The sequence below is a fragment of the Telopea speciosissima genome, chromosome 1 (genome assembly GCF_018873765.1).
Source record: "Telopea speciosissima isolate NSW1024214 ecotype Mountain lineage chromosome 1, Tspe_v1, whole genome shotgun sequence".
NCBI lineage: Eukaryota > Viridiplantae > Streptophyta > Magnoliopsida > Proteales > Proteaceae > Telopea > Telopea speciosissima.
In genome coordinates, this window is record NC_057916.1 from 87,341,317 (window position 1) to 87,485,495 (window position 144,179).

Sequence of the window (144,179 nt, forward strand, 5' to 3'; positions counted from 1 at the left end):
TCTCTTCCACATACTCTTGGGATTGGGGGGTGGATACACTTGAAGATGGGGATGTTGATGGAAATATTCCATCTAATACCCACCAACTTGATAGGACCCCTAATTCCCTTAGGAAGAGGAGGAGGTCTTCAGAGCTTGCAATGGCCATCAAGGCAACTCCACATCTGCATCTCCATCTCCATGTAGTTACCCAATGAGTAGTGACTACACTGTGAATCACTGTGTTACAATGCTTGAGAGTCTTCTAGATATTGATGAAGATATATATGTATATGAAGGTAATCTCAAAGATGATGGGTAATGCAGAATGGAGAGAGGCTTTTATTTTTGTTCCACTGGAGAAGAGGATGTGGCTACTACGAAGGTTGGATCGAGTTATTTTTTATGAGGGGTTTTTAGTATGTCGTAATGATGAATGATTTAACTTTTTTTATGGGAGCTTTTTTAACAGGTAAAATTTAATTACCTTTGGATGGTTTGCTATTAATTTTAGTATGTCGCAATGATGAATGATTTAACTTTTTTTATGAGGGGTTTTCAGTATGTTGTAAATGAAATTTTGAATACTCAAAATCTTTGTTGTTGTTTTTTATTTTTTAAACTTTAAGGAATGTTGGATAATTTTATAGATTGATAAAAAAAATTGTTATTGTTGCTGCAAAAACTGAGATTGCCTTGATGTGGCGCTGCACTTGCCTGCGAAGATAATGAAAGGGGCACAAGAGAGGACCATAGGTGGCTCCGAGGGGGACTCTTCGATGCCTAAGTCAGTTACTTTAGCAACAATGATAGGAATAAGTAGAGCAAGAGTGCAGAAAATAGCCAATAGTGAATTCGACCTATATCTGTGGAGCTTGCCACATATTTATACCTATAGTATGGCGGTCATGAGAGTCCAGTTTAGGTAGGTGTCCTTGGAAGGAAGTTGAGTCTCTGTGGGAGAGAATAGAAGGCAAATCTCCAGAGGAAGTCTTGATGGAGGAAGTTCCCCAGATTGGCCACCAAGTTAGTCTTCTAATTGCAATGTGCTTTAAATGGAAAATCATTAATATAGAAGGTCTGGATTTGTTCCTGATCTTTTGTGGAGTTGGAGGGAATTTCTGGTTTTATAGGAGTCTTTGGGGATCCTTTGGGAAATATGAGTCTTTATACCATGTGTCTAGCGCGTAGTGGCGGGTAATACTTATGTGTATCAGTTATATTTTGAAACTCTATTATATTGGGTATGCAACATTGATGTCGAATAACAACATTAAGCATGGTGAGTATAACTCATCTAGTGAGGTAGAAACTAATCAATGAAATTTGATGAAGTTGGTACTATTACAACACAATGAAGAAACTAGGATTTACAGAGAGCCATGTAGAGATAGTAGATTCACAAGTGTTGATTGGATAGTTGAGATTATGGCAAGCCATTTTGATAGATGTTATGATGAGCTTTGGATAAAAGGACACGTTTTCATAAATCTATACAACCTAATGAAAACCTATAGACAGTTACAAGACAGCCATTACATCCAAGTGGATGAACATATTACCATCTTCCTACAAATAATTAAAGCAAAAGGTGGCAATAGGTAACAGTTTGAAAGATTTCAACATTCAGGTGAAATTGTGAGTTGTTTCTTCAAAATCGTGTCGCAAGCAGTTTTGAAGTTGGGGAAAGAAAATATTCAACCACCCTCATTCAACAGAGTGCCAATAGAGATAAGATCCAACTCATTCTACTACTCCTACTTTAATATAATGTAGAGATATTTTATATCAACTTTCATTTTTGTTTTTATTTAATTGAATCAGAGCACTAGTTGTTTATTTATTTATTTTGTATATTTGAATGATTGTATTGGTATCATTGTTGACATACATATTATTGCCATGGTGCCTAAGAGAAAACAAATCCATCGTTGAGGTAGAAAGAGAAAAACCACAAAAAATGTGATTTGCACATGTGTTTTTGACATGAAAGTCACATTCGTCTATGCAAGTTGAGAGGGAAGTGTCAACGATTGTCAAGTATTTGCCAAATCACTTTAGAATGACCGGTTGAGATTTCCTCACCCCCTACATGTAGATCTGTTTAAATTATTTTATTTTAAGTAGTCAATTATAATACCTTGCTAATTATTATTCGATTCACAACTTCATTATAGGAAAATACTACGTTGTTGACTCTGGCTACTTGATTCTGCGAGGATATTTGACACCTTTTAAATGAGAGAGATATCATTTGCGATATTACAAGGGAGGGGGAAGACAAGCTAGAATCCCAAGGGTTTTATTTCATCATAGATATTTATCTTAAGGAATGCCAATAAATGAGAATTTGGGGTTTTAAAAGCTCGATTTGGTATTTTAAGATCAATGTCTCTTTATCCTGAATTTTTATCCTCTCAAGTGCGGTGCATTGCCTAATGTACCTTTTAAGTGCATCGATCGGTGCACCTCACTTGTGCATTGGATTTTTATCGTCCCAAGTGCAGTGGCCACCGTCCGATACATTTGGTAGTGCACCACATGTGAAAGGATGAAAATCTTCCTTACCACTCCAAAACTACATCATGATTGTTTGCTACGCTCTTCATAATTGTATTAGAGATGGACAAATAGCAAATGCCGAGTTTGCTACATTAAGCATTTATGACGCTTGTGATGAAGTACAAGAGATAGAGTCCATTGCAACAAAGGCAACCCATCCACAACATAGTTGCAGAATCAAGTAATCCGCATGATAGTGCAAGGGAGATGCATGACTTAAAGAAAAAGATAGCAAATGAGATGACAGTCCGTCATAGGAATTTTTCTTTTTGGGTAAGAGTCCGTTATAGGATGCAACAACATCCATAACTGGGAAATATTGTTGGATTTTGGAAATTAATTAATGTATGCAATTTATCATGAATACTGGTAATATTGGTTTATAATTTTTTGAGTTCTCTTGATTTTTTTAGCATCTTATTAATGGAAATATTCAAGTTATCTTTTTTTTTTTAGCAACTTGTTAATGGACATTTCTGTAATTAAATTTAGAAAAAGTTGGAGCGATTCTATGGATAGAGCTCATCTCCAGCGCATATCGTGCGGCTAGGGAGCCTCGATCCATACCGTTGCATACATCCCGGTGCACTGGCATGTGGATCGAAGCCTCCCCAGCCGCACAATGTGCGCTGCACACTGTGCCAATTTTAATGGCACCTTTGAAATTTGACATATTTTTATAATTACTTTGGTTATGTTAATGAGATATTTTATTTTTATGCTAAAGTTGATAAGATAAAAGGATTTTACAAGTATTTTTTGGTATAATTTACAAAGAAATTACATTATTGTAATTAATATCAAATAGGGAAGAACATGTTTTATCAAACACCATTTTTGTTCTGAAACGACGTTCTTGAGACCGTTATCAAACGGTCATTTTCAGTCTCAGAATGCAGTTCCAGACCAGAAATGTTAAAGAACGTTTATAATAAAGAACGGGCGTTCTTTGTTCAAATATTTACCAAACATACCCTTTGTCTCATACCATCCGGTGATTTTGTTGTAAATGTACTTCAACATAAATTTCAGCACATTACCAAAAATATAAATAAATAAATAAATTTCAGCAAAAGTTTAACATGCGGTGGTCTTGCTCTAAAAACAAAATCAAGAAATCCAAAAAAAATAATTTCATCCGAAATCAAATCTTCGAGGACGAAATTGTTACCAATCAATCCAAGGAAGGGAGTAGGAAGTAGCGAGTCACTCTCAACGACGACGGGACAACGACAACGGAACACGAACTGTCCATCCTTCTCAGAAAACTCTCTCTCTCTTTCAAAGGGCACGGGAATCTGTCTGTATCAGCGTTCGGTACCAGAACCATCTCATTGTTATAATCACCATCGTGGTGCATTTGACTCTCTTTCCTTTTTGTCAATTGGTTCTCCCGTAGCTCGACCGCCATATCGTCGTCCTTACGGAAACAACAGCTGCGACCGCACCCAGAACCAGATATGGTAAATGACAAGCGTTCTCTCGCCCTTGTTTGTCAGGATTGGATGATGGATCTGCATCTGGCTTACATATGTTTTCTGCTTTCAGTTATTCGTGTCGTTGTGTGGGCCTCTCTTAACCTACGCATCTCGTCCCCGTTTATAATGCCCTTTGTTACTTACCTGCTCTGAAACTCGAGAACCTTTTAACCCCCAATTTTTCTTCTGTGCTCGATTGCTTTCCTCATCCCTGCTTCAGCTGTTGCTGGTCATATCTTTGCAACACACTCCGTGTGATCTTTATTCTTTTCCCTTTCGATCATAATTCAATTTCTCTGACGTTGTCCTTGTGTTCCTTTTTCTTTCCCCCCTCACTCCTCCTTTTGGGTTTGAAAATCTAGGTGGTGGCTTCTAATTCGGACAAGACCAATTCAACTAAACAGGATGGCAAGCTTCAAGGGAGGATTTCAATATTAGGGAGCCAAGCGGCGACGACGGACCCTTGCATTTCCTGCACTACTTTCAACATCCTTGCTCCTATCTATAAGAGACTTGATACTGAGGTAATCTATCGCACTTTCTCCTTTTCTGTTTCAGAAGATCACAACAGTCTGATGGACGGTTCCCCCAACTCTCGGGACCTCGCCCCTCCCCCATTTTTTTTTTTTTTGTTTTTTTGGGTTTTGGGGTGGGGTGGGACGGGTTAGGTCTCGTCTGGTTGGGGAGCAGTGGAGTTCGCTCAGTTCCTCTGTAACAATTTCTGTAATTCGATTCTTGAAATTTTATCACCATCACTCCCATCCAAATTCTTTTTTGCGTGTCTTCTGTTAACATTGTTTGTATTTTTTTTTTTTTGGGGGGGGTGGGGTTGTTGGAAAAAACGCAGAATCAGAGCCTTCGTGAAAGCCAGTACAGGGTTTACTGGCTTACGAGGAACCAGAGCATATTAGATTGGTTGTTGTGCGAGAGATCCTCCATAATTTGTCTTCAGGTGGGAATCGGCACATCATTTTTATTCAGATCCTCCATATTCATGTTCTCTAGCTTTTGCATCGGCTCATGGAATTTTCTGGTTGGTTTTGATGTTTTGCTTTCCGCCACAGGAATTTTGGGTTGGAAATGAAGAGCTTGTCCATATGTATGAGAATAGGATCAGTGATGCTGGTTATATCAATTTCAAGCTTGCACGGACTAACAATCGAGGAGATGGTATGCAACCATCCTTTGTAGTTGGACTATTATTGGTTGCCCCAAACATTCAAAATTCAAGTTATTCCATATTCATCAGTTTAATCTTGATGCAAAGACATCTGTTGGTTGTTTTCTAGTATGAGAGTGGAAACAGAATGTGCTTTTTATGTGAATATCATTGAGTCACTCCACATAGTATGTCTATTTGAGGGTTCCACCTATGTAACACATTTGTGGTGTTTAGTATGCAAATAAACAAATAAAGTATAACAGTTTGAAGACCCATTTCTGTTTTGCCTCAAAGAACTCTTGAAATATTCAAAATTGGAAATGGCTGGTGCTTGGTCTGATTTGATGGTGTTTTGCATGGTTGTTTCCCTCCAGGAGGGAACTATCCACTAATCATGGATTTGATAAAGGAAAGAATTCAGCGATTCTAAAGATTTGTTGAAGCTCAAACCTAATTTTGGCATATCTGTGTTCCTCCTGAAAATTGTAGATGGTAAAGTCGGGTTTTGCCAATTGCCATCCAACTTGGCTGCTCATTTTGCTAGTTCTCACTGAGAACCATCTAGATGGAATAACGGTGTCATGTTTTCCTACCTCAAGAAATACTTGAGGAGGTGGCATAATGACTAGTAGGTGATTATCGTGCTTTTCAATATAAACATGAACCAATGATTTTTCTTACACTATTTAACCAAACGCTTAAAATTATAAAAGTATTCCATAACATTCCATTTTTTAAAAGTTTGGTTGATTTTCTACAGGTCTGTTCACTGCTGTGAATATGGACTACTTCAGGGTTGTAAACTATCGAGAGTTGCTCTTTAATGACTTTGGAGACCGTGTTGCTCAACTTTTGCATGTTGAATCAGTAGTTCCCTTTTCACAAAGCTGGAGCAGCTATATTCAGCCAGAAATTCTAATTGTCAACACCCATTTGTTGTTTCCGCACAATTCTAGTTTGTCTATTGTACGGTTACATCAGGTAGATGAATTGCCACTTATGTTGCTAAAATCCTGTCTTAGATATCCTATTATTTTGGGCTCTTCTCCAGTCACTATTCACACTATTCACACTATTCACACTATTCAAACAAGCAGTTGTTTGACCTTTGCACTCGGTACATTTCCTACATTAGGTCTACAAAATTTTGCAGTATGTGGAAACTTATCAGAAGGAAAACAAGCTTAAACCTATGCCCATCATACTCTGCGGGTGAGTGTTCACTTATGGCCAAGTTTGTGAGCTGCCCCTGCATTTCCTCTGAAACTAGACTTTCAAATCTTTATTTTCCCTGTTTTTTTATTTTCACAGTGACTGGAATGGGAGCAAGCGTGGGCATGTCTACAAGTTCCTTAGGTCACAGGGGTTTGTATCATCTTATGATACTGCTCATCAGTATACCGACAGTGAGGCTGATGCACACAAGGTCATTATCTTTAGGTTTATATAAAAAAGCTACCTAAGCACTAAGCAGTGTCTTGTGCCAATGCTTTCTAACTATCTGTTATCATGTCTTCGCATTCTTCTTATAGTGGGTTAGCCACCGCAATCATCGGGGCAACATTTGTGGTGTAGATTTTATATGGCTTCTTAACCCTGATAAAAACCAGAAACCGCTAAGGAGAAGTTGGAGTGAAGCAGTTTTTGGTATTATCAAGGTGAGCAATTCATTTTAGTTATGTGTATGGTCATTTGCCGAAAGTGGAGTTTATATTTTGAATCTTGATTTTTTGCTGTGTGTTTTCTGTTATGATGATCATCATAGTGTGCTTTCCTTTTAATCTTCACCAAACCATAAAAATAATTTATGTGAAAATCTGAGTACGAGGAGGCAATTCAAGCGAGTTTCTATGTTGGAAATATTACACTTCACTGTGACTTTTGAGATACAAATCCATTCTCTAATGAATCACACTATTCAACTGGAGGTTTGCTTATAGTTTGCTTCTTTGGAATATCAAGGACTTTTTTTTTTTTTAATGAAATTGTGAAATAAAAAATAAATAAAGCATAAAATTTGGGGGCAATATATTCAAAGAATCCGAGGAATCTTTCCGCTCCCATCCCTAGCATCACATAGGCGATTTTACCAGTTGGTGCTTTTGTGTTTTGGAAAGAAATTAGTGATGTAAAACACGTTCTAATCAGTTCTCACCCATCGCTCAAGTCCTAAGTCTTCTGTCTTTGACCTTCAATGGCAAGAAGAAATGATGTTGCACCAACGAGTGGAAAACCGAGATGTTCTTGTTATACTTAATTTGGAGATAATCTTCATCCATCAGTTTTTTTTTTCATTTAAATCCAAGAGAGGTTTTGATGCAGATCAAATTGTTGGATCTGTTGTGGTGGGTTTTCTTTTAAGATAGAATGAAAGAGACAGCTAGCAATGGAGCTGCAAAGTAATGCAAAGTTTACCTCGAACCAGGAAAACCAGCGGGAGATCGATTGCAGCAGGATCAATAAAATAAAAGAACAAGCTAAATAGCTGAAACTGAATTTTATTTATTGCTATTTTCTGTTACATATGAGGGAGAACATAAAGGATAAGAAGAAGAAGAAAGGGATATAGAAGGGGGGAATAGGATCAGCTATCTCAGCCCATCATCCTCTCACCCATGGTATCTCACCATTGCCGCATCTCACAGCTTCATCAATAGTTCTTTCTCCTATCTGTCTCTTTTTTGTTCAGCCGCATACTTATTTATAATTACCCAATTACAAAACAACCCAATCCTAATCTAAGTAAGAAATTAATTAATAAAACCTATAAAATAGAAACTAGACTTTAAATAGGATTCCTAATAGAACTAGGATTCCCAATTAGGATTACAACTCAAATAGGAAACTAAATAAGTGTCTAATAATAAAAATACCAAAAATCAACTCCCTAAGCCAACAGTCCATAGCAGTCCCCAATCACTGTTCATGTGAACAGTGTCGTGAGGTACTGTTCACTTGAACAATAATTTCTTTTTTTCCTTTTTCTTTTAGTCTTCTTCAGACTTTGATCTACAACAACTCTCCCCCCCTTGAAAAAAAAAAAAACTCGTTGGAATTAGAATGACAGCCATCGATCTTGTCTACCGCCTCTCCTTAGATCTGATACCAAATACTGCAAAGTTGACCTCTAACCAGGGAAACCAGTGGGAGATCGATTGCGGCAGAATCAATAAAATAAAAGAACAAGCTATATTAAGGGTGTCAATTTGGAACCGAAACCGTATACCAAAACTGAAACCGACCGCATAAAACTGTACCATACTGTACCGTTACAAAAATGGTACGGTACGGTATTGGTCACGGTATGGTATCGGTTTTAGAGTTAAAACCATTCGGTATGTACTGTACCGTACCGTATTACCTAAATACATACCGAATAGGGGTGAATATGTAATTGTAATAGCAAGTGAATGAAAAGTTAAAACCATAAAGAGTAAACCCTAATCAGTTACACGATTCACCTTCATCCTTTATTCTTTTTCGCCTTTTGACTCTTCCACTTTTTTGGGAATTGGAGAGCATTAATAGGGGGGATAGCGTTTGTTGACTCTTCCACTTACTTTCACCCAAAAAAAAAAACTCTGACTTTCACTTTCATAGATTCACAGTTTCACCCATTTGACTGTTCGACTTTCTTTCACTTTCACAGTTTCACTCTTTTGACACTTCGAGTTTCACAGTTTCACCCTTTCAATCTGCGGCTGACGACAGAGAGGACTGAAGATTTGCTCGTCTGCTCGAGTGCTGGACTGGAATCAGAACCCTCCCTATCATTATCGAACCAAAACTAAAAAAGCTCCACAACTTTCCCAAACAGTAAATGTTGGTATTTATCTATCCTCTTTTCAGTTTCTGTCCTCTAAAGATGTCAATAAACCCTAAGAACTGCATAGTTTTCCACCCACAAAAGGCATAGAAACTCACTTCTTCAATGTTGCAAGAGAACATAAACAAAATTGAAGAACAAGAAAAGAAAAATTCAAAGGTTTTAGAAATCGTACCGATTCCATACCCTTTTTTTGTATCGTATTTATACCATACTGAAACCATACGGTAGCGGTATTAGAAATATAGATTTCAAACGGTACGGTACGGTATCGGTATCTGGTACATGTTTTTTGTACCGTACCAAAACTGTACCGTATTACCGAAATTGTACCGGTTGACACCCTTAAGCTATATAACTGAAACTGATTTCATTTGTTGCTATTTTCTGTTACATATGAGGAAGAACATAATGGATAAGAAGAAGAAGAAGAAAGGGATATAGAAGGGAGGAATAGGATCAGCTATCTCAGCCCATCATCCTCTCACCCACGGTATCTCACTGTTGCCGAATCTCACAGCTTCATCAATAGCTCTTTCTCTTCAATCTCTGTCTCTTTTTTGTTCAGCCACATACTTATTTTTAATAACCCAATTACAAAGCAACCCATTCCTAATCTAAGTAAGAAACTAATTAATAAAACCTATAAAATAGAAACTAGACTCTAATTAGGATTCCTAATAAAAGAACTAGGATTCCCAATTAGGATTACAACTCAAATAGGAAACTAAATAAGTGTCTAATAATAAAACTAACACCAAAAATCAACTCCCTAAGCCAACAGTCCATATCAGTCCCCAAATCAGTGTTGTGAGGTACTGTTCACGTGAACAGTAACTTTTTTTTCCTTCTTTTCTCCTTTGGTCTTCTTCATGCTTCGATCTACATCACAAGGATACGGGAGAAGGGAATCATAAGGATGGAGGGGTAAGGGAGAGAGGGGATAGAAGGGATAGAGAGAACCGTGGGAAAGTGTAGGAACCATTAGGCTTTTTGGGATCCGATGGCATCAAAGCACCATGGAGATCTGGGTCTCTTGATCAACTGGGTGTGTAATATTGAGCAAGGAACTAAAACTCGTCTCGAGTACAGGTTTCAAGTTGGCCAAATAGTGAGTTGGGGTATTTTTTTTTTCCAATTCGATGGCTGGTTTTGCTGGGTTTTAGACCTATTTTGGGGCTAAAACTTGATACTCAGCTTATTTTAGGCCATTTAAACACAATGGCACTGTTAGATTTTGTAAAAACAAACTCCAAATAGGTGTTTCACTTAGTGGGAAACCAAGACAAACTTACACCAGAAACCAGGACAAACGCTTATTTATGTCTAATATCATTCAAGTAAATGCTTTTGTATTTGTATTTCATTTACTTAAGATATTATTCATAAATAAGCAAATACCCCCTATTTGAATCCAATAAAAATCAAATTCCAAAAGGATAAAAAGTCAACCCCCCAGTTCAAGAACACAAATTGGATTTTCGGTGATAGGTGCAATTTTCAACTTTCTAATACTGGGGTTTTTTTCAAATCTAAAAATTCCATTAATCTTAATATGGTAAAACATTGCTAGCAAATCCAAGATTGCTTAAATCTGATTTATATTGAAGGAGTTATGTATTGGTCAAACTTAGTTTGGTGTCCGCGAATGCTGTCAAAATCGCTTTGAATGAAAATATTTTTTTGGGCATCAAAACAAATGAATATTTTACCGCATTTTTTGTTTTTAGCAATGTTTTACCATACTAAGATTTATGGAATTTTTAGATTTGAGAAAAACCCTAACATTAGAAAGTTGAAAATTGCACCTACCACCGAAAATCCAGTTTTTGTTCTTGAACCGGGGGGTTGATTTTTTTTCCTTTTGGAATTTGATTTTTTAACTATTTTTATTAGATTCAAATAGGGGGTATTTGCTAAATTATGAATAATATCTTAAGTAAATGATACAAAAACATTTATTTAAACGATATTAGGCATGATAAGTGTCTATCCTGGTTTCTGGCATAAATAAGTGTTTGTATACCAAGGTTTGCATAGATAGGTGTCTGTATACCAAGATTTCCCATCGAGATGACCAAAACCACCAAGATCTCGCCTCTCGGTCTAGATCTGGCACTCATATAAAGGAGTTTGGGTCGAGATCTCGCTCGAGTTGGGATCTCATCTCGAGGTCTTGAAAAGGCAAGATTTTCGTCGAGATCTCACGAGTTTTAGTTCTATGATCAAACACTAAAAAAGAAAGGCCTAATCTAATCCTTAACTAATAGGGTAACATAAACTGACTACGAAACTAAAATAATGAAAGAAACTGACTCAAAACAGAATGCTAACTAAACTAATGAAGTAAATCCCGTTTTCCTACTTTCTACCCATATTTTAGGCCCATTAAAGTGGCCAATTACAAAGAAAACCCATAGGATCAAAAGCCCAACACCTACATAACCCAACCCATGGTTTATTTCCAATAAAATACGCCTTTTAGGTAACTTATCTGCATCACTTAATCTAGGTGGTGACTCAACATCTTTAGAAAGCTCACTTTCTTTTGAAAGGAGCAGCAACCTTTTTAATGTTACATTGGCGACTCAATACTGTATGCTTTTGAGTCTTCTATATAAGTTTGTAAGGGGATACAAAATTGTACACGAATTTGATTAACGAGATTGAAATAAAAAAACATAGCTTTGTGCTTTGCTCTGTGAGAGAGTATGATGGGGTGCCATTGATGAGAGGTCATGGGTGTGAGACGTGATTTTGAGAGAGTCTACCCTATCTTCGATTTCTTTTTTTATTTTATTGTTCTGAAATTTTCTTCAAACCAGAGAATTGATCGAAGTATTTATTATTGTTGGACCTGAAGTTTGTGATCCTCTTTTGGGCTGGTTATGACTTGTGATTGGTCTACATTATTTGGTATTAGAGCCATGGAGGGATGACAGATGGAGTCAGAGGTTCCTGAATTCTACTTCCCATTGAAGGATGATCGTGCAAATCTGATTTGACATCTCTACCAAACTCGTGGATGAGTTTTTTTTTTCAAGAAGCAGGGGAAAATTGATGTAGATAAGTTACTTAAATGACTTATTTATTGGAAATAAGCCTTGGGTTGGGTTATGTAGGTGTTGGGCTTTTGATCCCATGGGTTTTTTTTTGTAATTGGCCACTTTAATGGGCCTAAAATAGGGGTTGAAAGTAGGAAAACAGGATTTACTTCATTAGTTTAGTTAGAGTTCTGTTTTGAGTTAGTTTCTTTCATTATTTTAGTTTCCTTAGTCAGTTTATGTTACTTAATTAGTTAAGGAAAATAATCCGACTCCATGAGGCTGTAGATCGGCCAACGGTGATTAACAGGTATATGATTGAGCCCCATCCTGTTTATATTAACCCTAATTTTTCCTATTGTTTGCTGTATAAAAATCTATTTTTTAACCAGAAAAATAATAAAATTTATATATATACAGAAAAAATTCTGTCACCATGAGGTTGTATATTGGCCTCTGGTGTTTGATATATAAAAAGTTCATCACCAACCAACGGCTATTTATCATATATATATATATATTTTTTTTGTAAAAATTAGGTTTTGGGAAAAAGTAGTTTACCTGTATTTGTTGAATGTGGCCAAATCTTCCCTAGTAAGCATCAACCGGTGTCTTTGGAGTGATGTGGCAACCCCAGCAGCATATTGCAGCAGTTTCAATCACTGATATGGCAAAAATGATTTTCTCCTTCTCCAAGGCGAAACCAGTGAATCTGGGAGCTTCTGGTCGAAATTTCGTCGAAACGCCAAAATTTCTTGTTAATCCTCTATTTCGTCTATAATTTTTTTTTGTTATGGTCGAAACTAGCGAAATTTCACCAAAATTTTGAATAATGTCAGGAAATACTGCAACTCATGTTTTCTCCACCCAAAAAATTAAAAGGATATTCAGATTATAATCCTGTTTCGATGAAGGTTGGAACATTACTACCACATTTGAATTCCTCGTATGTTGGACATATTTTGGTAGTGCCAAAATGGAACACATGTGACTCTGGAATCCAAAAGTGTGCAGCTCCACAAATTAAGTCCCAACGTAGGGTAGTTAATGTAGTTCTAGATTGGTAGGAGACTAACTAGAAGCCAATAACCAGGATCTTCTATGAACTGGGTAATTCGGCTAGGTCAAATAGGTGAAAATTGAGAAATTAGGATTAGGGTTTGATGGGACCTAGGGTTTGATGGTAGGGTTAGGTCAAGTGGATGTAGGGGAGTCTATCAATGAAGGTTACGTTAAGTTTAATGGTGGGAAGTATGCTGGAATGAATTGGCAGCAGGTTAGGTTTAGGGTTTTAGGTTTTTGAAAAGAAGAAGATGATTGAATCTAGGGTTTAGGACGGGTGGATTGGGCAGCAACTTGGATTGAGCTTCCAATTAGGTGAGAGGAGTAATTGATCCAATTATGGGGCAATTTCAATGGTCAGTTTGGGCTGGGTGGTATTTAGGGTTTTTGGGGAATGAATGGAGATGGGGTTTGTTATGGTTTTAGTGGGAGGATGGGCCTGCAATGTAGATCAATTTCTCCTATGGGGCAGGGGCATAGTTGTCATGGCGTCACCATGGCGTCTTGGCGCTGGAGAAGCATGCATGGCGACCTACACCATGGCATCCCTCTTCGATTTCTTCTTCCTGTCTCTCTTTCCCTCTTCAATTTCTTCTTTCCCTCTTCGATTTCTTCTTCCTGTCTCTCTGTCTCTGTTTTGCAACTAAGAAGTCGCCAGATCTGATTCCAGGAATTAAATACTCCTTGTTTAGTTGATTTCTATGATGAGTTCTTGCTGGAATTGATAGAACATGATGTGGCGATGCTTCGCTTGAAGGTTTAGACTGGACCGAGAAGAGTTGAAGGAGTTATCTCCTTCGTACTGCGCTGTTTTCCGTCCCAGGCTGAAGTCGTAAGGTTGAAGACTACCATAAATCCATAATCCGATCGTGGGTTATTACAAACCCTAATTTTTGCCTTTTTCCTAAAGTACCCTTCTCTTCTTTTATTCCCCTTTGTCCATACTTTACACATCCCTCCAAGTTTACCCTTAGTCATTAAATCAAAACCCTTTTATGCCCTTTCTTAGATTCTGCTTAATTGCAAGATTGCCATCCTTAAAACTTGAGAAACAATAGAGAAAAAATAAAACATGGCTTGAGTATACATCTATTAAAACATTAAAAATAGAGAAAATAAAAAATAAAACATGGTCGACATGCTCGCCATGGCAACGCCATGGCAGGCGACATGTCGAAATATCGACGTGACACCCCTCCACCGACTTGGATCGCCGTGACGCCGTGACAACTATGGACAGGGGAGTATGCGATCCAAAGATGGAGAGATTTGGCTGGCTGGTTTGGTCTGGACAGGATTTGGGTGGGTGTTGGGGAAATTGAAAATAAAATGGTGGAATCTTAGGGTTGGGCTGTGAGAGGATTAGAAGAAGAATTGTAGGGGATGGGGTGATCCAAACTCACTGTTGCAGAAATTCCTCGGCAACAGCTTGTTTGATGGTGAAAACTTGAATAAAATTCAAAACTTGAAAGTAGAGCTTCAAAGGAACCACCCAGGCTTCACACCGCAAGGTGTGGATTGGATCAAACACCAATCCCACCAGCTTTGATCAGACATAAGACAAAACTCTAATGGAGAAGACAAGTTGCAGCAGCAGCTTAGAATAATTTTTCAAAAGTGAGGTCTAAAGAGAGTCCCCACAATTTTTTATTATTTATGATGGCCAAAAGGCCTGCTGTCCTAATCAGCCTAGGAGTCTAAAAGCTCCTAGCTGACTCTAATTACAATTCACAACCTCTTTAAAAATTGTGGAGAGGTGTGGTGACTGTGGTCCCAAATATACTTTAAAACTAATTAAAAGAAAGGTGACTCAAGTCACTTAAGTTGAACCACTGGTCCAAACCAGTTTTGGACCGGTTCAATTTAAAACACTAAAACATAAAAAATAAACTAAGTATAGAAGCTAATCCCGTATGCTTTATGTTAAAACATGCATTTATCCACCCGTGTCCACCTTTGGATAGTCCGCCGTGTTAGAGCTCTTGTTTGATATACATATTATTTCCTCCCTTTCCTACAAGGTCGGCCTTTTAGAGGAAGCGGTTCCAACATGGTATCAGAGCAGGCAGGGGTCACGGTATCGAGTCCCCCTGGGAGTGGGCAGGTATTAAAAATGCATTTATCCACCCGTGTCCATCTTTGGATAGTCCGCCTTGTTAGAGCTCCTGTTTGATATACATATTGTTTCCTCCCTTTCCTACAAGGTCGGCCTTTTAGAGGAAGCGGTTCCAACACTTTATAATACTTGGTAAATTCACATCTTTGATGCGTCGAAGCCCTAAACCTCCTTCATTTTTGGGCAGACAAACAGAAGTGCAGCTGATGGGATGAAGAAATCTGGAAGATTCTTTACCTTTCCAGAGAAAAGAGGCCATAAGAGACTCCAAAGATTTGATGGTGGAAGAAGTCCGTCTGAAGATGCCCGACCAGTAGATGTACATTGATTGTAGCACCATACTAGTCACGGCATCTAGGTAACCCAAGAAGGTGGAGAGGGGCAAAGAATCAAGGTGACACCAATATGCAACCAAGGCATCCAAGGTGCCGCGTAGACACCCAAGTCGACCAAGGCACCTGGACGTGTGTAGCACAAATTTAACAAGGATTAACCGACCCGCATAAGAGAGAAGTTCTCCTTTCCAATGCTGAAGTTTTTTCTTGATAAGATCCAACATAGGGGAGCAATGATGAACAATAAGCCTAGTAGGAATCAGAGGCAGCCCTAGATACTTTTCTAGAAGTTGTCCCGGAGTAAACTCAAATATATCAATCAAAGAAGCTTTCTCAAATTTGTAGACCCTTGTAAGAAATAATAAAGACTTTGTAGGGTTGATTCAGAGACCTTAGAGATCTTCAAAGTGCTGCAGACAGGCCATGATATTCTCAAAAGAACTAATAGAGGCCTTAGAGAATATCATGAGATCATCAGCGAAGGTAAGATGAGATAGCTTGAGGGCTTTGCACTTGGGGATTGGAGAGATGAGCTGCTGGTCTGTACTGGATTGAATGCTTCTTGATAAAACCTCCATAGCCAAAGTGAAGATGTAAGAAGAGAGGGGACAGCCTTGCCAAATGCCCACTGATGATGTGAAGTAGCCTGCAGGGCTTCCATTAACTAGAATCGAGAAAGTTGGGGAGGAGATACACTGATGAATCCAATGTGTGAACACTTGAGGGAAACCTATCTTATCCAAAACATTGACAATGTAATCCCATCACAAAGAGTAAAAAAGCCTTGTGAATGTCAATCTTGATGAGGGCTGCAGGAGAATGAGATTTTTTATCAAATCCTTTCACGATCTCATTGCACAGGAGAGTGTTCTCTGAAATGTTTCTACCAAGAATAAAAGCAGACTAATTCTCACTAACAAGAAGGTCCACAACAACCTTAAGTCGAATAGCAAGGATCTTAGCAATAAATTTGTAAAGGAGGTTGCAGAGAGCTATAGGTCTAAAATCAGCCATATTTGAAGCACCTTCCTTCTTGGGAATGAGCCAAAGAACAATGTGATTAACTCCTTTGATCTGATTTGGGTTGAGAAAAAACTCTTAACAGCCTTGATGTGATCCTCCTTTATAATATCCCAAGAAGCAAAAAAGAATCCCAAGCTAAAACCATCAGGCCCTGGAGCTCTATTGGTCTTAAGAGAACGAATGGCAGCCACAATTTCATCTTCAGAGGGGAGAGGCCGGAGAGAGGACTAGAACTCAGTAGGAATGTGTTGATTTAAGAGGTTATCGGGGATAGTACCTGAGTCCACCTGAGGGCCCTTGAAGAGATCCTTAAAGTAGCCAACAACCAAGTCCTTGTTATGTTTGACCCGATGAACATTAGAACCATTTGAAATTGGCAGCTGCAAAATAGAGTTCATATTGGTTATGGACCTCATAGAACGATGGAAGTAAGCCAAATTGGAGTCGCCCAATTCCAACCATTTGATCCTGGACTTCTACCTTATAAAACTTTCCTCTTGAGATAAAAGGGATGAGAGTTCCAAAGAGATTACTTTTTCTTCCTCTGTTAGGCGGGCATTACAGTAATCAGATTGGAGTTGAGTCTGGATAGTGGAGAGCTTTTCCTTATAGTCATTGACCCTTTGAGAGATATTACCAAAAGAGAGGTTGTATTCCAAACTTTAAGGGCAGATTTTACATTCCTTAGCTTCCTTGCGAAAACTATAAGGGGAGAGGAGAAAGCTTGTACTGGCTGATCCCTCTCGGAAGTGTATCCCAAAAGACTTTTTTTTTTGGTGATGCTTGTGTTTTTGCCAAGCAAACTAGTGTTGTTTATCCTCTTTTTGATAATATAAATATTGCTCCTTTTACTCTCATTCACTCTTATATTTGGGGTCCTTGTTGTGCTTCTATTTCTGGTTACCGTTGGTTTGTGATTTTTATTGATTGCCATTCTCTACTACTTGGGTTTATTTGATGCATCATAAAAGTGAACTGTTTCACTATTAAAAAATTTTTTTCATAGCATGATTAAAACACAATTTAATGATACAGTTAAAGTTCTCCACAATGATAATTGTCGGGAATATATTGAGGGCTCTTTTCAGTCTTATCCTGATGCTGCTGGTATCATTCATCAGACTAGTTGAGTGGATACTCCAGCTTAGAATGGTGTTGCGGAACGTAAAAACCGCCACCTATTAGAGGTCGCACATGTTTTGATGTTTGAAATGCATGTCCCCAAACATTACTGGAGTGATGCTATCCTTACTGTCGCTTACCTAATCAATCACGTGCCGCCTTGCGTGTTGGGTTCCCGTACCCCGTTGGATGTTCTTCAGCACAACTCCGCCTTTACTCTTTCTCTGGGGATTTTTGGTTGTGTGTTTTGCACGCAATCATCTCCTTGCTGGCAAACTTGATCCTTGGGGGCTCTGGTACATCTTTGTTGGCTACTCTGCCACTCAGAAGGGCTATAAATGCTACCATCCACATTCCCGCTATCTTTTGGTCTCTATGGATGTTGCGTTTCACGAGTCCGCTACCTACTACTCTTCTGTGGCACCTCTTTAGGGCAAGTATTCTAGTGACGATGTGCCACTTGTTGTTCCTCTTGACACCCCCTCATTGTCTCTTCATGAGCTTTATGTGAGCCTTGTTCAGGGGGAGCAACCATGGGAGCAGCTAAATACTGATGGTGAATCTAGTACTAGACCATTGCAAGTGTTTTCTCGGTCTCGGTCTCGCAAGGATTCAACAGATATCACCACTACTGCTACACTACCTTGCCAACCGCTCTCCTCAGATCCAGGACAACCCGTTTCCCTTGAGCTTGGTAATCCTCTTCCTTCTAGTGATATTTATCATTTGAATTTACCTATTGCTGTTCGGAAGGGAACTAGGAGTTGCACTCAACATCCTATTTCTAATATTGTGTCTTATGATTCTCTCTCACCTTCCTATCTGTATCTTCCTTGTCTCTTGTTTCTATCCCCAGTCTTGGCAAGTTGCAATGACAGATTTGAGATGGAAAGATGCTATGATAGAGGAGATGAGGGCCCTAAGCAAGAATGTCACATGGGATCTGGTCTCTCTTCCCATGGCAAGAGACCAGTGGGCTGCAAATGGGTGTATACAATGAAACAGAGAGCTGATGGAACAGTGGACCGATATAAAGCCAGACTTGTTGCAAAGGGGTTTACCCTAACTTATGGGATTGACTATTAGGAGACGTTTTAATGTAGTTCTAGATAGGGTAAAGCCCCTACTAGAAGCCAAGTAATCCAGGACCTGTCAAACAGCTGGCCGATTGGGTTGGTTTGGGAAATTAGGTCAAAATATAGGGTTAGGGTTAGGGTAATGAAGGTAAGTCTTATTTAGTAATGGTAGGCAGGTGTCTAGGAATATATTGATGTGGTTTAATTAGGTTTTAGATGAAGTCTGAATTTCTGGAAAAATTAGGGTTTTGGTTTGGGTTTTAGGAAAAGTGGGGAATTTAGGGTTTAGGATGACAATATGGGGAAGGGCTTTGGGTCGAGTGACTTAGGCAGTGAGAGGGTGGTTCGACTGAAATTTGGTTGGGTTTTGATGGCTGGAAGTATGGGATCTGTACTTCAGGGTTTGGGTTTTAATGGAGGTTAATGGAGATTAGGGTTTTAATGGATAGATGGGAGAGGGATTTCTGTTGAGTGTTTTGGGGCTGATAAGGTTGCTGTGGAAGAAGTTTGGTGATGTTGATGAAGGGAATGAGGCTGGACAGGAATTAGGGTTATGGGGTTCGATTAGGGTTAAGTGGAGACTGAAGAAGAAGAAGGTAATTGCAGGAAAACAAAAAGAACTTACTGGATTTGCAGAGATCCAGAAGCAGCAGCTTGAAACAGCTTGGAGATTGATTGAAGAAGACCTCCCGATCATGAACTGATGCAAGGAGTCACTGGAATCCACCAGCCCTTCACCTTGAGATCCACAAGGCAGCACTCACGACTGGAGCAGAGCAGCAGCAGCAAAGGCAGCAACATAAATCGATTTTTTTTTCAAAAACGAAACTGTGGGGGAGCCTCTCACGATTCTGTGTATTTAAAATAAAGCCATAAGCCCAATTCCTAATACAATCTGAATTCTTCTCTCTTCCAAAATCGTGGAAGGAGTATGAATTAATTAAAACAACTCAAACTAAAAGACATACTTACCCCTATCAACTTGAAACACTTAAAACTCTTAAACTAAGAAGATTCCTCATCAACCAATAGGATATAAGATCCTAATAGCCAATAGGAACACTTCACTTAAATTAGACCAACTTAAATTGAACCAATTGAGAAATCTGGCTTCCTTGAGGGCTAGCTTCCAGTCAAATATTTGGGGATCCCTTTGATTCCGGCAAGGCTTTCTGCTCACCACTGCATCCCTATGCTGGATCTGATCCGGAAGAGGCTTCAACTTTGGAAAAGCAAACTTCTCTCCTATGCAGGCAGGTTGGTCCTTATTAAATCCGTTTTGGAGGCATCATACATCTTCTGTTCTGGTATTTATGGCCTCAATCTACTATCAAGTCCTTGGAAGCTCTCATGGCTTCTTTTCTCTGGAAGGGTAATGATTCCTCTCAGTTCCTTCACCCCTTAAGCTGTGGTGCTGTGTGTTTTCCCAAGAAGGAAGGGGGTTTAGGCATCAGAAGAATCAAAGAAGTGAACTCAGCGGGTATCAGTAAGCTTATCTGGAAGATTGTATCCAAGAAGAAAAGCATTTGGGTTGATTGGATTTATTCGGGGCCCCTGCGCCAAAACTCTATTTGGACTGCCTCAGCCTTGTCTGATGCTTCTTGGGTCTAGCGCCAAATTCTTGCTAGCCGCCACCTGGTCCTTCAGGTCATTCGCTCCCAGATTGGTGATGGTCTCTCTTCATATCTTTGGTTAGACAACTGGCACCCAATGGGAATTCTTCTCCACTTGGTCACTCTAAGAACCATTTATGCCTTGGGTCTCCATAGTCTCTCCTTGGTGGCTGATATCCTTGATCAAGATGGCTGGGCTCCCCCCCCCCCCTTTGTCTCTCCTCTTAACCTTATTTGGAATGAGCTACCCTCCATCCCAAGAAGGCCTGCGGCAAAAGGTGACTTTGTTTCTTGGTCGTCAAACAACTCTTGCTCCTCCTCCAAAGCGGCTTGGAATTTTATTCGTTTGAAAGGCCCGTTGGTTCCTTGGCGTAAGCTTCTTTGGTTCAAGCATCACATTCCTCGTCACTGCTTCATGGCCTGGAGAGTCTCCTACAACTGTCTTCCAACTCAAGCCTTTCTTCGCAGCCGTCAAATCTTAGTTTCCCCTGCCTGTTGCCTTTGCTGGAACAATGCTGAAGACTTGAACCATCTTTTCTTTGATTGCCCTATTGCAGCTGCCATCTGGAAGGGTATTCTAAACAAGTGCTGGCCTGCCCATAGAAGAATTCTCCTTTTCTTTGGAGAGTGGATTTGGATTGATATGACCTATGCTGGCTCCTCTATTTGTGATTCGGTTGGGAAGATGGCTTTTTGTGCAACCCTCAACCATATTTGGATGGAGCGCAATATCAGGAAATTGACCTCCAATTCTCGATCTTACCAGAAGATTTGGGATTCCATTTCTTTTGAAATTGAAGCAAAGCTATCTCTAGTTCCTCCTTCCCGTTGTTTGGACACCCCAAGGAATAGGCTCATTGCTGATTCCTGGGGCCTCTCTAATGTTTCTTTTGTTGCTTTGGCCTCCCTTAGCCAAGGCTTTGGCTGGCTGTCTTTTTCTTTTTCCCCTTCGGGGTCCTTTGTATTTCTTTTTTTTCTTCTCTTTTGGTAATAAATTTATTTATTCACCAAAAAAAATAAAAATTGAACCAATTGGTTGCAACCAATTTGAACCGGTTCAATTAAAACACATTAAGATAAAACTAAGTATAGAATTACCTAAAGCTGAAATAAAACTAAGTATAGGACTATACTATGGCTCCTACTATGACCCTATGCTTAGGGTGGCTTCTTCAACTCGAGGAGGCTTGGATCTACATCACGTTTGAACCGGTTGCAAAGCTGAACACCATTCAGGTCATCCTTTCATGTGTTGTTAACTCGGGCTAAGAGCTACGACAACTTGATGTTAGAAATGCCTTTCTTCATGACAAGCTTGAAGAGGAGATATATATGGAAGTTTCCCAGGGATTTACAAGTAAAGAAACCCATGGGAAAGTTTGCAAACTGAGATAAACAAGTTCTTCCTTGAAGACTGTCTGTCTCCTCGTTGACTCTCTCACGGCTGTATGCTGTTGTTTGACTAAGAGACTCTCGTCTCACCTCTTGTAGAGACCTCCTTGAACTTCCCAGGATTGTTCTTTCGCTTGTTCTTCACGACTTCCCTTTCAGGACTCTCTGAGATCTTTTGAAGTCATTGTGCGGAAGAAGTTTCTTGTAGCCGATTCTAGCCGCCTTTTTTTTCTCATTTGTGCAAACTGTGCAGCTTTCAATGCTGTCTCATAAACCTATTCGACTTGTACAACTTCAGAGGAGGGTTGCACTGTTGAACAACTTCCTTGGTTTAGACACATATCTTAACAAGAAAGATTTCATACGAACCATTAAGGAGAGGGGACTTTACACTTAGGTTTTGGAAAGTGTGAGGGCGCTTTCTTCTTAACTACATTCTTTTCTTTTTGATGAAATGACAGCTGGACTGACTGTAGGACAATTGTGTTGGATTGGTGCGCAACTTCGAAGAGGTGGAATGTAACTAGACACGTGTTGAAGCTAGGGTTTCATTGCACAAAGACAGTGAGGTTTGAACTTGAAGAGTGCATTATATGGGTTGAAGCAGTCATCTAGAGCATGGTTTAGTCGTTTCCATAAGGCTATGATCACAGCCGGGTGCACTCAAAGTAATGTTGATCATACCTTGGTCATTAAGAGATCTGGTAATCACACTACAATCCTCATTGTTTATGTTGATGACATTGTCATCACTGGAAGCCGACTGAAATTACCAATTTGAAAGATTTTTTGGGACAGGAGTTTGAGATTAAAGATCTAGGGCAACTATGGTACTTCCTTGGTATTGAAGTTGCATGCTCTTCTAGTGCTATCTTCCTCTCCCAAAGGAAAAATATATTGGATCCATAGTTGTCAATGCGTCGCCTAGGCGTCTAGGCGGATTTGTAGGGGTCTAGGCGACTGTTGCCTTAGTGTAGGGCGCCTTGCACTGGTTTAATTGGTATCGAACTTGGTTCTGGCACTTATTTATGCCAAATATTATTTAAGTAAATGTTTTTATATTTGTTATTTGATTTAGTTAAGATATTATTCATAAATAAGCAAATGCCTGTTATTTGAATCCAATAAAAATAGTTAAAAATCACATTCCAAAAGGATAAAAAGTCAATCCCCCCAGTTCAAGAACAAAAACTGGATTTTTGGCGGTAAGTGAAATTGTCAACTTTCTAATGCTGGGGTTTTCTCAAATCTAAAAATTCCATAAATCTTAATATGGTAAAACATTGTGAAAAACCCAAAGTGCGGTAAAATATTCATTTGTTTTGATATCTAAAAAAATATTTCCATTCGGAGCGATTTTGACAGCATTCACGCACACCAAATAAGGTTTGACTGGAACATAATTCCTTTAATAAAAATCAAATTTAAGCAATCTTGGATTTGTTGGAAAATTGCTTTTGTGTTATACCCAATACAAAAACTCTCCTGTGAAAATAAATTCATTTGATTAGTCAAACTTCTTCGAAAACAAGAACATTTCTCTAAATCAAGAGCAGTTTAATTACTCATTGATAAGATCATATTTTCTAAGAACAATATAAACTAAATGTGAGACTAGGTATACTTGGACAATAACCAATTCCAAGAACAGTATAAACCAAATGTATGTTTTGATTGTTTCAAACTTCCAATAGCTTGCTTCTTCAATTCTGCTGTCTTCTAGTTCTATGTTGATTTTTGATGACTTGATGTGGCTTAATATTGATTTTTGATTACTTGATGTGACTTAATGTTGCTTAATGTTGATTTTTGATGACTTGATGTGACTTAATGTTGATTTTTGATGATATAAGGTACATATTGTAGCATACTAAATAATATTAGAAAAGAGGGGAAATAAAAAATAACACTTGGGCACCTTGGTCGCCTTGTCGCGTAAGTGCTTAGGCACCCCTCCACCGCTTTAGGTCGCCTTGCCACCTTGACAACTATGATTGGATCTCTTATCTGAGAGATTGAGACTTGGATGCTTGGCTGATGTCCTGTTGATACTCTTGAAGTAAACACACATCTGAAGAGTAAGGGTGGTGAGCCTGTTGTCAAAGGAGGATACCAACGGCTAGTTGGGAGATTGATATATCTCTCACATACTTGACCAGACATTACTCATGCTGTAAGTTTGGTGAGTCAGTATATTCATGATCCATATTCAACTTACTTAGATGCTGTGAATCGTATTCTAAGGTGCTAGAAGTCGGCTCTAGGAAAAGGGGTCCTTTTTTCTCCTCACAATCACATGCGTATAGATGCCTTCACAGATGCTGATTGGGCAGGTTCCCTAGATGATCGAAGATCCAAATCTGGCTATTGTTCCTTTGTAGGAGGTAACCTTATGACCTGGCATAGTAAGAGTCAAGCTATGGTTGCTCAATCAAGTGCATAGGAAGAGTTCTGTGCCATGGCACATGGCATATGTGAGTTGTTATGGCTTAAGGGTCTTCTTCAAGATCTTGGTATGAGCTCCAATTCTCCCAAGACATTGTACTGTGATAGCAAGTCTGCTATTAGTATTACGGTATTACCCACAATCCAGTTCAGCATGACAGGACGAAGCATGTGCAGATAGACTGTCATTGCATCAAGGAGAAGCTTGATTAAGGAGTTATATGTATGTCATTTGTTCAGTCAAGTGATCATTTGGTTGATGTCTTTACTAAAGGGCTTAGTAGTAAGGTTTTTCATTCTATTTTGTGCAAGTTGAGCATGTGTGACATCTATGCACCAACTTGAGGGGGAGTGTTGTAATTTGGGTTTAAGGGTATTTCGGGTATAGTTGTAAGTATGCGTTGCCCTAAGGGTATACTTGTAATTTGTTCATTTTTTCCTTCTATTATAAATAGAACATGGCTGTGCTCTCTTGAGACACAAGTCATTATTCTCTCCAACCTATTCCATCACTTCCACAATCCACGATGCCTATGTACCCTTGGTATTTTAAGGGATCAGGTCAAATGTAGTTCATGATACACCTTTCACATTAAACATAATATTTCTTTAATTGATCAAGATTAGTTAAACAGCCTCTCTGGAAACAGGGGTAAGGTTGCATACCTTTGACCTTCCCCAGAGCCTGCTAAACGCGGGAGCCTTGTGCACTGGGTACGGCCTTTTTGATCAAGATTAGTTAAAGTGGGCTATTCTATCCTATCTAGATCCTCTAACCTGGTTGCCTTTCCAGCAAAAATTTCTTTTATTGTAAATTGGCCATTCCAATTTGGCCTAAATTTTCACTCATGGATCGTGTATGGGTGCTCTTTGTTCCTTGGGAGCTAAATCACCAACAACTTTTTTTATTAAATGCCCACACAATTCTCTTTTGATATTTTTTCATGTTATCTATTGCATGTGCCCGCTCAATTCTCTATTGATAGTTGTCATGTTATCTATTGCACACATTCTCTTTTCATCAAACAAGTTTAATTCCTCGTATTTAGACTTAAGCCATTCGGCTTTTGTGAGTTCACTATCCATAAGGATTCTTAAGAAAGGTACTTCTAACTCTAAAGAAAGAATTGCTTCCATTCCATACACCAATGAATAAGGTGTTGCCCCAATTGACGTCCGAATGGACGTTCTATAGGTCCACACTGCATAGGGTAATTTGTCATCCCAGTTGTTGTTCCTTTTTGTCATTTTTTTCAAGTATTCTTTTAACTTTCTTGTTGGCTGCTGCAACTGTCCCATTGGTTTGTGTTTTATACGGCGAAGACTTATGTCTTAATGTGTAACTATAACTTGTTTCACAACACTTTTACTTGTCCCTAAAATGTGACCCCTAATCTGAAATTAAATCTTGTGGCAAATCATGCCGACAAATGATATTCTCACTAGTGAATTTGGCTAGCCTTGCTGCTGTAAGCTTGGCATATGATTGAGCTTCTACCCACTTGGTAAAATAATCAGTGGCAACTAAGATGTATTCGTGACCATCAGATGACTTGGGGTTGACTCGTTCGATATCGTGTATGCCTCAGGTTGCAAATTGCCAAGGAGAGCTAAGAGTATGTAACTCAACAGGTGGGGTATGTATCAAGTTGACAAAGATTTGACACTTACGGCATTTCTTGACATATTGTGCACAGTCAGCTTCCATGGTATTCCAATTGTATCCAAGTCGTAGAATTTTCTTTGCTACCATTCTTGTATTCATATGGGGTCCACAAATATCCTGATGTATTTGTTGCATCACTTTTTGTGCTTGACCTTCATCAACACACACTAATTGTACTTCCTCATAGGATCTTTTGTACAAGGCAGCTTCATATATGACAAATTGAGTAGCATACCCTTTTAAGAATCCTTTTTCTTTCGGAGTTGCACCTTCTGGGTATTTCCCTTGAATGAAATCTACAATATTGGCATACCATGGTTGACCATCATCTGTTAGAGTGTTGATCGTGTCTTGATAAGCTGGTTGTTCGTTTTGCTCGATTATAAACATCTATACTTTGAGATTGGAGTGAATATCGACCATAGAGGGAAGGGTGGCCAATGCATCAGCAGAAAGATTATTATCCTATTGGAAATTATTGAAAGAAATTTCTTTGAAGTACTTGGCCAAATCATCTATATACTCTTGATATGGCCTTAACTTTTCATCTTTGATTTTCCACATTCCTTGCATTTGACAAATCACTAATCATGAATCCCCATAAACTTCAAATCTTTTGATACAGATAGAAATGGTGGCTTCTAATCCATACCGCAAAGTAACTATGTTAGATATTTGGGGTTAACATAAATAAAGGTGACATAGATGATGATGTTTCGTAGAGAATTAAAGTGGAATGAATGAAGTGGAGAGGGGCAACCGGAGTACTGTGTGACCGACATATTCCTTCAAAGCTTAAAGGAAAGTTTTATAAGACTGTTGTCCGACTGGGTATGATGTATGGGGCGGAATGTTGGGCAGTTAAGAAGTGCCGTATAGAGAAGCTATGTGTAGCAGAGATGAAGATGTTAAGATGGATGTGCAGTAAGACTAGGAAGGATAAAGTAAGGAATGAACGTATCAGAGCTGATTTGGGAGTTGCACCGATCAATGACAAGCTTCGAGAATGTCATTTGAGGTGGTATGACCATGTTCAACATAGGCCTGGAGACGCCCTAGTAAGGAGTGATCTGATCTAGATTGAAGGAGCTGAAAGGGCAAGGGGCAGGCCAAAAATGACCATTGGAGAGGTTATAAGGAATGACATGCATAGTCTGGGCCTTGTACCAAGTATGACCTCGGATAGAGCCTATTAGAGTTTAAGGATCCATGTTGCCGATCCCATTTAGCTGAGATTTTCCTTACTTCCTAGGCTGTTCCTCTTTCCTCTTACTTTCATTTCTAATTTCTCACTTTTCATCTCTCATTTATTCATTTCTGCATTTCTTCATTCCTCTTACTTTTTGTCAGTTTTCCCGACTTTGTTTTGCAAGGATCCATGTAGCCGACTCCATTTAGTTGGGATAAGGCTGAGTTTGTTGTTGTTGTTGTTGTAAACCAGAATAAGCTTATTTGAGGGTATCCCTTCTTAGATGCACCACTGTGGTAAGGTCGCATATGAGAGATGCTTGTTTGACACTCAACCACAAATTTCTCTGTTTAAAAAAACTTTAGAAACCGATACATCTCAGTAAGAATAACAAGACTAATGTAAATTATTCAATTTACAGATCTGAAATTTGTGATAAAAAAGAAACAGAACCAACCTCAACACTGTAAGTAATAATAAAAGAGAAAAGAAGAAAAAGAGAACAATGAGAATCGATATGCTTGTGTAACCTTGGGAGTTTTCCACTTAGTGTTGGAGCTCCCACTCCATTCAATATATATTCACTTAAAGGGATCAAGGGACACATTAGGAAAATAAAAAAGAAACAAATAAAACATAATACCCAAACTACCCCTAATCAATATCGAGACTCAACATAGTCTTACTCTCTACTAAGACTCCCCCTCAAGCTGGAGCATAGATGTTAATCATGCCCAGCTTGTTACAATTATAATCCACTCTAGCACTCCCCAAAGACTTTGCAAACAAATCTGCAAGTTGCTCTCCTGTACGAACATGACTAGGAGAAATGAGCCCTTGTTGCAGCTTCTCTCAAACAAAGTGACAATCTACTTCGATGTGTTTCGTTCTTTCATGAAACACGGGGTTGAAGCAATATGGACAACAACTTGATTATCACACCATAATTGCATTGGAGAATCATCTGTAAATCCAAGTTCAGTCAACAACTGTTTCACCCACATCAGCTCACATGTAACATGTGCCATGGCTCGATATTTTGACTCTGCATTGGATTGAGCCACAATTGTCTGTTTCTTGCTTTTCTATGATACAAGATTCCCTCCAACAAATGTACAATAACCTGGAGTTGACCTTCTGTCAACAGGAGATCCAGCCCAGTCAGCATCTGAAAAACCCTAAACCCGTCCATGGCCATGATCCGAGTAAAGTAGACCACGTCCAAGAGCCTTCTTGAGGTACCATAAGATACGCATAAAAGCATCCCTATGAGATGTCCGAGGAGCAGGCAAAAATTGACTCACAACACTGACAAAAAAGGCAATGTCAGGTCGAGTCACAGTCAAATAATTTAGTTTCCCAACAAGTCTCTGATACTTCTTAGGATTACTAAGTACATCACCACCATCAGGTGTAAGTTTTAAATTAGGACCCATGGGAGTATCTAGAGGTTTAGAGCCTAACAATCTTGTCTCTGAAAGAAGATCAATAACATACTTCCGTTGTGAAAGCGAAATTCTTTTCCTTGACTGAGCCACTTCCACAACCAAAAAATATTTCAATCTTCCCAATTCTTTAGTCTGAAATTTCTGTTTGTAAATGCATCTTTAACTTCTCAATTCTTGAAGAGTCATCTCTTGTAATAACAATATCATATACATATACAACAAGAAATATTCTTCCTGCATCAGAGTATCGGAAAAATATAGAATGATCAATACTACAATGTGTCAGTCCAAACTCCAAAACAACTTCAGTGAACCGACCAAACCAAGCTCAAGGCGACTGTTTCAGCCCATACAAAGACTTCTTGAGCTTACACACCATCCTATACTCCCCCTGAGCAACAAACCCAGGAGGTTGCTCCATATAAACCTCCTCATGGGGATCGAGTCACAGTCAAATAATTTAGTTTCCCAACAAGTCTCTGATACTTCTTAGGATTACTAAGTACATCACCACCATCAGGTGTAAGTTTTAAATTAGGACCCATGGGAGTATCTAGAGGTTTAGAGCCTAACAATCTTGTCTCTGAAAGAAGATCAATAACATACTTCCGTTGTGAAAGCGAAATTCTTTTCCTTGACTGAGCCACTTCCACAACCAAAAAATATTTCAATCTTCCCAATTCTTTAGTCTGAAATTTCTGTTTGTAAATGCATCTTTAACTTCTCAATTCTTGAAGAGTCATCTCTTGTAATAACAATATCATATACATATACAACAAGAAATATTCTTCCTGCATCAGAGTATCGGAAAAATATAGAATGATCAATACTACAATGTGTCAGTCCAAACTCCAAAACAACTTCAGTGAACCGACCAAACCAAGCTCAAGGCGATTGTTTCAGCCCATACAAAGACTTCTTGAGCTTACACACCATCCTATACTCCCCCTGAGCAACAAACCCAGGAGGTTGCTCCATATAAACCTCCTCATGGGGATCCCAATGCAAGAAAGCTTTTTTAACATCCAATTGAAACAGGGGCCAATGGTGAGTAGCAGCAAGAGATATCAATTACGAATAGAAGTAAGCTTAGCCACAGGAGAAAAGTGTCCAAGTAATCAACACCATACACTTGGGCATAGCTGTTGGCAACAAGGCGTGCCTTCAAGTGTGCCAACGAATCATCAAGATTCACCTTCACCACAAAAACCCATCGACAACCAATAACTGAGTTACCAGAGAGTAACAAAACAAGATCCCATGTCTGATTTTCCTCCAACGCCGACAGTTCCTTAGTCATAGCAGCCCTCCAACTAGGACCATAGTTCGAAAACTTGTTTCGTTTCGGTGTTTCAGGCTGACCGAAATATCCGAAATTTCGGTCGAAATTTTGCATTTTTTTGGGTATGTTTTGGTAGGTCATTTCGGTGGGTTTTAGGCCAAGTTAAGGCCTGAAACTTCATGGAAACCCTATTTTAGGCTATATAAACATATTTAAATGTTCAAATTGCAAAACTAGTCACCCAAAGTGGTGTTTTGGATTTGCACCATTGATTGGCAATGTACAGTCGAATCCTAATGTATAACTTAGTTAATTACACTTACACATTGTTTAAGACTTTAAGTACTAGAGGATATAATAAATTAATGATTAATAAGCAATTTAAACAAGTAAATTGACTTGGAAGTTGGAAACATAAAGTGAATGACTCTTAAGTCATAATATTAAGTACATTAAGTCAATAACAAATTAACAACTTAAGAAGATGATATCAAAATAACAATATCTCCAATAGTCCAATACAAGTCAAGTAGTCATCAAGTGACTCAAATGTTTACAAATTTTCTAATAATAACTATTCCGCCGTCTAGGATCAACCCCTCATAGTCCGATGGAGCCGACGTGTATTGTTCTCCGACTATAGGACAAATGAATGCCATGTCATAGTCTGGGAGAAGAAACGAGTGTAGTCATCCACAGTGGCCATGTAAACTGCATCATCAACATGCTGAAGGTAACCTATCCTAGGATATGGGTCACCAAACTGTAAAGACTACCCACTAATCCACTATGATATGACGCCTCTGGGAGCATGTATGGGCATAGTTCAAAATCTCGCGAAATCGAGAATTTCGACCCCCTCGAAACGAAATGACCCCTCGAATAAAAAAAATACTAAATTTCGATCGAAATTCTCGAGATTTCGAAAATCTCGAAAAAATGCTTTATATAAAATACCATGTTTCGATAGTCTCGGTCGAAATTTCGACCAAGACTGAGAAACAGAGCATTTTTCCTCTTTTGCTTGGTTTTTGAAGGTTTTTGCTTATTTCTTCTTCGATCTTCCACTTCCCATTTGAATCCTTGTCGCATCTACGCCAGAATCACTTGGAGAACAAACTTCTTAGCACATCTGTGAAGCCTTTCCACTATTTCAGGTAAAACCATATTCTCAAAATTGATTTTTTTTAGGGAAATGCTTGATCAACATGTTTGTTTGTGATGAAATAAATATATGTTAGACACCGGAAGTCGATCTACGACTTCACGGTGTCGAAATTTTTTTTTGGTATATATATTATTTATTTATTTTTCTACTTAAAAAATTGGATTTATTTACAACAAAAATCAAAAAATAATAGGGGTTATGTATATTGTATGGTGATGAATTAAATATATGTTAGACACCATTGGCCGATCTATGGCCTCATGGTGTCAAAAATATTTTTCTGCCATTAATTAATTATTTTAATTTTCGAAAATTATAAAAAGTATTTAAAAAATAGCAAAAAATAAGAAATAATATGAGGTTTTTGTATTAAAAATACTGAAAAATATAAAAGTAAATTGTACATACTTCTTATTTGCTGCCCATTTACATATCTTTTCGATTTTGTTGTGCTAGGCCAATATTTATTTGAAAAATATTTTTAAAAATTGTTTTTAAATATGAGAAAAATATGAGGGTTAGGGGAAAAATACTAAATAGTTATATACTTATATACTTGTGTTAGTGCTCTTAAATCTTAATTCTTAAACATTTAAAATTTTAAACTAAAAGAATTGATGTGCTTCAGTGATTAATGAATTGTCTTTTATTCATGCAATAGTAAACTAGTCTGATTATGACGAACCGTGGTAAACGACAGAGCCAGAGGCAAGAGGGGCAGAGGCAGCCGGCCCAGACCCAGGGGGAGGGGAGCACACCCAGGCACACTAGGGGTGACATTGCATGGTTGCATGGCACTCCAATTGATGGGGATAAAAGAAAATCCTAATGCAACTATTGTCACATACAGTTTTTGGGAGGTGGTGCCACTAGACTCAAACAACATCTAGCTGGGAATTCTCCTGAAGTGATCGCATGTCATATGGTCCCTGTGGAGGTATCTAGGGCTGTCATTGATTACATGAAGGGAGGGAGTAAGAGGAAGGCTCAGAGGGAGAAGGCAAAAGTAGATCTTGAGGAAGCAGTGAGGTGTACAGCGGGAGGCCAATCAAGCCATCGTGATGATGATGATGATGACAGTGATGATGTCTATGTTCCTGATGATATAGAGACTGAGCAAGAGGCTAGGGATTGGAGACGAGCACAGATGATGAGCAGAGCCAGTTATCATGAGGATCAGGAGAGAGTCGAGAGACAGAGAGTAGGTGGTAGTGGAGGAGCTAGTACCTCTAGAGCTGGTGCTAGTGGTAGTGGAGGAGCAGGTACAAGTGGAGGAGGTGGGTTGCCTAATCCCTTTAGGAGATCACAGAGTACGAGGGCAGCTCCCCCTCCGCCTCCACCACCACAAGATGACCCAACACTTCACCAAGCACCTGGTGTTTATGGAAAGAAAGGCAACAAACAACCAAAAATCAAGGGAGCATGGAAAAATCTGAAGGGGATGGTGAAGGAATCTATAGCTAAGTGGATGTTATACCATACCATCCCAGCAAACACAGCGCAAGGCCCTTTTTATCTGACTATGATAGATTCCATTGCTGAGGCTGGCCCAGGGTATAAGGGGCCTACCCCATATGAGATTATGAATGTGTATTTGCCCCAACAAAAGAGAGAGCTTGAAGACTACATCAATGAAGTGAGGGGGTTGTGGGAGAACTATGGGGTGACCATAATGTGTGATGGTTGGACTGGTCCTACAAGAAAGTCCATCATCAACTTTATGGTGTATTGTGATGGGAGGACAGTCTTTCTGAAGTTTGTTGATGCATCCAAGGAGAAAAAGGATGCAAAGTATATCTACAAATTGCTAAAGGAAGTGGTAGAAGATGTAGGAGTGGGTAACGTTGTCCAAATTGTAACGGACAACGGAAGCAACTACAAGAGTGCCGGTGAGAGGGGATGCAAAACAATAAGTACCGGTTGTTTTGGACTCCATGTGCTGCCCATTGTATAGACCTCATGTTGAAGGACATGGGAAAGATCAAATTGGTACAACATGTGGTGGAAAAGGCAAGGCAAATGACCAACTTTGTCTACAACCATGGGTTTGCACTAAACCTCTTGAGGGAGAGTGTGGGGGTGATTTAGTGAGGCCAGGCATAAGCTGGAATGGGTCCAATACCCATGGTGGTAGGGAAGCACAAGCTACAATTTCATCAGATGACTTTTGGTCTAAGTTGCATAAAGTGGTACAACTTCTGGACCCAGTGGTCAAGGTTTTGCATATAGTTGATTCTGCTATCAAGGGACCAACCATGCCACATCTATATGCTGCCATAGACTTGATGAATGAAAGTGTTTACAATGCAAATCCACGAGGTAGCAAACACTTTCTCGAAATTATCAAGGAGCGCTGGGAAAATCAACTTATGCATCCACTGCATAAGGCTGGTGAGTATACACTCTTTGTTTTTTATGCAATTACATCTTTTAAAGTTAATTTGAAGGATATATTACTAACTAGTCAATCTGTAATGTCAATTTCAGCATATTATTTGAACCCCAAGTACCAATACAGTCATAGGCTTGGGTTGAATAATAGTCTTATTGACGCAGTCAAAGAAGTAGTTGCCAAGTTGGAGCCGAATAATAAATTACAGGCGATATGCAACATTGAGGTGAGTCTTATAAGTTATAATTCATTTGGAATTACTCAATTCAATATTAAATAGTAACGAGTCATTACTAATTTTAAATATTTTCCAAATGATTATAGTTGAAGACTTTTAGGGATGCATTGGGAAGTTTTGGAACCGAAGCTGCACAGCAAGGCCGGATACGCGGTGATGCCGGTACTCATTAGTCATTACTCAATTCAATATCTTATTCGTTTGAAATGAAGGTGACATGTTTCTTTTATTGTAATGCAGCTGAATGGTGGGTGTTGTATGGGGGTTCGGCAAACAATTTAAGAAAAATAGCAATCAAGGTTCTCTCCCAGACATGTTCAGCATCTGGCTGTGAACGGAATTGGAGTACATTTTCTCTCATCCACTCCAAGAGGAGAAATAGATTGGGTTTTGAACGTCTCTCTGACTTAGTGTATGTGCATTATAATTTGAGGTTGAAGATGCAACACATACGCATGGGACAAGAGGGTATCAGGGAAAATATCGATCTCGCCGACATTTTCCAGGTGGAGTCAGATGATGAAGATCCTATTGTTGATTGGGTGAGGGATAGAGGTGAGCCAGTGTTAGATCGGCTGGAGGTAGACTGACCCCATGATCGCCGAACACATAGAAGGCGATGTGGATGACTTCATGGGCAGAGGGGTGAGGTACATGCACGGGACGCGTCACCCATACCGTTCCAGTCTATTGGTTGTGTTGATGAGGAGGATGAAGATTGGTTTATGTCATCTGGTGGAGATGGTGGTGGTAGTCCTGGTGGAGATGGTGATGATGAAGGTAATGATGGACGTGATGATGATGGTGATGGTGGTCAAGCATATGAGGGAACTCGAGTCCCGTTTGTGGTACAAGAGCAGCAAGAGGCAATCCGTGCCCCCACCGGCCCCACACCAGCCACACGGCCCACATCGTCCACCTCGACCTACTCGAGAAAGCAGCGTGGCCAGTCCCGTCCTGGTGGTCGTGGTAGTGGTACTAGTAGGCGGTGAGCTTATGGACATTGATGCCCTATCGGCTCTGTTGGTGGGTGAGTATTGGCGATAGAGACAGAGATCGAGTGGGCATTTCCGTGCCCCATCTTTTCATGTAGACAGCATCCATCTCCAGATAATCGGGCATGGTTCATCTCATTCACATCCAGTGGCGAGGGCATTCAAGGCATACCCTTAGGGCGGCACTTTATATCTTCTCCATCCATTCCGATTTTGAGTATGACTCCCACTCACAAGGATATAGTGGATCGTCTTTTGTGCATGACTTCTTTTTCTACACTGGCTACCCAACCCACCAGCCGCAACCGTACAACCAGTACATGCTCCCAGAGCCGTCATATGACTCATATCATAGTGGATCAGTGGGTAGTACTTCTTCACAATTTGGTGACCTATATCCTAGGATAGGTTATCTTGACATGTTGATGATGCGATTTACATAGCTCTGTGGATGACTACGCTCGCTTCTTCTCCCAGACTATGACGTGGCATGCATTTGTCCTACAGTCGGAGAGCAATACACGTCGGCTCCAGCGGACCATGAGTGGGGTTGATCCTGGACGGCGGAGTAGTTATTATTAGCAAATTTGTAAACATTTGAGATGAATGATGACTAGTTGACTACTTAACGTGTAGGCTGTAGCCTTGTAGGGGACAATTGGGGATATTGACATATTGTGATTTGGAATGTTTGATATCATCTTCTTAAATCTTAACTCTTAAGTTGTTATTTGTTAACTTGTTATTGACTTGATGTCTTATGTACTTAATATTATGATTTATGACTTAACTTATGAGTCATTATGTTTCAAACTTAGTTTCAAGTCAATTTATTTGTTTAATACTTTAATGTACAATGTGTATGTGTAAATGTGTAATTAACTAAGTTATACACTTATACAGTTATACATTAGGGTTCGACCGTACGTTGCTAATCAATGGTGCACATCCAAAACACCATTTTGGGTTACTATTTTTGCAATTTGAACATTTAAATGTGTTTATATAGCCTAAAATAGGGTTTCCATGAAGTTTCAGGCCTTAACTTGGCCTAAAATCCACCGAAATGACCTATCGAAACATACCAAAAAAAATACAATATTTCGACCGAAATACCGAAACGAAACGAGTTCTCGAACTATGTGTATGGGTATGGGCTGGTGGGTTGGGTAGGAAAACATGTCATCCATAAAAGACGATCCACTACGTCCCTGTGAGTGGGAGTTATACTTAAAACTGGGAATGGATGGAGAAGATATATGCTCCCCCCCCAAGGCAATTGCCGTTCCCCATATGGATGTGAATGAGATGAATTATACTCTGATTGTGCTAGAGATGGACTGCTCTCTATATGAAAAGATGGGGCACGAAAATGCCCACTCGATTTGCTGTCCCTATCGCCAATACTCAATGCACTAATAGAGCCAGATAAGGTATCAATGTCCATAAGATCAGCCTGCCTACTAGTACCACGAGGACGGGACTGGCCACGACGCTGTCTCGAGTAGGTCGAAGTGGCCGGTGTTGCCGGTTTGGGGGTACGTGCATCATGGTTTGTATCTTGTGTGGCATGATCAAACTATGTTTCTCCGGTGAATCGGAGTGCCTCTTGCTGCTCTTCTACCACATGTGAGACTCGAGTTCCCTCGTATGCTTGACCACCATCACCACCATTACCACCTCCATCACCTCCATCATCACCATCTCCATCATCACTACCATCAACACCATCATCATCTCTACGAGTCTGAGTCTGAGTCCGAGTCCGAGTCCGAGTCCCACCACCGCTACCGGAGGACACGGACCAGCCTTCTTCCTCCTCATCAACATTGCCATCAGTAGGCTGGAACGGTATGGGTGACGCGTCCCGTGCGTGTACCTCACCCTCTTCAGCCATGAATTCATCCACATCAGCTTCTCTATGTTCGGTTGGGGTCTGGCCTACCTCCAGGCTGATCTAACACTGGCTCACGTCTATCCCTCCCCCACTCCACAATAGGACCTTCATCATCTGACTCCACCTGGAAAATGTCTGCGAGATCGATATTTTCCCTGATACTCTCTTGTCCCATGCGTATGTGTTGTATCTTCAATCTCAAATTGTAATGCACCTACACCAAGTCAGATAGACGTTCAAAACCCAATCTATTTCTCCTCTTAGAGTGGATGAGAGAAAATGTACTCCAATTCCGTTCACAGCTAGATGCGGAACTTGTCTGGGAGAGAACCTTGATTGCTATTTTTCTTAAATTTTCTGCCGAACCCCCATACAACACCCACCATTCAGCTGCATTACAATAAAAGAGACATGTTATATTCATTTCAAAAGTTTCAATACATACATAATTTAAAGAATAAGATATTGAATTGAGTAATGACTAATGAGTACCGGCATCATCGCGTGTCCGGCCTTGCTCTACAGCATCGGTTCCAAAACTTCCCAATGCATCCCTAAAAGTCTTCAACTATAATCATTTGGAAAATATTTAAAATTAGTAATGACTCATTACTATTTAGTATTGAATTGAGTAATTCCAAATGAATTATAACTTATAAGACTCACCTCATTGTTGCATATAGCTTGTAATTTACTATTCGGCTCCAACTTGGCAACTGCTTATTTTACTGCTTCAATAAGACTACTATTCAACCCAAGCCTATGATTGTATTGGTACTTGGGTTTTAAATAGTATGCTGAAATTGCCATTAGATATTGTCAATGCCTTAATAGTTAGTAATATTTCTTTCAAATTAACTTTAAAAGATGTAATTGCATAAAAAACAAACTATACTCAATAGCCTTATGCAGTGGATGCATAAGTTGATTTTCCCAGCCCTCCTTGATAATTTTGAGAAAGTGTTTGCTACCTCGTGGATTCGCATTGTAAACAACTTCATTCATCAAGTCTATTGCAGCACATAGATGTGGCATGGTTGGTCCCTTGAGAGCAGAATCAACTATATGCAAAACCTTGACCACTGGGTCCAAAAGTTGTACCACTTTATGCAACTTTGACCAAAAGTTATCTGATGAAATGGTAGCTTGTGCTTCCCTACCGCCATGGGTATTGGACCCATTCTAGTTAAGCCAGTCTTTAGAAGCAAACATAGATCTAAGTCCGGATTTCTTGGTCTCTATACTCTTGAGTGCAATGTAGTTGGTTGCAAATCTAGTTATGCCCGGCCTCACTAAGTCACCCCCACTCTTCTCCCTCAAGAGGTTTAATGCAAACCCATGGTTGTAGACAAAGTTGGTCATTTGTCTTGCCTTTTCCACAACATGTTGTTCCAATTTGATCTTTTCCATATCCTTCAACATGAGGTCTATACAATGGGCAGCACATGGAGTCCAAAACAACCAGTACTTATTGTTTTGCATCAACTTCTCACTGATACTCTTGTAGTTGCTTCCGTTGTCCGTACAATCTGGACAACGTTTCCTACTCCTACATCATCTACCACTTCCTTCAACAGTTTGTAGATATAGTTTGCATCTTTTTTCTCCTTGGATGCATCAACAGACTTCAGAAAGACTGTCCTCCCATCACAATACACCATAAAGTTGATGATGGACTTTCTTGTAGGATCAGTCCATCCATCACACATTATGGTCACCTCATAGCTCTCCCACATCCCCCTCATTTCGTTGGTATAGTCTTGAAGCTCTCTCTTCTGTTGGGGCAAATACACATTCATGATGTCATGTGGGGTGAGCCCCTTATACTCTGGGCCAGCCTCAACAATGGAATCTATCATAGTGTGATAAAAGGGGCCTTGTGCTGTGTTTGCTGGGATGGTATTATATAACATCCACTTAGCTATAGATTCCTTCACCCTTCCCTTCAAATTTTTCCATGTTCCTTTGATTTTTGGTTGTTTGTTGCCTTTCTTTTTGTAAACACCAGGTGCTTGGTAAAGTGTTGGGTCATCTCGTGGTGGTACTACTAGCGGTGGTGGAGGCGGAGCTGCCCTCGTACTCTATGATCTCCTAAAGGGATGAGGCAACCCAGGCTGCCTACCACTTGCTCTAGATGTACTTGCTCCTCCACTACCACTAGCACCAGCTCTAGAGGTACCAACCAACTCCTCCACTACCACCTACTCTCTGTCTCTCCTGATCCTCATGATAAGTGGCTCTGCTCATCATCTGTGCTCGTCTCCAATCTCTAGCCTTTCGCTCAGTCTCTATATCATCAGGAGCATAGACATGATCATCACTGTCATCATCATCACCATAATCAACAACATCATAGCCTCCCGGTGTACACCTCACTTCATCCTCAAGGTCTGCCCTTGCCTTCTCCCTCTGAGCCTTCCTCTTACTCCCTCCCTTCATGTACTCAATGACAGCCCTAGATACCTCAATAGGGACCATATGACACGAGACCACTTCAGGAGAATTCCTAGCTAGATGTTGTTTGAGTCTAGTGGCACCACCTCCCAAAAACTTCTGGTGACAGTAATTGCATTGTGTTTTTCTTTTATCCCCATCAATTGGAGTGTCGTGCAACCATGCAATGTCACCCCTAGTGCGCCTGGGTGTTCTCTCCTCCCTTTGATCCTGGGCCGCCTACCTCTGGCTCTGTCGTTTACCACGGTTCGCCATAATCGGACTTGTTTACTGTTGCATGAATAAAAGACAATTCATTAATCACAGAAGCACATCAATTGTTTTAGTTTAAGAGCACTAAAATAAGTATATAACTATTTAGTATTTTTTCCCTAACCCTCATATTTTTCTCATATTTAAAAACAATTTTTTAAAATATTTTTCAAATAAATATTGGCCTAGCACAACAAGACCGAAATGATAAGCAAATGGGCAGCAATAAAAAAACATGTAGAATTTACTCATAGCTATTTAGTATTTTTCCCCTAACCCTCATAAGTTCTTAAAATATTTTTCAAATAATTATTGGCCTAGCACAACAAAACCGAAATGATATGCAAATGGGCAACAATTAAAAAACATGTACATTTTACATTTATATTTTTCATTAATTTTATAACAAAACCTCATATTTTTCTCTATTTTTTCCAATTTATTTGAATTTTTTAAATATTTTTTATAATTTTCGATAATGAAAATAATTACCTATTTACAGAAAAATATTTCGACACCGTGAGGCCGTAGATCGGCCAATGGTGTCTAACATATATTTAATTGATAACCATACAATGTGCATAACCCCTATTATTTTTAGATTTTTGTTGTAGGAAAATCAAAATTTTTGAAGCAGAAAAATAAAATATATATATATATACCGAAAAAAAGTTTCGACACCGTGAGGTTATAGATCGGCCTCCGGTGTTTGACATATATTATTTTCATCATAAACAAACAAATATTGATCATGCATTTTCCCAAAAAAAAACAAATTTTGAGAAGATGGTTTTACCTGGAATAGTGGAAAGGCTTCACAGATGTGCTATTGGTGTGTTCTCCGACGTAGATGTGGCGAAGATTCGAAGGCCGGTGCAAGAAGCAGCAAGGAGAAGTGAACAGATGAAGAAGGAGAAAAAAACCCAAAAACTAGAGCTTGTTAAGTCTCGGTCGAAATTTTGACCGAGACTAACGAGTTTTTGTCTTTATAACATGGGTTTTTGAAAAGGTATCTCGAAATCTCGCGAGATTTTTGGGTATGTCACGAGATTTCGCGAGATGGTCGAAATCTCGACCGAGATTTTGCCTTTTTTTGATTTGAAGTACTATTTCGTTTTGATGACGAAATTTTCGAGATTTCGATTGAGATTTCGCGAGATTTAGTACTATGCCTACTGTAGAGGATGTCTTTGTTGAACTAGAAGATGGAGTTACAAGTCTGGAACAAGAAGTGGGATAGATTGAGCAACAACAACAGGTGTAGGGGGAGAATAAAGTGCAGACGTACACTCGGGGAACTGATTTTCCTTTGGATGGTCCTCGGTACAAAGAGATCACCACCACCGACCCTACACAATCGGCATCTGAACCTGCTCCAAGTCTTGCTCCTAGTTATGTTTCTGGTAAGCCACCTCTTGATCCTAGTCTTGATTTACCCATTGCTATTTGGAAACCAAAAAGGAGTTGTACACAAATCCTATTTCCAACTATGTGTCATACAACTCTCTAACTCCTGCTTTCTGCTTGCGTATCTTTTTTATCCTCTGTTTCCATCCCTAACAATTGGCAGGAAGCAATAGCCGAACAGAAATGGAAGGATGCGATGAATGAAGAAATGCTTGCCCCTGAGAAAAATCAGACCTGGGATTTGGTAAATCCTCCACTAGAAAAGAAACCGGTTGGTTGTAAATGGGTCTTTGTTGTGAAGCACAAGGCTGATGGCTCAGTGGAAAGATACAAAGCAAGACTCGTAGCCAAAGGGTTTACCCAAACCCAAGGAATTGACTATCAAGAGACATTTGCTCCTGTAGCAAAAATGATTACTATACGGGTTTCATCTCTTGTGCTGTAAATTGAGGATGGGAACTCCAACAACTTGATGTGAAGAATGCATTCCTACATGGAGATTTGGAAGAAGATGTTTACATGGAGATACGTCCTGGCTTCACCTCTTCAGAGACTCAGGGAAAGGTATGTAAGTTGAAGAAGGCTCTTTATGGTTTGAAGCAGTCACCAAGGGCTTGGTTTGACCGATTCCATAAGGCTATGGTTACCTATGGGTATAAGCAGAGCAATGCTGACCATACATTGTTTGTTAAAAGGATGGGACAGCAAGTGACCATTTTGATTGTCTATGTTGATGACATAGTGATCGTGGGTAGTGATGCACATGAAATACAGAAGCTGAAGACATATTTGGGCACTGAATTTGAAGTCAAAGATTTAGGGAGATTGAGATATTTTCTAGGGATTGAGGTTGTCTATTCAGCTAAGGGCATATCTCTTTCCCAAAGAAAATATACCCTGGATCTATTGAGTGAAACAGGGATGCTTGGGTGTAAACCAGCAGACACCCCTCTTGTGCCCAACACACATTTGAAGCGTAAGGAAGGTGACCTAGTGAACAAGGGTAGCTATCAGAGGTTAGTTGGCCGATTGATATACCTCTCACATACTTGGCCGGACATCACATTTGCTATAAGTGTTGTCAGTCAATACATTCATGATCCTCACTCTTCTCATTTGGAAGCAACATACAGAATACTCCGTTACCTCAAGTCCTCTGCTGGAAAGGGAATCTTGTTTTCTTCACATGGCCATCTCCGGATAGAAGCATACACTGATGCAGATTGGGCTGGCAGTCCTGATGATAGGAAGTCCACATCCGGATATTGCACATTTGTTGGAGGGAACCTAACTACTTGCAGAAGCAAAAAACAAGCTGGTGTAGCTCGATCTAGTCCTAAAACTGAATTTTGAGCTATGGCGCAGGCTATTTGTGAACTTCTCTGGCTCAACGGGCTTCTTCAAGACTTGGGGATGAATGCTGATCTTCCAATGCGGCTCTACTGTGACAACAAGTCAGCAATCAGCATTGCTCACAACCCGGTTCAACATGATCATAACAAACATGTTGAGATTGATCGGCATTTCATCAAAGAGAAATTGGAACAGGGAACGGTTTGTATTCCGTTTATCCAGTCTAGTGAACAGCTGGCTGATATCCTTACCAAAGGGATCAACAACAAGTTATTTTTTCCCATTGTTAGCAAGTTGGACATGTTTGATATGTATGCACCAACTTGAGGGGGAGTGTTGTAATATGGGTTCAGGGGTAGAATAGTCATAAGGGTATTTCTGTCCTTGTACTCACTCCAGAATGTTCTTCTCTTTATTATAAATAAAGATGGCTGTAGTCACTTTGACTCAAGCCAGTATTCACAGAATTCAACAGGAAGCAACCTAAACCTGTGTACTGGTGCCCTCCGTTTAATTTGGGAAGCCTAATATAGATAGTGCCTGTAAAGGAAATCCGGGGGTGGTTTGTGGCGGGGGTATTATTCGAGACCAAGAGGGTGCAGTCATTATGGCTTTTTCAAAATATTATGGGGAATGCCCCAACTCAATTGCTGAGCTTAGGGCATTGTGTGATGGCTTGAAGTTATGTGCTAGGTTGGGCTTCACAGGAGCCTATGTCAATTCGGATTCGATGGCAACAATTCAAAGTATTGCCAAGGAAAAATGTGGATTTTGGAAGGGTTGGTACTGGTTTCAGGAAACTATTGAGCTAGTAAGGTTGATTAGGCCTATAATTTCCTTTACTTACAGAGAAGGAAACAGGGTAGCAGACTGGCTGGCTAATTTTGCTTGCGCCTCGGTGAAGGACACGAAACTCACGGGAGATGAGAATTTACCAGTCGAATTTTGGAGGACCACCCGTGACGATGCTATTGGTTTACCGGTTTTAAGAAAATAAAATGTATTTCCTAGGTTGGGAGGTCAGATAATCTTTCCTTGAGTGTTGGAGTGTCTTATTTGTATATCCCAGGTTAGGGTTAGGCTGGCATGTCATTATTTGGATTCTTTTTTTAATAAAATTTTAGGGGCTGGCCCAGGTCTTAGAGAATGTTAGGGTTTAAAAAAAAAAAATTCCTGTCAGTTTGGGAAGCTTCACCGTGTAAGTTATCCCCCTAGAGTCAATCAACGGTTTGATCAACCTTTTTCTTTGGTCCATTCAGATGTATGGGGTCCTTGTGCGGTTGTTTTTAAATTGGAATTTTGTTATTTTGTTACTTTTGTTGATGACTATTCCAGAGTCACCTAGCTTTAATGAAAAAATCGTTAAGAGTTGTTCTCTATTTCTTATGCATTTGTGAATGAGGTTAAGACTCAGTATAATACTCCTTTACGTGTTCTTCGTAGCGATAATGCTAAAGAATACTTTTCTGATCCCTTTACCACTTTCATGGTTCAACATGGCATTATTCACCAGTCCTCCTGTGCCTACACCCCACAACAAAATGGTGTGGCAGAAAGAAAGAATCGACATTTAATGGAGGTCACACAGACTCTTTTATTTGAGATGAAGTTGACCAAATCTTTTTGGGCTGATATTGTGTTGACTGCGTGTTATCTCATTAACCTCATGCCTTCCTCTGTTTTGCGTGGTGGTATACCCCATTCTTTGTTATTCCCTTCTGATCCTTTATTTGCCTTACCACGTGTGTTTGTTAGTGTTTGTTTCATTCGTGATCATCGTCCGGGTGTTTCTAAGTTGGATCCTAAAAGCTCTTAAATGCATTTTGTTGGCTATTCTCGTACTTAAAAGGGTTATTGTTGTTATTCATTTGAATTACAAAAATATTTTGTTACAAGTGATGTTTCCTTCTTTGTGTCTAGCCCTTATGCTGATTCGTCTTTTGTTTCTAAGTTAGACGATGATCTTCCTCTATATATTGTTCAGTCTCCTGCTTCACAGGTTCCAAAACCTCCACCGACATCGTCTCCGCCATCACCAACTCCTATTGTATTCCAGCGCCATCTTCAGAAGGTTTGAGCCCCACCCCTTTCATCAAATTTTGCCTCCTCTTCTTTGTCGGCTGATCCTGCCCCCGGTAATCTGATGCAGATCCAAGGGCCTACATCCGCAAGAAGAAGAAGCAGCCCTAGGAGTAGGGCCAAGTGATTGGAACCTTAGTTTATTTTTGCATTAGTAGTTTCCTTAGTTTATTTTCTATACTTAGTCTATTTGTAAACTTAAATTGAACCGGTTCAAACCATGGTCCAATGTAAGTGATTTTTATTCTGTTGTTGCTTAGGGAGTTTCTTTTTATTTGAGTTGTTTTCAGTCCCCACACCCCTCCATGATTTCTATAGAGGGAGTGACTTGTATTAGGAGTCAGCCTAGTGATCAAACTCCTAGGCTGAATAGGACTTATTATAAATAAAGTATTTCGTGGGAGACTCTACCACAATTCAGAAATTTTTTTTTTTAAAGAAAACAGACTTTTGCTTGCTGCCATTGTTGCTGCTACCCTGCTCTGTTGATTGTTGCCTTGTGAGTCATGTCAAGGTGAAGGAACTGGTGGATCTCCAGTTGACTCCTTGCGTCTTGTAGACCGGGAGGATCGGCTACTTGTCTTTAAGCTGCTGCCATTGAAGACCTGCTACTCCAAGTAAGTGTTTAATATCATCAATCATCCCCCTTCTCCTAACCCTCTAAACCCAGTCCCATCGATCTCCATTGCCAACACTCAATCCTTTGCTACCCTCCTCATCCACCATTAAAACTATAGATCCATTAAAACCCTAAAACCTCCACATTCTGTCCAGCATTATTCCACCATCAGAAGTCAACCATAATTGGACCACAGCCCCCTCTCACCATCCCTTGCACTCGATCCCAAGCCCATCCTAAACCCTAGTTTCATCTATTTCTCTTTTTCCAAAACCCAAAACCCTAACCCTAGTTTCATCTATTCCTCTTGTTCCAAAACCCAAAACCCTAACCCTAGTTTCATCTATTTCTCTTTTTCCAAAACCCAAAATCCTAACCCTAGTTGCTGCCCAAATCCATCTAACCTACTTCTACCCATCCAAAACCCATAAAGCCTAGTTCATTAGACTCCCCTACACCTGTCTAGCTTTACACCATATAAGACACATTCCCATTATCCTAATCCTAACCCTAAAATTGACCTAAAACCTTTCTGCCCCCATCGAACCAGCAGCTTAACAGATCCTGGTTGTTTGGCTCCTAGTAGGTCTCCTACCTATCTAGGACTACATTATAATCCTTCTTCGGTTGATGTTTCTTCTGATCTTGATGTGCCTATTGCTCTTCGTAAGAGTGTTCAGAGTTGTACCCAACATCCTCTTTCTAACTTTGTGTCCTACTCTGGTTTATCCTTTACCTTCCATTCCTGCTTAAATACTATTGAGAATCACGCTGTTCCTAAGTCTGTTGCAGAGGCATTATCTAGTCCTAGAGTCATCATAAGTTCATAACATCTATTAACTCTAGGCTCTGACATGTTAAGGGGCCAATGTTCCAGGAAGCTAATCTAATCCTATACCTCTGGGTTGGTAAATTTCCTCTCACTTTCCCTTGCCTACTTATCACTGCATCCGGGTCTCGACGCGGCGTGTCACATTCGGGGGACACCCTAGTCACATACGGAAGAAAAGACATGATAACAAGAAGAAGGGATCAGAAAATAAAAGGATCCATGCAAAAGGTGATTGGTTGCCTACTTGACGCACTAATATATGAAAAACAGATAAATAGTAGATAAGAATATACAAAAGGACACCTATTGTATTAAAAGACTGTCACACAGCTAAAATAGGGTGCATGGTCAAACAAAGCAAGACCCAGAGATCATTTCTTCTCCATCCTATATCCCCGTCCCCCCATCCTGTGTCCTTCGTTGGAATGGCATTGAGGATGTCCATTACCTCTTTATTACTTGCCCCCTAGCCTTGAGTATTTGGAAAAAAGCCTTAGTCTGTATTTGGCCTTGAAGCAGAAGGCATCTTCCCTTTGTTAGGGAATATCTATGGATGGTGAAAGCTTTCTCGGGTGGCACAATCTGCGATACTGCTGGTAAGCTAGTGTGTGGGGCTGCTATATCTCACATTGGATGGAGGGGAACGTTCGAAGATGGACCTCCAATTCTCATTCCATAGACATGATTTGGAAAGCCATCTTTTTTTTATGTTGGCTCCAAACTCCATTCACTCCCTTGTAGATCGCTCCTTGATACCCCAAGGAACAGGCTTATTGTTGTATTATGGGGTTTAGATGATTCTCTTCTTCGGTCTCATAGCCCGCCTTTTTAAGGCTTGAGGCTTATATTCCCCCCCCCTCTCTCTCTCCCTGTGTATTCTCCCCCCCCCCCTTTTGGGGTTTTGGTATTGATATTTATTCAAAAAAAAAAAAAAAAAAAGCAAGACCCAGAGATGGTACACCAATGAATAAAACTAAACAAATAATGTTGAAAAGTGTAAACAAGTGAATTAGACATAGGAGTAAATAGCTCAGATCTCCCATAAGTAACTCAAAATAGCATCAATATAAGGATCAACTGAAACATGTCATATAGTAATGCTACTAAGGCTACCGCAAATCGGTTGTACACACAAAACCGATATATAAACGATTCTATCACAGTGAACTAGAGCTTAACAAGGTAACAAGCTAAAAGTAAATAGGAATCACACAAAGGCTAAGAGTATGGGGGTGTCCCTTACAACACAACACAAAGAACTTTGCCGATTGCGACATGAAGTGTGAAGCTCGGCTGGAGATGCAGCATGTAGTGGGTCAGCGCATTGTCGGGGTAGACCGAGTCAGTTTGGCGCGACTCATACCAGGTCTTTGTGACAGCTGCGGTGGTGAGGCGGTGGTTTTTTTTTTTTTTTTAAATCTGTGTCGTAAGGTAAGGTGTTGGGTGAGGGGCGGGTTTGGGATTCATTGATGGGGTTAGGAGTAATCGCTAGATGAGGAGGGTCGGGAGGTGAAGGAGAAGAGAGAGAGAGAGAGTGGAGAGATAGTCGATATAAATGGGGGTTCTAGAGGTCTCCGGGCAAGGTGAAGGAGAAGAGAGAACATGGGGCTAAGGTGAATTGGGTATTGGGAAGATGGAAACAAGGGTAGAGGTCGTGGGGAGGAAGGGCGTAGTCAGTTTAAGGGAAATGGTGGAGGGGTGGAGATGGTAGCGATATAATCAGGGGGTAGAAGAGAGGGTCAAAAGAAGGGGAGGGAAAGATGAGAGAGAGTTAGTGTGGGAACAGAGAGTTAGTCGGGGGAGAGGGAGAGGGTATGGCAGAGGGGTATTCGGTATTTTTGACATATATCGAGCACATAGATCGAGATTCCCTCCTATGTGTCTCTCCTATTTTGGTTAGGATTGTTAGTTTGTTTTTCATACTTTAGTTAGGATTTTATGTTACCTTATTAATCGAATGCCATCTTCTGTTTTAAATAATAAAATACCCTTTTCTATCTTTTACCCCAATACTTATTTACCACTCCACCACGAGTTTTTGGTTGTGTATGTTTTGAGCACATTTTTCAACCTACCATTGATAAACTATCTCCTCGGTCCATTAAATGTGTTTTCCTTGGTTACTCCCGCACTCAAAAAGGGTATAAATGTTTTGATCCCGTTTCTAATAAGCAGTTTATTAGTGCGGATGTCACCTTTTTTGAAAATACCCCTTATTTTTCTCATTCTTCTGTACCATCCATTGTGAACAATGAAGAGCTTCTAGGTCCTCCCCTACCTATGACCATTCCACTCACCTCACCTTCACTGGTTCAAGTTTATAATCGTTGCAATCATCGCCCAACAATCTTACCCACCACTAACCCTACTTTATCAACACCTACTGTTCCAAACCCTACACCGGTTCCCCTACCCCCTGCTCCCAGTGTTCCGGAATTGCCATCTACTACAGTAAACATTGCTCCTCCTGCCACTCAATCTGATTCTGATGCTGAAGGCTCTATCGACTTACCAGTCACTATCCGTAAAGGTACTCGCTCTTGTAATCAGAAGTCACACAAATCTTTAACTGCTTACCCTATTGAGCTGTATGTTTCCATTTCACATCTTCCATCCTATTATTACCCACTTGCTTCCGCTTTATCTACTAACTTCGTGCCTAAAACCCGTAATGAGGCCCTTTCTCACCCTGGTTGGAAGGCTACCATGGATACCGAGATGGATGCTTTATTGTCTAGACATAGTTGGACTCTGGTTTCTTTACATACTAGGAAGGATCTTGTTAAGTGTCGGTGGGTTTATACTATCAAATACATTCTGGATGGTTCTGTTGAAAGGCTTAAAGCCCGCTTGGTTGCTAAAGGCTATACTCAGACTTACGGTGTTGATTATTTTGAGACTTTCTCGCCTGTCGCTCGTTTAAACTCAATTCGTATTATTTATATGGCTGTTAATTTTGACTGGCCATTATATCAGATGAATATCAAAAATGTTTTTCTTTATGGTGATCTCCAAGAGGAGGTTTATATGGAGCAACCTCCAGTTTGCAAGCTTCGTAAAGCAATTTATGGATTGAAACAATCCCCATGGGCATGGTTTGATAAGTTCAGCTCTATTGCCTCTAAGGTTAGGTTCTCACAGTGTTATTCTGATCATTCCGTTTTTGTTCGTCGTGAAGGCTAAAAAATGGTGGTGATGGTAGTCTATATGGATAATATTATTATATATGATAATGATGATTCTGGTATTGCTCAAGTTAAATCATATCTTCATCAGCATTTTCAGATGAAAGACTTGGGGGTGCTCAAGTATTTTCTTGGTATTGAAGTGTTGCGAAGCAAGAAAGGTGTTAGCTTATCTCAAAGGAAATATGTTCTTGACCTTCTGACTGACACTGGAATGCTTGCTTCCAAACCTGCAAATACTCCCATGGATCCACACCAAAAGCTTGGATCTGTTGAGAGTGAGGATTTTTCCGATGTTCATCGGTATAGAAGATTAGTTGGGAAACTTAGCTATCTTATTGTCACTCGCTCAGATATATCCTTTGCCGTTGGAGTTATTAGTCAGTTCATGCAACATCTAAAGAAATTACACTGGGATGCTGCTTGCCATGTGTTGAGATATCTAAAAGGTGCTCCTGGTAGGGGTCTTATTTATCGGCCTAATTGACATGCTAATCTGGTTGGGTTTTTTTATGCTGATTGGGCTGGTGCTGATAATGATAGACGTTCCACTACTGGTTATTGTACTTTTGTGGGTGGTAATCTGGTCACTTTGAAGAGCAAGAAACAAACTACTGTTGCTCGATCAAGCGCTAAGGCTGAATATCGAGCAATGGCACATACTACAGCTGAGTTGATGTGGGTAAAATCATTGCTCCAGGAGTTGGGATTTCCTATAACTCAACCTATGAAGATGTTTTGTGATAATGAAGCTGCTATTTTTATTGCAAGTAATCTAGTGTTTCATAAAAGAACTAAGCACATTGAGATTGATTGTCACTTTGTTCGTAATGCTGTTATGAAGAAGTTGATCTTGACTCCTTTTGTCTCTACTACCAATCAACTTGGTGATATGTTTACTAAGCCGCTGTTTGGACCTGCCTTTCGAAGGAGTTGTTCCAAGCTGGGTTTAGTTGATTTGTACTCTTCAGCTTGAGGGGGAGTGTTGACATATATTTAGCACTTAGGGAAGAGGAGAATCTCAATCTAAATATCAAGATTCCCTCCTCCTATGTGTCTCTCCTATTTTGGTTAGGATTGTTAGTTGTTTCTCCTACTTTAGTTAGGATTTTCTAGTCTTAGTTTGAGTTTCCTTATTCTAGTTCTATTATAACTAGGAGTTAAATTTTATATTTCAGATTGTAACTAGGATACCTAATTAAGTTAGGAATTCCTCCTTTAATTGTAATTTCACTATATAAATAAAGGCCTGGTGAGGGAGACGGTCAAGCTCGATCTCTCTTGACTGCTCTCCTCTCCTCCCACTTCCTCTCTTCCATTCTCTCTCGGTTTTGGTTCTGGTTTTCTTTATTTAATTCTGTTACAGGTATGGTAGGAAGGGCAGAGAGGTATTAGGTTTGATGTTCCTCTCGAATCGAATAGGGTGAAGGGAGGATCGAAGGGTTTTTCTTTTTCTTTTTGCCCATTGCCCTCTCTCAAGAGGGGGTTTCAGTAAGGGGAAGGGAGTCGTAGTTGTGTGGTCTCTTGTCATTCTTACTGAGATGTATCAGTTTCTGGAGTTTTTTAAAGAGAGATTTTTGGTTGTGTGTCAAACAAGCATCTCGCATATGTGACCTTATCACAGTTGTGCATCTAAGAAGGTACCCCCTCAAATCATAGTTCGAGAACTCACGAGATCTCGTTGAGTTTCTCGGTTTTTGGAAAAAAGGAGACGAGACCTTAGGCGAGTCCCAAGAGTGTGAGATCTCGCCAAGATCTTGGATCTCGGTTTGAGATATCGTTTTGAACCATTTTTATGAGGCATCTTGTCCATATCTCGCCTTGGCGAGATCTCGGGTTGACCCATGGAAATGACCCATCTACTATGTATTTACTTACCTAACTCGACAGAACTCTTATATGCTTGTTGTGGAGCACTATATGCAACATTACAACAACACTATGTCATGGGAAGACTATGTGACATTAGTGGGGACTGAATACTTGATTCAAAGTCATTTTATGTGATGATAGTTGTAACACTGTTAAACAGTTTGATATATCACTTTAACATTTCTAATTCTTATTTAAGTTGTTTAGTTATTAATTGAATGTTTTGCTTGCTTTCTATTACTAAATTATGTGTAGAGTAGGGTATTTTAGTACATCATCGCCTACCAACTTATGGTCCGAAGTGAAACTCATATTTGGACTTTGTTTTGCAAAATCTGATAGTGCCATTGTGTTTAAATGGTTTAAAATAGGTTGAATACCAAATTTCAAACCCAAACTAGGTCTAAAACGCACCGAGATGAGGCTTCGAGTCGGAAAAAAAAAATGCACCAACTCGCCGAGATCTCGACTCGGTTTTTCTCAGAACCGAGTTGGTTCCGAGATCCAAGTTTTAGAACCTTGCCTCAAATAAGCATATTCTGGCATATGGCTCCTTGAGAGGCTGGTTCGGTCACAAAAGCTTATGATCGCACCCTTTTCTATAGAAAGAAAGTGAGTGAGCCCAACAGAAATTAAAATCAGTTCTTCTGTAAGGATTAAAAATCTCAACTCAACTCAGCTTATCACAACTAAATGGGGTCGGCTAAATGGATTGTTTTTCTCCAATCATCTCTATTCAAAGCCATACTTGTTACTAGTCCTAAGCTATACATGGATACTTTTTCTCCAATCTTCTTTAAGGATTGAAAATCTAATCCTCTCAAATCTAATAACTTCGAGATTTTAGTGTTTTTGTACTATTATTATAGTACTTGCAGAATCCTAGAATTTCATCTAAATTTTGTTCTATTTCTCCAGTCAATTTAGTAATTTGGGAAACAGAAATCTGTACTTACTGGGTTGACCTAGCTATGAAGATATATTTTAAGCAAGTCAATACCACATTTTTAATTCACCATTTAAGTAATAGAACCACTATAAAAAATTTTCTAATGAAAAACCTTTACTATTTTCAACCATGGCTTTGGCAGTTTACTTTCTATTCTGGAAGTGCAGGGCAGCTGGTTTGGAATCTTTGGATAGTTTGATCAACGTAGGATTTGCAAAAGTGTGTGAAACTTATTTGGACTGATTCATAATTGAGTACATTATAATTCCAAAAAGTCTCAGAAGGGACCAAATTATATTGAGGTCTCTTGCTCAGTTCGGTATTAATTTGGTTTCTTTGAAAATTCTGTTTTAAGTTTATTTTCAGCTTCATCATAGCTGGACAATTGTGGTAGGATATGATATCTGCTTGCCATCCTGAATCAGGAAATGTCAAATGCATGTTGCACTCCATATTTTACTGATATGGACCAGGAAACCAAATTTTATAACTAATCCAGAGAATAGCTTTGTTGCATAGTAGTCACATGTGAATGAGAGATTGTTTTATACACTCGTAGAAGATATTATCCATAAGAAATGACTATTTCTGTGACATAACTGTTAGACTACTACTCTCTCTTTCTCCCTTGAGAGAGGGAGAATCAAACTTGTCGGTAATTTCCAGCACCTTTTCTGCTCCTTTATATAAAGGGAACATTCTTCCCTTACACTCTCAATCAGTTGGATTTTAGGTTGGGGATGCAAGTAAGAGAAGAAGAAGAAGATGAAGGAGAAAGAGATGAGGAAGAGAGGAAGAAGAGAACAAGAGAGTGAAGGGAGAGATGTTTTGGTTGTAATTGTTGTGTGTGAGGGTATTCTCCACACAGCTATATTACTTCATTGATAATGATAAACGTATCACATCCAACTCCCTAGGGAGGTAAAAGGTAAAAAGGGGAAAAATAAAGAAAATACATAATAGTACTGCTAGAACTTAACCAGTTCCTAAAATACCCTTAGACCAAAACATCTAATAACTCTAATGCTCCCCCTCAAGCTGGAGAATAAATATCATGCATTCCCAACTTGCATAAAAAGATACCAAACTGAAGGGAGGTAAGCCCTTTGGTGAAGATATCCGCCAGTTGATCGCCAGTCTTCACAAAGGGAGTACAAATGTAGCCAGAGTCAATCTTCTCCTTGATGAAGTTTCTATCCACTTCAATATGCTTGGTTCTGTCATGTTGCACTGGATTGTGAACAATACTGATGGCTGCCTTGTTGTCATAGTAGAGTCTCATAGGGCCTTCAGTATCAAAACCCAATTCGTGAACTAGTCTTTTCAACCATATGAGTTCACACGCTCCATGAGCCATGGCCCTAAATTTTGCCTCTGCACTGGGATCTCTACAATAGGCTGTTTTTTGCTTCTCCATGTAACCAAATACCTCCCACAAATGTACAATAGCCAGAGGTAGATCTCCTGTCTGTGATGGATCCAGCCCAATCAACATCGGTAAAACCTTCCACTCTCAAGTGATCATGCTTGGCATACAACAGTCCTTTCCCTGGAGAAGACTTCAAATATCTGAGAATATGATATGCAACATCCAAGTGGCCACTTTTGGGGGCATGCATAAATTGACTCACCACTCCCACTGCATAGGAAATATCTGGGCGTGTCATGGAAAGATAAATAAGCTTCCCCACTATCCTCTGTTACTTTCCTGCATCAACAAGAGAGGGACCACATTCTTCTCCTAGTTGGTGGTTTTGCTCAATAGGGGAACTTGGTGGTTTGCAGCCTAACATCCCTGTCTCTGTCAACAAATCAAGGACAAACTTCGTTGATTCCTCTCTTGGACCTTGATACTTCAATCCCTAAGAAGTACTTCAAGGGGCCCAGATCTTTGATTACAAACTATTGAGCCAAGTAGATCTTCAGTTTATCTATCTCAGCTGTATCATCTCCAGTGACAACAATATCATCAACATAGACAATAAGGGTTGTAATGGTACCATTGCCCCGCTTAGTAAAGAGAGTGTGGTCAGCTTGACTCTGGGAATACCCATTCTTCAGAATAGCCTGCCAAAAGCGCTCAAATCATGCCTTCGGTGACTGTTTGAGACCATATAGTGCCTTTTTGAGAAGACACGCTTTCCCTTCTGCTGAAGGTATTTTGAAACTTGTTGGAGTTTGCATGTACACTTCCTCTTCCAAGTCACCGTGAACGAAGACATTCTTGACATCTAACTGATATAATGGCTAATCTTTATTGGCAGCCAATGATAAAAGAACTCTTATAGAGTTGTGCTTAGCCACAGGAGCAAATGTTTCTTGATAGTCAATTCCATAGACTTGACTGTACCCCTTGGCCACCAACTTTGCTTTGTATCTCTCAACAGTACCATCAGATTTATACTTGATTGTGTAGACCCATCTGCATCCGACTGGGACACGTCCCTTGGGAAGATCCACCAATTTCCAAGTACTATTCTTCTTAAGAGCCATCATCTCCTCAGACATAGCTTATCTCCACTTTGGGTCAGACATAGCATCAGTAACATTCTTGGGAATAGAAGCAGTAGAGAGAGCAGTAATAAAGGCAAGACTTGTAAGAGAAAGAGCATCATAGGAAACAAACTGGGCTATAGGATTAGTACAAACTCTTTTCCCTTTTCTAACAGTAATAGGAAGGTCTAAATTAGATGGAAGAGAAGGGATGTCACTTGATTGAGGAGAATGAATCTCAGGATGTGGATTTGGATCCAAAGAGGACTCTTGGCAGATCTTCTTTCCTTTACTCTTCAAACTTTCACCTTTTTTGTACTGAATGTGGTAATCCTTCTCATTACCAGAACCACTTTCAACAACAACCAATTCTGGTTCAACAATAGTATTCACACTTGATATCATCAGTATCAACCACATCCATAGTCCTGTGTTTTCCAATGTCAAGCATAAAAGGAGAGATAGGTAGAGGAGAATGATGGAAATTAGTAGCCTGTTCATTTCCACAATTCTCCCACTGAAGAGGATGCTAAGAAGGGACAAAGAAAGGGACAGATTCAAGGAAGGTGACATCTTTGGAGAGAAGACACCGACGAGAAGAAGTATGATAGCACTTGTAGCCTTTGGAAGTAGAAGAATACCTAAGAAAGAGACACTTGAGAGCTTTGGGATCAAGTTTAGTGCGATGGGGTTTGTTAATACTTAACATGCATGTCCTCAAAACCATGACCCCCCTTCCTCCTCCCTCCTCCACCTCCCCTCCGGCCTCCACCACTCCCCACCTTGCCTCCACCACTCCTCCTGCCGGCACAGCCACCTCAACCAACAACACTGCCCTCCCTGCCACCTCATCCCCAGCTGCCACCGCAACCACATCCTCTAACCCCTCCACCTCATCTGTTACCACCCCTAACCTTGCCACATCCTGGTCATCTCTGTTGTCCAAACCTCCTTCCTCCTCGGCTGCTAGTTACTCTCTCCACTTCATCGAGCCTTCTTCGAATGAATGCTCTTCGTATGCTCTCTGTCCCAGCAGCCTTTCTTCACCAGAATCCTCTAAGTGGCAATCCTGCCTTCTCGGTCACTTTATTGGCTCAAAGCCCTCTTTCAATATTGTTAAGAGCTCACTCACCAAGCAATGGAAAGCCCAAGGGGCTCTAGACATTTTCCTGCTGGACACTGGTGTCTTCGTGTTCAAGTTCTTCTCCGAGGACATCAAAGCTCGCACACTTGAAGGTGCCCCTTGGCTCGTGGGCTCTAAACCAATTTTCCTGAGACAGTGGGACCCCTACATCCTTCTCCACAAGGTCGACCTCAGCTCCATTCCCTTATGGGTCTCCCTTCCTGGTCTCCCATTTCAATACTGGTCACAAGATTGCCTTAGCAGAATTGGCTCGGTCTTAGGGAAGCCTCTATACTCAGACTTCATAACTTTGAAAATGGACAGGCTCTCCTTCGCGAGAATTTGCATCGATATCTCTGCAAGTGTCCCCCCTCCCTCCTCTGTCACAGTTATGGAAGTCGATGGTTTCTGCTTTGAGCAGCCGGTTAAGTACGACTGGCTCCCCCCACACTGCCTACACTACAAGATTTTTGGCCATTACTCCAAGGATTGCTCCGGGAAAGCCCCTCTCTCTGCTCCGGTTTCAGCTACAGATTTGAACTCTTCTTCTGCTGCAACTACTCGAACAAGCATCTCCTTCGTTGGCCTAGAAGCAGTCTCAGTCGTTGCTGCAACAAATTGCTCTTCTTCTCTTCAAGTTTCCCCTGCGGCAACGAGCTCTGTTTCTCTTCAGGGAGCACAGACGAGCCTTCTCTTCAGGCCCACATCTCGTGGTCGAAGCCGCCGTCGCCGCCGTGCAATTCTGGAATCAGAATCTCCTTCTCGCAGAGCTCGAGCACCCTCGGACTCTTCGCCAACGCCGTACCTCTGCGAAGCTGCTGCTGATCTGGCTCTGCCTGCTGCCTCCGATGCCATCGCTGGCACTCCAAGACCCCAGGCTTCAGAAATCCCTACTGCGCTAAACGAAAATTTCTCCATTTTGGGCACTGCTACTGTGCGAAGTTCTTCAACGCTCCACGCTACCATTTCAAGGTCTATTTTGTCGTCGCTGACCTCTGTCGCAGGTCTGCCCAGGGCTCCTCTGCCCTTTTGTCCCTCCTCTGCAGGTAACGCTGCTCCTTTGCGAGGTCATCCACCAAACCCCCACCCTATTCGTCCCCCTGATCCTTCTGCACCCTTTTCACGATCCAGGCTACCCCCCCTTTTACCTAACCCACTTGGTCCCCCCTCCTTTCCCCTTTTTAACCAAACGCCCCCTCCCTTAAACCGGTCCACTAACTGCACTAGTTCTGAAGTTCCCCTGGCCCACCACTTGTCTAAACCGGCGCACTTAAACCTCATTCCATCTTATTTTTCTTATAACCTACCCATTATACCCCCTCCTTCCTCCTTAACCCCTAGACCCATCAACCCGCAACCTCCCACCTTTTAAACCCAAGAGCCCATTTACCCTTCTGACCCGTTTTGCTATAACCCATATCCTTCGTTGACCCATCACCCTCCCCTAACCCAAATCCGGCTTTCTCGCTCCACCTCTCCCACCCCCTCCCCCCCCCCTTTGCCGTGTCCCCACCCCCTCTCCCCTACCCCCCTCTCCCCTTCCCCCCCCTCCCCCTCCCCCCTTCCCCCCTTTCCCCGTCTTGTCCGCTGGGATCCCCCTCCCCCCCCTTCTACCCTCTCTCCCCTCCCCTTCCTCCACTCCCCCCCCCCCCTCTTGGGCCTTCCTAGCACTTGTGGCAATGTTGCTCTCTTACCCCGCCTTCGTCCTACTATCTTGTACTTCCGTAGGAGATTTAAGAGCGTTCCACCCCGCTCTTCGATGCCCCTCCCTCTCTAGTTTCCCCATGTCTGTCGGGTTCATATGGAATGTTAGGGGGCTTAATTCCTTGGCCAAGCACCAAGAAATTAAAGCCATTATCAAGAGCTCTCACTCCAATTTTTGCGCCCTCTTAGAGACTAGAGTTCTGCAGGAGAATGCCTCTCGCATTGCTGCCTCCATCGCCCCCTCTTGGTCCTTTCTCTCCAATTATAACCATTCCCCTAATGGTAGGATTTGGATTCTTTGGGACCCTCTGAAAATCAACATCTCCATCTCCCACTCTTCCCCCCAGATTCTTCACCTTCTCCTCTCTCTCCCCAATTCCAATGTTTCCTTCTCTCTCTTGGTTGTCTATACCTTTAATCGGGCTGCTGACCGCACCGCCCTTTGGGATGATTTGATCCACATCAAAGCGGGCATCGGGACTACTCCTTGGGGGGTAGGTGGGGACTTCAACGTGGTCAGATTTCAGTCTGAAAAGATTAGAGGATGGCCCCTTGACTACAGCTCTGTCAAAGCCTTCAGTGATTGTATCGATGACATTGACCTTATGGACCTTAGGTGGTCTGGCTCCTCGCACACTTGGAGCAACCGTAGAGGGGGAACCAACCGCATTGCTTGCAAACTGGATCGTCTTCTAGTCAATGATTCTTGGCTATCCTCCTTCCCCCACTCTCATGCCAACTTCCTTCTTCCTGGCCTTTCCGATCACAGCCCTTGCCATCTCCTCATCCAGCCTTACACCTCCTTTGGCCCTAAGCCTTTCAAGTTTTTCGACATGTGGACCTCGCACCCCCTTTTTCTTCTCACTTTCCTCTCTTCGTGGAGCTTTGCTGTTTACTGCCCCTCCCTCCCTCTCATTGCTTTTGCCAAAAAGCTCTATCTCACCAAATCCGCCCTCAAATCTTGGAACTCTACCACCTTTGGCAACATCACTTCCAGGGTCACCACCTGTCGGGCTGATCTTGCCTCTGTCCAATCCCGTCTCCAAGCTGACCCCCTCAACCTCTCTCTTGTTGACGACGAGAGAAAGCTCTCTGAAGAGCTCTCCTCTCTAGCCTCCTCGGAAGAAAGCTTTCTCCGTCAGAAGGCCCGTATCAAATGGCTTGAGCTTGGAGATTCTAATACGGCTTTCTTTCACCGTTCTCTGAAAGCTAGGCTTTGCACCAACTCCATCACCCTCCTCCTTGCTCGTGACGGTTCCCCCCTCTCCTCTGTCCCCGCTATCAAAGATGAAGCTGACTTTTACTTCAGCTCCATCTTCAACCCTCCCCTTCCCCCCTCCCCCCCTCTTCCCCCTGATCTTATTAACAAATTTGTCCCTTCGGCCCTGGCTAGCTCTCTTGTTGCGATCCTCTCTGACGAGGAAATAACCCAGGCCATCTTCTCCCATAAGTCCAACAAAGCCCCTGGCCCTAATGGTTTTATCATGGGGTTCTTCTTGAGCTGCTGGGACCACATCAAGGATGACCTGATCAAGGCTATCCGCAGCTTCTTTTTCAACCTCGGGCAGCTCAAGCAAGTCAACCAAACCTTCCTTTGCCTCATCCCCAAGAAGGAAGGGGCCTCTTCCCTGATTGACTTCAGGCCCATCTCTCTTTGCAACCTCCTCTACAAGTTCATTGCCAAAATCCTGGCAAACAGAATCAGGCTTGTCATTCCTTCCCTTGTCAGCCCCAATCAATCTGCCTTTATCTCTGGCAGAAGGATTGCTGACAACATCATTCTCTACTCTGAAATTGTCAGAGGCTTTGACAGAAAATCTCACTCCCCCGCTGCCCTCATGAAGATAGACCTCCACAAAGCTTTTGACTCCCTTAGATGGGACTTCATCTGTGAGGTGCTAGCTCAGATGGGTTTCCCTCCTTTCATCCGTTGGATCTTTGCCTACATTTCCTCTCCCTCCTTCTCTGTCATTGTTAATGGCTCCCCTGCGGGGTTCTTTAACTCCAAAGTTGGAATTCGTCTAGGATGCCCCCTATCCTCCTTCCTCTTCTCTTTGGCTCTTGAAGTCCTTTCGCGGAGTATCCAAGCCATGACTGACATCCATCTCATCTCCCCCATTCCTAAATGCAAAAGCCTCAATCTCTCTCACCTCGCTTTTGCTGATGATCTTATGATCTTCTCCAAAGCCTCTCCCTCCTCCATCTCTGCCATCATGGACTCCCTCCACCTCTTCGAGACCCTCTCGGGCCTTCGCATCAACCTCCTTAAATCCAAACTATTCCTTGCTGGTGTGTCGGAATCTGACAGAGATACCCTCTTATGGCTCACTAGCTTCTCCATTGGAGCCCTCCCAGTAAAATACCTTGGCCTCCCCCTCATTCCTGCCAGGCTCTCAAGCCACCATTGCACCCCCTTGTTGGACAATATCCGGAAGCCTCTCCAACTTTGGAAAGGCCGTCTTCTCTCCTATGCAGGTAGATTGGAATGTATCCGCTCGATCCTCCAATCTTCCTACATTTACTGGAGCGGCATCTTTGGTCTCCCAAAATCCACCATCAAGGCCATGGAATCCCTTTTCTGTGCTTTCCTCTGGAAAGGTAAGGAAACCTCTCATTTCCTTCACCCCATCAGTTGGAAATCCATCTGTCTCCCCAAATCCGAAGGAGGCCTTAGAATCCGTCGTATCCGCAACTCTAACACTGCGGGTATTCTGAAGTTGATTTGGAAAATCTCTTCTAAGCACGATTCCATTGGGTTAATTGGGTATACTCCCACCTCCTCAAAAAGGACTCCATCTGGACTGCTCCCACCCCTGCTGATTCCTCCTGTGTCTGGCGTAAGATTCTTCTTCTGCGCCCTCTGGCCCTTAGCGCCACCGCCTCCTCTATATCTAACGGGTCCTCTATCTCCCTTTGGCTTGACCCTTGGCATCCCAACGGTGTCCTTTATAATCTTCTTGAAGCAAGAGCTGTCTACTCCACCGACATTCCCAAGTCCGCCCCTCTCTCTATCATCATTGCCCATGGTTCTTGGACCCCTCCCTCCCCCTTCCCCCCCTCCCCGTTCTGGGCCTCTCTCCCTCCCCTCCCCCCCCCCATCCCCCCCCCCCTATCCGTGCGGACAAGACCATCTGGCTTCCCTCCACAAATGGCCTCTTCTCCTTTAAATCAGCCTGGAACCTAGCTAGACCCCATGCCCCACATGTCATTTGGCATAGATTTATCTGGTTCAAAGGCCACATCCCCAGACATAGCTTTCTAGCTTGGAGAGCCCTCAGACTTTGCCTCCCAACCCAAGCCTTCCTTCTTCAAAGAAAAATCCCAGTCTCCCCCTCCTGTATCCTTTGTTGGACCGGTCATGAAGACATAGATCGCCTATTTTTTGACTGCCCCTTCTCTTCTACCATTTGGAAAAAAGCCCTTACCTTCATTTGGCCTCGCATTAGGAGACCTCTTCCCTTTACCTGAGAGTAGCTTTGGTTGGACATGAGCTTTTCTGGGCAAACCATATGCGACACTATTAGGCGACTTGTTTTTGGTGCAACTCTTTATCACATTTGGATGGAAAGGAACCTTAGAAGATGGACCTCCAACTCTCGCTCGTTCAACTTGATTTGGAAAGCCATCTTCTTTGATGTCTCCTCCAAGCTTAGTGTTTTGCCTTTGAAGGCCCTCCCGGACACCCCAAGGAACAGGCATATTGTTGTTTCCTGGGGTTTAGATGTCTCTTTATTGAGAACCCGCTAGCGGGTTCGCTCTCCCCCCCCCCCCCTCTCTTCTCCCTTGTATATTTCCCCCCCCCCCCCTTCTTGTCCCTTTTCCTTTTGGTAATACAATTTTTTATTCACCAAAAAAAAAAAAACACTTAACATACACATAACAAACACAGCCAAAGACTTTGGGAGGAAGAGAGAAAACAGAAACCTGTGGAGATACGGTTTCTAAGGGAGATTTGGAACCAAGGAGTTTGGTAGGCATGCGATTTATGAGAAAAGAAGCAGTGAGAAGAGCTTCAAATCAAAAGGTCTTAGGAACATGCATACCAAAGAGAAGACTTCGAGTGACCTCCAATAAATGGTGATTTTTCCTCTTAGCTACCCCCATTTTGTTGGGGTGTGTCAACACACGCTAGCTGATGGATAATGCCATTGTCAGTAAAAAAGGTTTGGAGGCCACCAAACATGTACTCCCCCCTTACCAGATCGAACAATTTTGATTCAAGGATCAAATTGAGTAAGAATCATCTAAGAAAAATTTTTAAATGCATCATAGGCATCACTTTTATGCATACTTTGAGAACTCGGATCTTGGTACCAACTCGGTCCTTGGAAAAACCGAGTTAAGTCAAGATCTCGCCGAGTTGGTGCATTTTTTTTTTTTTGACTCGAAGCCTCAACTAGGGTTTTAGACCTAGTTTGGGTCTGAAACTTGGTATTCAGCCTATTTTAGGCAATTTAAACCCAATGGCACTATTAGATTTTACAAAAACAAAGTCCAAATATGAGTTTCACTTCGGACCATAGGTTGGTAGGCGTAGAGGGCGACGACGTACTAAAATACCCTACTCTACACATAGTTTAGTAATAGAAAGCAATCAAAACATTCAATTAATGTAAAACAACTTAAATAAGCATTAGAAATGTTAAAGTGTACAATACATCAATCTTTAAACAAATGTTACATAAAATGTGATACGTTAATGTATTCAACCCCAACCATATCCACATAAAATTCCCATGTCATAGTGTTGCTGTAGTTTTGCACATAGTTTGTCACAACACTCATATAAGTGTTGTCATCAACATATTTCAACTCCCCTATCCTAGGGTATAGAAGAGGCGGAGGCGGTTGGTTTGAGGCATGCGATCCACTGCTACTGTCATATTGAGGCATGTATGGGTATGGCTGGTTTGGGACTGGGAATATGGGCCCAAAACCAGACCCAGTGCTTTGATTGCCAAACTCATGTGTTGACTGCCCAAACTGACCCTAGCCACTGTATTCAGAACCGGTGCTCTTTTGGCCATAATCATAGTCATGATGAGGCTGAGATGAATGCCACGACTGTCGCTCACTAGTAGTATCTATACTCATGCTTCCGAAACTTGCAAGCATGGTGTTCATACTCATGTCATCATCCTGAGCCTGTGATTGTTTGCCACCCTTCTTTCTCTTGTACGTAGCGTGGTCACCATGGTCTCGATCCTCTTTGTGGCATGCGTAAACTGAGACTCACCTGTGTAACGCATAGGGTCCGCCTGCATTCCCACCTCATGTTGGTATTGCTCGCGCATCCCCTCATGACGATCATCATAATAACCACCACTTCGCATGCCACCACCACCAGCAGGGTCATCACCACCATCATCATCATCATCAGCAACAACAACACTTCCTATTGCAGCCTCAAAAGGTCTCGGTGACTCTGAATGTGCACGCCCCTCTTACGACATATAGTCATCAACATCTATACCGGTTACAGACGCAATGGTGGGGTCGGGCCTACCCCCAAGTTAATCCATATCTGGTGTACCACGATCCCTAACCCACTGGAATAGGAGATCCTCATCATCATCAGAGTCTTCCTGGAAAATGTTGGCTAGTTCGATGGGTTCTTTATCATTGGTGTCCATTCCTTCACGTATGTGCCTCATCCGTAGTCTCATATTGTAATGCACATACACTAGTTGCTCTAGTCGTTTGCTACCCAATCTGTTCCGCCTCTTCGAGTGGATCAATGAGAATGTACTCTAATTGCGCTCGCATCTGGAGGATGAACAAGTTTGTGAGAACACTCTCACTGCTATCTTCTTCAGGTTGGGTGAACTTGTACCATAAAGCACCCACCAGTCGGTTGCATTACAAATATAGAATATTAAGAATATGTACATTGTAAAGGGATAAAATTATAATTTATAAATGTAATGTCATGCCACCTACCAGGGTCTGACTTTTGTCTACCCTCCACTGCAGCTTTTCGACTGAAACTTGTTGAGGCCTCTCTGAAGTTTTGGATCTGTTTTTATTTCAAATTTCAAACATTGGTAGAGGCATTGGGCTCCAACTTCTTAATAACATTTTGAACTGCCACTAACAACTCTGTGTCAAGCCCAAGATTATGCGAGTACTGATATTTTGGATTCGGATAGTATGCTGGTAAAGTGGAAACCAAGAATATAACTTGTTAGCGATTTAATGCTTTTGAGTTTGAATATGTAAATGTAAAAACTCATATAAAGTGTGAAGTATGTTGAATTGTTGAACTCACCAGCTTTATGCAATGGATGACTCAAGTGCTTCTCCCACCACGCATCAATGATATTAGTATATGACCTTGTACTCCGGGGTATCACAGCTCTGACCATTTCCTTCATCTTCTGAAGGGAAGCATAAATGTGGGGCAAGGTAGGCTTCTTCTCTGTATCAACCATCCTTAGTACTGCCACCACTAGCCCTAATATGGCAACAACTTTATGCAAGTCCTTCCAGAATTGGTCACTTGCAATGGTATGTTGTGCTGGCCTCCCTTCTTCTGAATTAGACCTATACCAACCAAACCACTCTTCACTTGCAAACATAGACCTCAGACCTATCACCTTCGCCTGAAAGCTCTTCAATGTAATGTAATTGGTGGCAAATCGAGTGACACCAGGCCTTATTAAATCGCCATTGGCATAATCATGGTTATATACAAAAGTGGACACTTGTCTTGCCCTATTGACCATACTTGCTACCAAAGTTTTCTTCCCCATGTCTTTTAACATTAAATCAATAGAATGTGCTGCACATGGAGTCCAAAAGAGGCGGATCCTCTTACTCTTCTTATTCATCAACTTCTCTCCAGCCCTTTTAAAGTTAGAACTGTTATCCGTCACAATTTGGATAACGTTCTTTGGTCCTGTCTCATCCACCACTAGCTTTAGTTCCTTATACAAGTATGATGCATCCTTTATATGCTTCGATGCATCAACAGACTTCAAGAATACTGTCTTCCCATTGCAACTAACCATGAAATTGATAATGGACTGGCTAGTAGGTCCAGTCCAACCATCAGCCATAAGGGTAACCCCATACATCTCCCACTTTGGCATCAGACCCTTAATATACTCTTTCAACTCCTCTACCTCCTGAGGCAAATTTACATCATATAACTCATGTGGTGAAGGCCCCTTCCATCCTGGGCCAGCCCTCCCTGCAGCGTCAATGAATGCATGATAATATGTTCCTTGTGCTACATTAGCTGAAATGTCATTGTATAACATGAACTTGCTTAAGGCTTTTCGTGCTTCTTCTTGTTTACCACACTTGCGGGATGGTTGGCTGGTAGGCATCTTGTTATCTAAAAGTAGATGGATCTTGTTCAAAAATGGGTCTGGGGAATGTGCTCGTGGTCGGGTTGGGGGCCGTGGGATCTGTCTTGTGCCAGTGCTTCTCCTCCTCTCATCTTTTTGCATTGGTGCAGCTGAGCCAGATCCACTAGCTCCTCTTGCCTGCTCATATCTTCTCATATTCTTATAATGCAAACTTTGTCTACTCTCTTCCAAAGTCTACTGGTAAATTCTCCACTCAGCCTCTGATTCAAACTCACCAAGTGTAGACTTAAATTCAGTATCATCTCCTCTATGGATCTCTACACCAGGCCTCTCTAACACCGCCTCATCAAACTCTGTTTGTTGTCTTTCCCTCAGCTTTCTTTGTTCGTCCTCCACTCAAGTGTTGGGCCATAGCCACTTTCACTAGGCTCGAAACATTTCTGCATGAGGCAATGTCCTTTACCTGTACCAGCCAAATGTTATTTTAACCTAGTGGCTCCTCCAGATAGCAACTTTCCACAATAGTTACACTTGGATTTCTTTTTATCCTCGGACATCAGGACTCCATGTTGCCATGTTATATCCCTCATTGTGTACAAAATGTCTTACTTTTTACATTGTTACATAAAAAAGCATGTATTAGTAACTATTAAAGATTTAAAGTAATGTATTGAAGATTTAAAGTAATGTATTAAAGACTTAAAGCAAATTGTATTCGTAACTATTAAACATAATGTTAAGCTACTAGAACAATCAAATAGCTATCTCTTATTTATCCCCTAACCCTAATATTTATTTCTTAATTAAAAATAATATTTAGAATTTTTATTAAAAATATTTATATCTTAAAGTATAAAATATTATAATGTATAGATGTATTTGACACCATTTGAAGTTGGACATGATGTACATATGTTGTGCATAATTTTCCAACAAAAATAGTTATTTTTCCTTAATATATATTTTTTTACAATTTCAATAATATATTTATTATTTTTGAAAAATAAAATAGTTTTTTTAATGGGTGAAAAATATGACTCCATGAGGCTGTAGAGCATCCAAAGTTGTCCAACATAACATGAAAATCACTTCCAAACAATCACTATTCATCCTATTTTTTTCAATTTCTTTTTTCAAACAAAATCATTTTTTTTACAAAAAATATAATTAAAAAAATAATAACAGAAAAAAAATTCTGACTCCATCAAGTGATAGATCGTCCAAAGTTGTGTAACATATCTTAAAATGACATGAATCTACCAAGGATTGAACAATTTTTAAAAAAAAAAATAGATTTGGGGAAAAATAGTTTACCTTTGAAAAATCCTTCAAATTTGTGATGAATCTTGCAAAAGTGGAGTTGAATCTTCAAATGTGCAGCTGAATTACAGTTCAAGGCTTGAAATCCATCCAAAAAATTAAGTAACAAAGTAGTTTTGGGAAGAAGAGAGAATTTTGGGGGTTTTGGACAGAACTCGTCAAGATATGGCGAGTTCTATCGAGTTTGGTGGGGTATTTAAGTGGTAGATGGGTAAAAATATGGGCCGAAACCAAAATCCGGCGTGATATAGCACTTTTATGTACCGTATGCCATCTCATCTCAGTTTCTCAGAAAATCGAGAAACTCGCCGAGTCGAGACGAGTTTTAGAACTATGCTTTTATGCTTCATAATAACAGTCCAAGTAGCACGAGAAAAATCATCAACAAAGAAAACAAAGTAACGATAGCCAAATAAAGAGGTAGTAGGGGAAGGTCCCCAAACATCTATATGCACAATATGAAAAAGAGAAGTCGATCTATTACCATGATATGGATAAGGTGATAGACTGTGTTTGGCAAACATACAAGGTTCACAGTGAAAAACATGAGAATAGGCAATAGAAGAAAATAAGTGAGGTAATTATTTCCTCATTACAACAAAAGATGGATGACCAAGACGACGATGCCATAACATAACAGAATCCACAGAACTACTATCATTACGTCCACACACATAGGACTGAGCTGTGGGCAAAAAAGGTTCAAAAAGATAAAGGCCTTGCTCCTCACAACCACTGACAATAATGCTCTTCGTCACCAAATCCTGAAACAGACAATGAGAAGGAAAAAAAACACAACAGTTCAGAGATTTAGTCAAATGACTCACAGATAGAAGATTAAGAATAAGGTTAGGGACATGAAGGACAGAAGTAAGAGAAATGGATGATGTAACTGGGATACTGCCCTTATGAAAGATGGAGGAATGGGAGCCATCAGCTACCCTAACCTTATCCTTACTAGAACAAATGGTATAGGAATCATAATAATGGGACATACCAGTCATGTGGTCAGTGGCACCAGAGTCAATGACCCAAGACTGGGCTGCAGTAGAAGCTGAGGTGAAGACGTGCAAAGTTGAGGATGAAGAGGAGCTAGCCACTGTGGGTGTAGGAGATGTGCTCAGCTATGACATGACCCTGCGAAACACTGCATCTGCCAAAGTGGAGTCATCCTGTGTAGCATCAGTCTCAATCTTCACAGAGGTTGCTCGAGCTCCCCCTCTACAGCCACCACGAGTACCACTAGCACCACCTCGTGTGCCAGGAGGACGGCCATGAAGAGTCCAACACCTATCCTTGGTGTGTCCAAATCTCCCACAATGGTTAGACTTAAACCTGTCTCGACCCACTCCACTAGCACCACCTGTCTCCATTGCTCTGTCTTCCCCACTGTTAGGCCCTTGGCCTCTACCACCTCCACGGGTGTTATGGAAAGAACTAAAATTGAGTGCTGACCTCTCAAGAGATGATGTTGGTGGTGGTGCCATAGCAACACGCTAGGTCTCCTCACTCTGTAAGTAACTGCAAATCTCATCAAGAGATGGGAGAGGGGACCAGCCTAAGATCTGGAGCTTGATTGGCTCATAATCAGGGTTCAGGCCTCCAAGTAAAGTGAAGACACGCTCCTTTTCAAAAGTGCGATACACCTTTGCTTCATCCTCTAGGTTGGTCAATTGGAGGTCCATGTAGTGGTCATACTCCTCCAAAAGGATAATATAAGCATTGTAGTACTCAGAAATATTCCTGTCACCCTACGTCATTGTAATAATCTTCTGATGGAGTTGATAGACTTTAGCAGAGTCATCTACCCTGTCAAAAGTCTGGGAGACACTGTCCCAGATTGCCTTGGCAGTTTCTTTTTGCATAAACCTTCTCCCAATCTCGGGTTTCATAGAGAAGATTAGCCATGTCATGATTGTGGAGTTTTCGGTCTCCCATTTCTCATAGCCAGGAAAACCAACCTCTGGGGCTTTAATGGCACCTGTAATATACCCAAGCTTCCCTTTGCTCCTAAGGGAAAGCTTCACTGAATGTAACCAGTCCAAGTAGTTGGTGTTATCAAGTTTTACAATAGAGATCTGGGGATGTGGGTTCTCAAAAACAATCTGAGAGGCTGTTGGAGAGGGCTGTGAATCAGCCGAACCAAGCCCAGAAGCATCTGACTCAGCCTATTGTAGGGAAAATGGCACTTGACCATACACAAAAGTCTCCAAACAAGGTGGGAGTGCACACTCAACCCAAACAAGACCCAAATAAGGATTCCAATACAAGAACAAGATTCCAGCAAGGAAGTAAACAGTCAAAAACTGAACTAAACTTCACTTTAACACCTTCCAAGGAGCAACACCAAAGTAACACCAACTCAAACAAGATTCAAGACCTCAAACAAAGGTATTCATAATCACTTCTCCTATTCCATGGCACTCCAATGCAAGGAAAAAGTAAGTGGCAGCAGTCTCGGTTTTACCTGGGCAGAAAAGTGACTCCATGAAAATGAGCCATGCTCAAACAAGGCCCTCATTCATCAAGGAGGGACATATGGGGCATGATAGGCACCCTTGTACGATCCTAGTGTGCTATTTCAAGATCCAAACCCATGCCGAGAAAAGGAGAGATAGGACCTGCAACATGGAACTGGCGGAAACCCTAGTAGCAGCTTGGCAAGCTTGAAACTTCATGGGAGCTTCAATACAGCTCAAGGACCATCTTCAATCCCTCAAATAGGTCGTATAAAACCTATTTCATACCTCTGCGAGAAGGTTGTTTACATAGGAACCTCTTCCTTGGAATCCCTTGTGTCCTAGGATTCCAAAGAGAGGAAAAAAATAGGACCTAGAGGGTTGATACGACTCTCAAACCTAAAGCTCTGATACCAAGTTGGATTTTAGGTTGGGGATGCAAGTAAGAGAGGGAGAAGATGATGAAGGAGAAGAAGACGAGGAAGAGAGGAAGAAGAGAACAAGAGAGTGAAGGGAGAGATGTTTCGGTTGTAATTGTTGTGTGTGAGAGTATTCTCCACACAGCTATATTACTTCATTGATAATGACATATTACATCCACCCCCCTAGGGAGGTAAAAGGTAAAAAGGGGAAAAATAAAGAAAATACATAATAGGACTACTAGAACTTAACCAGTTCCTAAAATACCCTTAGACCAAAACATCTAATTACTCTAACACAATCATCACCGACTGCATAACTAGCCACATGGAATTTTGTTTGGGGTCTAATTTGGTGGACGTGTTGTATGTGTCATCATCTTGCCGTGATTAAATATGCATCCCAATGTGTCATGTTAGAGGTGTAAGTATCGTTTGAAAAGTTAAATGGAAGTGAACTCAAAAAGAGATCTGCAGGAGCAATTCAAAAAATCAGGGGGAAGAGCCCATATATTACAGGCCACCAAATAAAACTGGTGCCTCCCAAGAGGTTCCCAAATCTATACAACTGTTTATCTGCAATTTCATCAGTCCATGTGCCAGAAAGGTACAGGGCATGATGAAAAGCTTCTAGGTAAAGGCAGGACGGAAACTCTTTCCCTTATTTAAAGTCCCAAATCCTCCATTTGTTTCAATAACATGTTTAGTCTCTCCCTTTTGTATAAGAATTATTATTATTTTTATTTTCCATATGTTCTTTCTTTATTATATTTTATGTGACAAGGAAGCAGATTTAGGCATGGTTGAGTGAGGAAAGTAATCCATCCGTATGATGGTGTTGGTGCTGTCCATCAGTAGTAATTGTATTAGGGATCAAGATGCAGCTACTTTTTCTGTAAAACATCTAAAAGTTTAATATAGGAATTATTTTCCAATATTTTGTATTACTGAACTAATGTCTCTATAGACCAACACAATCTCCTTTTCCTTTTGAGCAATTATAGTAAAATGTTTCCTGTTGAAGGCTTTGTTTGTTTCCAGGTAAAAACCATGTAAGAAGAAAATTTTAGGTAAAATATGTAACTTGAAATTTTTTCCTTTTGTGTGAAAACTCTAAGCTAGTTCTTGGACCCTTGTGTCCAATAGCACAGTTTGGAAACGTTCTGATGTTTTCTTTGGTTCAGTCTCAGCTTCGCAAATCTTCTCTTGCAGAAAGTGATGCATTTGCATTTCTGAAGGCTGATAGCCATGGTGATTATATTACCTATATAGGTTTCTGTGAAGCACTTGGTCAGGTATGGTACATCTATCAAATCAGAATTAATTAAGAAGTTTGAGTTCCTGTAACTCTGTAAGTAGATAAAGTTACAATCTTAGACCTGATGCAGCTAGGTTTAACTGGGCATCCTCATGGACTGAGCATTCAAGAGGTGAACGATTTGTGGACCCATGCTGACACAGATGAAAATGGTGCTGTAGACTATAAAGAATTTCAGGTGAGTTCTGTTTGAGGATCCCCCACCCCTTCCTCTTTTTGGTAGAGAAGCTCTGTTTGGAGTTGAAATTTGAACTTGTTTGCATGGTATGCCAGCACTTTATTTTCCATGATCCAAAGTTTGATCTCTGCCTATGCCACTGAGCCTAACAAAAGGCATTATGAAGCCTGACTTTGTTGCTCAGAAGATTTAAAATGTCCCCAGAACCGTTTGATTAATCATAGGGCGCCAACATGGGCTCACATACACATTTTCCAGTTTATATTATATTATGTTGGTTATGTGAAGGCTTAATGGCAATGCAGCAACGAATATGGGATTCTACAAAAACAGCGGAAGATCTCAATGACAGAAGAGAGGATGTAACGAGGGACACAGAAAAGCAAGCCATCGGTTTAAATGTGAAGAATGCAGTACTCTTCCCTCCTGAAGTGGAGAAAGGAATGTGGCCTGAGAACTATTCTCTGTCTGATCATGCACGACTAACTGTTGTTTTCTCACCTGCAAGGATGCCATGTTCCCTATCAATCTGTTAACCCTTGGTAAATCCTTGTATAACTGTAAAAACATGGGGGGGGGGGTGGAAAGAAGAAGGGAGAAAAAAGAAAAGGAAAAAAAATGATCGGAGGTATTGTGTGTACATTCTAAATATGATTTCTAGTAATGAAAGCCCATTTAGCAACTGCATTTCTGTTTAGCTTGGTTTATTTGGAATTGTAGGATTTAAACCTAGTTGAAAACTGGAGAAGTATTGTTCATATTATAGGGGAGAGTGGGGGACTAAACTATAGCATCATTTAACGATCTAATATGGAAAGAAAATTAATCTGTATGGTCAGACCGGCTGACCTTTGCATGTTTTACATTATAATGTGATGACTACAACTCCAAGCACTTGAATAGTTTCCCGTGGTAACGTTGACAGCAACTGGAGAACCCTCTTAACCATGCTTTACATCAGCATATGTGATGAGCTAATGTGAGCTAAAATGAGTGGCTGGGAGACCTGATCTTCTCAGTGCTTGATGTGTAATGGAAAGGAATGCACAACAGAACCAAGAGATTGGTCTGGACCTCCTAAATGAAATCTCTTTGAAGTGGTAAGTTAGATATCTCTAAAGCGTGAATATACCATATGAATCTGAGTGGTAAGATTGATGGAGGATATCACTACAGAATAACCGAAAATCACCTTGGCCAGCCAACAGCCTCATCAGCTTCACTTTCAACTTCAAGCTTTAACAGAACCTTCTGAGTTTAGGATATCGCCTCAGGCTGAGGGTTAGGTAACCTCCTGAACAACAATAGCCTCCCTTGCCAGGTACACCAAAGATGAACTGAATAGAACGTCTATAAGACGTTGTTGACACCGAGCTATCACCAAATATAGGCGTGCGTGTATTCGTCACTCAGAGTCACCATATTACAGACCCCTGTTTCAGCCCTTTGCAATTTGTGTACTGTCAACCAAATAGAGGTTTGAGACGCGTTGTAAGAGTTAAAAAGACAACCACCTCCCCCAACGCTTTCCAATTTTGGACATGGGAACCTGTAATAAGTATTTGAATAAGTGATGTACGAGACTTATTCACAACCAACTGTACAAAGGGGTGTAGCATGTTCTAGGATTCCTTTTATTCCCTGTCACAGTATAGTTTTAGGCAAAAGTTTGTTTGGTTAATAGACCAGATAACCCGCTTTCACCACAAGAAGGATCAAATGATAAATTTGATTATTAGATACATAGGAGATGGTCTAGATCTACCCCATATCAAATTTTAGACCCAATATAATGCCATACACTCTCCATGTTCTTTTTTTTTTTTTTTTTTTTTTGGCACTCTCTTGCTAGTCCTTTGACTTTCTATAGCTTTCAATGGTCAATGGTCTTTTTCATCGACCGACTCTATTTTAGTTGAAATTTAACATATCAGGAGACATTGGAGTTTACTTATTCACAAAATTTTAGTCTAATCCGATTTATGATATAGCAAAAGTAAGCACTTAATCATAACTTGATTATATGAACTACAAGACCAGAAAACCTCCTCCCATATTTGATACTTCAGGGATTTGAATGAGTGTATATTTGACTTTTATTTTCCTTTACATCTTTTTGTAAGTAGTCCTTTGCCTATATTTGATACTTTTGAGAATTGAATGAGTGTATATTTGACTTATATTTTCCTTTTACATCTTTTTGTAGAAGTTGTTTTAACTTGTGTTTGGAAACCTAAAAAAGAAAAGAAAACAATGGGTCCTAAAGTTTCTCAAGGTTTGGTGTTCATTACTGTGACAACCTAATTGTTGAATCAAATAATAAGAATGTGGTCAGCTATCACTAGAGGAACACTGCAAACTCACCTTTGGAGATAAGATCATGTAGGAATTTTTAATTAATTAATTAGTGTCCTACATGACCTATTACTTATTGACCAAGTATATCTTAATATAGACTTGGATTTATATTAGGGAACCCAATCCTAGCTAACTAAAGGGATTAAAGTTCTATTCTTAATCTAATTAACAATCCTTGATGGGAGGAGTGCATCACAGTATCTATATAAGGGACTCTGGGTCCTCTCTCTCTGCCTATACTAAATTTCATATCAGTCTATCACTGAGAAACATTGTGGGAGATCAAAAGGGAAAAACCTAGAAGCTCGATTGTTCGTTATTGTTGCAAAGATATTTCGAAGACGAACGTTGCCATAGTTAGTGGGAGTCAAGGAATCGTCTCACCGCATACGATGGGGAACGGTACGAATAGATCCATTTTTTTTATGTTTGTGATTCATTAACGCATAGGCAAGATCCTTATGTATTCGTGTGTATGGGGATATTAATCCCACAGATCAATCTTGGAAGAGAGATGTAGAGAGAGACAAGATCATTGTGATTATTTAATCATCATCCGTGAATGCAGCACCCTGCACCTGATCCAGGTCTTGGTTCTTACATACCTAATGACCACAAGGAATACCGAAAGCTTGAGCTTTCAACTTTCAAGACTGCTCGAGGCTACATCACTATAGAATTTGAAAAGCAATCGATGAGTTGGTTTTTGAAATGAAGATGTAGAACTGTAGAAGCTTACAAGGGGTTTTAAAACTTGAAAACCCTTAAGAAGCAGATAAGATAAGACGATAGATGGACTCAAGGTACTAAATCCCAACGCACTTCATGTCCTGCAATAATGCGATCCTCTGGCATAGATATCTCTAGCGGTCCAGTAGTTAGGCCACTACGATTTCGTTGATGTGAAGAAGAACAGGAGAGAATAGAAAGAAACAAGGATTAGGCCGTTAGGGTTTCGTACTTATAACGGAAAATTACCTCCTCTAGTTCCCTGCCCAACAGGGGTAGGGTGTTCCTTGCCCCCATGTTAGGAGGACTGGGGAACTAGGTCGGGCAGGGACCAGAGAGGATAAAGATCCACTCATAACTCACTACAATATTAGATTTTTTTAGGGTTAAAAGGATAAAAAACAATAAAACATATTAGCATAACCTAATATAGAGCAGGGCAGGGCCAGGCCTTAACTTGGCCTTGTCCGAACCTGACCTTGTTAGAAGCCGCCTATTTCAACAGACCTCATGCCTGAAAATTTCAATCATAATCCACACCCAGGTTGAAAATTCCAGGGCGGGCAGGGCCAAATTGATACCACTTTTTTACGGGAATAATCCGCCCAACTGGTACCGCGGCATGTATCATTTAAATGTAGGTCGAAGTACCGATTGATGACATTAGGTGTTTGTTTTCCATTAGTTAAGTGGCGTCTCCACTTTTCATTCTTTTCGGTAATAGTAAAGTGATTGAGAGCGAGATATCTGCAAAGAGAAGCAAACGACTTCCACAGACGCGTTTTTGGACCATGCTTCCCCTCACCATCCTCAAATGGTTATTTACGTTTTTAGAGCTGCTGGATAGTGAATGGTTGATCCAATACCCGCTGCTGGATGGTGAATGGTGAATGATTGATCCAGTACCCGCTGAGAGTTTTTTTACTTCAGAGTGCTTTCGTTGAAAGTCACGAGAGAGAGAGAGAGAGAGAAAACCCTAAGAGGGAGAGGGGTTCGACGATCATCTGCAAAATCCTCACCTCTGTTTTTCTTTGCTTGATATTTGATAAACTCTTGTTCGGCCGGGGGAGTACAGTGGGAGCCTTACTGGTCTAATTGTTTTATTGCTATAAAATAAGTCATAAAAGTTCACGATTTCTCTGTTTTGGAGAGGATCTGACGAAGATGGCTGTCTTGTCTTTGGAATCTCTGCCGTTAGGATTCCGTTTCCGTCCCACAGACGAAGAACTTGTGAATCACTATTTACGTCTGAAGATCAACGGCAAGGGTTCTGATGTTGAAGTGATTCCTGAAATCGATGTTTGTAAGTGGGAACCTTGGGATTTGCCTGGTAAGTCTCAAGTTGCTTCCCGATTTAGAGTCTAAAACAGTCCCATCCAGGATTTCATTTATTAGGGTTTTGTTTCTATTGATTTCCAAGATAATATATATATTTTCCTTTGGTTCCTTCTTTTTGTGCGTCATCATATCCTCGCCATTTTATGCAGATTTATCGGTTATTAAGACGGATGATCCTGAGTGGTTCTTCTTCTCTCCTCGTGATAGAAAGTATCCCAACGGTAGTCGTTCCAACAGAGCGACTGAAGCCGGCTACTGGAAAGCTACTGGTAAGGATCGCAACATCAAGTCTCGCATGAACTTGATCGGTACGAAAAAAACATTGGTTTTCTACAGAGGCCGTGCGCCTAAAGGCGAGAGGACTAACTGGATAATGCATGAGTATCGGGCGACTGAGAAGGACCTCGATGGCACAAACGCTGGCCAGGTCTGCTTCTTCTGGCCTTTGCTATGTATCTGTTTTGGTTTGGAATCTATCCGTTTAACAAGTAACATTCTTCCTAATGATAATCCGTAGCATTCGCGTGCTCTGATCCTCGAATTGTTTCTAGTGGGCTACTGCCTTTTTTCTAAGAATTTTTTCCGAAATTTTTTTTTTATTCTAGTTTCCGAATGCATCCTTCTAAATGAATGGTATGCATTGGCTTATGCAATATTTTAACACCCCCCACCCCCAAAATAAACTTTAAAAAAAAAAAAAAAAAAAACCTTTTATGGAGTCTGGATCTTGTGGCCCTATAGTGAATTGTAGACAATTGTGTATATTTTCCATAACGGCCACCCTTTTCTAGGTTTGAGCAAGACTGAGGATGCCTATATCTATTGGCTTGATTGAAATGTCTGTGGCCTCTAAATAATGTTAAGCAACCACTTCCTACTTTGATAGTGAGACTATCTTTCACAAAATGATTAGTGATAAAGAGAGAAGTCAGAACGGAAATGAACTTTTAAAGAGGAGCTTGGCCTCAAGTTTTACTGGATACCTTTACTTTAGTACCCTCTGGATTGATGTTTACTTAGAAATTTGGTGCTTTTTCTCGAAAGGGGGAAACAAATTAGATAGTGACTTTCTGGTCCAATCCGTATCTCTTATGTGGTGAACTGTTTAGCTTCCTCTACATTTTAGATGCTATGAATTATGAATCTAATTTTTGGTGTGTTTTCATGGGCTTTATTGTTATTTAACCAGTACTAATCCTTTTCTTTGGTGAAGTAATACCATATGTGGATGGAAATTTTCTCTTACTTGGTCTTTAGGCTGTATGTATGTATGATAAATAATGTGCTTTTAGTGATGGCATAGGATACTTCCATACCAATTTTCTGTCATGCTTCTTTGAATTTCCACTACTTGTTCTCTGCATATCCTAACTCACTCTGTTCCTCCACATTCGACAGGGCGTATTTGTCCTCTATCGTCTATTCAGGAAGCCAGATGATAGGATTGAAAATTCAAACTGCCATGAAATTGAACCTGCTGGTTTGTCTCCCGCCACAACCAAGTCTTCTCCTGATGATGCACCATCTACACTAGCATTGGTTCAAGCGACTCCAGAGTCAGATATGCAAGTTACAAAACAACCGGCAGGTATTGAGAGGTGGCTGGCTGACAAGTCTGACAACATAAGTGATGCTTTGGTACCTGCAGGGAGCAACTGCACTAGCAATGTGGCTTCGGATTTGGAAGATCATGATCAAGATGTTACTGCGGCAGAGGTGGGAGGTCTTTAGTTTTTGATTTTGTTTATCCCCCCCCCCCCCCAGCCCCCTTCGTGGCCGGGGAAATGTGAGAAAACTGAAAGACTAACTCTAGCTTGCTTGTTGCTTTATACTTCAGGTGGACCCACAGCTTGAAGAGGATTTGGGGTTGTTTTATGAACCAACAATTGAGCCATTATTAGATTGCAAGGTTTTCTCCCCATTGCAGTCAGAGATGTGCACTGGCCTAGGACTTCCCTACATGAATTTTCCCTTTGCTGATGACTTTGGCAAGAACCATAATGGTCTGGGTTTTCAAGATGGCACAAGTGAGCAGGATGTCTCTATCTCAGAATTCTTGGATGCCGTCATCAATAACCAAGATGAATATTCCTGTGAAGAGTCTACCAGCCTGAAGAATTCGGCTTCTAAGAATTGTATGGTCGTCTCAGCTTGTGGATGGCAATCTGCCTTTGGCAAGGACAGTGGATCAAACAGTGATGCAGACACTGAAGTGGCCCAATTCCAGGTGAAAAGAAAAATCGAAATAAGCTTATTTGCTTTCCATCCATTCTAAAAGCCTGTCCTTGGATTGTGAGGGATCTTAGCAGAAGCAATGCAAATGAACTATTTTTTCGGTCATGCTCTCAAAACAATGTGATTTCAGGGTCCATTGTTTTGGGAGGTTAGTGACCAGTTTATGTAAGAATGACATGGACAGGCCGACAGGGTGCCAGTGTCTGATGTTGTTGTTGCCATTAAAATTATATGGATACATATATATTTATATGGCAAGAGGTAGGTTTCCCTGTAAGGAGGAGTGATATGATTCCGATTGAAGGAGCTAAAAGAGCTAGGGGTAGACCTAAAATGACTATAGGAGAAGTGGAGAGGAAGGACATGCATAGTCTAGGTATTGTTCCAAGTATGACCTCGGACAGAGCCGATTGGAGGGCAAGAGATCTCTACTTGGTGGTGTTTCCTACGCCCTCTCACAGGGCACCGTGAGATGATGCCTCTGCCCCCTGGGTAGATACCCAGGCATGCTCACCCACTGGAGAGTGTAGTAAACACTACCAAGTAGAGATCTTTTTCCCTTTATTTATTTATTTTTGGGATCCATGTAGTCGACCCTATTAAGTTGGGATAAGGCTGAGTTTGTTGTTGTTGTTGTAGATAGATTTCCCTTTGGGTAGCTGCAGTTGGGGCTATGAACAGTGTGGTGCTAATTATGAGTTGAAAGTCTCAATAGCACCTGTGCACAGTCCATTTTAAACAAAATCTCAGTTTTGAAACGATTAATGTGTTTTTATATTGATAGTTGGCATTTCTTGAATTGACTGTTAATCTTTTAGGTTTTTGAGTTTAGTGATTGTGACGTGTATAAATTTTGTGAATCAGTATGATCGACAGATGGAATCTTTGAGGTGGTTCGATGAGAATTTGGATACAGAGGATTTGCCTATTGATCAAGAATCTTTTGGAGGAGCAGCTGTTTTTAATGGTAGTAGTGTGTATGGAATGGTAAATAAGGGTTTCCTCCAGGATGACTCTCTTGTGCTTTCTAACTCTGCTGTGCACTCCCGTCACAATTCGTTCAATATCATGGACAAGGCGACCAGCCATAAGAATCCTGTTAAAAATGGTGGCGGTTCTATTGGGACTGGAATCAAGTTAAGGTCCCGTCAAACACAATATCAATCAGGTCCCCAGAACTTTTTAGCACAGGGCACTGCTCCCAGGAGAATCCATTTACAGAATGAGCTTTCCCACAAAGTGGCATCTTGCGGTAAGCTGAGGGGATCAAGTTGTAGCATGGCGGAACATGAAGTTAAGCCAAAAGTTATTGAGGTTAGTGCTTTGAGCAAAGCTATTGGGAAAGTTCTGACGTTTTATCGTAGGCTGAGGGGGTTTGTGAATTCAATGAAAATTGCTGCATGCAGGCTGGTGATGTTGTGAAACCTTCTACAAACGATGAGCCGAAGGGAGGAAAAATATTGTATCATTCTAGCATTGTCAGAGAAATTAGTGGAAAGCTCAGGTTGAGGTCAGGAGGCGACACTGTAAAGGTTGGTGATCAACGGGGGATTCGTCGAGTGTTTCACAGCTCGAATTCATCAGGTGTTTATATTGTTTGTGTTGTTGTACTTATATTCCTTGTCGTTGTCTGTATTTCGGTAAGGGGATGGCTAATATCTTAAATTCTTGATGTTGCATAGAGAATGTACTCCATATACTCGGCTTCTGTTTATTCTTGATGTTATTTGGGAGTAGGAATAGGTTCCTTTTCTGTACATGCATGTAAACAACTCTGTTGATATAACTTATAGGGTATGTATGTAACTAATGAGACCTTTATTTAGATTTTAGAGTAGTAACATACGAAAAGTCTTCGTCTCCATTGTGGTTACAGTTTTTGGAATGGGGACCAGAATCAGTTCCTGCCGTTTCTGATTCACGTCCGATCGTTGTATAATGATCCTAAAAACTGGTATTAAGATAATAAAACTGAATCAGCTTTCCCCTCTCCCTCTTTTTCTCCGATCTTCGTCATCTCTCCCTTGTGTTTCTTTATTATTCTCATTTTGGTCAACCATCCAGTGGTTATTCTTCCAAGTCCTGTAATGGCGGACTTTCTATCCTTACCTGTAAACCTAACTAGGAGCTTCTGAATATGAATATCTTCAATCAATCTAACCAGATCAGTCACAACCTTTGCCTGCACCTTCGATGCCACCTTCGTCTTAAGCTTTTATACTCCTGTTGCAGAAACCCCTAATTCAAATCCTCCACTAATAACTAGGCCACCACCTTCGGTCAAATCATGTGCACTGTCATCAAGCTCTTCAAGAGCCATCTCTCCACCGGCTCCAGTCATTCTGCCCCGTGATGCTGGGTCCTGATCTACCAACTCAGATCTCTTCCCTCCGAATCCCTAATTTCCAAACATTCAGAACCCCAATGTCCAGTCATTTGGAGATAACTTCGTTTCCACCATGCTCCTGGGTGCGGTCAGCGGAGCTGGAACTGGCTCTGGTGAGATATTCGTACCGCTGGTGTAATACCAGGTTCCTCTTGACCTGCCTCCCACTTCCGGTATGAGATGACCATACCCGGCAGTTGTCCAATAGTTTCCTGACTACGCCCTCAACTACTTCGGGATTGGTACCTCCACCAGGTGGATTTAAAGTTGCAGAGTCAGTCGGATCGGGCTGATCATTCTGATTCTTTCGATTCAATTCCGATTCCTCAATCCATAGTCTCCTGCTTTGGCTTGCGACTAGTGTCCTTCTACTCTCTTGTTTCATTCTTAAATATTTGGTTTACGTCTTTCACAGTTTCACCATTCTTTGTTTCCCTTTCATGGTTTGTGGCTGACATACGCAATAGGGATGAACTAATTTATAAGTAGATAAACAGCGGACACGGGGTTCTGAGTAAGCCCTTAAACAGCACACACCGACCTTGTAGTGGCGGGAGCCTCGTGCCCTAGGTACGCCTTTACACATCGAACACAGGGCAAGGCAGGCAACAGTTTGTAGGCTTGAACCAGCAGCTTTTGGCTTATTGGGTCTAACAGTTGTGTGGGTGGTTATTACTTCCATAATTTGCTTGGCATTATGGATCTATCTGGTGAAGCTAGATAATTGGCTCAGCCTTCGCCTTATCTGTTAAGGAGGGGTGCAAGTCTAGAGGAAATTGGGGTTGACTTTGGACTGGAATGACTCGGGTCAATCTTGCGTTGGTTTCATGCTCATTTTGGTTCAAAATTTATCATTCTCAACTAAAGCCCGACCTACTTGCATTTGTTGACTATTGCTTTTGGAGTCTTGGGATTTTAATGTTGCGGTTGGTATGATTTCTTGGAACGGACTATCGACCAAGAATGCATATCAAACACAACCTAAGTTTTTGGCAACAGCTTCTGCAAACCGCACATCCGAACCATATTTGAATTTTGGGAGATAGGATTACATCACCTGAAGCAAGCAACAAGTTTAAAGAAGCATACTTGTGAGGTGAGGACATCTACCAGCTTTTATTTGAGGCCAAAAGAGATGATGGCATCCAAAACTCGAGCCAAACAAGCTAAACACCTGCAACATGAGGGATTGAGCAACCATCCCCTCTAGTGCATTTTTTAGTAGAAAGCCCCTGGGTTGTTGGGGGAAAATCAACATCAGTAGCAATCATGAAACTTCTTAGTTAGAATTGTCAAGGCCTCGGGAGACCCTTGACAATTCGTACGCTCAAGAATCTCTCCCTTTCAATATTCCCGGATATCATCTTTCTGATGGAGACGAAATGTTCAAGCATGTAGGTCGTCGATTGCACCTATATACCTTCTTCAATGTAGAGTTGAGGGGCACTGCTAGTGGTTTAAGCATTCTGTGGGAGAATCACATTCAATTGGACATTCTTTATGCCGATACATTGTCGATATGGAGGTAAGATAAAACAACAATCCTCCTTTTAATATAATGTATGTTTACGATGACCCTGTTAAAAAATGCAGACAACAGGTTTGGGATAAACTAATGGCCATTGTTCTCAATGGCAGAGCTTCTGGGTTTGTTTTGGGGATTTCCATTCTTATTTGGCTTGGCATGAGAAAAGAGGGGATCTAGAGATGTTAGGCAATTTAGAGATATGATCGATATCTACTGGTTAATGGATTTAGGTGCTCACAGTCCCTCCTTCACGTGGAATAACAAGCACCAAGGTGCTTCGAATATCCGAATATGCCGGAACCGTGTACTATCTAACCAAACATGGAGGAGTTTTTTCAGCAAGTTAGTGGTTACAGTTCACACCACAGTAGGTTCCGGTCACTTCCCTTTGTTGGTAATAGACATTGAAGGGGCAAATCGTTAGGAGTTCGCCCGTTCAAATTTGAATCAATGTGGTTCTCGCCCCCTGAATGCAAGAATACAGCTGCGAAAGCTTGGGCTATTTATACATGCAGAAAGGTGAGCAATACCCTCCACCAGAAATCTTCTAATTGCAAAACAGTCTTTACGAAGTGGAATAGAGACTTATCTGGGAATGTTCAGAGAAAGATTGCATCATTTTTGAGAGAGTTGGAGGTCCTTCAAGATATGCCTGTTTTGAGTCTAATCAAAACAGGGAATGTCAGATCCATGGTCTACAAAGAGAGGAGTTGCTTTGGCAACAAAAACCTAGAATTTTATGGTTGAATAGTGGAGATTGCAATACCAAATTTTTCCGTATCACAACTCTTCAACGGAGGCATCATAACAAGATTCTCAAGCTTCGGCTTTCATCGGGTCATTGGTCTCAAGCTAACACTATGACCAACGATGACTGATGAAGAATCCTACTATGGAAGAAATCAAGTCGGCTCTCAATGCAAGTCCCCTTTAAAATCCCTAGGGCAGGACCGACCTTCTTCCAAAAGTACTGGAATTTAATTATCAAGGATTTATGTAACTTTGTTCAGGAATTCTTTGTTCTCGGGGGTCATGCCTCACATTTCTAACAACACCTTGGTATGCCTTGTTCCCAAAGTGGATCACCCGGAGACTGTTGATCATTACGACCCATTAGCCTCTACAATATGGTTGTAAAAGTAGCTACGAAGATCATGACCACAAGATTGAAAAGCATTTTGAGGGTATCATTTCCCTAGCACAATCGTTTTTTGTGTCTGATAGGCTCATTTCTGACAACTTCATCTTAGCGTATGAAGCTTTTCACTATATTAAACACAAGAAAGGAAAGAAGAAATATTTGGCGTTGAAGCTTGACATGAAGAAGGTGCATGATCGCCTAGAATGGCCTTTCATTGAGAGTATTCTTCTTCAAATTGGTTTTTGTACCAAATGGGTTAATATGATGATGTCATGTATCTCCTCAGTGTCTTATAACATGCTTATCAATGGGGTTGTTCACGTTTCAATTACCCCCATCAAGGAGCATCCAACAAGGAGATTCCATCTCATCAGCCATCTTTGTTATTTGTGCTCAAACTCTTAGTGCCCTTCTCACCCAGGCGGAGTCCGATGGCTTAATTCATAGTATAAAGGTTTGTAACCATACAAATCCTATGTCTCACTTACTATTTGCTGACGATACTCTACTTTTCTCGGAAGTGTCATTATAGGAGATATATAATCTCAAAGGTGTAGAACCTCTTTTGTCAAGCTAGTGGCTAACAAATTAATTTGTAGCATTCTTCACTCATCTTCAGCCCAACACGACTCCCTGCTTCAAATGTTGGTTTTTGAAGATTCTTAAAATCTCCTACGGAGATTCTCCCAAAAAGTATCTTGGCCTTCCCACTCATTTCGGGCATCAAAGTTGGATCTTTTTATAGGAATCAATGAGAAAACCAGTAGCAAATAGCAAGGATGGCTACAAAGGTTACCATCACACGCTGAAAAGGAAGTATTAATTAAATCAATGGCCTTGTCGATGAATAATTTTGCAATGTCCCATTTTAACTTGTTAATAGCTATTTTGAGTTAGCTGAAGCAATGGACGACTTTACTAGTATAGCTTTTAATTGATGTAATTATATGGATCATCCTTCTTTCCTATCTTTGTAACTTATCTTGCCTTAATATAATTATTATTTAAAAACAAAAAAATTATCAAAAAAAATGTGGTTTTAGTTTTAAAAGGAAATCTTTTATTTAGTTCGGTTAGGTTTCTATTTCAGAATTTAATGAATTTACTTTAAATTTTATTAGTAATTTAACAACTAAAAATATTTCAAAAGTTACTATAAAGGCATAAAGCATCATTAAGTCGAGTAACTTTGGGACATTTTCAAGTGACTGTTTTTACTTTGTGGCCAACTATCTTTGGACTTTAATTTGACACATAAGGAGGAGATTTTGAGGCTGGCTGTTAGAAAATTTAAATCACCTGCCCCCAAGACCCGAGTCCGGAGTCCCTCCTAATTCCTGTTTCTTCTTCTTAAAGGAATTAGTTCTCTGGCCTATACTGGTGGATCTGGATTGTCTCCAAGGAGCGAGGAACACCTAGGGCGTTGCCAGCCGTTGGATTGTGCTGCATATATCCCTAAGTGTGCATCGAGAATTGTGCGTGTGCACAGCTCAACCACTGGATGCCCCCTGGTAGCAACCTAGACGCACGCCTCTTTGGAGACGAGCTAAATTACTCCCATGTGTCTATCTATCTCTTTCTCAAAACAAAGAGTCGCATATGTCTTTTCATATGGAGAGGAGAGAGATAGACTCATGGGAGTGAGTTTCTCTTTCATTCTTTGAAAGGTTTTTCTCTATCATTACCATAAAGCGATTTCTGCTCAGGAGTCAAAGATGTTAGAGTTCTCCATCATTGTTTAGCTCTGAGCGTTCGCCTGACACTAGCTGAACTAGAGGCGTTGTTGGAGTCGTTGAATATTGTATACCCCGATTGTTTCAGAGGAGTGCAATTTGACTCGATTCAATCATTCCTGCTTTCCTGCTGCATTTTCATTCAATATGCACAATCAGTATACCGGCATATGCCACACTCCAAGACAGAGAACTTTCTCTCTTCTAAAATCTTAATAATGCTTGGTTGGTTGGGTACGGTGGATCGGTCGTCGCGCAGTTGTTCTTCCACATCGCTCTCCCCAGTCCCCAGTCTCTTCGGTCTCGGCTTCTAGGCAGTTGGCATCATTCAATTCATATTCATCCACCGCAATAAAAACTGAATAAAGTCTGTAGTACGTAGACGGACTGTAGTCAAAAAAAATATTTGCCATTTTCTGAGGTGTTGGGGAATTTTTCTTGTTTTGGGGTTTCTAGGTGCTGCTGTTATCTGATTGATTAGTTGATGATCCATGTTTGATTAGCTGTTGCTGGCTATTATTGTCTGAGATCTGAGATGTTGGGTAGGTCCTCTTTAACTTTCTTTCTGGCCGTTTTACCCTTTTTTGTTGCTTATTCGTGCTCTGAATTCCGCGGGAATTTTCATGAGAGCTACTCAAGAGAGCTAATGGACTCCGCCTTACGAGACAGAGACTGGTTGGTCTCCGTCAGGAGGGAGATCCACGAAAACCCAGAACTTCGTTTCCAAGAGCACAACACCAGCGCTCTTATCCGTAGAGAACTCGATAGGCTCGGCGTCTCTTATTCCTTCCCCTTTGCCAAAACCGGTGTCGTCGCACTGATTGGGTCCGGCTCTCCGCCAGTTGTGGCCCTACGAGCCGACATGGACGCCCTTCCGTTGCAGGTCTCTACAAATTACCCTCATAGTTTCACTACTACTTCTACTACTATCTCTATCTTGCTTTTTGGCTTTCGTTTTTCATTCTTGTCCCTGTTTGACTTTGTTGCGTTTGAGAGGATCTAGGAACTTGTGAATTGGGAGCATAAGAGCAAAATTGACGGTAAAATGCACGGATGTGGACACGACGCCCATGTAGCCATGCTCCTTGGAGCTGCTAAATTGCTTAATCAACGGAAACATCATCTCCAGGTCAGTCTTTGATTTGATTCCCACTTCCAGTCTTACGGGTTTTAGATCAATTCTTCGTTAAAGAAGCCTACCGGAATTTCTGTTGGACCATTCGCTCACCTGTTAATGGGTCCAACTTCATGCTTCTCTGATCAACTACCCCTCTGATCAACTCCCCTCTCCCATCTCCCCCAAACCCCCAAAAAAAAAAAAAAAAAAAAAAAAAAGATAGATATAAATTGGGCCCATTTTGGAGTTCCAAAGCAAACTGTTGGGGGTATTATGGTGGAGATCGTTGAGGAGGTTGCAGAGTTATTTTGTAGGACTTGGTTTTGTTTGACGTGACTTTGATGAATTTTTTTTTATCAATAAATGGATTGATGTTGGGTTGTATTTGAGGAGCTGAATTCTTCACTAATGATTTATAACAGTGAACTGTAAGTCTTCAATATGCCTGTTTGATCATGGGTTTGTTTTGACTTCATCATTAGCTGAGTTCTCAAGTCTCCTCCAATTTGAATTGGAGTCTTTATTTATTTATTGTATTTTCTTATTATTTTTTTTGTTGGGGGAAGGGGTTTGGTATTATCACTTCTCTGCAAATATCATATTCTGTTTAAATGAAACTCAGAGAACTCCGTCTGGGAGATTATGGAGCAGCCATTTGGTTAAAACCTTAATTTCATCATCTTTCTCTTTCCTGGTAATTGTTACTTGTTATTAAACCAAATCCATATTGTGTTTGACTCTGTTGGAATGCCTTGACATTTTCGGTTACTTGATGTTGAAGGGAACTGTGAGACTCCTTTTTCAACCTGCAGAAGAGGGTGGTGCTGGAGCAGCTCACATGATAAAGGAAGGGGCCCTTGGTGAAGCTGAAGCAATCTTTGGAATGCATGTTACCTACCGAAAACCCACGGGAAGCATAGAATCCATTGCAGGACCTGCTCTAGCAGCTGTATGTATCTTTGAAGCAAAAATAGAAGGAAGAGGTGGTCATGCTGCAATGCCCCAAAGGAATGTGGATCCAGTACTTGCCGCATCATTTGCAATCTTATCATTGCAGCACCTCATCTCGAGAGAAACGGATCCACTCCATAGTCAAGTACGCCCCTAAGATAGTACTCTCTTTTGCTGACCATAACCCTGTTTGTTTAATAGGTACTAGTAGAATATTTTTGTTTCCACATTATTTCAACCCTATTTTGAAAGTGAAAAGTGACACTCTTTCTTAAACCATTATGCTGGGATCCTAGCTTAAATCCTTTGTCTACTTTGTTAAATTTTAACCCATTTGTCAATTTGACATTGGACAAAAACAATTAAACCACTTTTCAGGCCTGACAACTCTGATCTACCTACCTACCCATGGTGGTTTGTTCATGTGCCGTAAAGGCCATGTCTGAATTTGTGAGGGTGATCTAGTACAAATTGACCCTCCCCAGACTCCGCAATGGCGGGAACCTCGTGCACTGAGTACACCCTTTTTTGATCTAGTACAAATTGAAGAGTTTAAGTCCATGTATAAAGATCCTTCATTTTCTGAAAAATACTGAACTTGTAAAACTTTTACATTTGATGCCATGTTGGACAAAGATACTAATGCAGGTTCACATCCATGGTTGGACCATCTTGGCTCAGTCTGGAAACCCGGTGCAAGGCGGACCAGTTCTGAACCTGGTTTAATGGTTCAGTAGGGCTGTCTAGGATATTTTCTATTTAATGGAATATTTTTTAATTTGAATATTTAATTATTTGTTTATTGGTGTTAAGTGTTAACTACGTAGGATTGAGAGTCCAAATTAGCTTGAAACTCTATTTTTAGTCTTAGAGTTTAATTATATAATAGGATTAGAGCCTAGGTAGGAGTCTTCAATTATTTTCTTTAAATACATGGTCGTAACCGTAAGTTTCAGATTGGAATAGAATATTGAACGAAACTGAAGGTTGTGAGAGCTGCACGATATTCTCTCTTCTCCCTCTTCTCCTTTCTTCTTCTTTTCTCTCTCTCTCTCTCTCTCTCTCTCTCTATTCAGGTCTGGGTTTACTTGTCAGGTTTGAATTTCTCTATTATTCTTATTTTCCTATACTCCTCTCTATTATTCTTCTGTTCTTGTTCTCTCCCCTTTTTTTTTTTCCCTCTCTTCTTTCTTGCAATCCTGTCACAAAATTTACCCTGTTTCTTTTCTGGGCGGTAGCTACAGCCCTCATAAGATTGATCAATCTCCTTTTTAATCGATCCAACAACCACAACAACAACATAGCTTTTCCCCAACTAAATGAGGTCAGCTACATGGATCCTTGCTCTCTAATCAGTCTATTTGTAGTCAAACATGATACAAGGACTAAGCTATGCATGTCTTTCCTCACCATTTACCCTATGGTTATTTACTTATTTTAGACATGCCCCTGCCTCTTTTAGTTCCTTCAATCTTAATCAAATCACTACTCCGTACTAGTGCATCCCAAGGCCTTCATTGCACATGGACATGCCACCTCAAACAGCTTTCTCGTAGCTTATCCTATATTGGAGCTACTCCCAAATCCACTCTATGGGCATTTCTTACTTTATTTCCTAGTTTTGCCACACATCCATCTCAATTTCCTCATCTCCGCTACACTTAGTTTATCTATTTGACGCTTCTTAACTGCCCAACATTCCGCATCATACATCATGGCCAGTCGTATGGTAGTCCTATAAAATTTTCCTTTAAGCTTTAAATGAATACACTGATCACACAGTACTCCGAACACACCTCTCTTCATGCATCCTATTTTAATTCTATGAGCAACATCATCCTCTATATCACCTTCTTTATTTATTATTGAGCTCAGATACCTAAAATAATCACTGTTGTAATATGGGTTCAAGGGTAAAATTGTCCTAGGGATAATAATGTCCTTGTACCTATTCTAGAATGTTCTCTATCATATTATAAATAAAGAATGGTTGTAGTCACACTGACTAAGCATCCGGGATTCAACATGGTATTAGAGCCAAAAATCATCCGGGAATATATGACATAATTCTTCTTTCCTTTTTTTCCTCTCTCTCTCTCCCTCTCGTTCGTGATCTCGCCCTAGCCTAACCACCGCCAACCACCACTCGACTTCCGCCAGCAACCACCATCTCCGCCAACCTTCCGCCACCACTACCAGTCTTCCGCCACCTCCATCAGCCCCGCCAGCCTCTCCGCCTCCCTTCTAGCCTCCCGCGACCCCTCTAGACCTCCCCCTCTAGACCTCCCTCTCCTTCTCACGGGAGCCTTCTTAATGTAGTCCTAGGTAGGTAGGAGACCTACTAGGAGTCAGACAATAGGATCAATCGCAAAAGGGGTTGCTGGTTCGAATGGACAGCACTAGGATTTAGGTTAATTCTAGGGTTTAGGATGGGAATTTGGGAATGGGTCTTAAATGGCTTTAATATGCAGGTCTAGGGGGTTATTATGGGATAAAAAGAATTGGATTTGGGAAGGTTTTAAAATTCTGCAATTTTGGACAGAATTGAGTTGCAGGTTTTGGGTTTAATGGAGTGGAGAAATGGAGGGGATATAGTGGGGATTATGGATTGAATTTAAGGTCAAGTGTAGGGAGAGGTGTGGGGGATATAGGCTGGAAGTATGGTTCGAAATTGATGGCCAGATCTGTAGTTATAAGGGAGTCTTAGTTGAAGTAGGAGTTGCAGGTTTAATGGAGATTAGGGTTTGATGGATGGAAGGGGACTGTGGATTAGGTCTAAGGGAAGATGAAGGATGATAGAAGAAGGTTTAAAATAAGAAAACAGGTTCAAACTCACTGTATTGCAGGACGCCAGGACAATGGCAGCAACTTGATGATTTGAAAGAGCCTCCTGATCTTCACAATGCAAGGAGTCGCAGGAGTCCACCTACCCTTTACCACCTTGAGATCCACAAGAATATACACTCACAAAGAGCAGCAGCAATGGCAGCAAGCATAAAGCTAATTTTTATTAATCAAATTCGTATGTAATGCTGGCCTCCCTTACAAACTTATATAGAAGACTCAAAAATAGACTTAGGCACTAAAAAGGAATGGCGTAACCCTATCCTTAACCTATTAGGTAACTTAAACTGACTAGGAAACTAGAATATTAAAGGAAATAGACTCAAAACATGGCCGGACTTATAGAGTCCTAATCCAACCCAACTTACATCACATGACTACTTAACCAAGTCACATGATCACTTAAATTGAACCAATTGGATGCAACCAATTTGAACCGGTTCAATTAAAAAACATAAAAATAAACTGAGTATTGGGCTAATCCCGTATGCAACCTATATACCCATATTTTAGGCCTATAAAAGTGGCCTATTACATTAGAAACCCATGGGATCAAAGGCCCAACATGTATGTAACCCAACCCTAGACTTATTCCCAATGAAACAAGCCCTATTTGATGATGAATCTGCATCACTTCTCCTACCTTATCATCTTTGTTTTTACACCCTTGGTGGTGAGTTGGCTCCCGCCAAGGGCTGATTTTGCCTTTCCATGCATTAAATTTTTTGGGCACTTTTTTTTTTAACCAGCCACCGTACCTGACAACTCAGAGATCACTTCTGCTTCCTCTTCAACTTATCTGGGCACTAAGTCAAAGATTTGGGAAGGTTACGATATTTCTTAAGGATTGAGTTTGTCTATTCAGCCAAGGGCATATCTCTTTCTCAGAGAAAATATACTCTTGACTTGTTGGGGGGTACAGGGATGTTTGGTTGTAAACCGGCAGATACTCCTCTCGAGCCCAACACACGCTTGAAGAGCAAGGAAGGTGACCCTGTGGATAAGGGTAGTTATTAAAGATTAGTTGGTCGGTGAATATATCTCTCCCATACCCGACCAGACATTGCATTTGCTGTAAGTGTCGTGAGTCAATTCATGCATAACTCTCACTCCTCTTACTTGGAGGCAGCATATAGGATACCGCGGTACCTAAAGTCATCTCCTGGAAAAGGAGTCTTATATTCTCCATATAGTCATCTCCGAATAGAGGCCTACACTGATGCAGATTGGGCAGGTAGCCCCGATGATAGAAAGTCAACATCCGGATATTGCACCTTTGTTGGAGGAAATTTAAGTACATGGAGAAGCAGGAAACAAGCAGTGGTGACTCGATCTAGTGTTGAAGCTGAGTTTAGAGCTATGGCACAAGGTATATATGAACTTCTCGGGCTCAAGGGTCTTCTTCAAGATTTGGGTCTAGGTGCTGATCTTCCTCTGCGACTCTACTATGACAGCAAGCAAGTCACAATAAGTATTGCTCATAACCTGGTCCAACATGACTGTACCAAACATGTTAAGATTGACTGGCATTTTATCAAGGAAAAATTGGAGGAGGAGTAATTTGTATTCCATTTATCCAATCTTATGAGCAGCTGGTTGATATTCTTACCAAAGGACTTAGTAGCAAGTTGTTTTGTCCTATAATTAGTAAGTTGGGCATGTTTGACATGTATGCACCAACTTGAGGGGGAGTGTTGTAATATTGGTTCAAGGGTAAAATTGTCCTAGGGGTAATAATGTCCTTGTACCTATTCTAGAATGTTCCCTATCATATTATAAATAAAGAATGGTTGTAGTCACACTGACTAAGCCAGTATTCACGGAATTTGATGAGCACATTTATGTGTGAAATCTTAGGGCATAAAGCATATATTTTATCAGATTGGACAGAGTTACTCGGTGCTTCCTTGTGCTTTTCAGGGTATAGGTGAATTATTATGAAAATGGAGGAGATGATGCTAAGGAGATGTTTTTAAGCTTTTTAGAGGTGTTAATAGTATGGATGCATAGCCCATCGAGTCAGCTTCGCAACGGTTCAAACGGCACTTGATTCCGAGTTGAAACGAAGAAGTTATGGCCGTTTCCATAACGACGTGCGAAAATGGTCTGTAGGGGTTTATTTATAATTATTGACAGTCGGACGGGGACAAAGTGAAGCGGAATTCGGATTCCAGGGGCCTTAACGCAAGTATCAGAAGTTACTTTACTGTACCCGAAAGATTCCATTTGGAAAGCTCTGGACAGTCCAACTTCAACTTGAGATATCTTGGGCTCCCCAACTCCGAATTGGACGAAATTTGGGTCTATTTTGGGTGATTTTTCGCAAGGAACACAATGGTGAGGCCTATATAAGCATCCCATGCTCCACGTTTTCTGAAGGACATAATGGGTATTTTATTTATTCTTGAAGGAATCCTAGTCATCACCCTTTCTCTCTCTCTCTCTCCTCCAACTTCTCAAGGGCACTTCTGGAATTCTACTTGGGATAGATTTATATTTTCTCATCTATGGAAGGTTGAAAAATCAAAGATGCTTTGATTTTATTGCTTGGAGAAGATATCTACAAAGAAAAGGAGGCACTTGTTAGAATTGGAAGTTTACTTTTCTAGAAATAGAAGGTCTATGTAAATAATCTTCTCTTCTTCTTCTTTCTATTTTTTTTCGTTTTTCTTAGGATTCAAGGCATTGTAAAAGAGGAAAGAGAAGAGAATATTTTTTTTTCTTAGGGAATATTTCTCCTATACTTCCATCTTCTCTCTTCTCCTCTCTTCCACCTATAAATACCCCCTACCTCTCTTGTAAAAATTGTTCATTCACTTAGTGAAATTTCTTCTCTTCTTCTCCTTCTAATTTGTGATTTTTGGTTTTTCTAAGTTCTAGTTTGCTTTTATGATTTTTGGTTAATGGTTATAGTAGGTTTTGTTTATGCTGTAATTTCAATTTAAGTCTTCAATTGGGTTGTAATTTCTTAATTTTAGTTTAGGTTTTAAGCCTTCTAGTCTAAGTTCTTAAGTTGATGACAAGACTTGAAGATTTAGACAAGGAGGCCATGGTAAGTATATGCAAGTATTCAAGCTTTTCAATTACATTCATACAAGCACATCCAGGTTTTACTATCTAAACTCTCAATCTCATTCTCCATCTCCTTTATCCCTCTCTATCTTCTTCTTCTTCCCCTCTATTTCTTTTATTTTAATTTTATATGGTTGTGGTTTATGGATGCATTTTTATTCCCTTATTTCTTTTTATGTGGTTAGTATGTGTGGCTGCATTTTTTTATTCCTTTCAATTTGCTTTAGTTTGATCGGTTAGATGCTCATGTGTTAGGACGCCGATTTAATCCCTTAATTTTGTTAGATGCTTATGAGTTAGGATGCATTGATTTTCGTTAGTTTAATTAGTTTAATTTAACATTTTAATTTGGTTCACTTTGCATTACTTTTAAGTTAGTTAAATAGAGTGGCGTATACCTCCTCGTGTTCGACCCGTAGCTACTATTGACCCGTACGCTTGCGGTTTTATTTTAACTCAAACAAGTTTTTAGCGCCATTGCTGGGGAGATTATTGTCCATTTTATTTATCTGATTTTTAAGGAGTTCGAAGTGTTTTAGTTTATTATTCTCTTTTTTTTTGAAAAAAAAAAAAAATAAGTTTTTGAAAACCCCTTCTTGTTTCTCTTCTGTTTCAAATAGTGTGCGCCCAATCTAAAGTCCTTCATATGCTTCAACCATCCATCTTTTGGTGTCCCTCATAGGATTAAGTTACCTATGACGCTACATCTTGACTTGGTTGGGTGGATTGGCATGTGACTTATCTTTGGAGGTGACTACTCTTGATAACAGGAAAGCGACATAGTGAGTGCGTTGGAAACATAAACATATAGTAGTCCTCCACTCTATATCAGAATCCATTTGGAGTCGTCGTAGGTGGCTATAGAAGACTATACGGGTTCCCTTGCTGTCAACCTATATGGCATCCTTACAGTTTTGGAACCATTGTTTCGATTTTTGAGGGATAGATGCACTATCTACCTTGGGCTCCCTCTTATTTTTACTATTTTTTTTTCCTTAAGTCTTTTATTTTTTTATCTTCTTTAATTTTTCAAAGGAGACCTCATATCTGTTTAGGAGGCTACGGTGTGGACTCGTGATTCATCTAATCATCTTATTAGAATACCATCTCCTCTACTACCCTTAACCCCACCTTTGACCATGGTTGACCAACAACCCAAGACTCTTAAGGATAGGTTCTACCCCACCAGGCCTGCACAGCCCTCATGCATTAGTCTGCCTGTTGTTATAGGGAATAACTATGAACTCAAGACCAACTTCATCAGCATGCTACCCCATTTCCATGGGATGGCTAATGAGGATGCATATCTTTTCCTTGGGGAATTTGAGGAGGTCTGTGTTCTAATTAAGGTCTAGAATTTGACTGATGATGCAGTTAGGCTTAGGTTTATACCCTTTGCCCTGAAAGATCAGGCCAAGAAGTGGCTTTATGGACTGCCTACAAACTCCATTAATTCATGGGATGAGTCACCATTGTCTTTTTGAGAAAATTCTTCCCTCTTCACAAGACCAATAAGCTTAAGAGTGACATCCTCCAGTTCAGGCAGAAACCACATGAGTCCTTTTCTAAATTCATGGAAAGATTCAAGGACCTCCTCTTAGAATGCCCTCACCATGGTTTCGACTTGTGGCAACTATGCCAAATTATTTATGAGGGTATTGATTATCAGACCAAGCAACTTGTAGAGTCCATGTGTCCAACAGGCTTTACTTCTTTTTCTGAGGAGAATGATGCATGGACATTCTTAACCAACTTGGCTGATAAGACTAGGGAATGAGAATCTTCCCAAGAGGCTGAAAGGACCACTAAGGGGTATCTCATTGAGGGTATGCCAGCCAAGGAGGCCAAACTTGACAGCCTCATAAAACGGTTGGAGTCCATAGTTCTTAAAGAGTCTATACCAGTTAATCAGGTCAACCATGTGTCGGTATGCAGTTGGTGCCAAACCCCTGGATACCTTTTTGAGGAATGCCCCAACCCCTTGGTGGGCAATTCTAGTATTGAGAATGTAAGTGCTCTCTACCAAAATAACCCATATAGCAATACTTACAATCCAGGATGGAGAAATCACCCCAATTTCTCCTGGAATCAAGGGAACCAAGCAGGCCTGATGCAGAAGCCGAAACCATGATTTAATTGGCTGTTCTTTGATTTTCGTTGGAGCCTTTTTACTTTTCTTATGATAGGGTTAAAACAGTCTTTTTATATTTATTTTCTTAAGTTCTCCCGCCACGATTTTAGAGGGATAGGTATTTATTTTATTTTATTTGTTTAAGCTTATACTCCTATTTAGAGTATAAGTCTATTATGTTTTATGTTTGTGATTAGGATTCAGATTAAGAATTCCCACTCCTAATCTAACTAGGATTTGCTTTTAGATTGATTATTTGTAAGGCCTTTTGCCCCCCCCCCTTTTATTATAAATAGATATTTCGTGGGAGGCTCCCCCACCTATTATGTTTTAAAATTTTCGTTTCTCTATGCTGTTGCTCTTTGAGAGTGTTCCTTGTGGGTAATATCAAGGATCCCCTTGTGAGTAATATCAAGGGCTAGGGCTGGAGGAATCCGGCGACTCCTTGCATCTCGCAGATCGGGAGGTCCATCTTCTCCTTCAATCAAGCTCTTCAAGGTTACTGCCATTGAAGTTCTGCAATTCCAGTAAGTTTACAAATTTCTGCAACTGTATTCTTCCTTTCTTCTTCCTCCATCTAACCTAATCGATTTCCCCAAACCCTAGTTTCTCTAATTACATTCCAGCATTCATCCCTCATCCATGTTCATCACAAATTAGACCATAGCCTCCCCATATCAGTTCCTCCACTCGACCCAACCAGAAGCCACAATTGTCCATTAAAAACCCTAATTCCCTCCCTCACCATTAAGACCTAAAACCCTAAAACCTATCTAGACCTAACCAGCCAGCCAAACCTCACCAAACTCCCACCGAATCACCTTCCCCACATCTGTGACACTCGGCCAGAAGCCCTTGACCTGTTTCCCCCTAGAAACCCTAAATCCCTTCATTCCTTTCATTCCCAAAACCCGAAACCCTAACCCTAGAATTCCAGAATTTTAATTTCTTATTCAATCCTAATTAAACCTTTACCATTAGCTTCCTAAAAACCTGCGTGTCATTACTACATAAAGCCCTAACTCAAACCCCTAGTTTTAACCCTAATTCTGCCCTAACTTTGCCTATGCTGTCCCAGTCGGCCAGCCCTAGTGTGTGACCCCATTCCCTGGCTCCTAGTGGGACTATTCCTATCTAGGACTACATTAATTGGTATCAGAGCTATGGAAGGACAAGGCAACCCTGTTGTGTATCCTACACAACCACCCCCACCCGATTGCCTTACTGCAATCATGACTATGCTGCAGAAGATCTCCACAGACCAGCAAGCTCTTAGTGATCGAATGACAGCCATGGAACAAAGGCATGCTGTGTCTATTGTAAACAACCCTCTATACGTAGAGGAGGATAGACTCCAAGTCCGTTCGGAAGTTCATGGAACTCTGGGAAGGGATGAACATCACAGAGATCATCCCAGACGTTACAGGGACCACAGAGATCAGTCTAGACATGACCGAGACTACAGGGATCGACGTAGGTATGACAGAGATGACTACAGAGAAGATAGAGACAGAACTACTGAAGCACCTCGAAGACCTAACTTTGAGGAATATTTGAGGTCCTACTTCACTGGAGATGAAGCTACTAATCGGCGGTTCGATACACAAAAGGTCAAGCTAGAATTGAAAGAGTATGATGGGCATGGTGATCCACAAAAATTCTATGACTGGCTTGCTGCCCTAGATGATTACTTTGACTGGTATAATTTGCTTGAAGACCGAAAGATGAGACTGGCACGCACTAAACTAATTGGCTCTGCTCGAGAATGGTAGCGCAAGGCAGAGCGGGACATGGAACGTGAAGGTAAAGCACCTACCAACTGGGAGGATATGAAGTATGATTTGAAAGAGAAGTACTTACCAAGACATTACACCGCTCAGATGCAAGATCAATTCAACTCCCTTCGTCAAGGGAACATGACTGTATCCGAGTACATGCAAAAGTTTGACTCTCTCTCATCTCGCACTGACACAATAGAAAGTGCTACTCAGATGTTGTCCCGATTCCGGTTGGGATTGAGATTTGATATTATTAGAGCTATTGGAGTTGTTGATGTTCTGGACATCAAGGACTGTTTTGAGAAGGCATTGAAGGCTGAAGAATTATTAGTTGGGAATAGAGGATTTGATTCTTCCACTGAGGGTATTGTCAAAACTTTTTCAGCATTCAAGTCGACTACCACTAGTCACAATCGAACTGGAAATTCTACTGCTGGTCCTACTCGATCAGGCTACTCTGCTGGTAGTTCTTCCCGTCCTCCATGTGCTGATCATAAAGGTAAAGCTCCCATGGACAGCAATGAACCCCACAAGTGTTTCCATTGCAATGAACTTGGGCACTATGCCAAAGATTGCCCACAAAAGCATAGACCTGTTAATGTGGCTGCTAAGGTAGAGGAAACCTCTGAAGAGCACGATGAGCATGGCATATATGCACTACCCCCTGATAGTGATGAAGACTTAGATTGTCACCTTGAAGATCTAGATGGTGGTGCTCAAGGTGTCCATACAATTGCTCCAGTTCTAATGGATGATGCGGTTGATTGTGACAAGGTAATTGGGAACATTTCACAGGGAGACACTATCAAGCAAGTTGCTGTTCTTGAAGAGGTGGGGCTGAATGAGAAGGTTATAAATATTGAAGACCCTATGGAGATTTTGTGATGCCCCCTTGGTTCTTCGAAGAGAAGGCCCCACGACTTGAAGACCATATTCCCACTGTTATAACTTCAACAGAATTCTGCCAGGGAAGTGTTGAAGCTGCTGCCCACATGTTACTTCCTCCTCATCACAAGGTTCGTGGACGAGTTTCTTCACACAAGCATGGTACGTGGACTCCCATTCATGAAGTCAACAAGCTCAACCCCAAGTTGCCAGAGCGTTGCATGGATTTCACCCATTCATCGGAGATGAATGTTTCTAAGTCGGGGAGAGTTGATGCAGAAGCCGAAACCATGATTTAATTGGTTGTTCTTTGATTTTCGTTGGAGCCTTTTTACTTTTCTTATGACAGGGTTAAAACAGTCTTTTTATATTTATTTTCTTAAGTTCTCCTTCCCGATTTTAGAGGGATAGGTGTTTTTTTTATTTTATTTGTTTAAGCTTATACTCCTATTTAGAGTATAAGTCTATTATGTTTTATGTTTGTGATTAGGATTCAGATTAGGAATTCCCACTCCTAATCTGACTAGGATTTGCTTTTAGATTGATTATTTGTAAGGCCTTTTGCCCCCCCCCTTTTATTATAAATAGATATTTCGTGGGAGGCTCCCCACCTATTATGTTTTAAAATTTTCGTTTCTTTATCTCTCTATGATCTGTTGTGTTGCTCTTTGAGAGTGTTCCTTGTGGGTAATATCAAGGATCCCCTTGTGAGTTATATCAAGGGCTAGGGCTGGAGGAATCCGGCGATTCCTTGCATCTCGCAGATCGGGAGGTCCATCTTCTCCTTCAATCAAGCTCTTCAAGGTTGCTCGCCATTGAAGTTCTGCAATTCCAGTAAGTTTACAAATTTCTGCAACTGTATTCTTCCTTTTTTCTTCCTCCATCTAACCTAATCGATTTCCCCAAACCCTAGTTTCTCTAATTACATTCCAGCATTCATCCCTCATCCATGTTCATCACAAATTAGACCATAGCCTCCCCATATCAGTTCCTCCACTCGACCCAACCAGCAGCCACAACTGTCCATTAAAAACCCTAATTCCCTCCCTCACCATTAAGACCTAAAACCTATCTAGACCTAACCAGCCAGCCAAACTCCCACCGAATCACCTTCCCCACATCTGTGACACTCGGCCAGAAGCCCTTGACCTGTTTCCCCCTAGAACCCTAAATCCCTTCATTCCTTTCATTCCCAAAACCCGAAACCCTAACCCTAGAATTCCAGAATTTTAATTTCTTATTCAATCATAATTAAACCTTTACTATTAGCTTCCTAAAAACCTGCATGTCATTACTACATAAAGCCCTAACTCAAACCCCTAGTTTTAACCCTAATTCTGCCCTAACTTTGCCTATGCTGTCCCAATCGGCCAGCCCTAGTGTGTGACCCCATTCCCTGGCTCCTAGTGGGACTATTCCTACCGAGGACTACATTAAGGCCCATCCAACTTTAACCATCAAGGCCAGCCTGGTGTCCAAAGGCCCAATTTTGCATCACAAAACCAAGGGCTGTCTCCTAACCCTTTTCCCCCTCGTCTTCATCCAGGACCTTCTATTAATTCTGCTAGGCCTCCTCTCCTTGCACCTTATCAGCAACCCCCAGGGTTTACCAATACAGGAGAGGCAACAAGACTGAATGAGATGGACAACAAGATAGCTCTTCTCATGACAAGCCACAATAACATGGAGAAACAACTCACCCAGCTTGTCACAATCTTGCATGAGAGGGAAACAGGGAAGTTACCAAGCCAACCTGAGCCGAATCCTAGGCATCAGGTTCATATTCAGCAAGGTACCCAAGCTCCTCCAACCAATGTTGCACAAGGCCAACAGCACCAAGGGCCCTCCAGACAGGTAAATGTTGTTTATGCTTTAAGGAGTGGCCGTGAGTATCAACAGGCTAGTGCACCTCAGTCTTTACCATCTCATACTCCTGTTGACTCTCCCCCTTCTGAAGAGGCCATTGAAATGCCTACTGTTCCAAGTTCGTCTAATGAACCTGAAAATATTCTAGATGATTCGGTTGAGGAAACCAAAGAGGATTCTGTTGAGGAAGTTAAAAAGCCCAACCCTGAAAGAATTTATACCCCACCTGCCCCTTTCCCAAATAGGTTGGTTAGCAAGAAATCTACTTCTGTGGAGAAAATATTGGATGTGTTCATACAGGTTCAGGTGAATATCCCTTTGTTGGATGCCATTGCCCAAATCCCCACTTATGCTAAAGTCCTCAAAGACTTATGCACCCAAAAGCGGACCACCAATGTGCCCAAAAAGGCATTCTTGGCTGCTAACATCAGTTCTCTCATCTCGCAGTCAGTAGCAGCCAAGCATAAGGATCCTGGCAGCCCCACCATCTCTTGCACTATAGGGAATACTACTATTGATCATGCATTATTGGACCTTAGTGCAAGTGTGAACCTCTTACCCTTTCATGTCTACCAACAACTGGGATTGGGAGAATTGAAACCCACCAAAATCACTCTTCAGCTTGCAGATCGGTCGGTTAAAGTTCCTAAGGGAATGATTGAGGATGTCCTGTTGAAGGTTGGGGAATTTATTTTTCCTGTGGACTTTATTGTTTTAGATTCCCAACCTACTGCCAATTTCAAGGACCAAATCCCTATCATCTTGGGTAGGCCATTCCTAGCTACCAGTAATGCTTTAATCAATTGCAGGAATGGTCTCATGAAATTATCTTTTGGCAATACTACTGTTGACTCAATGTGTTTAGGTTGGGCAAGCAGCCTGAAATGGATGACAAGGTGCATATGCTTCAAGGATTTTCCGATGATATTGATACGTTCTTTGAGATTGATTTTGATTCGGGATTTCAAGAATGTATGCAGGAATTGGAGGGTATTGATGATACTCCCTTATCTAAGGTCTGGAGCATCCAACCACCTTTGGAGCCCCTTGGACCCCTATCCACTTCCATTCCCAAATCCTCTATTATTGAGCCCCCTACATTAGAGTTAAAGGCATTGCCCTCTAACCTCAAGTATGCCTTCTTAGGACATGATCATACTCTTCCTGTTATTATTGCTTCTGATTTGACTTCTATTCAGGAAGAAGAGTTGATTAAGCTTCTAAAGGACCATAAGGAAGCCATAGGTTGGACCATGTCTGACATCAAAGGTATTAGCCCCTCCATTGTTTAACATCATATACATCTGATGGAGAGTTCCAAATCTTCTACGGAACCCCAAAGGAGGGCTAATCCTGTGATGAAAGAGGCAATCAAGAAAGAGATCCTAAAGTACTTGGATCATGGCGTCATTTATCCTATTTCTGATAGCCAATGGGTGAGTCCTGTGCAGGTTGTGCCTAAGAAAGGAGTCGCCACTGTAGTTGAGAATGCCAATAATGAGTTGATTCCAACCCGTATCCAAACGAGTTGGAGAGTGTGCATTGACTGTAGGAAATTGAATGCGGTAACTTGAAAAGACCACTTCCCCTTGCCTTTTATTGATCAGATGTTAGAGAGACTAGCTGGCCATGAATATTATTGTTTTCTTAATGGTTATGCAGGCTATAACCAAATTCCTATTGCTCTAGAGGGCCAACACAAGACCACTTTCACATGCCCTTATGGAACCTTTGCTTACCGGCGTATGCCTTTTGGGCTTTGCAATGCCCCTGCTACATTCCAAAGGTGCATGATGAGTATCTTTTTTGATATGGTAGAGCACTTCCTAGAGGTGTTTATGGATGATTTTTCTATTCACGGCTCTACTTTTTCTAATTGCTTGCATCATCTCTCTTTGGTTCTTAAAAGATGCATAGAAAAGAACTTGGTCCTGAATTGGGAGAAGTGCCACTTCATGGTAAAGCAAGGCATAGTTCTTGGTCACATTGTGTCCAAAGAAGGGATTAAGGTTGATAGATCTAAGGTGGACCTTATTGTCAATTTACAACCACCCAAGAGTGTGAAGGACATTAGATCTTTTCTTGGCCATGCAGGTTTTTACAGGAGATTCATCAAGGACTTTAGCCAGATAGCTAGACCTCTCACTTCTCTTTTGGCAAAGGACTGCCCATTTGATTTCTCTTCTGAGTGTCATGATAGTTTTGAGCAATTGAAAAGAGCTTTGACCGCAGCCCCCATTATTCAAACTCCAACTTGGACAGTTTCATTTGAGCTTATGTGCGATGCTTCTGATTTTGCTATAGGGGTTGTTCTTAGGCAAAGAATCAACAAATTGCCCTATGTGATTTATTATGCAAGTCAGACTCTTAATGATGCACAACTTAATTATACCACCACTGAGAAAGAATTTTTAGCTGTTGTGTTTGCTTTAGAAAAGTTTAGGCCCTACTTGGTTGGATCACATGTGATTGTTTATACGACCAGCGACTATCAAATATCTTGTGCGAGAAGAAAGATGCCAAGGCTCGCCTCATTAGGTGGGTCCTTTTGTTACAAGAATTTGATCTTGAAATTGGGGATAAGAAAGGGTGTGAAAATTTGGTTCGGACCATCTATATCCCGGCTGCCTAATTCTTGATTGTTGATTCTCCGGTCAACGAGAATTTTCTTGATGAGTATCGATTGCGATTGTCTAGTGAACCTTGGTTTCTTCGACATTGTTAATTATCCGTTGGTGTGACATCTGCACATTGGTCCACCCAAGATAAGAATCGTTTCTTTTCACAAGTTAAGCATTTCTTTTGGGATGATCCTTATCTTTTTAAGACCTGCCCGGATCAAGTAATCCGGAGATGTGCCTCTGATCATAAGCAAAATCTGTCTTATCTTTTTGCCATGATCAGGCTTGTGGAGGCCATTTTGGGCCTAATAAGACTGCGGCCAAGGTTTTACAGTGTGGATTTTATTGGCCTAGTCTGTTTAAAGACGTTTTTACTTATTGTAAGGCATGTTCTTCATGCCAATCCTTAGGGCGTCATACTAAGAGAAATATGATGCCCCTCAACCCAATTCTGGTGGTTGAGGTGTTTGATGTATGGGGTATTGATTTCATGGGGCCTTTCCCTAACTCTTTTGGTAACCTGTACATATTACTTCTTGTGGACTATGTGTCCAAATGGATTGAGGCGATTGCTTGTAAGACCGATGACCACAAGGTGGTTGTGAAATTTTGAAGGAGAACATCTTCTTCTGTTTTGGTACTCCCCGGGCTATCATTAGTGATCAGGGCAAGCATTTTTGTAATCGGCCTTTTGAGGCCCTCATGAGAAAGTATGGTGTCGTCCATAAGTTGGCCACACCCTACCATCCCCAGACCAGTGGCCAGGTTGAGGTTTCAAATAGGCAGATCAAGCAAATTCTTGAGAAAACCATCAACCCAAACCGCAAGGATTGGTCTAACCGGTTGGTAGATGCATTGTGGGCCCATAGGACAGCCTTCAAGACCGATCTTGGTCAATCTCCGTACTGCCGTCGGTGTATGGAAAGGCATGTCACTTACCGTAGAGATTGAGCACAAGGCCTTTTGGGCTATCAGAAGCTTAACTTTGACCTACCCACCGCAGTGCCCATAGGAAACTCCAACTATCCGAGTTGGAAGAGCTTAGGAATGAGGCATATGAGAATGTCCGGATTTACAAGGAAAAAACCAAGGCTTTCCATGATAGGCATATTTTGAGAAAATCTTTTGAGGTAGGCCAGAAAGTTTTGTTGTACAATTCTCGTTTGTATATCTTTCCAAGTAAGCTGCGTTCTAGATGGGATGGCCCCTATATTGTTCAAAAGCTTATCCTCTGGGTCGTTGAAGTCCTCAATCCAAGTACATGAGCTACTTTCAAGGTCAATGGCCAAAGATTGAAGCCGTACATAGAGATGCCTACTCCAGTTGAAGAAGAGGTCATGGATCTCCATGAGCCTCTTTACCTTGACCCCTGATATCCTGGTATGTATTCCCTCCCTTGTCCTTATTCTTTCTTTTCTGCATGCATTGAAGACACTACATGAATTAAGTGGGGGGGGGGGTGTGTTGGACTTTAATTGTGAATTTTGTGAATTTTGATTGTGGCGATAGTTTTTGGTTATGTGCATAAGTCTCTTCGATTTACAAAGCGAGAGTGAGAGGGAATTAGGTGCCCTAGCATGCGAAATAATAAAAAAATCCCTTTTCAAGGATGGTAGTTGGTTTGTATCCGGTGATGGGGATTGAGTTTGAAAATATGAGTGCTACTTGATGTGATGGTTAGATTCCTCTATGTGTTTATAGACCCCTTTGATCTTTTGGCTAGTAGTTGAGACCAATTTGTTTGTGGCAAGGCATGAAAGTGAAAGTAAATGAAAAACAAAAAAGAGAAACAGAAAGAAAAGTGGAATTCCTTGGGACTAGATAGGGCATTGTGCCTCATGAAGCAGGGTGACTTGATCGAAATTCCTTGGAAGGAAACTCAAAAAAAAAAAAAAAAAACTCTTGCATCAATGTCTCAATGTCTTATGGATACATGCAAAAAGCAAAGCTACCAAGTATTTGGGTGTCTGGTGTATGCTCCACTATGTCATTCAGAGAACAGTAGTAGAGTAGAAAAAGAGTTTGTTGTTAAGAAAGAAAGAAAGAAAAAAAAAAAAAAGCTTTGCCTTAATGCCTGGAAAAGAAAGTATGGTAAAAAATACTCAATGCCTAAGTCTTTGGTTCCATCAGTGCTATGAGTGGTTTACTTGAAGGTGAGTAGTGTTCAGAAAATATGAGGAGATCTCTTGACCTTGATGCATGCTTGTTACTTGAATTGATGTGGGGTGATAAAATTCAAGTGTGGGGGAACCTTTGGCTCCTTAATCTTTAGTTGAGTATTTCTCTGAGATTGTGTGCCCTATCTTACTTATGCCATGAGAAAAATTTACATCATTCTTTTTTATTTAATTTATTGAATTTTGGGTGTATATTCACTGCAAACACCCACGAGACACAATTCGTCCACTAGGGGTAACCTAGGGGTTGAAAGGCTTGTTGCACATACTAAGTGCAACCGTGATTTCTACGAAAGTGAGTTAGGATTTTTTTTTGCATTCTAAGTTAGTTTATCTTTTGCTTTACTTGAGGACAAGTAACGTTCAAGTGTGGGGGAATCTGATGAGCACATTTATGTGTGAAATCTTAGAGAATAAAGCATACATTTTATCACATTGGACAGAGTTACTCGGTGCTTCCTTGTGCTTTTCAGGGTTTAGGTGAATTATTGTGAAAATGGAGGAGATGATGCTAAGGAGATGTTTTAAAGCTTTTTAGAGGTGCTAATAGTATGGATGCATAGCCCATCGAGTCAGCTTCGCAACGGTTCAAACGGCACTTGATTCCGAGTTGAAACGAATAAGTTATGGCCGTTTCCGTAACGACGTGCGAAAATGGTCTGTAGGGGTTTATTTATAATTATTGACAGTCGGACGGGGACAAAGTAAAGCAAAATTCGGATTCTAGGGGCCTTAATGCAATTATTAGAAGTTACTTTACTGAACCCGAAAGATTCCATTTGGAAAGCTCTGGACAGTCCAACTTCAACTGGAGATATCTTGGGCTCCCCAACTCCGAATTGGACGAAATTTGGGTCTATTTTGGGTGATTTTTCTCAAGGAACACAATGGTGAGGCCTATATAAGCACCCCATGCTCCACGTTTTCTGAAGGACAGAATGGGTATTTTATTTATTTTTGAAGGAATCCTAGTCATCACCCTTACTCTCTCTCTCCTCCAACTTCTCAAGGGCACTTTTGAAATTCTACTTGGGATAGATTTATATTTTCTCATCTATGGAAGGTTGAAAAATCAAAGATGCTTTGATTTTATTGCTTGGAGAAGATATCTACAAAGAAAATGAAGCACTTGTTAGAATTGGAAGTTTACTTTACTAGAAATAGAAGGTCTATGTAAACAATCTTCTCTTCTTCTTCTTTCTATTTTTTTTCTTTTTTCTTAGGATTCAAGGCATTGTAAAAGAGGAAAGAGAAGAGAATATTCTTTTTTCTTAGGGAATATTTCTCCTACACTTCCATCTTCTCTCTTCCACCTATAAATACCCCCTACCTCTCTTGTAAAAATTGTTCATTCACTTAGTGAAATTTCTTCTCTTCTTCTTCTTCTAATTGTGATTTTTGGCTTTTCTAAGTTCTAGTTTGCTTTTATGATTTTTAGTTAATGGTTATAATAGGTTTTGTTTCTGCTTTAATTTCAATTTAAGTCTTCAATTGGGTTGTAATTTCTTAATTCTAGTTTAGGTTTTAAGCCTTCTAGTCTAAGTTCTTAAGTTGATGATAAGACTTGAAGATTTAGAAAAGGAGGCCATGGTAAGTTTATGCAAGTATTCAAGCTTTTCAATTACATTCATACAAGCACATCTAGGTTTTACTATCTAAACTCTCAATCTCATTCTCCATCTCCTCTATCTCTCTCTATCTTCTTCTTCTTCCCCCTCTATTTCTTTTATTTTAATTTTATATGGTTGTGGTTTATGGATGCATTTTTATTCCTTTATTTCTTTTTATGTGGTTAGTATTTGTGGCTGCATTTCTATTCATTTCAATTCGCTTTAGTTTGATAGGTTAGATGCTCATGTGTTAGGACGCCGATTTAATCCCTTAATTTTGTTAAATGCTTATGAGTTAGGATGCATTGATTTTCGTTAGTTTAATTAGTTTAATTTAACACTTTAATTTGGTTCACTTTGCATTACTTGTAAGTTAGTTAAATAGAGTGGCGTATATCTCCTCTTGTTCGACCCGTAGCTACGATTGACCCGTACGCTTGCGGTTTTATTTTAACTCAAACAGAATTCAACAATCACTTTGTGGAATCTCCCTATCTTCAGTTCTCACCACATCATTAACTGTCTTAGTATGACTAAAATTACACACCATTTACTTTGTTTTGGTTCTACTTATCTTAAAACCTTTTGATTCCAAGGAACGATGTAGCTGACCCCATTTAGTTGGGATAAGGCTGAGTTATTGTTGTTGTTGATTCTCCATAGCTCCAATTTGGCATTGATCCCTGCTCTTGTCTCATCCACCACAACAATATCATCAGCAAAAAGCATACACCAAGGAACCTTATCTTGAATGCCTCTGGTTAAAATCATCTATGATAAGCGCAAACAAATAAGGACTTAAGGCTGATACTTAATGTAACCCAATTGAGATTGGGAATTCACTTTACCCCCTACAGTTCTTATGCTAGTTACCACACCATCATACATATCTTTAATTATGTCCACGTATTTACTTGAAATCCTTCTCTTCTCTAGTATATTCCAGATTAACTTTCTAGGGACTCTATCGTATGCCTTTTCTAGGTTAATAAAAACCATATAGAGATCCTTCTTGTCCTCTCTAAATCTTTCCATGAAGCTTCTAAGTAAGAAAATAGCTTCTATCATGGATCTTCCTAGCATATAACCAAATTGGTTCTCTAAAATAGTAGATTCTTTTCCCAGGTGAGATTCAATAACTCTTTCCCATAACTTCATAGTATGACTCAATAGTTTTATGCCTCTATAGTTATTGCAGCTCTGAATATCACTTCTTTTTTGGTTTGGGATCATAATGCTTCTCTTCCATTTTCCTTGTGCTCATAATCATATTAAACAGCTTGGTTAACCAAGATAAACCACAGATTCCTAAGCTCTTCCACATTTCTATTGGGGCGCCGTTTGGGCCTGTTGCTTTGCCTATTTTCATCTGTCTTAAGGCTTTTTTTACTTCAAGCACCCTAATTTTGTGTATATATCTACGATATGTGTTGTCTAGATGAGTAATGCAATCTTCTGGTGCACTTTTACTTGGAATATCATCATTTAGTAGGCTGTGGAAGTACTCTCTCCATCTCTCCTTAATATCCTCATCACTTATTAGTATTCTACCATCTTCACTTTTAATACATCTAACACGGTCGAAATCTCTAAACTTCCTTTCTCTCATCCTAGCCATCTTATAGATAGCTTTTCCCCCTTCCCTTTTGTTCAAATTGTTATACAGAGCTTCATATTTCTTTGCCCTTGGTTTTTCATTGAGCTGAATATTCTGTTTGTAAGTCACTCTTCCATAGGTGACCTAATGCCCTCAATATGATTCCTTTAATAGTCTTTCTGTACAGAGAACTAAGTCCATTCTTATAGCTGTTTCAGTCCTTCCACCAGGTTCCTTTTCAGATATTTTATTCTCAAATGTTTCTTGTGTTTTGGGAATTTAGTGAGTTGGATTCCATAGGACTGGCGATTGCAGGCCTGCTCCTAAAATTTCAAGAGATTTGAAGCTCCTTGTGAAGAACCAGATCGAATGCAAGAGGGCACTCCTCCGCTAGTTGTGTTTTGGTTGTGTTTGCCGAAGGTTAAAGAAGACCCCACTATTTGTTGGGTTTTAATTCTTTTATTTCTCAACTTACATATTTACCCCTCTCTTCTCCCTTAATTCGTTTTTTGCCCCATATCATATATTTGCTTCCAAGTTTACCCTTGATCCATAAATACTATTGCCTCTCTTGTCCATAACCTTAACTAGGAAGAAATCTATTTGGCTGGTATGATGCCCTCTTTTTTAGGCAACTAAATTCTCTTCTCTCTTCTCAAAGAAGGTATTCACAATAGAAAAATCATACACCGCAAAGTCTAAAACTAAGATCCCTTCCTCATTCCTCTCTGAGATTCCATAACCTCCATGTATGCCTTTATAGCCTCTATGATCTCTTCCAATATGTCCATTTAGTCACCCCCTATGATAATCTTTTCTCCTTAACTAAAACATTACGCTATATTCATCCATATTACCAAAATTGTAACTTACTACTTTCATCCAATCCTACTTGGGGTGTGTAAGTGCCAATTATATTGACAACCTCTTTCTCCAATACAAACTTGATGGATATAATCCTATATCCAAATCTTTTAACATCCACCACATCATTCTTTAGTTCTTTGTCCACTAATATGCCCACTCCATTTCTATTACTTTGGTTTCCCGTATACCAAAGTTTAAAGCCGTCTAATACTCTGGTTTTTTTACTCTTCCATTTAGTGTCTTGAATACATACAATATTAATCCTTCTTCTCCTTATAACATCTATCAACTCTAGACTCTTACCCGTTAAGGATCCAATGTTCCAAGATGCTAATATAATCCTACGCTTTTGGACTGGTTTCTTAACTCGCACTTGTCCATTGTACGAGAACCCCTTGCCTACTTGACACCGCATCCGGGTGTCAATATGGTGCGTTACTTAGGGGTGATACTTTTTTTCCCCTTCTAACGTTGAGGTGTTGTGGTTCAGTTCAATTACCTTATAGTCTTTCCTATTGTATTTCTAGGTTTGATTAATTTAGACTTCCTTTTTGGCATAATGTCTTTACTTCATATATCGATTTCCTTGTTCCTCTGTGAGCCTTGTCAACTCAAAATTTATTTTTTGTTTTTTTGTTTTTTGTTGGGGGGGGGAGGGGGACAAAAACTCAACTTCATACTTAACTAAGCCTTATTCCAAGTAATTGGGGTTGGCCATATGATTATCTTTCTCCATTGCACCATATTCAAACTTCAAAGCCATCTCAGCTGTTTACTGATAAGCAGTTAAGCACATGTCCCTGTAAACTTTTCAAAATTAAACTTCATGAAATGTTAAGAAATGCACAAGCAGTCTGTCATATCAGTCCTATTGACCCCTTCCACAGCCTCCAGAGCCTTAATCTAATTGTTTCATGAAGAGCTTCCACGTGACCTGCATGGTTGGATGTAATGATGTCTGGCTTTCCTTGGCTATCAGTCTAGGGATGTTTGTTTTACCATGGTTTCGTAGCAACTATTTGTCATCTATTCTGAACCATTCAAGTGTTAGAATCATAGATCTATTCACCCATTGTTCAACCATCCATCCTAATCTCTCTGCGCACTTGATTGATGGGATTGCTGCAAAGATAACCTAGCTTATTTTCTGCAGCAGTATTAGGCTTGATAGCAAATCGCATTATGCTGTGTTTTCACCCTATAGTTCTCATCGTTTTATTTACATTGTTTATATTTTCTGCTACCAGTGATGATCAAATGTATCTTATGTGACTTCTTGCTGATACTAGCTTTTTGTTGAAGGTACTGTCTGTTACCTATGTACGAGGAGGGTCGACATTAAATGTCATTCCCTCATACGTTGAATTTGGTGGCACTTTGAGGAGTCTCACCATCGATGGCCTGCATCAACTCCAGCAGAGGGTAAAAGAGGTATTTATTATCATGACTTTCATGTTGTTTTTACTTTTTTTCCTTCTGTATACTATTGTTCTTCCTGATCTCCTGTTAACAATTATGTAAAATGGTTGGTGCAAAAATTGATATTTATTTCTGCACACAGTGATACCATTCCTAAAATGGCATAACTCACCTGAATAATATTGCTAATAATACTGCACTTATATCCTATGCAATTACAAAAACTCTAATTTAAAAAAATTATTCAAATCAAAGACAGCATATGATGTCAACAATATTGTGGAATGCAGATGTTGAAATCAGATCCAATAAATAAACAAAACAGAATAGGAAAAAATATGGGCAATAAAGTATATACAACAAAGAGATGGAACAACAGATAGAGGCTATCATATATTGGATTTTGCTTTGTTCATTCCCCCTGCCCCCCTTTGTCTTATTATCATCTTTCCAAGTCGAGGGCAAGGTTTGAAAATTTTGACAAAAATGTTTCGGTTTTGAGCTTGCTTGAAACGAAACTGTATGTGATTTGTAAATATTACCAAGTTTCGACCATAATTTCAGTCGAAATGCCAAAATGTTTCAGTTGTTTCAGCAAAAACGTTACAATCCTATGTATAAATTCACAAAATTCTATTCAAATGGTTGGAAAATTGACAAAATTTCAACCGGAAGGGAGTTTCAACCGAAAGCTGCCAGATATTTGGCTGTGTCGAGGCATTAGATATTTGGCTGTATCGAGGCATTGTGGGGTAGTACAATGCATCTTCATTGATTATTTATTGGATTTGAGTGGATTTGTGCTAGATTCGAATTTGAAGGTAAAACCTTTTTCTCCTAAATTAATTGTTGCAAAAAATAGGGTAAACATGTATTGATTGGCCTTCAATTTTTTATATGTTAGGCATTGTAAACCAATCTACGACTTCACAGAGTCGGATTTAATTTTCTATTTTATCTTTTATTTTTTGATTTGGAAAATTGATTATTTAAACTAATTTTTGAAAGAAAAAAAATAGGGTCAATATGTATTGGTTGGCCTTCATATTTTTATATGTTAGACACTGTTGTCCTATCTATGACTTCACATAGTTGAAATTTATTCTCTGTAAATTTTTTTTTAAATTATTCTAAAAATCCAAAAAATAAGAGAAATATGGAAATTATTCTATTTTGGTTTGAAAAATAAAAATTTTAAAATATTGTTGATGTGTTTTCAACTGATACTGATTATTATTGCATTCCTTAATTTTTTCAAATAGGTAATTATTATTTTTATAAAATTCTTAAAAAATAGTATTAGTTGGGAAAAATAGAGTACTTGGGGAAAATTAAGAAATAAGTTTGTTGTTGTTTTAGAAGTCTTAATTGATTTAGAAAACTTATTGATGTGTGCATTCTTGTTGTAGCGATGTAAGAAGGTTGCACAATGGCTGATTAGGGGGGAGACCCGGAATTGAGGCATGGCATACCTATTGGTAATGACAAAACAACATCATAATGCAATTATTATGGGGAGATCATGGGAGGTGGGGCCACGAGACTGAAATGGCACCTGGATGATGGTTACAAGATTGTGGCAAAATGCCCTAAGGTCCCTGGTGAGGTGCAGAAAGCCATGGCTGCCGTCATTAAGGGAGGAAAACAAGAAGTTTGACAAGCAGAAGGATGGGGCATGGTTATAAATATCTGTATCGGAATCTATATTGGTCTCGTCCGATAACGATGCGTATTGACCATATCAAATTCTTTTGCCCTCCATTTCGATAAAAGAAATTCATTTTTTGGACAGATTTGCCCCTAAATAAGAACCGTTCCACCGATACAGGACCGGGCGGGTATCGGTATCTGTATGCAGGCCAATACTAAGGGTGTAAAGCGGTTCGGTTGGTTTCGGGTCAGTTCCAGAGAGTGTTGGCATTGGAAAGATTGATCCGGATTTCCTATTCTTGGAAGGAGATACGGTCAATATTGTGCAGAATATTTGTTGCCTTCTATTGTGTATTCTTTCTTGGCAACTCTCTTTCATTCTCTTCTATTTATCTGTATTCTTTTTCCCAATGAAGTAATAAGAAAAGATTTGGGAGTTTTGATCCGAGGACGTAGGCATCCATGGCCGAACCTCGTTAAACCTTCGTGTGTTCTTCTTGTGGTTTGATTCTCTGAAACTTAAAACGTGGTATCAGAGAGGGTGTAATCTTGGCCTGTTCGTTTGCTGTTTCGCTCCTTGATGGCCTTTCCCTCATTCGAAGGTGCTGCTGGGTGATTGCAGGATCGGTTGAGGTGATTGCTGTTGGCATATTGTCTGGCCTGCTGAGTGTTCTCTTCTACAGATAAGCTTCTTCTTATCTTTATCTTTGATCTTTTGTTTTCCATTTTGTCACCATGTCTGATGGTGAATCTGAGAAAGAAAATACTCGTGGTAAAGATACCAGCAATGGCTCTGGTTCCACCAAGGCTGTGGCGCAAGAAACAAACAGCCAGCGTCTTACTTCTATGGTGTTGAATGGGAGAAATTTCCTTCCTTGGTCTAGAGCCGTGACCATTGCCCTTGGAGGCAGATCCAAACTCGACCATATTAATGGCCAGATTAAAGCCCCTCCTGAGGAGGATCCCGAATTTTCTGATTGGCAAGCCAATGACCAATCGGTCTTGACCTGGATTTTTAATTCAATGGAGTCACAAGTCTATGAGATTTTTGCATATTCGGATACTGCCCAGAATTTATGGGAATCATTGAATGAAATGTATGGCCAAGCAAACAATGCTTCTTGCATCTTTGAGTTGCAGCAGGAACTTGCTCGATCCAAGCAAGGTCCCAATCAATCTTTCACTGAACACCTTGGGAACCTAAAGAAAAAGTGGGACGAACTTCGTCAATATAGGCCTACTACTCAGATTATTGCTGATTATGTTAAACGTGAAGAACATGACAAAAATTTTCAGTTGTTAGCCAGTGTTAAACCTGAGTACGAGGACCTTAAGCGTCAAGTTCTCATGAGCACTACTTTGCCTTCTTTTGCCTCTGTGTGTTCCATAATCCAAAGAGAAGAAACTAGGTGTCGGGTTATGAAATCTGAGTCCATTGTTGAAAAAGATTCTTCTGAAAACTCGGCTCATAATGTTACATCTAACAAGCAGCAAAGTGACAAAAACGTTAGATCTGGCAAAGGAAAAGGTAAAGGTCAAAATCGGTTTCATTGTGATCATTGTGATCGTGATGGCCACACCAAGGATAGGTGTTGGTCACTCCATCCCCATCTTCGCCAAAGCAAAGATAAGAACCAAGAGTCTAAAGTGGCGGCCCAGGCAAGTTCCACCGATTTCCAATCAAAACTTGAAACATTAGCTCATCAATTCCAACAACTGCTTCAGGCACATGGGATGACTTCCTCTGGCACTGTCAGTTCTGCAACTGAATCAGGAAATATGGTCAAGACATCTGGTAATATTCATGCCTTATCTGCACTTTCTAAAAATGGTTTCATTGTTGATTCTGGTGCTACTGATCACATGTGTGGTTCCTCACACCTGTTGCTTAACACTAATATTAGTACTGCTTACCCGCCAATTACTGTTGCTAACGGAGTGCAGGTTCCTACTCATGGTGTTGGGCAACTTAAAATTTTTTCAAAAAATTCTGATGCCTTACTTGTTCCTGATTTATCTTCAAATTTGCTATCTGTAAGCAAGTGTACTAAAGAGTGGAATTGCAATGTTATTTTTTCTCCTCAAAAGGTGGTATTTCAGGATCGCGTCACCAGGAAGATGATTGGTGAAGGTCAACTTCAGAATGGTCTCTATACTATAAATCTCCATGAAGGTGCCTTTGTTGCAAAGAAAAGTACAGCGGAAGCTTCTCAGTTGTGGCACTTGCGCTTGGGTCACCCATCTGACTAGATTTTACATACTCTTGATATGTCTTTGAATCATGATTCTAGTACTTGTGATCCTTGCCATTTTGCTAAACAGCATAGACTTCCTTTTTCTCACAGTAATCGGTTATCAAGTGAGTTATTTGGTTTAGTTCATTCTGACGTTTGGGGGAGTGCTCCTGTTGATTCCATAAATGGTTACAAATATTTTATTACTTTTATTGAAGACAAATCTCGTTCTACTTGGATCTATTTGCTTAAGTCGAAGAATGAGGTTCTTCATGTGTTTCAAATTTTTTGCACCATGATTCGCAACCAATTTAATACTTGCATCAAGATTTTACGGACTGATAATGGGACTGAATACACCAATCACCCTTTTCAGTCATTTCTGCATAGCTTGGGTATTGTTCATCAGACATCTTGTGTAGGCACTCCTCAACAGAATGGAGTTGCCGAACGTAAAAATCGGCACCTCCTTGAAGTAACCCGAGCTTTGATGTTTTCTGGCCATTTACCCAAGTCCTATTGGGCTTATGCAGTTCTTACAAGCTGCTACTTATTAATCGCCTTCCAAGTAAGGAGATCGGTTATAAGACTCCTATGGAGGTCTTTTATGGTCGGAAGTTTAGTTTCTCTCACTTGAGGGTTTTTGGCTGCATTTGTTATGTCCATTCTCAAACCAGTAGTAAGCTTGATCCCCGGGCACGCAAGTGTGTGTTTGTAGGTTACTCTTCTGTTAAAAAGGGCTACAAGTGTTATGAACCCAGTTCCCGACGTCTTTACATCTCTCGTGATGTTATTTTTGATGAAGCTCATATGTTTTTTCCGGACAGGACTCAAATTCAGGGGGAGTACTATAGTGATTTCTCTGTTGAATTTGCTCCTGTCCCGTTACCTACTGCTGAAAGTCAAGGTGACAGTTTGAATAATGATGGTGATAATAATGTTGGAGATGATGAACCTACCACCGACAACGAAGACATGGCTGAACCCACACCTGTGGCTGAGACAGAGACTGTGCCTGTGCCCGAAGTTCCTGAAATTTCTATTCCAGAAGTTCCTGTTCCTGCGGGTTCCACCATGGTTCCTGTTCGCAAGTCTAACCGGGTTCCTAAGCCTTTAACTCGGCTTCGGGATATGGCCACTTATCATACGGTTCAACATCCCATCCAAGATTGTGTTGGATATGACAGAATCTCTCCAAATTTTTGGAGTTTCTTGTCTGCTATTGAGAGACATAAAGAGCCCAACAGTTTTGCAGAAGCAAGCAACCATCGTGTGTGGATGAATGCCATGAAGGACGAACTTCAAGCCCTTGATCGGAATCACACTTGGGAAGTGGTTAAGTTACCTGCCGGCAAGCGTACGGTTGGTTGTCGTTGGATCTATAAGATCAAATATAACAGTGATGGATCGATCGAGAGGTATAAAGCTCGTCTCGTTGCCAAAGGGTACACTCAAACCTATGGCGTCGATTATAAGGAAACGTTTGCCCCAGTTGTGAAAATGAATACTGTGCGGGTACTCATGTCTATGGCTATGAATAGCGGATGGTCTTTGTTCCAAATGGACGTAAAAAATGCGTTCCTACATGGAGACCTTGAAGAGGAGGTTTATATGGATCTCCCTCTAGGCCATGCGTTACAAAATGGGGATGGGATGGTTTGCAAGCTCAGAAAGGCCATATACGGACTTAAACAGCCCCCACGTGCTTGGTATGGTAGGCTCAGTACTGCTCTCATCCAATTTGGTTTTCAAAGAGGTGAATCTGATTCCTCGATGTTTGTTAAGAACAATGACAAAGGTATTGTTGTCGTTCTGATTTATGTTGATGACCTTGTCATTACTGGTAGTAATCAGTTCGAAATTGAAGCTCTCAAACGGCATTTGAGTCAAGAGTTTGATATCAAAGATCTCGGTAAACTGAGATATTTTTTGGGCATTGAAGTGGCTAGCTCACACAAAGGCCTGTTCCTGTCACAACGAAAATATACTTTGGATCTGTTGAAAGAGACTGGAAAAATTGGAGCTAAACCTGCTAGTGTGCCTATAAACCACAGTGACAAATTTAAAACTAATAATACTCTTTTGAGTGATCCTAGGCGATATCAACAATTGGTAGGGCGTTTGATTTACTTAACCATCACTAGACTTGACATCGCCTATGCCGTTAGTTACGTGAGTCAGTTCATGCAGGCTCCCACTCAGGGTCACATGGAGGTTGTCAATCACCTACTTCGCTATTTGAAAACCTCTCCAGGAAGAGGGATCTTGATGAAGAACAATGGGCACACCCAGATCGTTGGGTACATTGATGTAGATTGGGCTGGGAGCCCTGAGGACAGAAAATCTACCACCGGATTCTGTACGTTTGTTGGTGGTAATATTGTTACTTGGAAGAGTAAAAAACAAAATGTGGTGGCTCGCTCAAGTGCAGAGGCAGAATACCGGGCCATGGCCTCTGCCACTAGTGAAATTGTGTAGCTTCGATTGCTCTTACAAGAATTGGGGTGTGAGGCTGTGTCCAAGCCTACAAAGCCGTTTTGTGACAGTCAAACAGTCACTCATATCGCCTCAAACCCCGTCTTTCATGAAAGCACTAAGCACAGAAGTAGATTGCCACTTTGTGCGTGAAAAGGTCCAAGATAAAACAATTGAGATACCATATGTTCGTAGTGAAGATCAGTTAGCAGATATCTTTACTAAGGCTCTACCCAAAGGATCGTTCCAAGTCATGGTGAACAAGTTGACCTCTGACAATGTCTTCGCCCCAACTTGAGGGGGAGTATTGGAAAGATTGATCCGAATTTCCTATTCTTGGAAGGAGATACGGTCAATATTGTGCAGAATATTTGTTGCCTTCTATTGTGTATTCTTTCTTGGCAACTCTCTTTCATTCTCTTTTATTTATCTGTATTCTTTTTCCCAACGAAGTAATAAGAAAAGATTTGGGAGTTCTGATCCGAGGACGTAGGCATCCATGGCCGAACCTCGTTAAACCTTCGTGTGTTCTTCTTATGGTTTGATTCTCTGAAACTTAAAACAGTTGGTGTGAACCAAACCGAGAATTAATTTAGTTCTGAAAATCGATACTCAAACTGAACCTGCTCGGTTCGGTTTTAGTTCCAGCATTCGATTCGTACACGGTTTGGTTTCGATTCCTGTACTCGGTTCATATATTATGATATAGTAGTATTATAAAATGTTAATATACTATATACTATAATATAGTAGTATTATAAAATTTAATACTAATATTAATCATATGTACTATAATAGTATTATAATATATTAATATACTATAGGGATTACTATCCCATTTCAGGGGTAAGGCTGCATATGTTTGCCCCTTCAGACCCTGCAGTAGCAGGAGCCTTGTGCACTGGGACGCTTTTTTTTATATTAGTATCCCCATTCGGTTCAGTTTCAGTTCCGGTTCGAACCGATGGTTCCTATGCTGGAACCGGAACCAAACTGAATTCTGTTCCTACATTCCATAACCGAATTTTATTCGGTTTGGCTTATTTGGTCCTGGTCCGGTTTTTGGTTCTGGTTCCAATTTGACACCCTTAGTCGATACCATACAGATCGGCCAATATGCTTGATCCTATACAGATATTTATAAGCATGGATTGGGAAGGATTTTGAGGAGGCAATGCTGGAGAGACACCCAACACTAGGGGATGTATATGATTGTAGTGATGAGGATATGTCTGTTGACGTGGAGACAGAAGCAGAGGTGAGACAGATACAGCGTGCTACGGCAGCAAGCTGAGTTACACATTTGCAGGAGAAGGATAGAGCCAGAAAGATCAAGGGATGAGCTGGTTCCTCTAAATCAGCTGCACTAGAGGTTGATGGTAATGGTACTGTAAATGATAGAGATGGGGTAGGAAGAATCAGAAGCAAACAGAAATCCCCTACCAACGGTCACAGAGTGTTAGTGGACTTGAAGTAGATGAGGATGTCATTGATGTCCTTGAGCAGAATCTTGCCTTCTGCAGGACATAGGATACCAGGCAGCGGAAGATTAAACATATATTGTCTGACTGGAAGGGCAAAGTGGATGACGTTGTGTCCAAGTGGTTCTTTTATCATGAATTCATGATATCCCAGCCAATGCCATTGAGGGATCGTACTGTCAGAAGATTCAGAACATGCTAGACACTATAGGGAAGGTTGGCCCAGGGTGAAGGGCCCCACTGCATATGAACTCATGAATGCCTATTTGCCCCAACAGAGAGAAGGGCTCTAGGACTACATACAGGGCTTGAAGTAGTTGTGGCCAGAGTATATTGTGACTATGATGTGTTATGGTTGGACTAGACCTACTAGATACTCCATCATCAAATTCATAGTCTATTGTGATGGTAGGGCCGTGTTTCCTAAATCAGTGAATGCATACAAGGAGAGGAAGGATTCAAAATACATTTATTAATTGCTAAAGAGGTGGTACAGGAGGTGGGGGTACGTAACGTTGTCCAAGTGATGATCGACAACGACAGCAACTTCAAAAAGGTTGGGGAGAGATTGATGAACGATAGCAAGTACACCTATTTTTAGACTTTTTGTACAGCCCAATGCATCAACCTCATGCTGAAGAAAACGGGGAAGAAGTCCATTGTACAAAGTGTGGTCGAGAGGGCAAACAAATAATCACATTTGTATAAGTTGAAATAAGAGGATCACTTGGCTTGTCAATAGTGACAGAGGCTACCACTTTATTTATAGATGGAGAAGGGATTACAAATATAGAATGTTATCTAAGGATGACTCACAATCCTTATCTAACATATGGAACATGTGCACAATGTATCTAGGCACATACAATGAACCTAGACACTTTGACACACTTTAACACTCCCCCTCAAGTAGGTGCATATATATCACACATGGCCAACTTGCATACAATAGGATGAAGTTGATGGCAGCCTTATTATCACAATAAAGATGCATAGGCTCTTTAGTGGTTATCAGTTTATCACGTTATGGAATTGTTAAAATTTTCTTTTTTATGAACATTTTCTTTTTTTCCTAACTTCCCCGTGCCTCCACCACTCTATCTTCACCAAGGTGAAAATTTGAGGCACACAAGTTCTCAGACACCCTGTGCCATCGCCCGGTATTCTACCTCAGCACTGGATCTAGAGACCACTGACTGTTTCTTACTTCTCTAGGTAACCAGATTATCTCTGAGGAATGTGCAATAGCCTGAACACTGATCATCTACTGAATCAGCCCAATCAACATCTGTGAAGGCTTCGAGTTGGAGGTTGGCATTTTTGGAAAATAAGATTATTTTGCCATTGGCAGATTTCAAGTATCTCAGGATTCAATACGCTGCCTCGAGATGAGCTTTCTGAGGATTATGAAGAAACCGACTAATAATCCCCACAATATATGCCATGTCGGGTCAGGTATGGGAAAGATATATCAATTTGCCAACAAGTTCTATGATAGCTTTCTCGGTCAACTGGCTCGCCACCATTACTACCAAGACGATGATTTACCTCAATGGAGGAATCGGCTAGCTTGTATCCAAGCATACCCGTTTCATTGAGAAGGTCTAGGACATACTTCCTCTAGGAGATAAAGATGTCTTTATCGAAGCAGGCAACTTCTATTCCTATAAAGTATCTGAGAGGTTCTAAATCCCTTATTTCAAATTCCTTAGCAAGTTGTGCTTTTACCTTTTGCTTGTGACCACTGTGTCATCCACATAAACTTTGAGAGTTGTAACCTTGTTGCCTTCATGTCTAACAAATAAGGTATGGTCAGTCTGACTTCGTTTGTACTCTGTAGCCAAACTTTTGCATGGCCTTGAGGAAATGCCCAAACCAAGCACTTGGAGACTATTTCAAACCGTAGAGACTTCTGTAGTCTATAAACTTTGCTTGTGGTAGATGATTCAAAACCAGGGGAATGTCCATGTAGACTTCTTCCAAATAACCATTTAGGATGGCATTCTTTACATCTAACTGTTGGAGATTCCATCCAAGGTTAGCAGCACAAGATAATAATGCTCGGACTAAGTTCATCTTGGCCACTGGAGCAAAGGTGTCCTAGTAGTCAATGTCATAGGTTTGAGTAAAGCCCTTGGGGACTAATCTGGCCGTGTATCTTTCAATGGAGCCATCTACCTTGTGGTTGATAGTGAACACCCACTTGCATTCGACTGGTTTTTTCCTTCTGGATAGGGAACAAGCTCCCAAGTGCCATTATTTTGCAAGGCCTACATTTCTTCCGTCATAGCATCCTTCCATTTAGGATCAGCCATAGCTTCTTTCAAACCTTGCGGAATAGAAATAGAAGACAGAGAGGAAACAAAAGCTCTATAGGACGGGATAAGGATTCGTAGGAGACAAAGTTGGAAATGGGATGTTTAATACAAGTTTTATCATCTTTCCTAACAGCAATAGGAAGATTGTGTCATCAACTTCAATAAGAGGAGAATCCTTATTACCTGTTTGTGACGAAGGAGTAGGATCAGGAAGCTCTGATGGACATGGCGGGTCAGTCATAGGCTGTTTTGTCCGGAGAGAGTATGTAAGCAAATCCTTCTTAGGAGATTTTTCCCCTTCAAGATGAACAATGTCAATAACAAATGGAGCAGAAGGAAGCTCTGGCAATATATTCTCCCTCTCAAGAGAAGACTGATAATAAGGTTCTGACTCATGGAAAGTGACATCCATGGTAACAAACAGTTGTTGAGAGGGAGGATGGTAGCACTTATAACCTTTCTCAGAGGACGAGTAGCCAAGAAAAATGCAACGAAAGGCACGAGGGTCAACCTAGACACAGATTATTAAGTGTCTATAATGACACTTTTTGACATTGGTGTATTATTAAATGGTTTTTCTTCTTTCTTAATACACATTTCACATTTCAATTGCTTTTGTTGAATGTTGTGTTTTCTAGAACTAATTTATGTGTAGAATAGGTTAATATATAAGAGAAATGATACAGTTGGCTACAACATACAGTAGCAACCTAGGGTCCGAAGCTAAACTATCATTTTTTGTGTTTTTTTTTTCAATCTAATGGTTCGAATATATGTAATCATGCTTAAATATGCTTGCCTTGAAGTTTCAGGGCAAAATTCATGAAAATGGACATTTCATTTTTTTTGCCGAAATATGCAAAATTGCAATATCTTGCAAAATATTTCAGTTTTTGACAGGGTCGAAATCAAAATTTCTTACCTTGGTTTGAGGGAGGCATAATTTGAATATCTAAATGCCTTTGTATATGCATAGATTGGTAAATTATTTGAGTTTCTAATTAATAAACCCAGAAAAATGGTTTTAATATTGAGGAGGTTGTCGTTTCTTCGGGACTGACTAACTCTTTTGGCAATCTAGATGCAATTAGTATAAATGGTGATGATCACCGGATCAAGCTGACTTCTAAACTGGAAGTCAAAACCCATCCAATGGTGGATCCAATTGTTACACGACCCAAGTGTCCCAGAAGTGTGCTCCGTCCATTAGAAGAGGGCATGCAGTATAGTGATAAGTTGTTTTGGAAATAGAGAAGCTTCTCAGGGATTAAGCGACCTGTATGAGTTCCAGCCTTGTTGAGAGGAATTTGGGGTTCTAAAGGGGAAATAGTTTAAGTCACATGAGTTAAAGTAATTTATTGCAATATATCAGTCAAACTGGTCCGGTTTACAGGTATGTATGGGACTGTTTGCAGGTTATCGAACAGCAGGCAGGTGTACACAGATGCAAGGCCTTGGTCAACTTGAAGGAAGAAGAGCACCCACCATACCCAGCTGTGATGAATGATGAGAGGTTGCATGAGCATGTGAAGACAGTAGGGAAGCTTCTGCTAGGTCCCAAGAACGTGATGATAGGCAAGAAGGTGATGGCAGGTGAGGATTTTGCGTTCTATCAGGAAGTGATTCCTGGAGTGATGTTTGGTATTGGAATGAGAAATGAAGCAGCAGGATCTGTTCACTCCCCACACTCCCCACACTTCTTTCTTGACGAGGATGTGCTTCCAATTGGAGCTGCATTGCACACTGCACTTGCAGAGATATATCTTAATAAGTCTTCATCCTTCAAAGATTCTAAAATTTGAAGAGACCTTTTGTTTTTTTTTGGGGGGGGGAGCAGAAATGAGAGAGATGTCTGTATAAATGCTTGAAAAGCAAATTTGACGACCTTGGTTGGTTGTAGGCAGGTCTTGGGGTTAAATCCACTTACTCCTACGGGGAAGTGTGGGGATCCCCACCACACCACCCAAAAAAAAAAACTATGGTGTGATGTTCTGTGTTCTGTTGTATATGGTTGAGTCTTGGTAAGATGGGTTTTTAACACGATGAATATTGGGAGGAATGAGAAGATGATGTTGCTTGTATCATGGTCAGTCTAAAGGTTTGTGACTGATCTACTAATTACATCTGTCATCTCCAGTTCTCTCTCATCATGGTAATATTGAATAGGAAAAGGCTCTCTTTGCCTAAGGCGTACACTGTGCCTCTTCACATGTATTATAGTATCAATTTTTTCAATGACAAAAATAATAATTAAAAAACTAGATGTGAGAGGATATACGTACCCTGCTTGCTCAGAGAACCCTCTCAAAGAATAAACAACTTGGTGTCTGGAGTTTGGGACCTTTATCTGCTTCATTTCCTGGCTAGGTCCATTTCCCTAAGTTCCTCTAATAGAGGGGTGGAAATGATCACCCTACCCCTTCTTGGGTGGGGTCCACCTCGAATCGTTATCCTCTCCTGTTACAGCACGGTGCTGTAATGCATCGTGCGGCACTACAAAGGCCATGTGGCACTACGGGCCCCACATGTTGCACATGGCCTTTGCAGCTGTCGCATGATGCATTACAACACGCTGTAACAGGAGAATATAAAAATTGGGTCCACCCCCCTCTATGAGAGGAACTTGGGGAAATGGAGCAAATAAAAATACGTACCAACAGATGACTGACATGTGACAGAGAATCCGATAATAACAAAATTCAGTTATAACCACCATGTTCTCTTGGGATTTGAGTTTCAAGCTCTCCCATGAATAACATATTGGGGATCCTTCATAAAAAGTACTTCACTCACAATGACTAAGATGACCTTTTACCACTCCTTGGGGTTAGGGTTACATCATTCCTCGTCCTATAAATAATAAAGAGGGGGCACAAGGTACATAATCTAAATACTTTACTACTTTCTCCTGTTTTGTTCCTCTTTCAGTTCCCGACACAAATTACTATTGTTGTGAGGACTACTAACGTAAGCATCAGAGAGTCTCCACTAGACCCAGCTCCAGTCCTTTTTTTTTTATGGCTCTATCATCGTCTTCTTGCTTGCAGGTAACCTTATCACGTGACGATACAATTTTCCTCTGCAATAGATTGGCATAGTCTGTGGGATCGTTGAAAGAGTGATTGAAAAAATAGATTTACCATGATGAGGAACACTAGAAATTCAAGTCCAAATGTACACTTGAGTCAAACCGTCCTGATGGTTCCCACTCAATCCAAGGAACTTCGGGAGGAACCTCCTGAAGAAGAGTGAATCATTCAAGAACAAAATCACAGATCACAGCATTCTGAAGGCCAGCAAAGTGAGGTTATGGCATTAGGAGAACAATGCCCAAACCTTCTAGTGTTGCAGAATCCAAACACAAAACCTCCATTTGCTGATGCTCCTCCAAGGTGACAAAATGATGTATCTACACCAACTTAGGTATGTGGTTCTAACACTAGCGTTTTTTAAGTTTGTTCATATTTTATATGGTTTCATATTTTATTTAATAAATTTGGCCAAGTATTTGGAAGACTGAGGTGCTAACACCTTCCCAAGATTGTAACATGACCTGTACCATCAGCTTTGGTTTGATAGGTTCCATTTGAGCCGTATGTAGTCAATTTATGTTTTTGTGGGTCCTAGACTCTCTCTCTCTTCTTCCCCCCCCCCTCCCGGCGAGAGGTGTGGATGATTGTTTTTGAGAACATGGATCTTCTCCAAAAGGTTCACTGCTTTCATACCCACCCACCAATAGTGAAGGAAACCAAAGGTCGTAATTATCCCCTTATGTACGAAGTCATCATTGACTTAGGAGTCCCATCCAATGACAACAATGAAATCTCCAATTCTTTTTTTTTTTTTTTTTTTTTTTTCAAGTTAAATTGATCCTGCTACTGTGAAAAAAAATATGCTAGATCGTGCTACTTCGAAATTCGATGGTTTTTTTTTTGTTTTGTTTTGGATCAAGACAAAATTTTATGGAGAAAGAACGCTAACCGGTGTTGTGCCTTGGCATGTACCCATGTCTAGGCATAGCCGTGAGCTAAATGACTGGCACACTCCCTGGAAAGGCGAAAAGGACTAGGGGAATGCCGGTCATTTCGCACGCAACTCTGCCTGGGCGGAGATGTACACCGAGGCACAACACCGGTTAGCGTTTTTGCCCAAAATTTTATTAAATGAAATCAGCTCTACAGAAACTCCAGCCAGAAAAAAAGGAAAATGTACTAGGAAAGTAGGTCTTCTTTTTTGGGGGGGTAAATGGAAAGTAGGTCGTTGAAGCCTGTTGCGTCATGAAATCTTTGCCCGATCTGCTTACGGGTGAGACTTCAAAAAATCAGGTCAGCAAAGGAGAGCCAGTGTGGCTCCAGCCGAAAGTTAGATCTCCGTTTTGGCAGTAGAACAACTTAGTAAAAAACGATCCTTTTGTTTAGGGTGTGTACCTAGTTATTTATAATGTAGTCTTGGCGGTGTGGGAGAGTCCTCGTATGGCAAGAGTTCTATCTTTGGTGGGAATCCTTCTCAGCGGAGTTTTAGTAGGGAAGTGACTTGTAAGAGTCCTTGTTTCAGTGTAAGACGACAATAGTGGTGGATATCAGCCTGATCTGCTGAGTCAACAAATCCCAAAAATACAGGGGTTTGTTGATGTGGCTCTGCAACTTGTGGGGTTCGTAGTTATCGCCTCGATTCATGGCTCGGCTGGAATGATCCAACCCTTATGCCTCAGAAGTCTCGACGCTCCAACATACCGTCCACAACTGGCGATTTGTGATTGAGTGCATCGGATTCATCCTTCTGCCCGAGCCTAGAGGACTCGACCTTGCATCCAAGTGTACAAAACTCGGCTGGATGTCCGAGCATGAAGGACTCGGCCTCGTGGAGGTCTTTCCACCTTACCCGACCCCATTGGGTTGGCACTACCCCTCGGGTGTTGGTACCCTCAATCTAGCCCGTCCAACCCGACATGGTTAATGCTTGGTTGTCTCGAACTGGGTTCTCCTATTCACTTCCGGGTTTGCCACGCGTCATCCTCTGATCGATGGTTATTGTTATGGTCCATCAAAGCCCACTACTAAAAAGTGGGCCTGTCTATGATTACAGAAGCAAAGAAACTAGAAAGCAAAATTGTATAATCAATAATGATTCTCAAAGCCTAGTAAGAGACGAGTGAAGCCTATTCAAATCAATGAAGAGATAATCAACGAAGTCATCTGAAGACTATACGAACCAAAAGAACTTCATCCTGGATTTGCTTCAGCTTCCATGGAAGTAGAGAATCCAAAGTTGGATTTACATCTGACAGCCAAAAACGAACCCAATCCATACTTGAAGATGATCGAGCTCCCAACCTTGTCTTTGGACTTGGAGGCGGTCCAAGAACCATTAGTGAAGGCAAAAATAGCAACTGGAGACACCACCCTTGAGGCAAAGGACAATCCAAATACTGATCTGTAGCCATCGGAAAACGTGTAATGCCCACGTAGCTATTTGCAACAAATATTTAAAAAGCAAAAAGAAAAGTAAATAATTACGGATCGGGTATCATTGTTAAAGATTGCTCTGGTCTTTTTGATATCATTTTGGAAACATGTTTTTACTTAAAATAAATGAAAACACGCCCAAAAATCAAAATAGACTAAAGGCGTCTGGATTAGGGTAAAAAATGTTTGTTCCTCATTCTTCACTCAGATATAATGAACATGTGCTCATAATATCCAAAAATCGAGGGTAAAATAGACATTTGGTTTTCATTTTAGAAAACCCCCTTCGTCTTCATCTTCTTCTTGTTCATCCAACCTACCTTAAGCAAAGGGCGGCACTATCACGAGCAATGGTAGCAGCGATGTGGTCTTGAGTGGAGAAAACCAATTCAGTTAGGGTTTCAACGATAACGGCAATTTGAATGGACATGTGAAGGGAGTCAGTGATTCGAGCTCCTTTAAAGGGTTGTGAAGAGCCGAACTCAGATCTGCAAGACGTCTTTAATGGGCTTCTCAATTTTAATTCTTACTTTGCATAACGATAAGAACTCCATCGTTCATATGGCAATGACAAATCTGCAGGAGCTGAAGAGTGAAAAGGAAGAGTTGAGGAGACGAAACCATGCGGTTAAGGCAATCTTAGCAGGGAATGAAGACAAGAAGATTAGATTCCGAGTGGGTAATCTGTCTTCCGCGGTTGATTCTATGGTTGGGGTACCTAAAGATTAGAGCTCAGTGTAACTCTGAAACTCATTGTACCCATTGCCACCCTGAAGCCCATCGTCCTCATCTCAACCTGAATTAGTCGCTATAGTTTTTATTTAAATCAGAGTCCAAGCGAGAAAGAAAAAATAAAAACAGTGATTAGGAATTGAAACGGAAGAAGGAAGAAACCTGGATCTTAATAGTTGAGAAGTAGGAAATGGTGAAATCAACAGAGACTTTGAGGCCCATTCCTGTGTAAGTCGTTGTAGCGGTCGCCCCAACTGCATCGATTATAGCAGCTATCGCTCCCACATGGCAATTCCCTGTTGTTCTATCCTGCAGATTGTCATCAAATTATACTGGGGAAGAAGAAAAAAAAATTTAGAAAAGAAAGGTGAGAGATGATATCATATATTCACATGATGAGAATTACAGCTAATTCTTTAAATTCAAGAATTCGAGTTGTTGCTGTTGATATAACAGACTTGAATCTCTCTGGGTCCGCTTCGCCATTAATTTCTGGTCTTGATCGGCTGGTTAACCTCTCTCTTGCTGGAAACAACTTCACAGGAAGCATTGAGATTGCGAATTTGACGAATCTCCAGTGGCTCAACATCTCAATCAATCAGTTCAGTGGTGGCCTGGACTGGGACTATTCAAGCTTGGCAAACTTGGAGGTGTTTGATGCTTATAACAACAACTTCACTGCTCCTCTGCCACTTGGGATTCTGAGTTCAGGGAAAATCAAGTATTTGGACTTCGTTGGAAACTTTTTCTCTGGGGAAATTCCACCTGCATATGGTAATTTGATCGAATTAGAGAAATTATCACTTGCTGGAAACGATCTCCGCGTGAGGATTCCAGGTGAGTTGGGCAATCTTACAAACTTGAAACAGCTTTACTTGGGGTTTTACAGTGTATTCGAAGGCGGGATTCCAAAGAACGCTGTTAATCCTAAACTAACGGTATGGGGGGCATGTGTTAACTTTTAAGAACCGGGGGGGCACACAGAATTTTCCAAAAATTGAAAGATGTTTTTGTAATTATGTGGTACTTCAGGGGTGGTACATGGAAAAAACCCAATATTTAAAAGATATGAATTTACAAGCAACAACGATTATATTGAAGTTTTCTGCTCAGGAACTTTCAGCAGTTATAGAAGTTGAAACTTAGATGAGTAGGCCAATTTCAACATAATTTGACCCTTTTTTTTATAAAAAAAAAAACATATCTGCTTGTTCTTGTCATGACAGCAAATTTGCTCATTGTTAATGACTTTTAATTAACAATTAGTTTGGGTTAAATGGGTATAAAGGAAAAAATTTCCATGATTCCGTCTCTTTCGGTCATTTTGAGCCCAATGGGTATAAAGAAGGAGAAAGAAAACGGGGAATTTTTCATGTTTCTGTCTCTTTCAATCGGTGTTTGTAGTTGATGGGTTATCCCATCTCCTTAAGGTTTTGTGTTGAATTGGAAAAGATGGATGATGGAGAATTTCCTTACCCACCATAAAAAATTATTTACATATAACTACTTTTTAAACGATTTTTCATTCTATACTCTATTATGTTTGATAGTTACCAAACAGTTTTCATTTTTTTATAAAAAAAGCTTTTATTAATAATTTTTTTAAATAGGTCATAAATAAAATGAAAATTAATACCAAAAAGACCTTTAGTCTTCCAAATTGGAAAAAAAAAGTGAGGGTTCTTTGAGCAATTGGCATAGAAGAGCACACCAATGATGTGTGACAGAATGGTTTACACATGAGAGGATAACAAGATCATTTCATATGAAGAGAACTTATATATTAATTACCAAAAAAACAGAAGAGAACTTATATATTTATTTATTTATTTATGGGAGAAAGTTCTCCGTCCAGGAGTGTGGCCTATGCCAGAACTCCCATGTGTCTATCTCTCTTCTCCCCATTTGAAAAGACACCTCTGCCCCCTTGTTTTGAGGAGGAGAGAGATAGACACGTGGGGTTGTTGGAGAGAGAGAGAGAGATGTGCTAGCATACCCTCCCTTGGCAGCTTAGAGAACCTTCTCCCTGAAAAAAAATATACTCTGAATGGGGGACAAGGGTCCTAGTTGTAGGGGTGTCAAAAGCTATCCCACATCGGTATGCCCAATCTAAACTGACCGGCCTAGCCGATTATTAACTGTTGCTGGGGGAAAATTATAGCCACCAGTACTGGGGGTGATGCTGTGCACATCGTGCGGCGCAGCACCGCCCATGTGTGCACAGTGGGCCCCACCGTGCACACATGAGTGGTGTTGCGCCACACGATGCGCACAACATGTTAGCAATCAAAGATCGATCGCAGCGGAAGGAAAAACAAAAGATCATGATATCGATGGGAGAAGTCATTCTCAATCAATGAAAGAATGCAAGGATCGGTTATTACCTAAGCCTCATAGATACAAGACCTCCAATCGATGATAGCCCTTTCGCGATCGCTCTACGCACCACGCAAGCTTTGCGTTCCCACCACGGTCAAGCTATCTCCTCCACAGTTCCTAGAACACAAAAGCTTGGACCACCTCTAGGATCAAAGACCAAGAGAGCAAGAGAGGGAGAGGATGGTTTCTAGGAGGGAGAGAGAGCTTTGCGTTTTTTTGGGTTCCTGTGCATATTCCTTGTGATTTTGCAATTCCACAAATAATATATATTTGTCTCACAAAATCCCTAAAAATGCTAGCTCACATGGGTGTGATATATTGAGTTACTAATTGTGACTCAATTATCTGCCCATCCAATCTTTCTCTAATAGGAAATATATGCATTGCTAGAGGGATCAAATATTGGGTTGAGTATTTAATATTCACCCACCAAGTTTCATTTTCTAACAATCTCCTCCATCCTACTGTAAGATCCAATCTTACAAGAGGATCATGAAACGGAAACCATGATCAACCGTTACAGCGTAAATGAATGGAACCGAAAGGAAAGGGGTAGGATCGCAATGGGATACCACTTAGCTTCCAAGAAATATGACATCGAAGATGCTAAGCAGATGTAATAACCTATGCCCAAGGTAAATAGTTAAAACACGCATCAGTCCCCCACAAAACAATGTTGCATGGTTCAATATAAGTCATGTGTACGAGACTGTCAATCCTCAATGAATCGATACACTGATCGAGAGATTCAATTACCTTGATTGGACCAAAGAAAAACATTTCAAACAAAATGTTCAAGAATATAGATAACATTTTGTAAGTATATGTCTAAAAATATTTCAAAAATATTTTTGAAAATGCTACCTGATGAGCACATTTATGTGTGAAATCTTAGGGTATAAAGCATACATTTTACCACATTGGACATAGTTACTCGGTGTTTTCTTGTGCTTTTCAGGTTTTAGGTGAATTCTTGTGAAAATGGAGGAGATGATGCTAAGGAAATGTTTTTAAGCTGTTTAGAGGTGTTAATGGCTTTAATGCGTAGCCCATCGAGTCAGCTTCGCAACGGTTCAAATGGCACTTGATTCCGAGTTGAAACGAAGAAGTTACAGCCGTTTCCGTAACGACGCGCGAAAATGGTCTGCAGGGGTTTATTTATAATTATTGACAGTCGGCCGGGGACAAAGTGAAGTAGAATTTCGGATTCCAGGGCCCTTAACAAAATTATCAGAAATTACTTTCCTGTACCCAAAAGATTCCATTTCGAGGGCTCTGGACAGTCCAACTTCAACTTGAGATATCTTGGGCTCCCCAACTCCAAATTGGACGAAATTTGGGTCTATTTTGGGTGATTTTTCGCAAGGAACACAATGGTGAGGCCTATATAAGCACCCCATGCTCCACGTTTTTTGAAAGACAGAATGGGTATTTTATTTATTCTTGAAGGAATCCTAGTCATCACCCTTACTCTCTCTCTCTCCTCCAACTTCTCAAGGGCACTTCTGAAATTCTACTTGGGATAGATTTATTTTGAAAGATATTCTCTCACCTATGGAAAATTGAAAAGTCAAAGATGCTTTGATTTTATTGCTTGGAGAAGATATCTACAAAGAAAATGAAGCACTTGTTAGAATTGGAAGTTTATTTTTCTAGAAATAGAAGGTCTATGTAAACAATCTTCTCTTCTTCTTCTTTCTATTTTGTTCTTTTTTTTTTTTTAGGATTCAAGGCATTGTAAAAGAGGAAGGAGAAGAGAATATTCTCTTTTCTTAGGGAATATTTCTCCTACACTTCCCTCTTCTCTCTTCTCCTCTCTTCCCCCTATAAATACCCCTTGCCCTTTGGCTTATAACAAATTAGTTTTTTAGTTCAGTTTTTAGTTAGTTTCTAGTTCAATTTTAATTCAGTTTTTAGTGTAATTTTTTGTTCATTCACTTAGTGAAATTTTCTCTTCTTTTCCTATTTTTGGCTTTAGTTCTTTTAAGTTCTTAATTTTGCTTTCATAAGATTAGTTAATGGTTGTAATAAGATTAGTTTATGCTTTAATGTCTTCAATATAGTTGTAATAGTTTCAGTTTTAAGCTTCCTAGTCTAAGCTCCTATGTTGATGACAAGACTTGGAGATTTAGAAGAGGAGGCCATGGTAAGTTCATGCAAGTATTCATTTAAGTTTCTTCAATTAATCCGGTTCAAGCACATCTAGGTTTGCATTATCTAAACTCTCAATTTCATTCTCCCTCTCCTTTATCTCATTCTTCTCCCTCTATTTCTTTTATTTTTCTTATGTGATTATTTTGTTTATGTGGATATGGATGTGTGGCTGCATTTTTTTAATTACTCCCAATTTGCGTTAGTTTGATAGGTTAGATGTTCATGTGTTAGGACGTCAACTTAATCCCGTAGATGCGTAATTTGTTAGATGCTTGTGAGTTAGGATCTGTTAGTTTAATCATCATTAATTTAGTGCTTAAATTAATTTGGTTCACTTTGCATTACTTTTAAGTTAGTTAAATAGAGTGACGTATATCTCCTCGTGTTCGACCCGTAGCTACGATTGACCCGTACGCTTACGATTTTATTTTAACTCAAACACTACCGGTACCGAATTTGAGTCCAATCCTGTATAGAATACTCTCTTCAACATAATCCCAAGGTATGGGCAGTGGATTCCATGTTGGGCATCTCTTTCGAATACAGTCACACACTGTGAGTCCAGTGCACCGATATATAGTCAAAGGGAGACATCAACCGTTGGTACATCAAAAATTACAACACATGAATGCAACGATAAGGACCCCTTAGGTCAAGGAACCAACCGAGAACTACTTAAGAGAATCTCATTTTCTTTATGAACTGATAGTACACCACATGTGAAATTCTCAATGATCCAGTCCAATGTACACACCAAATATACACTCACATTTGTGTCTTGGAAAAATAACCTCCCTAAGCACACACAATGTGACCACCATGCTGGACAGGAAGTCCAGTCCCATCCCTAGTGGTAAACAATTTTAGGTATAAATACCTATGAACAATAACTGAGCTCAACAACCGATCATGCTAATCAAAACAAATTTATTAATTTAAATAGAAGGAGTTTTGTACATCAGTGCCAGTTACCCATGGACTTCACCCCCATATTCTCAACATGTTTCTCAAAAACACTAGGAGGCAACGCCTTAGTCATGGGGTCAGATAGGTTATCTGCAGTGTCAACTTTAGCTATGGCTATGTCACCACGTTGAATAATCTCACGAATCAAGTGATATTTTTGCTCTACGTGCTTGTTCCTCTGATGAGCTCTTGGTTCCTTCGCTTGTGCAATAGCTCCCCTGTTGTCACATAACAATTGTATGGGTCACTCCACTAGCTCAGGCACCACCCCCAGGTCTGTCAAGAATTTCTTGAGCCAGACGCCTTCCTTGGCTGCTTCACTAGCTGCCAAGTACTCAGCTTCAGTTGTGGAATCAGCTGTTGACTTCTGTTTGGTACTCCTCCTAATCATTGCACCCCCACCAATCACAAAAACCATCCCAGAGGTAGACTTTCTGTTATCCTTGTCAGTTTGGAAATCCGAATCCGTATATCCAACTATCGACAACTGATCACAGCCATATACAAGGAAGTAATCTTTGGTCCTCCTTAAGTACTTGAGGATCCCCTTGACAGCTGTCCAGTGCTCCTGTCCTGGATTGGATTAATATCGACTCACAATCCCTACGGCATGACAAATATCTGGCCTGGTACACAACATGGCATACATCAGACTTCCTACTGCTGAAGCATAAGGAACTCTCTTCATAGCCTCAATTTCCTCAGGAGTTTGAGGACATTGTGACTTGGATAAACCGATTCCATGTCTAAGAGGCACATTACCTCTCTTCGAATCCTGCATGTTGAACCTCTCAAGCACTTTGTCAATGTAGGTGGATTGTGACAATCCCAACATCCTCTTCTTGCGATCTCTCACAAGCTTAATTCCTAGGTTGTAGCTAGCCTCACCCAGATCTTTCATTGAGAATGTTTTGGATAACCACATCTTTACAGATGAAAGAAACTCCACATCATTCCCAATGAGCAATATATCATCCACATATAGGACTAGGAAACAGACAGCACTCCCACAGACTTTCTTATACACACATGGCTCATCAATGTTTTGTTCAAACTCAAAATCCTTGATAGTTTGGTCAAAATAGATGTTCCATGATCTGGAAGCTTGTTTTAGTCCATAAATGGACCTCAACAACTTGCATACCTTGTTTTCCTCCCCTGGGGAGACAAAACCCTCTGACTGATTCATGTAAATGACCTCATCAAGATAATCGTTAAGGAAAGCGGTCTGTACATCCATCTGCCAGATTTCATAGTCATGGTATGCAGCAATCGACAATAGAATTCGAATGGATTTAATCATCGCTACAGGTGAGAAGGTTTCATCATAGTCAACATCATCTTTCTGAGTGTATCCCTTCGCCACCAATCTTGCCTTGAAACGTTCCACCTTTCCATCCACACCTCTCTTCCTGTTCTAGATCCATTTACAGCCTATGGGTTTTACCCCTTCTGGCAGATCTTTAAGAGTCCAGACATGGTTAGAATCCATGGAATTTATTTCACTGCGCATAGCTTCCTGCCATTTCACCGAGTCAACATCCTTAAGAGCCTCGGCATAAGTATAATGATCTATGTCTGAACAATCAGACACCATGTGGAATTCTTCCACCTTTTGATCCTCCTCTGTGAGAAGGTTCAAACGAGTTGGTGGTCTGATAGACCTCCCACTCCTCCTAGGCTCTTAAGGTTGTTGCTTAACTGTGGGTACGTCAACTGGAACCTCTGTCAGCGTAGAGGGTACTTGGTCATCAGTTATTTCTTTAATGACCATTGGATCTGACCTTGGCGAGATCATGTCATCCTCAAGAAATATCGCATGCTTACTAACTATGACTTTCTGATTAACAAGGTCATAGAAGTAGTAGTCTATCGTAGTCTTAGGGTATCCCAAGAAATAGCATCTATCTGTTCGGGATTCCAACTTATCTGTCTGTTGGTTCCTTACATGTGTTATGCAACCCCACACCTTAAGATGTTGAAGACTTGGCTTACGCCGATACCACAACTCAAAAGGTGTTTTGGTCACAGACTTTATTGGTACCTTGTTCAGTATATAGATGGCAGTTTCTAGTGCGAAACCCCAAAAATTCAATGGCAGTTTTGAATAACTCAACATGGACCGAACCATGTCTAACAAGGTTCGGTTCCTCCTTTCTGAAACTCCGTTCTGTTGAGGTGTCCCTGGGGCAGTCAACTGGGTTATGATCCCAGCTTCTTTCAGATAGTCCCTGAACTCATCTGATAAGTACTCTCCTCCTAGATCAGATCGGAGGCACTTGATGCAATTACCCAACTGTTTTTCAACCTCCGCTTGAAATTCCTTGAATTTATCAAAGGTTTTCGACTTGCGGTGCATCAAGTAAATATAACCATAATGAGAGTAGTCATCAGTGAAGGTCACGAAGTATTCATAACCATACCTCGCCTGAACGTTAATGGGTCCACATACATCTGAGTGTATCAATTCTAACACTGCTTCGGCTCTTCTTCCCTTATTAGAGAAGGGTTTCTTGGTCATCTTTCCTTGTAGACACGACTCACAGGTTGGATAAGGTTCTACCTTCAATGATTCCAAATGCCCATCCTTCACCAACCTGTTTATCCTTTCTACTCTAATATGACCTAACCTCAAGTGCCAAAGATATGTTGAATTATCTTGGGCTGATTTTCTTTTTAAAGAATTATTGGAGATCTCTTTTACCTCTAGTACCAGTTTTAAAAGATATAATCTGTTATCCAGTAGGCCAGAAGCAATAAAAGAATTATTCAACCGAATAGTTAACTTATTACCAAAGAGAAAAGTATAACCATCCAAAACAAGCCTACTAACAAAAACAATGTTCCTCCTAAAATGAGGAACATAAAAACAATCTCTCAAAACTAAAGTACTATTATCAAAAACTAAATTAAAATCTCCAACGGCCTCAGCACCCGTACCTGTTCGCAAACGAACTTCATCCTTACTCAGTCTTCTTGTCAGCTTAAACCCCTACAACAAGTTGCAAATATGGGTGGTAGACCCCGAGTCCACCAACCATGTGTTAGTAGGTTCCTCTGACAAATTAGATTTATAAATGACTAAGGTTTCAGAAATACCTTCTTCCTGTTTCTACTGCTTCTTTTTCTAAGCAGCCAGGAAAGCACGACATTCCTTCTTCCAATGCCCGTCCTTCTTACAATAGAAACAAGTCCCCTTGCCCTTGTTCTTCTGAATTCCCTTGTTGCCAACCTTAGGGTTTTTGCCCTTGTCAGCCTTCTTCTTCTTCTTCTTGCCTTTGGGCTTGAAGGAAGAAGACTTGTCCTCTGTAGTCAAGACTTCCACTTTCTGCTTCTTGGATGCAGCTTCCACTTTTTACAACATGTTGCCCAGCTCAAGGAGTTCCACGGAGAGTTTATTCATGTTATAATTAAAAATAAACGATCCATAGGTCTCTTGAGGCAATGAGTAGAAGATGACATCCATCTTATAATTCAACTTGAAGGATGTCCCACGGTTCTCCTGTTCAAGGAAGAAGTTTCGCATTTTCATGACATGGTCAATAACCGGAGTACCTTGAGTCATCTTCGTGCTATGGAGGAGTGTCACCAGTTGATGATGGGCAGGTCTTTCTTCTCTCCCATACATCTCCTTTAACTCTTCCATCATGTCCTTGGTCAAGTACAGATCCTTGACCGAATCAGCGATGGTCTTCTCCAGAGAACTTAACACGGGGAGTTTTGCCTTAGAGTTTTTCTGTCGAAACAACTCATAGGCCGTCTTAGAATCAGGGTTCTCCTCATTAGGGAATTCAAGCTCTTCTTCATCCAGGACGGACATTAGACCTTCTGCAGACAGGAGTAACTTGATGTTCCTCCTCCAGCCAACATAGTTTGGGCCGGTCAAAACATGGTCTTTGATAAGGGCGGCATAGTTCATTTGGGTTGACATTTTTTTAAAATCTACATGATGTACAAAAATAATAATTACCTTGATCGACAACCATTGAAATAACTGGGGTAAGAACAATCAATGGTCAATCACACCCCAAGCTTCCCTCTAGCTTGTAGGGCATGAATTGGAAACGACCAACCCTCATGCTCCTGACTTAGCCTATCGGAGTTCATCATTCGCATCTTGGTTGGGTGGACTATTCTGTCCGTCACTTAGACTTCCAATGTATTTGACCACCTAAGTGTCATGCCCATTCCTATCGCCTGACACACACTCAAGTCAAGTGTTTATCCTTAATTTTGGAGGCTATGGTGTTTGTGGGTTAATGTCTATTATCATAGTGCACATACCACTGACTACATTCTCTACCTATCATATGTGAGATGAGTGCAGACAATTTCACCAATTCACCCAAATATTATCCTATCGCCATCTACAAGGGTGGATCAATGACATTTCTACACTCACCAACTAAGGGAGGCCTTGAGAATCCCACCAACCAGAGTTTCCCACATCACACTTGTATTAAAATTGAGGGAAAAATGGGAACGCATATTAAACCATAAACATACATCCAATGTATAAAAACACATCCATCCAATGAAAATAATAAACACATAAACACCAATGGTTATGGGATAGCATCTTTAATCAACATGAGTTCATCACTAAGACAAACTCATTTTGACTAAAAATGGATGGGAGCAATCATAGCCTCATATGTTACTCTCACACATAGCAAAATTAGTGTGATAGTGCATATGCAATTAACTATTACAAGAAAATTTTAAAACTGTAATAAATTTGGACACTTCAAGTGAGCAAGTCCTTCCTTCAACCATCTCTCCAACTACTCGACAAGATCCTTGATCAACGATCCCGATCTCATCACGATCTCCAAGAGGTTACAATAAATAATTGAAAGTACAACTCAAAAATTATTACAACCCTTTCAAATAAAATTACAAGATAGGAAACCAGTCCACCAAATTGGACTGCCTGGAGGATAAAGAAGGAAATACATATCAAGTCACATCCATGCCATGCCTACCACACACATCCATCTAATGCATGTAATTTTTTTAAATCCCATAACCATGGTCCTCATTACACATATGATGCTCAAAAATTAATATTCCAATATTTTATGTGAAAAATGTCAAAAACACATAAAATCATCATTGCCACGACAATCCAAGTCACTATGATCATGTGCACCCAATGCACCCATCATACAATCATTACCATGACAACTTATGTGATAATGATTATGTGCATCACATGACCATTATCATGACAACCAGTGTCACTATGGTCATATGCATCACATAGTCATTACCATGACAACTTATGTCATAATGGTTATATCACATGCCCCCACATAATAATCACATACATGCTTACAATAAAATTATTAAACCATAAAAATATCATAAGCCATTATGCACATTGGGGAAGGTGGGTGAATGAATGAATCTTTTCACCCATCTTCTCCAAGAGATCTTCCCAATAAAGCAAATCAGAAATTTTTTTTTTTTTTAATTTGAAAAACTGCTACATAAAATAGCAAAATCAAAAACATAAACAAGGGAAGATCACATACATAAAGTGCACAAAGACACATATGCATCACCACACACGGCAGGGCTGCCAAACCGTGCACGCAGTAGGCAGCCATAGTACGCGCAAGGGAGGGCAGGCCGTGGCAAAGGGGGAGGGGGTTGGGGTGCATGTGGTGGGGAGGGGCGCGCGCAGGCAGCAAGCCCACAACCCCCCTTCCCATGCATCTCAATCCCCTCGAATTTTTTTTTATTTTTTAATAAAAGACTGAATAAAAAATTAAGAGCACCACATGCATAATGGAGAAGAGAAAACAGTCCCATCGATAACGAGGCTCTGATGCCACTATTTGTAATCAAAGATCGATCGCAGTAGAAGCAAAAACAAAAGATCATGATAACGATGGGAGAAGTCATTCTCAATCAATGAAACAATGTAGGGATCGATTATTACCTAAGTCTCACAGATGCAAGACCTCCAATCGATGATAGCCCTTTCGCGATCGTTCCACAGACCACGCAAGCTTTGCGTTCCCACCACGGTCAAGCTATCTCCTCCATAATTCCAAGAACACAAAAGCTTGGACCACCTCTAGGATCAAACACCAAGAGAGCAAGAGAGGGAGAGGACGGTTTCTAGGAGGGAGAGAGAGTTTTGCGTTTTTTTGGGTTCTTGTGTATATTCCTTGTGATTTTACAATTCCACAAATAATATATATTTGTCTCACAAAATCCCCAAAAATGCTAGCTCACATGGGTGTGATATATTGAGTTACTAATTGTGACTCAATTATCTACCTATCCAATCTTTCTCTAATAAGAAAGATATGCATTGCTAGAGGGATCAAATATTGGGTTGAATATTCAATATTCATCGACCAAGTTTTCTTTTCTAACACAACACCCCCCCAATACTTGGGGCGATAAGGACACGTTGCTAGGCTCACGCAATGACTGATTATCAATCGTGCATTCATAGTGTAAGGTAGTAGCCCGACGATCATTCAATCGGGACCGACCAAACACAATCCCATCTTATTAATATGTTCAAATCACAACATGGGTAATTTTTTATTCCTTCACTATTATAATTGTTTTATGGATTTTTTTTTCAGGTTATTCATTTGTGAGGTTTTTTATTCTCCTTTAAGCAAGTGGTGTTCTCCTCTATTATAAATTTTATGTCAATTTCATGATTACTTTAAAGGTTAAAGAGCGTTAATCGGCCATGCTCTAGGCGTGGCTCAACTCTTAAACACATTAAACCACCTAAGTGCCTTTAAAATGACCGTTTTGCCCCTATGAAAAGGCAAAAATCACATGGGACAAGGCATTCATCTCTAAGGCGATTATGTGTCTAGGCATGGGAGTGCAACTGGGTAATGTTTCTGTACCCTCATTTTAATCTTTTTTTCTTTGATATTTTTTTAATCCTCCTCTCTTTTTTGTACAGTGTTTTAATCCTTTCCAAGTTTTAGAATATTAAGCTTCATATATAGTTTGATTCCATTTTGAACCGTTTAAAGACGACCAATTACTAACCGATAACTAATCGGTCGAGCAATAACAACTAAGGGTGTCAAAACCTAGCTCGAAATCGGTAAAATCGATCAAAAAACCCAGACTGAATCGAATCGAACCTTATCGGATTGGTTGGACTTGGGTATGATGGGACCGGTTGGAAAATTGACCGCACCGAACGGACCGATATCCAAACCGAAAACCGAACTGAATGAAACTGGTAGAAAATCATTGAGTATAAGGTTATGAATATAATTTTTTTGTTTTTGATAAGAATAAGTGAATTGATTATCCATTGATTTCAATATTAGTGAGAAAATTTCTGGTTATAAGGGGAATTTGTTATAAATCAATCAGTATGAGATTATGAAGAGGGAAATTGATTTGTAACAACGCTTCCATTGATCTTCTTGTTCACTATACAAAGTTAGTTGGATAGTCAAATGAATGATTTGATAGTAGAGTTCATTTTGTGATTTCAAACATTAGTTATCTTCCCTTTACAATTAATGATAAACAATGATATGATTTGTAACAATGATTTCCCTACAAATTCTATTTATCCATTGATTTCAATATTAGTTTTCTTCTCCTTACAATTTACTCTTCTTTGTTCGGACAATATTACACATCAAATCAAATTTTTTTTATTCATGGTTGTATATTTGTTTTACTTGGAGAATGTGAATTAAAGTGATTTTATCGAATCTTTCATGATTATATGTTATGAATGTAAGACTTAATTGTGGTTCAAACTCGAAAACAAACCAATCTAAACTGGTATTAAACTGATATTAAAAAGTTGAAATAAATCGAAATTGCACCATACCAATATCGAAACTGATTGAAAACCAAAATTTCTTACCGGGTTGGTTTTGGTCTCTCATTTCGAGGCTGAAACCTGTCTTGCCTACCAACTATTTGACACTAGTAAATAGCAACTAATAATGCGAGGCTTTAAATTGATGAGGGGCTGATTTATTAGGTTGATTCAAACAATTCAGCAATCAATGAATGCAGTACAGTTTTGAGAGCTCGACACCTGAAAAATGCTTCATCAAGCATGCGAGCTCGATTGACCCAGTTTTATTTTATTTTTTCTTTCTTCTCAGTGCAGTTGGATTTTGAATCTTCCATGTGTCTAGTTCTCAGTATGCTTGAATGTTGTATTTACCAAGTGTCGACTCGAGCTCTCAGCCCCAAACTACACCGCACTCGCGAGTAGCGATTAGGGAATAGGAGAGGAATATTTTTTCCGAAACCAACGGCACTGAGTGTTGGTTCACTTGTTGCCGTCGTCCCGACTCCCGAGTCGTAGGAAATGGAGCTCGTGAGTGGGACGGATATACAAGTAGAGAGATCGGGCTGCTCCCTGTTGCAGTACTGCCTACCCTTCTTCTTCCTCGATTTGAATTTCCAAATTTCAGTGAGGGGTGCGGAGAGAGAGATATTCACGCACTCAAGCACGCAGGATCGGTCACTCCTCGTCTCACTTGACTAGTATGTTTTGATTTCGATTCTTAAATCCTTTCAATATCTGTAAGCTTTGTGCTTTTTCTTATTTCCGCCCCTCCCTCACGCAGGATCGGTCGCTCCTCGTCTCACTTGACTCGTATGTTTTGATTTCGATTCTTAAATCCTTTCAATATCTGTAAGCCCTCCTTCTTATTTCCGTCCCTCTCAAACCCCCCCCCCCCCTTCATGTTTTTTTGTTGTGCTGGATTGATTAAAGTTTGAGCACCATTAAATTTGTGTTAATTATTATTTTTTTTATTATGGTTTTGAACAGTTGGCTCTTTTGAATTGCGTTTGTGGAACATAAGGAAAAAATGATGGGTTTTGGTTCTTTCAATCACGGGAGTTCATCATTATCTTCAAACTTGTCGCCCTTAGCACAGCCTTTCGCTGTTGATCGATCCCTCCCTAAACCCAACCTAAACCCACCCGTACCTTTCGCTGAGGGGTCTTACTCATCTTCCCTTCGGCCTCCTTTCGAAAATTGGCTCCATTTGCATCCTCCCACTTCCGTTTCCCATCCATTTTCCAATCCTAGTTCGATTTCTGAATTAGACTCCACACATGCCACTAATGTGTCCTGCTCGGGCAATTATGGGTACTACGGTTCTCAGTCTATCAGCTCGTTTGATCCCCATTTACAGCCTAACGCTGCTACTTCTTCCATCGGTTCTTTCCCTTATGATCTGCGGCAGTCAGAAAGCATTAGGACTACTCTTGTCGCAGCAAAGCCATATTATCCCCAGTACCCATCATCAGCTAGTCATGATGATAGTAATCTCGTTGTCCTCAATGATTGTGGTTGTAACACGTTATCAGCTTCTAGTTTTGCTCCTTTAAATGAGACCAATGATACTGGTTACTCTCGGAGCTTTTCTGTTGGCTATACGGGTCATTGGACTGACTTTTGTGACGGTCTGGCTGATGAGGAGCAGGCTAGAAGGAAGGGCCGTGATGGAAATTTGTTTTGCAATGGTTATCATGGCACCAATCCAATGACTGACAAAAGTTTCTTAAATCAAGGTAAATTCATTTCTTTTTTTTTTTTTTTTTTCGCAATCTGGATCCCCAAGAGAAAAGAATCTTCACTTGCTTGACTTAGCTGATTAAGATATATCTTCTTTTCCACCTTTTTATTTTTGGCAATCTGGAGCCCAGACAAAACATAATTTCCATTTACTAATTTCTCTGGTTATTATGTTTATGGTTTGGCATGGTCTAGCTGCATGCCATTCTTGGTTTTGATGTATTCATCTCAATTCTGCATAGTATCTTGTTTTTGGTTGGTTGCGTAGGGATATTGGGTTGGGCTTGATTTCACGGCCTACAAGATAATATTTTGCTTACAGGGAATGTTGTCTTCAAGGAGTGGGTTTAAGTCTCAACTACCCTTAGGCTTGATGGTAAGAGAGAACTAAAGCTTGCTGTTCTGGCTATTGAAAAGTTTTAAGTAAAATAAGGCTTAGGGTGAAACAAGGACCGGTTTCAATGGCTGATGAAGATGTGAGTTGATAGAGAGTTGTAGGCTCAAGTGTTTGTTGTAGATTTGTTGAAAAAAGAAACTGTTTCAGAGGTTAAAATATAGTAAAAGAATTAGAAAGTAGCAAATTAAAGAGAAAAAGTAAAAGGAGAGAACTTACCTAGGGATACACCTTCAAGAAGTCTGTGAATCCATACAACAGTAACTCAATGGTTAAAGATATTTCTCATTCATTCGAAAGTACAATATTTCATATACATGGTGTCAAGTTACTTGGGGTTCAAGTACCTAGTTAGTTTTCCTACAAGTAATTTGATACTTAACAACAAGGGGCTAGAAACTTCCTCCATGTGATAACAGTAGGTTTTAAGCACCAAACCAGCAAAAAAAAAAAAAAACAGAGATTACAGTCCCAACGACAAACTAATAAATAGGGCTGTTAACAAAGGTGTAACCTCAGGTCAAAGACAAAGATTCAGTCACTGACGTACTCAACAACAGAAAACCAACAGTATGAGAAAACACTGCTGTGGGCAGAACAGGGAAGGTCTTAAAACTCAGAAAAATAACTGATTCCAGACTTAGTAAATAGGCGACTCTGATGGGCGATATCCCAATCGAGGGTAGATAATGCAGAAGTCGACCTTGAACCGGGGAAGAATCAGCGGGAGATCGATTGCAGCCAGGATCAACACAAAAAGGATGAACAAATTGAATAACTGAAACTCTCTTTTTTTTATTGTTGTTTTCTATTACATATGAATAGAGAACATAAAGGATAAGAAGAAAGGAGAAGAAGATAACGAAGAGAAGATAGAAGAGAAGGGGGGCAGGGGAATGGCTCTCTCAGCCTGGGTCTCTCACCCACAACTATCCCAGCTGTTGAAATGTGGAATTTCTCCCATAACCGATGGCAACAAGGCCTGAAAATTCTTTTCTCCAAATCTGTTTTTATTACAAGAGGGGCTGCCTATTTAATGGAATAGGTCAGCTTACAAAATTAGAAACTTTTTTTTTTTTTTTGATGAATACAAAATTAGAAACTTAAGAAATAGTAACTTCTAAAAATAAAACCTAATGAAAATAGAAACTAGGCTTTATAGTTCAGCCAACTTGGAAGGAACAAGATTAGAAACTAGTAAATATAGTAACTACTAAAAAGAAAGAAACAAAATTAGGAACTACTAGATATCTAGACTTTATAACTAAGAAACCATTACAAAAATAGAAACTAAGTTAATAGCAGCTTCTAATAGAATATTCCACCAATTTCCAGCAGCTATTCTTCACACCAGCTGTCCATATTAACCCCCAAATCACTGTTCACGTGAACAATAACTTTTTTTTTTATAAATTCTGTCTGTCTGTCTCCTTCATGCTTCGATCTACATCAGTAGAGCTATTAGGACTGATCAACTCTTCAAAACCCCAACCCAGTCTGATGGATGGATAGTGAGGTATGAGGGAGTTTCAGAATTAGAAAGTAAGATCAAGAATAGTAACTTACAGTGTACAGCCTTATCCAGCCATTTGATCAGTCTGCCATTACCATCGAAGGATGACCCTAGTAGGGTATTACTCTGTCAGAATTTGGGCTGTAACTGAGGGTCAGATCAGGAGTTGCACAAGCTTGATCGTGTCACTGCATTGGCCTCACCTTTTGTTTATAATGAATAATACCATTACAAAAAAAAAGTCGACTCTCTATGGCTATTGGAGACTTACCAAAATAAAATTGCCTTGAAATATAACTCTATCATAAACAACTACTTGCTGGCCAGGGAAAACAGAAATAGAAACTAAATAAAGTCTAATATTGCTAATGACTAAGGCACTAAGCACCCAAAAGAGAAATTTAAGTAAATACAACTAAACTAAACCAGCAATAAAATCTTTCTTCTCTTGTTATCTTCAATGAGCCCACAGAATCTCAGATATCCCCTTGGACTTGCTTCTCCATACAAGGTCTATGGGATCCTCTAAATCTGTCAAAACATCTCCTTTTCCAGCTGCTGGTCAATGGCTACATAGGGGCAGAATGTGGACTTGAATGCTGATTCGATTGGCTGGCTGGTTCTCTCCATTGATCTATATCAATCCTCCCCGGCTTAGGAAAATCTCGATCACAAGTTTTGGATAGTTGAGGAATCAACTTTGCATGATGACTGTCTAGTTTAAGTCCATAGCAAAACTCCAACAGTTCCTTGAAGTTACAAATGTAATCTTGAAGTCGAGGATACCGTTCTCCAAGATATTCTGGTGGGATGACAAACTCTGTGTTCAACTTCAATATCAGCCGTGTACTTGGTTGTTGTGTCCATAGAGTCTTCTACAGTTGTGGCCTTGACCTCCACCCAGTACAATCCGGGATTCCCAAACCCGGTTTGGATCTCATATGGGCCCACTTAAACACTTAAACAACTCAAGTATTTTGAACAATGGAAAAACTGTAATTTTTGTAACAATCCAACACTCAATGAAAGCAAGTTACTGATGCAGATAAATCACCTAGAGGAATTATTTTAGTGGAAATAAGCCTTGTGTTGGGTTACTTATGCATTGGGCCTTTGATTCCAATGCATTTTAGTTAGTTGTAATACTAACTAAAATTAGTTGTATTTTTTAATTTCAGCAACATTGTAATACTCCTATTCATACTAGGAGTTGGTTTTCAGTTTTATAGTTTGATTAGGAGTTTATATTTCAGTCTATATAAGCAATGTAAGGCTGCAGAGCCAGATATGATGGGCTGAAGTTATTGAGTGCTGTTTAGCCTTAAGAATCTGTGAGAGACTGAGTGGGTGGGATACCCTAGACCTGAGATAGGTTTTCTTTTTCTTCATTCTCTGTTCTACCGCCAACTATCTGCTGTTTTGGGTTGTTGCTCAACATCAAGTACTTATCGGCATAGTTTGAAAACTCTTCTTTTTTAGGTGTCTCAACCAGGTCGAGACAACTGAAGCCTCAAAATTTCGGTGAAATTTTGCCGAAACATTGTATTTTTTCTATGAGTTTTTCTTGGCCATTTTGGAATGCAAAAAGCCAAAATTGATGTAGATAAGTCACTTAAAAGGCTTATTTTAGTGGAGATAAGCCTTGAATTGGGTCATATATGTTTTGGGACTTTGATCCCATGGGTTTACTTTGTAATTGGCCAATTTAATGAGCCAAAAATATGGGTAGAAAATAGGAAAACGGGATTTACTTCATTAGTTTAGTTAGAGTCCTGTTCTGAGTGTATTTTCTTTATTATTTCACTTTTCTAGTCAATTTAGGTTACCTTATTAATTAAGGATTGAGTTAGGCCTTTCCTTTTTAGTGTCTTAGTCTATTTTTGAGTCTTCTATAAAGTTTGTAAGGGAGGCGAGCATTGTACAAGAATTTGATTAATGAAATATTGGCTTGAGCCTTTTTTGAAAATCTTGAGATAGGATAGGTGAGATTAGCCCCGCCTTGCAGTTCAAACAAAAGATTCTCCCTGAACCACAAGTTCTCAGATGGGCTCGTTGGTTCTCTCAATGGTCTTTCACAGTCAAACATATTAAGGGCAAAGACAACGTGTTGGCAGATTTCTTATCCAGGTCCAAGATACCTATCTCATCCACCATTCCCATCCTCTGCATGCCTCTCTGGCCTACAGACCCAGGACCTTCTCAGCCTCCTCCAGACCCTGGACCTTCCCAACCACCAACTCCTCCACCCCCGGATGACCTTACATCCTTGCTACCTACCTTACCCCCTGAAATTTACTGTGACATCTCTGGACGAACCATGGTCAGTTACAGCACCCAAACCTACCAAAGCATGCTCAAAGTCTTTGTCTCTCGCCATGGACTTCTGTATGATTGGCAAACTTGCCATCCAGACCGTCCCTTCCTTACCCTTTTCACCATGACCTATTACTACAATTTCACCAAGGAATATGTAGTCTTCTTTTGGCATCTCCTCGTTGTCCATAAGATTGCTATGTGTTTTTCTACCCATACCCTCCTTCATTACCTAAGACAGACCACCGTCACCTACAGACTTCCTTCTAGATCCCAATCCCACAGATTTCTCCGACCAGCTGTCCCATCCCATTTTGCTCGATTTCT

The 144,179-nt window shown here is 40.4% G+C and overlaps 4 protein-coding genes across 13 annotated transcripts in view; all 4 read left to right on the forward strand.

Moving 5' to 3' along the window:
- Positions 1-3,911: 3,911 nt before the first annotated feature.
- LOC122661124 (uncharacterized calcium-binding protein At1g02270) lies at positions 3,912-70,527 on the forward strand. Of its 9 annotated transcripts, none has more exons than XR_006332838.1 (11): positions 3,912-4,004; positions 4,382-4,543; positions 4,867-4,971; positions 5,084-5,189; positions 5,942-6,162; positions 6,317-6,393; positions 6,493-6,607; positions 6,714-6,839; positions 69,528-69,638; positions 69,721-69,839; positions 70,128-70,343. XR_006332838.1 is itself a non-coding variant. In XM_043856446.1 (11 exons), the coding sequence occupies exons 1-11, from the start codon at positions 4,002-4,004 to the stop codon at positions 70,373-70,375; spliced, it is 1,365 nt and encodes a 454-aa protein (XP_043712381.1). In that variant the 5' UTR covers positions 3,912-4,001; the 3' UTR covers positions 70,376-70,527. The 9 variants fall into 9 exon arrangements, 6 of the variants coding, with proteins under 6 accessions (XP_043712381.1, XP_043712390.1, XP_043712396.1 ...); XR_006332839.1 differs by having other exon boundaries at positions 70,145-70,185; XR_006332840.1 differs by having other exon boundaries at positions 69,736-69,839; positions 70,145-70,169.
- Positions 59,584-120,465, forward strand: LOC122661169 (IAA-amino acid hydrolase ILR1-like 5). Of its 2 annotated transcripts, XM_043856513.1 has the most exons (9): positions 59,584-59,599; positions 62,359-62,364; positions 83,830-84,170; positions 84,291-84,416; positions 85,186-85,500; positions 108,106-108,234; positions 119,796-120,187; positions 120,247-120,259; positions 120,446-120,465. In XM_043856513.1, exons 3-7 carry the CDS (start codon positions 83,934-83,936, stop codon positions 120,180-120,182), a joined length of 1,194 nt encoding a protein of 397 aa, XP_043712448.1. In that variant the 5' UTR covers positions 59,584-59,599; positions 62,359-62,364; positions 83,830-83,933; the 3' UTR covers positions 120,183-120,187; positions 120,247-120,259; positions 120,446-120,465. The 2 variants fall into 2 exon arrangements, with proteins under 2 accessions (XP_043712448.1, XP_043712441.1); XM_043856506.1 differs by lacking the exon at positions 120,446-120,465 and having other exon boundaries at positions 120,247-120,265.
- LOC122661115 (protein NTM1-like 9) lies at positions 74,011-78,283 on the forward strand. Its single transcript, XM_043856436.1, has 6 exons — positions 74,011-74,256; positions 74,414-74,691; positions 75,663-75,980; positions 76,102-76,491; positions 77,364-77,813; positions 77,906-78,283. Exons 1-6 carry the CDS (start codon positions 74,091-74,093, stop codon positions 78,161-78,163), a joined length of 1,860 nt encoding a protein of 619 aa, XP_043712371.1. The 5' UTR covers positions 74,011-74,090; the 3' UTR covers positions 78,164-78,283.
- An 18,214-nt stretch (positions 120,466-138,679) lies between the features above and the next one.
- The window catches only part of LOC122669694, a 15,590-nt gene continuing 10,090 nt past the window's right edge, over positions 138,680-144,179 (forward strand). The window contains exons 1-2 of the mRNA XM_043866529.1: positions 138,680-138,702; positions 138,880-139,628. Coding sequence (XP_043722464.1) covers positions 138,920-139,628 — 709 coding nt within the window. The 5' untranslated portion in view covers positions 138,680-138,702; positions 138,880-138,919. The remainder of the gene's footprint in view (positions 138,703-138,879; positions 139,629-144,179) is intronic.

Coding starts and splice junctions, on each gene's coding strand:
- LOC122661124 (XM_043856446.1), top strand. Junction 6,163..6,316: donor CTATTGTACGGTTACATCAG/GTAGATGAATTG, acceptor TTCCTACATTAG/GTCTACAAAATTTTGCAGTA. Junction 6,840..69,527: donor CAGTTTTTGGTATTATCAAG/GTGAGCAATTCA, acceptor TCTTTGGTTCAG/TCTCAGCTTCGCAAATCTTC.
- LOC122661115 (XM_043856436.1), top strand. CDS start 74,091: ATGGCTGTCTTGTCTTTGGAATCTCTGCCGTTAGGATTCCGTTTCCGT. Junction 74,257..74,413: donor GGAACCTTGGGATTTGCCTG/GTAAGTCTCAAG, acceptor CATTTTATGCAG/ATTTATCGGTTATTAAGACG. Junction 75,981..76,101: donor AAGATGTTACTGCGGCAGAG/GTGGGAGGTCTT, acceptor TTTATACTTCAG/GTGGACCCACAGCTTGAAGA.
- LOC122661169 (XM_043856513.1), top strand. CDS start 83,934: ATGGACTCCGCCTTACGAGACAGAGACTGGTTGGTCTCCGTCAGGAGG. Junction 84,417..85,185: donor AACGGAAACATCATCTCCAG/GTCAGTCTTTGA, acceptor TTGATGTTGAAG/GGAACTGTGAGACTCCTTTT. Junction 108,235..119,795: donor TCCAGCAGAGGGTAAAAGAG/GTATTTATTATC, acceptor GACTGTTTGCAG/GTTATCGAACAGCAGGCAGG.